The sequence below is a fragment of the Apostichopus japonicus genome, chromosome 14 (assembly GCF_037975245.1).
Source record: "Apostichopus japonicus isolate 1M-3 chromosome 14, ASM3797524v1, whole genome shotgun sequence".
In the NCBI taxonomy this organism is placed as follows: Eukaryota; Metazoa; Echinodermata; class Holothuroidea; order Aspidochirotida; family Stichopodidae; genus Apostichopus; species Apostichopus japonicus.
The window spans coordinates 15,212,721-15,320,082 of NC_092574.1; the positions used below are offsets into that span (position 1 = coordinate 15,212,721).

A 107,362-nucleotide genomic window follows, 5' to 3' on the forward strand; every position below is an offset into this window, starting at 1 on the left:
CTTCGAAACGGGAAGGGACCAGAAGTAAATCCGTTAACAGTGACCATGCTCGTGTGGTCCTTATATAGTAACGAGACCCGACGAATAAACACTGAGTTCAATCCGAAGGACTCTAAGGATCTGAACAGAAAGTCGTGATCTACCATGTCAAAGGCCTTCTCCTGCTGGTCCAAGGAGACCAGTGCACATGGCAAATCACGAACTTTAACAAACTCGATCAAGTTTCTCATCAACCAGAGGTTATGTTGAATACACTTGCCTCGCACAGCACAAGTCTGGAGAGGACCTACAATATCAGGCATCACATCCGCTAAGCGATTTCCTAATGCTTTGGCCAGGATTTTGAAGTCCACATTTAACAGTGTTATTGGACGCCTATTAGGGTCCAAAGGGTCTTCCGACTTTGGGAGGAGAACAATATTTGTGATTGGTTCATGAAATTCAACTGGAAATCGGTAGCGAACACGTCTCTCAAGTCCCCACCGAGAACCTCCCAGACGGTCCTATAGAACTCAGCAGGGAAGCCATCGGGACCGGGAGACATTCCCTTCTTCATCGCTGCTACCGCTGTCCAGAGCTCACCAACGGAGAGATTTGAACCCAAGCTATCGTTTTTACTCTGAGGGGGGGGGGGGCTTGTCTATACCAGACAACAAGTCTTCCTGGAGATCCTCGCTAACAGCTGCCCTGGAGTACAGGTTCGAAACGAACGACATAAATACCTCAGATGACTAGTGACCTGACTTAGCGTGTGTTGTTCGCACAATTGACGTTGTGTTTATGAAGGGTGAACAATCGTACGAAATTTCCCAATGAGTCGGTATTTACATCTGGTCAGATTTCCCTCAAGTTACCCTATTATATAGTTGACTCAATGTTATCAGTCTTACATGACACTCGTAACTCCCATGTTATAACGGGCTTTGCGACAGTGTGTATCCACGGTCGATCACACCTCAAAGTTCCACAATAAGTCCTAAGTGGCTTTCTGAGCCAAAGTGACACAATAAGAATACCAGTCATAACATATAGTCAGGGTGCTAGCCCGGTTTCATTTACACGTTTGAGGACGGAAGGTTTGATGGTCCCGATCAGTAAAGGGCACAGGGGTTCTGGGGAATAAATATATATGAAATTTCCGTTTTTTTCCAGGCGGCCATCTTGGATTCTGGCCGCCATCTTGGAAGTGGGTGGCTCAAGCAACATACCATGACCATCATCTGTTTCAGTGAGCCCGGAAACACCTGAATTGACCCCTCATTTGTTCATCTCCGATTTTTACAGCCAGATATATGACATTTCCTTTTTTTCTGGCGGCCATCTTGGATTTTGGCCGCCATCTTGGAAGTGGGTTACTCAAGCAATATGCCATGATCATCATCTGTTTCAGTGACCCCGGAAACACCTGAATTGACCCCTCATTTGTTCATTTCTGATTTTTACAGCCAGATATATGACAATTCCTTTTTTTCTGGCGGCCATCTTGGATTTTGGTCGCCATCTTGGAAAATCGGAGCCGAGTAAGTGGGTTCCACGGATAAAATCAATAGATGGGTCGAAAAGAAACTCCATGCCAAATTTGGTACTTTTGTCCGACCGGTAACGTTAAGGCTGAAAATTGTTGCTAAGCCACCTGACTAATTACATCGTATGGCATCGTGTACCGCACGGTCCGTCAAAGTTGCACAGTATACCGCCGGATGCTAATGTAAACAACCAAATGTCTTATGTAGATGGAGAAAAACCATACAGATCCATTTATGTCAAAACTCTCTTTTACAGGAGTAATGTCGGCCAAGCTTACAACTTTATTTTAATTACCAAGGAGATCATTTATAAGCTATTCATTGCTACTTAGTTTTCTTTCAGCAGGTGCCCGAAAAAAATTTGGTTACGGGGGGGGGGGGGGGGGCTGCAGCCCCCGCCTCCTACGGGACCTACGCCTATGTGTGTAGTGTTCGGTTTCGATATACCTGATATCGGAAATATCTGCTATTTTTCATTTCCTTCAACCAAGTTTTATAATAGTCATTATAAGAGGTTGCAATATTTCTACACCAATAAATTAACTGTGTCGGAATTTTCGAAAATTTCCTCACCAACATTCTTCATCATACTTTCTTCTACTCGTTCAATTTTGACCTGTCTATTAGGGGTTCAAGGAGGTTTTTCTATATTGGTTGTCCATAGATTGAATTTTGTGCAACATTATGGGTATGTTTTGAAGTGATTTTTATTCACGAGAAATGTGAATTTTCAAATTCTTAACAAATAATGGGCTTAAAACCTTGAAAAGTGGGGCTTCCGGATATTGTGGGCCGTGACGTAGGATCACCTACAAAAGCAATGATCCATAGGACATGCAATGAGGTCGAACATGATGTGTGACTGGTTACAATCTTCAAAAAGGTTATGGATGAAAAAAAAACTTTTGGGAAATACTTGGTTCTCAGGCAAAAGTGTACATTTGCTTGGTCATTTTCAAGCCCGAGAAGTGACATTTCCGGTGATCTGGGGGGTATCAAAACCAGAAATTTTCTTGTACGCTGCGCGCCAACCGATGGTGGCGCTCCGCTTAGATGGTAATTCGCGCCCCCCGGGTTAGAAAATCCTGGATACGCGCCTGGTATATGCTGGAAGCAGGTCATGTGCTCCAAACCTAGGTATAGACTACCAAAATGACGCTGTATTGCTTCTTGTCCATTCATTACATATAGTTAGAAATCATTGCAGATTGTTACGAAACTTTATCAACAATTTTCGCCAAAAAATGAGTTTCTTCCATTTTGTCCGGAAGAAACTGGAAGAAACCTATTTCTTCCAAGTGGAAAAACCGCGGTTTTTCCACGGTTTTTTGTCCACCCCGGAAGAAACCTGCGAACCCTGCTATAAACCTATAGGCTAATTCACAGGGGTATCGAGATCCAGGCCTGCCGGACCAATGTGTCACCGGTTCCCCGTTTTTGGATGTCTCTATTTGAAAATTCCTAGAAAGGGAAGGTTGAAACAACACGGTTGGTTGGGTATACAATTTTTATAACAATGGAAAGTACTATATAATATACCCTTTGTAATGCCGCGTGAACGGAAGTGACTGCTTGTTTGTGGAAATTGTTATACAGTTCATATTATTAGGGCTTTTCAAAAAGCGTTTTGTTATAGTATCTGCCATGCATTTCCAGGCTCGAACTTCCCTGTGTGTATCTCCCGCCCCACCCTCCAAGTACGATTTGGGTTATTGTTATTTTATTTTTAAGAGACTAAGAATTTAAGCGGAATCAATTTTGTTTCCCAAACACCCTTGAACCACTGAAATAATCGGCAGTAAAAAAGTTTTAGTTATCGCAGTAGAAAAATGTGCCTAGTGGCAAATACTGCAATTAATCCATGTGTAAATTACATAACTATAAATTACAGCTGTGGCAAACAATAAACTTGCTATGTAGGTCCACCATATGATGAGTACTGACAAAACCCATTGTTCTTGTAGAGGTCAAATGTCATTTGAAGTCAGCAGAAGGCAATGTCGTTTAGAACGTGACGTACGATATGTATATAGTGGATGACTGAGTTTGTAAAACCTTGAGGTTTTCTGTAAAGATCATAGGTCGATCATTTGAGGTCAACAGTCTCAAATCGACCGTGTTAACACGATCGATATATTCAAATCCGAAACTTGAACGAAGTTCCAATTGTGGTATGTTAATCCACTTTCGTTCATTCATTCACTCATTCATTCATTCATTCATTCATGCATTCATTCATTCATTAATTCGTTTCTTTTTTCCCTTTCTTTTCTTTCTTGCTCTCCCGCGCCTTGAGCACCCTTCCGGGTGAATATGCGGGCGTTATTAATCACCATTGTTATGATTATTATTGTTTCTTACAATATTTACTGATAAAGGGCCGAAGAAGAAATGGAAAATCAGCCATTCCAATTAATTTCAATTAAAATGTACGTTAACAATTATGTAGAAAGTAATATTATATACTCGGCAAACAGAACAGGTGCTATACTAGGCTTCATTTTAAGTTTTCTCAAGTAACAATTGCCAAGGCGCTTTAGCAAATGTTTTGTATCGCGCAAATGGCGCAATAGATTCCAGACTCGTATCCTTATCCAACACAAGAATGTGACGCCATGATTCCTCGCGCACCGGTCCGTTTTTTCACAAGATTCCTTTACAGCGGTTCCTCCACAATTATACCGATGAAACTTTCTGCCGTATTTCTAAGATAGCGACCAAACCTGTGCTCGTGTTCGACGTACAGATATAAAGAAGCATGACAGAGACATAAAACAATGAGATATTCAAATTTTGTGGTGGTGGGGAGGGGGGGGGTGTCCCTGTCTACGTAATGTATGCCTTGAAGACCTTCAGAATAAACTTGGTCAGAGGTCAAAGGCGGTGAATGACACGAAAAGTCGCTTTTGGTTACGAATATAAACACAAGTGTTGAATAAATTTGTAACCTTCACAAGTTATATATTACCAACATACATAGTTACAATGAGGACTGAAGTGAAACCAGGGGCGGATCCAGGATTTTGAGAAAGGGGGGGCCGACATCCCGATGGTAGCACTTTAGTGATCTGCGTCCTGGGGGAGGGGTCTAGGGGGAGGGGCCCCCTCCCCCTTGGAAATTTTTGGTTAATTGTGAGTGCTTAGATGCAAAATGGTGAAACATTTCGCCAAAAACTAGAAAAACCAGAAACGTTGCAGACACGCTTTTTTGTGCACATATTTTTGCTCGATAGACACATATTTAAGAACGCTCAACAGTGCATGTACAATGGATACACTATTATTGCGTCGATTCGTTTTTTCTTTTGCGCGAAAATTATGACGCCAGATTCACCCCAAGAAAAAACATAAAACAAGATATGTTCAATGAGATAATTATGATATACTTATTAATGAAATGGGGGTGTAGGCGGTTCTACACTATCTAACGCAACGCAGTCGCCAAGAACCTGAAGTATTTTTAAGGGAGGGCCTGATAATAAGCGGAAACGGATCACCGACCGAAAATATATCGGAATTTGTGGATTATTTCTTGCTTCCTATTCAGGGGCGTAGCGAAGGTTTTTTTGTTGGGGGGGGGGGTGGAGAATTTGATATGCCGACGGATCTGGAAGTGGTGACTGAAATGGGGGAGGGGGTGTCTCCTCCCCTTTGGAAAATTTTTAGTTTTGAAACGTCCTTAGATGCAATCTGGTGTATATTTTAAGTCAAATTTGATTTGCCGACGGATCTGGAAGTGGTGACTGAAACGGGGAGGGGTCTAAGGGGAGGGGGTTTACCCCTCCCCTTTGGAAAATTTTTAGTTTTGAAACGTCCTTAGATGCAATCTGGTGCATATTGTGAGTCAAATTTGATTTGCCGACGGATCTGGAAGTGGTGACTGAAATGGGGGAGGGGTCTAAGGGGAGGGGGTGTCCCCTCCCCTTTGGAAGATTTTTAGTTTTGAAACGTCCTTAGATGCAATCTGGTGTATATTTTAAGTCAAATTTGATTTACCGACGGATCTGGAAGTGGTGACTGAAACGGGGAGGGGTCTAAGGGGAGGGGGTTTAACCCTCCCCTTTGGAAAATTTTTAGTTTTGAAACGTCCTTTGATGCAATCTGGTGCATATTTTAAGTCAAATTTGATTTGCCGACGGATCTGGAAGTGGTGACTGAAATGGGGGAGGGGTCTAAGGGGAGGGGGTGTCCCCCTCCCCTTTGGAAAATTTTTAGTTTTGAAACGTCCTTAGATGCAATCTGGTACATATTTTAAGTCAAATTTGGCACCGTAGACTTTCCATTTCGATATTATTTTTATGGCAGTCGGCAGAAGAAGAATTAATTGGGACCAATTATCGAACTGTGTTTTCTCTTTCACCGATCGTTGAAATAGTGAAACTTCGTGATGAAAATGTTCAGAAAACTTTCCGGTAATGAGAATATATATATATATATATATTCATTGAGCGAGAAACGTTAAAAATTGTGTACAATTCGTGAGCCGTGTCCTTAAGTTTTCCACGGAGAACGAATGACATCTGCGATGACGTCATTCTGAACAGAGGATAATAACAACACGTTGTCACACGATAGCACGACTCATGGGCTACGGCCTATACGGAAGCCTTTAATTCCATTTCTTTCACTGAGTTGCCGGCGATTCTGGCACTCGTCTAGCTGAGCCTGGCTACAGTAGCTATACTGACGGCCGTGATATTATCAGTTATTTGCCGAGAGGTTTTTAACTTGCAGGCGTCGGGTGATTGGATTGGTGAATGAGTTTATCAGATGAAGAACTGGAAAATCGAAATAACCGATAAAGACGCTCCCGTTTTCCTTTTCTCTATTCAGCTTTCCTTCTTTCTTCCCCTTCCGCTCTCTTCACCTATTCTCCTTTTGCCGACAGACCCAAAATTTGCCGACAGCGACCAAATTATTATATATAATATAATAAATCAAAAAATAAAACCAAAATCTCAAAGGTTTACTTGTTAACTCAATGTTTCATACTAACGAAGAATCAGCTGACTCTCAAGGTTCACACGAAGCTCTTTTAGATGCTCTTATAGCTGCATTATGAGCCCATAAAAACTCGTGCACAGAAAATAGATGCATTTTGAGAACGAGACGCCCAGGCCGAATATAAAATATTCAAAGGCTACTACTGATGAAGCTCCTATAAAGTTTGAGAGCAGAAACTGGTCTAGTTGGTCATAAGAACCTACACTAGTCTCTCCTACTATTAACAGTACACTCAATTCACCTAATAGGTGCAATTATGCTTCACCACGAGGAGCATGCTATAAGTTCATGTTCCTTGGGCCCTCCCTTAAAAATACTTCAGGTTCTTGGCGACTACGTTGCGTTAGATAGTGTAAAACCGCCTACACCCCGTTTCATTCAGATAATTATGATATACTTGCTAACTGTGCATTGATTTTCCATGACAGTAATAGTCAGCACTATAGTACTGAGCCGTATCTAATTAATACGTGATGTCGCGTAGGCCTGGTAATTGCCTTAGTTTCAAATTTGGAATAAAAACGATCGCGTTTCAGGGAAGAACAGCTGGATATATATTAGGCTTTTCTTTCACCAAGTTATGCCTATTAGGAATTTAAAGTACTCCCACATAAAAAAACGCAACTGATTTCCAAAAAGGGGGGGCCGGGGCCGGGTCGGCCCCCCCCTGGATCCGCCCCTGGAAACTCAAGCGATATAAGGACGAATACTGGTTTCTTTAATGAGGAAGTCTTGATAAGGTGTGAAGTATAAAAATTGTTAGCCCATAAGCCGGTATTCATTAAGGGTGTTTGTGATTCTGTATTTGCTCTCTTGTAATTTTTGTAGTCAAAAGTTTTGGGGCGAGGGGAGGAAGGGCGGGTTGGTGGTAATAGATTCTCACTCGTTGTCAATTCGTCAAATAATCTGAGGGGGAAAAAACTGACGTTGCAAAGCAACATTCACAACAATTTTTGTACCTTATCATGTCAGTATTTCATTAATAATAATAATTATGATAACAATCAACAGTTATTTTAACAATGCTTAAGCGTTCACAAATGTGGGAGAAATCCGCAAGGGCTTATGGATTAAAACTTACACGTCGGATGGCTTCCAATTCAACATTTTAAACTCAAATTTGGGATCTTCTCAATTTCCAAAGTCATTTCAGATGGGAAAACCGTAGATTGCTCTTGGATGAAAACCCACCTTACTATGACCTGGTCGGGAATCAAATCCAGATCCTCCGGATTGCTAAGCCTCATTGCTTCAAATGCCACCACCTTTATCCAGTTCCGCCACATTACCGGACATAGTACAACACAGCATTAACATGTATGCAAAACCTCAAAATTACTTTGCAAAATATAAACAACAAATTTTTCATTCAGACAAACTATCATTTTCGAGAAATACCAACACAGTAGGCACATTATTTAATAGCTTTTCAACAAATCTTTATTTTATATCTCAGGAATGTAAAACACATTATTATGAACCTGCCTCCTGAGCGGTATTGCAAAGTGTACAGTAGTAACCCACAATAATATACATAGAAATAGCATAAAATTATTTTATGAAAACGTATCGAACCATCTTTAACCTTCACCAATCTCAAAAAAGAAGGGGAAAAAAAGTCATTTTTTCAGTATTATTGTGCGTGTCTGGTTATTTCAAGGTTTACTGTACTACAAAGAAACAGTACAGTATGCTGAAATCAATTCAAAACAGTGCAGTGACAATTGCACTAAAAGCATCTACCATTAAAACCCAATCACAAAAGAGACATGAAGCTCCATGATCTCAGCTACATTCTAGTCCAGAGAGTCCAGATAATCCACAGTTTACTGTAATCAGTTTATAATTAAAATCAACTTTAAGTAAAAAAAAACAGTGCAGTGTCAATTGGAACTAAAGACCTCCACAAATAAACCCATCGGAACAAAGACACTGGGGTTTGGATGCTTCCCAATGACATGGTTACAGCCAAAATTACAAATAATAAATACACAATCCTTAGGAGGAAAGCAATTATCCAGGGCATTACTACGAGAGGGTGAAAATAAGTTTGCATCAACAAACGGTAGGTTCATGAACAAACACAAACAGACAATTTTCAAAGAAGGTGACCATGGAAAGATTCACATGTCAAATCATGCACAGACAGATGGGAGGAGGAGGAGGGGGGGGGGGGTATGGAGGGGGCGGAGGTTAACTGTTTCAGTTCCAAATTGTCAAACAATTTCACAAAAAAAGCTTCAAATTAGGATATGAAAGATGATTCTATAGCAAGGCAAAATAAGCCCATGACATATTTGTGCTTTACCATCATATAACACACAAGATGTAGGAATTTTAAAACAATAAACAAGTTATGCTCGCAAAGGAACTCATTACCTCAGGATACTATTAAGCTGAATAAAAATTCACAGTCATCAACTTCAACTTAATTCCAACTCTGCAAGGTAGTTTGAATCATTCTGTGAGTATTGTAACTTGACATAAAAAACATACAACATATATATTTATATATTGTTTAGCATGCATAACCTTTAAAATTGTCCGATAGAGGAACTTTTATGACACAGAACTTGCTTTTGCTGTCTTTTTTCAATTTAGCCAACAATGGTATAATTATTTTACATTATTCAGAGCAAATCAAACAAAAGATGAATAAAATGTAGCCAAGAGTCAAGACCATACCACTGCAATTGCTTGTCCTTGCACACAATAAATATGGCATATTAAAAAAAAAGTTGCAAAAATTGCTGAATCATTGTAATAAACGCAGTATTTAGATTGACAATACAGATAGTCATGATCAATGGAATTTCAAAAAGACATTACAATTATGATGAGGATCTGAAAGTTATGTACTACACTTGCTAAACATTATGCACATGAATAACATTAATATGTGGCTTACATATATATATATATATATATATATATATATATATATACAAATATTGGATTGTTAAATACACAGTGGCATGTATACAACCATGCATGAAACATTACTTGTATATATGTTCACAACATCCACATACCCTGTCCTTGTCTTGTGAGGCTCTGGTGTGTATGCTACCATGCCTCAAAATGCCCTCCATACGGTACATGAACATAGCATTCAGAACAATGTACACATTATCGCATTAAATGTGCCTTCCGATTTCACAGCAACAGGAACGGAGCTAAGCGACAGACACGGCTTATCAATACGACTGTAACTATAGAAACAGTAAATACCAAGACCGATCTAGATATAAGAATTAACGTAATCTCTTGCTGATCCTAAGGGGGCAACTGACTTAAATTAACTACTTCATGAGGAACATCTGAATAACAGTCCTGTAGACATCAAAACTATTTCCAGCACTAACTTCCATTTAGAGCATAAAAGTTACTATGACTTCCTTTTACCAAGTGATATGAGCACACCACTCACCACCCCCCCCCCCCAGCCCCAAATCAATCAAGAAAAATATGCTGACCGTGCATTTTTTTGTGCAGCCTGCAAAATGATGCAAACTGCCATCAACTTTCTTGACACAGTTTTTGTTTTTCAGATTTTTTAAAGGTTTGCAATTTATTTTGGAGGCGGGCAAAATGTAATGTAGATGAGTTCACTAAAATTCATATAGCACACACTAGGTATGGGGGCTTTATGATGAGCAGGAATTGTTCTACTGAATAAACAATTTTGTGCTGAAAACCTGTCTCTGTCCTGTGATAACATTCAAATAAAACACTACAGTGTACAAGTTAAAAAGTTTTTAATATTGAATACAAGATCAAGGAATATTTGTATCAGACCAAATAATAAAATATGGTATCCCTCGACTAGTGCCATTTTATAGTCAAGAAAGTTTCTTGCTTTGGAAAGAAAGTTGCGATCTAACAAAATGATCCATTGTTGACACTCGAGTGAATTGAGAATTTTTATTCTTGGCAATGAATGCTCATCAAGTTAATTTAAACCTTATAAGCAGCCATAAAACAGACTTTAAGAGTTGACGATGTTGGTATACAGTTCCGTTATGCATTCAACACACAGCAATACACATCATAAGCTGGCTGACCAAGGTTCATTCCAAATGATAAAGGGAACAACTAGGACACTTTTCACCGAAACCGAAATATTACAATTGAGTATGGGTATAGGTAACATGCAAGAGAGAACATCTCTCTATAATTGCTTTATTAAATGGGCACAGAAGCAATTTGCAGAGACGAATATTTCACATAGTGTAAACCATTGACGTTTTTTTGTGTCATTTGGGGACAGAGTGGTTTGGGATAGGGACAAAAAGAATTGACTTGGGATCTTATACCCCTTTGAACCCCAATTTCTTGGACACATGTCCCTGTGGATATTGTCCCTAATCCTTCAAAGACCAATAAAATGTCAACTAGACTTAATAATAATTGGTTACTACATGTTTGGATGGAACACTGAATGACAAGAAATGAAGCACTAAATTGTGTCAGCTGCAAATTTATAGTTTGCAAGAAAAGCAGATTCAACTACTATTGCTCACATTCAGCAAAGCAAATGAAAAAATTTGCATATATTCATAAAACAAGAAAAAATTAACATGCATTAATGAATTCAACCTATGTTACATAAGTGTCCTGAGAAAGTTTCACAGCATTACATTATGTTTATCTCACAAATGTTTATCACTTTTATTGAATCAATTTCTTCAGAGTTGCCTTTAGATCACCATTAAAATGAGAAGCCATATCAATCAGCCAAGACCTGTTTCCTTTGAATAAAAAAGATCTGATGGATCTCAAAATTACTATCCAGACTTGTTGACAATTCCAAGAGTACTAATATATAACCCTAATCACCCCCTCTGCTTCACCACAACATCCTCTGTGCCCGATACGAGCAAACTGATGTCAGTGACCATTGAAATCCAGCTCATAACTTGCTGCATCTTTCGATGCTCAAACTGTAGCTTGGACTTATGGACTTTGTGTTAAGAAAAAAACAAATTATCGATATCTGTCCAAATGCTCCGAAAACTGTTCATCAATTTTCTGAATTTCTGGAAAATTACAGAGACCAGCGAGAAAAATTGGGTCGTGCCCCATAGATTGCAGACTGTGGATGAACCAGTCAAAATGCCATCCTAATGTATCACTTTTTTTGCCATTTTATTAATCTTGACTAATGTTGCTGAAGTGGTATGAAGGGGTGGGAGAGTGTTGTTACAACTTACAAGCAGTAAAAGAACTAGTTTGAAGATACCATGTTATATTGTGAAATTATTAGTATTAAAGAGAGATACTTCTTTTGAATACAAACTAAACGTCACTGTTCTTTCAATGTAAGGCACCTCATTAGCACAACAGATTGAGATATTTTAATTTTACTACAAGCAAGCAAAAAAATAAAGAAAAAAAAATACCCTTTAAAAGACTAAAAAGACAATTGAGCCTGTACAATTCTAAACAGTAATTCTCAGTGAAATTATTCCACCAAGGCGGCACTGAAGACAGCTGCAATGAAGACAGTTTGTTAGAGACAGCTTTCGTTCGCTTGTCTGTTTATATTTTTCGGCTGATTAAGAATTTGCGGGGTACAAACCCAGCAGGGTAACAGACCCAGGAGAGTCTAAAGTTTGTCCTGCCCTCTTTAAAGTTAAGCCTATCCAACCCTTATGTAGTGTACCTCCTATTTCTTAGCTGATTACCTTTCATCCCATTTCGACCATTGACCCTTAAATATGTCTTAAATATCATCCGGAAGATTTCTTCCCCAATTTTATCACAGGTATTAAACCATCGCAGTTTCCAGTTGCTGTGTTACTAAAATCCTCCATCCCGCTTTTCCAAATGACTCCTTTGGCCGTAAGATTTCAAAACTTGTGGATGGTAAAGGCATGTAGTGTCCTATAGTACTATGTTCATACCAGTGATGCAGTGAGGCCTTCATCAACTGATGAATAAAGACAAAAAGACTGTTGCTATGCTCAACACCAGACAGGTCCAGCTCTCGATCCTTGACTGGCCTCCAGTTTCCAGTAGTTCCAAGGCTTTCCTTAGCGCCACCTACAAAAAAACACGTCAAGAAATAAAGGACCCAAAGAACAGTTAACGTCTTCGATCTGCACCCCCTTGTTTCTAGTTTCAAAGCATTCAGACAAGCAAGAGATTGAATACGCTGGTACCAGTGACCCTAAAACTTGCTAGTTTTAGCTAGGTCTTAAGAAACAACGATACTCATCTGTCCCATCTATCTGTATGCACTCTGATCTAGCAATTTAAAAACACTGGTAACAGTTTGGAACTCTCAGGTCAACACCACCCAGTCAACTTCACACAGCATCCTTCTATCTAGATCAACCATCCTGCATATCTTATAACCTATTTCTAGCATGTTTTATTCCTTTTTTCATTTCAATCAACTTGAATCTTGTTACTCAGGGTCTTCATCAAAAAGAAACTCACCACTCTACAAAGTCACTTATGTGGAATATTTATCTTCTGTTCTGCCTAGCCAGTAAGCTAGGTGTCTATAAGGCGATGCTTCTTGAGTGGTTGAAACTACATTTAGCGAAAAGATGATTCTAGATGGATTCAAAGGGTCAATACTTTGGACAGGCTGCTTCCAAAACATAAAAAGGAACCAAAATTGGAGTGACTGCATTGTGTTGCGTCTTAGAGTGAATGATACAATTCATCATATCAGTGGAATATGATTTTATAACCTTGAATATTTTACGTTTTTATATTTTAAATACAGTGCCACCTCATAAAAGAAAATAAAGTTAATTTATAACGAATAACATGAAAAAGTTAAGTTCCACTCGCTCTGTGATGTCACTATTTGACTTGATAATTTTTTCAGTCTGATATATGAAGAAACACCAAAACCATATTTTGCCTACACTGAATAGCATTTTTTTATGCTTGGGGGAGAGGGGGAGAGGGGTGGGGTGTTTATATCAAGAACAACGTGGTATTAATGACGCACAGTAAGTTACCAATGATGGTCGGGTGTGCTTCTCCAATGACAAAATATTGACTAGCAAAACAGGAGAAAACTGCTTATGCCACGAAACACCATGGCAGCCAAACAACTACAGCCAACTATTTTCATCCAACCACGATCTTACCTCGTCGTTGGGGTTGACATCGCCACTAAACCAGAGGAACATACACTGCTCCTCGTCATCCACTACCTCAAACGAACCACCCCAAAGGTTCTGGCAGAAATTCTCTGCTGTCTCAAAAGTATCTTGGAACGTACTGCATTGGCTTCCTTCGGGGCACTTATTGGTTCCTAAAGGAATGAAGAAAAAATAAAAATATTGACCCTCTGGTAATCTCTGCAATATATTTTCCATATCAATTTATCAGAAAACTTTGTTCAAATTTATATGTCAACTGGTGGTCATCAGGGCATCTTTCTTTCAACCCCACCCCCCTATTTTGTTACTTTATTGCTTTAATATTTTCCCGTTCATAGTTTAAATTTATTAGTTTTCTTGACACGTCATCGAATGGCTGTACAGTGGACATCTGGACAGGTTGCTGACCCGAGGCAAATTAACACTTGATATATCGTCAATCGAATACGGTCTAGAAAACCAACCCCACGAAGGGGGGGGGAGGGGTGAGTGAAAATCCACTAAATACGGAAGTAAACCCCAATACAACACAAAACACTTAAGCAATATAAATATGCGAAAACCGTGTTTACGATATAACACACGTAGTGTGAGAAACAAAATGGTGAGAGCCAACGTGTAGTTCGCGGAACTGCTAACCCCGCAACCGCCAGAAGGAGAAACCTTCGTACAAAGGTCGCTTGCTAAAAACAGCCCCCAATCCCTCCCTAATACCAGAAAATGATATGTATTGGGCTGGAAAGGACGTCTAAGATATCCAAAATGGAAGAATATCCGATGGAAGAAAAAAATCCTGAAGCTTCTGCTACCGTAAGTTCTAAATCCAAAGGCAAATTTCTGATCGAAAAGTGTGTGTAGGCACTTAAGATGGTAGAATGAGAAGGAGGGGAAGGAGGGGAAATGACCGGGGAGCCGGGTCATGGAGGGTGCACAGTGTTAAAGGGTTACCATGGACATTATGGGCACAGTAGAACGGGTGCTAAGGTTGTGAGGAGACAGGTAAGCGAGGAGTGAAGTAAATACCTGTTGTCCAGTTCCAGCCTTTGGACCAGTCATCTTTGCATGTGTAATCATTTTTGCAGGCACTAAACCAGAGATCACATTCACTCTTGCACAGTGGAACACCCACAAATCTCTCGTCTCGAATCGATATCCTATGCTGGAAGCCAAAGAAAAGTAAAAAACAGATGAGGATCCTGCAGGGTCTTCAAAGTGGTTATCATAATTTATATTCATATTTACAGACAAAATATAGCACAAAAAGCCAAATAATAATGGGGTTCATGAATACATTTTCCGGGTCTAGAAATTTCACTACTTTAACCGCTTGCTAAAAATTAAAAATGCTTATGTACAGTCAAACTACTTCTGTCCTAAAACCTGCACGACTATTTTGAATTATGAATCAGTTCATTTGATTCATTACATTTTATCCATAACACTTCCATAGATTTATAGATTGCAATAGTACAATAAATCCTGTGGAAAATCACGAATGATACTTGAATCCTTCTGAATGGCAGACATTGACAATGACAGACTCCTTACTACATACAGTAATGACAGTGATTCCAGGGATTGAATTAGCCCGATCACCATCTGCTATAGATTTATACTTGACCTCGACGACACTTATCGAGTCTTTCGCTGCGTGCAGAATTATGGATTCTACTTTAACATAAAACACAACGTTCTACTGAGTTCTAATCTGACTGATTTGATGAAGTTACAGTACTGTATCGCCGGAGACATTCCTTGCGGTTTTAATGACCATTTCTATTTTGAGCCATCTACAACAAATTCAAATACTTTACAGGATACCAATGTTAACATTTCGCTTGCTCACTTTGCTCCCTTGACTAATTACTTGTAAACATTTCTACAAATCTGTTCAAGCATGACCAGTATATAGTAACTGAACAAAAACAAAGACATAACTAAACTCAAAGAGAAAATGGAAGTCCTCCGAGAATTACCTCAACCAACCAGGGTGCAACATTCGGGGAACATTCGTAGAAGCAAAGATCTTGTACCATCCACCTTTGACATGAGGCTGACAGTTCCTTCTCGCAGTGGTTCCAGTCAAAGTTATACCACGTCTCATGGGTGTGAAACTGAAAGGTAGTAACAGGATCACAGCATGCTCTCTCTGCCCATGGGGCACACTGTTGTTGAGAAAATAAGAAAAATACAATAATTAGGACGAAGGTCAAGTCGCAGGCTCTGATCAGACAAATCGAGACACATCTTCGTGAATCGACTGATGAAATTAAAGAAGACGATGCAACAACAAATCGTCATATTTTAATTACGAGAGAAGATTCACTGACATGAAGTTGGTAGATCCTTTCCACAGAGGTTCAGTAATTGTTGTTTGCTATAGTATTAATGATATTAAATTAATAATGTGAGTTTTTGCTGGTTTGATATTCCTGCTGTCTGTCTGTCTGTCTCTCTGTTATACAACAGAAGCCTACCTATACAACAGACAGTGCTTCAGTGCAGAGTTTTACCAGTTTTTCAAAAAATGAAATTAATTACTGTACTACTCACGTCAAAGTTATTAGAGGACTGGTAATTTTAAAACACTGGTGCGATTTGGTCAAAATTAATTGAGCATTAAACCTATCCGTAGTTATGAAGGGGCCATCAGAAATCATAATGATGTCAATATTAACTACATGTCTACAGTTCAGTAGATATTGAAAACAATACGTTACTGCAGACGAGCGGACGGAAGGGACAGGGAGGATGAAACCAGGATGAACGTACAGTATGTGCATGTCGAACAGTTATAGACACAAGATTTGACTGCATGTACAGTACCTTTCCAAGAGAACCACAGAAAATGATATATTATACATATTATACTGTATAATATTTATAATATTATATATATAAAAATTTAATATCATACAGTATATAAAAATCAAGACTATGCAGGTAGAAGGTAGCCCACACCTTTATTTCTTAAAAATATTCTTTTGACTGCTTGATACATTGCCCACCACTTTCATTCAGTACATTACTGTAGAAATTATCCTGTACAGTGAATCAAGAACCAGACTGAACTACTATTGTGGCATTAAATGTTCCCGGGCGGTAGTAAACATAATTTAGATGTTAATTTTCCTACAGTGCAAGAATTTATACTGTATGTACCCATGTCGGGTCTTGGAGATATTCACCGTGTCAATTATCTCCTACTGTATTGTCTGGAAAGCTCCTGTTTAGCATCTCGAGTATACATGTACTACAGTATTTCATGTAATTATTGTAAATGTTATTTAAGGCCACATAATTCTCGCTGTTTTTCTTTCGTCTGAGAGACTGACCTACTGTAATGCTGCGTGCTTGACTACAGTACAGTTCTGTGTGGTATGTAGTCAAGCCACTTCTACCAGATGTGCTGATACTTGTAATTAATGAGAGGGTCATTTCCACCCAGTTGGGACCATTTTTTTCTATACTGTAGTGTCAAGTCCGGCTTCAGAGCACTACTATTGTCAGTATGAGCAGTATGAATATCATGTTTCTATCAAATCATGGTCACAAACTGTTTGAACTGTTAATACCAATGCTTTGAAGCATGATATTGGAGTACAGTTAAGAGAGGTATTAGCATTAGGAAATTGTCCCAACTGGCTGATCATTTCACACACACACACACAAGAGTGGGTACTGTACTTTATAAAGATGCCACCTATACTGCTCTGTAGTTTTTGACCTTGGCTCTACAACATACAGTATAAAGCTATACTGCTGTACACTGTCGACAGTCACTCTGAAAATACCCAAAAATGTAGTTAAGTAGGTAAGAAAAAATGTTTCACCAAAGTAATTCACATGACAGTTTTACAACAAAAAGGCAGCCCCCTACAGTAGTTGACACAACTTCTCAACCCATTTGCAAAACTACTGGGGAGTTGTTAATCAATAAATCAATCAATAACACTGAAGTGTGGCAGATAAGCCTGTACAGCATAGAACAGTAGTTGTAGCACTTGACATGTATACTATATTTTGCAGGGAACGAATACCTGACTGTATAAGGGCCTTGCATAGGCCCTAATACAGTGTAGTATACCTATACAGTTGACAGCCTTTATTTAATAAATGAATGATGCTCTTCTCTTTAATTACACATTACACTGTAGGTCTAGCCATACTGTTTTCAATTCCAACTCCCCCTGTCCTGTTACCCTTTTACTTAATTCATTTTGAAAGGGTAGGGATCAGACTAATGACCTCTGAGAAGCATTTAAAGAGCCTACATAACAATATCACATCAAAAGGATTGACTTAACTGCTGCAATACTGATTCATTGTCCAGAGCACAACTGACTCTAAATACGAATTTGCAACTTGAGCACAATTTCTCCATCATAGGGACTTACAAAGAGTTCACCAGAGCAGAGAGGATAAATGGGGTACCTTACCTCACAGAACGATGCCAAAAGATTATCCTTATAAACAGTCTCTGTGGGTATCAAAACAACTCTATTATGATAACAGAATGAATCTACAAAGGCTACACTCATACACATACCAGAATCTGAGCAACAATGAGATGACCAGCCTCTCTCCATACATATACTGTGTATTAGTGTACAGGACATCACTGTAGTAGAGAACTGTCCCATTGAAACATGAACATGTGAACTTGGTAATTCCCTACATGGATAATACTGTACATAGTACCAGAATATCATGCAGTAAGTTCATGCTCTTAGTTTGTGAAGTCTTATTAAGAATTGACTGAAAGACAAAAGCCATGAAAATAAGACCTGCTATGGGGAATTTTTTGGGGTTATAACACAAACTTGCTATGTACATTAAGTAAGCACTGGATGTCTATACTGTACTGTAGGTACATGCTCTGCGCAGCATTTTGTCCATACATTATTTGAATAGCAATCTGCATTAAATTGCTCCAGATGTACAGTACCAGATGTAAAGTACCAGATGCTCCTCCCTTTATCGGTTAATTAACTACATACTCTTACATACTGTATGTATGGTACTTCATTAGTGCATGCATTCCTTATTGTACTGACTTTGTATAGACCTACAGTACATTAAGAACAGTATATCGATATGCAAAAACATGGGTACATAGCAGGGGTTCTCAGTGAAATACACAAGTTGGAGCAAAGAGCCAGACTATTTCTGACTTCTGCATGTAGACCTACAGTACTATACTGTACTATTGTACAGTAGGTTGAGTAATCTGCAGGTGGGCTCATGCCATACTCAAACCTTAAGGCCTTTAAAGGTGGTTAACATGTAGTACAGTAGTACTGCAGATTAAGTTCTGAAAGTTTGTGGTACCACACTGAAGTATTTCACCGGTCGACGGTCGTATTTACCCCACAGGCCGCCAAAAGGCGCCCCCCCCTCCCCCTGGTCTACGGTCTATTTAAGTGAAACCAAATATAAATCATCTCAAGAGTTGATGCATGGATATCGATATTTAAAAAATTTGACCTATGACTTTCTAAAGTTTCTGGTCAATACATTCTCCACAGTTGAAAAGTCTCTCATGTTCTTTTATCTCTGGAGATATCAGTACAAAACTACCTCAGATTGACCTCACCTGATCGTGTAGATTTGGTTCAGGGCCCGGGAAGTCTTTGTGCGAGATGCCTGCCATACACCGGTTCAGATATTTGTCCAGGGCTGTTTCATTGACATTTGAATCTATGGTGTAGTGTGTACTGTGGGTACCATGGGAGCTGATCGAAGCCAGATGGGACAAAACCAAGAAGACTGTTAGCGAGAGTTTCACCAGCAAAGCCATTGCTACGTTCTGTCAAACAAATAATAACAAATTAACAGATCTGTGAAATTCATAAATTAGGCGTAAATGGATTTGATATCCACACTCTTCACTTTCTGTGACATCTTTGATCATACATGCTGTACAGTACTGTAGGGTACTGTACAGTGCTTGCATTAAACTGAGGATTATTGAAATCCTCTCTTCCCTTTCGTCCCTATGTAGATACTGTGCTATTCTACTGTTGGTACAGTGTTGTAGTTGAGACCAGGGAGTTGTTATGGTTAGGACCAAGCCTGAGAGCTGCAATCTGTCCAGCCACCATGGCCAGTGTATGGGTCCTTGCAGAAAAGACAAAATTTAAGCATTAACTAAATGCATGCTCTACAGTGTACAGTACAGCTAGTGATGCATTCTCCATTAGGGGATGCTCTGGATCCAAAATGATTGGATCTGGCCAGAACCGGATTTGGCCGGATCCATCACTATGTCCAGCCGGATTTTATCCAGATAATTTTTGAGAGGATATGAAGTCAGAGACAACAATAATATTTAACAGAAGAAAACTTCTCTACCTTTAACTTATGAAACAATGATCAGATAAACTAAAGAATGTTAGATAAATAAGTTCATTGTTTTACACTCTTTTGTATAATTAGACAAGTTCATACCTGTTGGAAAAAGATACACCACGACCACAAATTTCAGTCTCTAATTTTGGGGCAGAAATCAGAAACGAATTGTTATATATGAGAATGGAGGACGCATGCCACAAGGTTAAAGACTTTTTTGAGTATTAGATACTGCATTTGCTATTAAAAAATTGAAGGATGTCGTTTTTCCGTCATTAAGGTGTGACCAAGTGATTTGAATTCCATAAAACTTTAGCAGCGATTCAATTGTAGAGGGAGTCCCATTTGTATCAGTGAAAAAAACAAAGAAACACATTGGAAAGACACTGTTTGAGGTACTCTATTGCCCCTTTATGACAATGATGGTTCTTCAAATTAAACTCTTCATTTTATTTTTGCTGGGAATAAAGTTCTTAAATGATCGTAATTGTAAGATAATTGGTTCCCACTATCAAGCAATTTACAGGTTACTGCGCACTCAAAAGACCGCAGTAGAAACTTGCATAACAAACAGATACATGTATATAAATTAATATATATATATACTGTATATATATATATATATATATATATATATAACAGTTAAGCTAAGTCTTTGAATTTGCAAAGTGAGCAGAATCAAGTCCTGCTCCAAGCCTCCAACATTAAACAGAGTAGAATGATAGATTCTGAATGAATTTAAATGCATGCTGCTTTATGAAATTGATATCGTTATTAAATTTCTTAAAGGTGATCTGATTCACATATACAGTATCCTCTATCACACACTGTGATGTCTCCTTTGTTTGTGACCCCAGAAAAGACATCATTGTGAATTAAATTTGATCTTACAGGGATACATCAGAAATTGGTATATATAAGAAGAATATTGTCATTGTCCTCATCATTCAGAATTCTACGAAACATGCTACCTTCTTCCAGTAAGGACAAAGGTTAAACCATGGATACCAAACCTAGTTCTTGGGCTTCATACTTTTATATTACCACTTCGCATTCATTGGCTACATTATGTACAATATAGTAGATAGGGCTTATTTTGTGTGGTGGTTACAAAAAATGCATGTGTAAAGGACTATTGCCAGTACTGTAGGTGAAGTGCCTAATTAAAGAAAGATTGCAAACCCATCTGCCATTTTTAAGGATGACCTCAGGCCAAAAAATATTTTTAATTTCTTGAAGACCATGTAGAAAATATATCAGTCAAGGTTGTACAGTGTTATTATTATAATTATTATTTAAAACAGTTTGTACTGTAGTTTTTGAGAGATTGGTCGTCCCTTTCATTTTAACAGGTTCATCAAGTATTGAAGTGACTGTACCATTATACAGGGCTCCCTTTTTACACTGGTTCCTCAGACACAAAACTCAACTTACGGTTTGGCTTCAATTATGGTATTACATGTTTCATATCGTCAACTCAAGGACGAATGTGACAAGATTATTCGTATCTTAATTGCAGAATGGGTTGGTACGAACTAACCAGTTTGCTGGATTCAGAGCATTTTGTGAAGGGTCCGATTGAACTAACCGTTTTTTTGGACAGAGAGCGTTCTGTCCTCGACGTACTGTATAATATACGGATACAACACCCATACTTGTACTGAAGCTAGGTGAGAGTACTTTGATGAGCACTGAGCAGGTGTCCAGCGCTTGAGCTTGACCTGTTGTTGGGTCAAGTTGTTATTGTGTATATACCTGTTTAATACATTACTGTGGAGAAGTGTACGGTGAAAGGTACTGTATAGCAGGTGTCTACTTTACTGCAACCAGTCCATTTAGTAACTTGTTGTTCTGTACAGCTGTCTACTGTACTTGACCCGGTCCAAGCAGTAAGTTCATGATCTTTATGTACAGTAAAACATAATTGAAATTCTTGTAACTTACCTGGGGGACATTTATTAAAGCTGTTGGTACTTCACACAGAAATATGGTCACCCAAATTTTCAAGCAAACAAGCAAAAAACCACACTACAATATTGGCAGATCTGGTGCACACACGTAGTTGTGTAGAGTGGCAGTGAGCACAGATGCAGATAATTGTTAGACCCAGCAAAGTCAACTCTAAGATTTCCCCTGATGAATAATTTGAGTCTAAGAATGCATTGTTTCACCAATCATTTTAAAACTCTGCAGTACAATTTATATTACTAAGTATGGTATGAATAGATCTGAACTCCAGACATTTACAATTTCAGTAATTACATAATGTTCCATGGACAATCACAGATCTCAATCTTGACTGCCTAGCCCAGGATGCATAAATTAAGGAAACTTTGTGAAGCGGAACTGCAAATTAGGAATCATGCCAAAAGGCTTTTCTTTACAATGATTGAAGTACCGACAGGATTACCCCCACGTTTTGTCCAAAAAGTCGAAGAGCTGAAAATGTACAGCATATTAGCTCCCATGTGACACATACAGTACTGTAGGCTGTAGTGTACTGCAATGCATCCCTTTTGTCCAGCATACATATCTTGTTTTCAGCCTTATATTACAGTCTGCATCATATGTTTGTGAACTAAACATTCATAAAAATATATAAATAAAAGAATGCATGGAAAGTATGTGTACAACCAAGAGGTGATTCATATGCATATGAATAGATATTAGATTTTTTTGATCATGGGAAGTCAAAGTTAAACAACGATCACCAACTTGGAGGAAATAGTATAAACTTTCCAGTGAGCTATGAGTATATATATCCATCACGTCCTGTTGTCCTGTTGGCAGTACAGTACGCAGCAAGCGAGAAAGTGGAACAGCTTCTTAATACAGCTATTGAATGTACACCTAATGTACAGTATATTTCTATTAGTACATGCAAGAAGTTAAGAACAACAAAAATCGTTTTCCTTCTTTATCATAAGGAAGAAAATTAATACAATTCCTTTAATTACTAAACAGTTACAGAAGTTTCTTACATTGCAAACATTGACAAGCTAAAGAAAGAACCCATCTTCTGTGAAGCCTATACACGGGTGCTTTAAATGTGGACACCTATGGACACCTATGAACAACATTGTCCTAATCTCTCTAATAGGCATTAGAAATCATGATAATAGAGTCTGCAACTCCCATCAAAATCCATCAAAGATTGACCATTTTACAAGTCTTTTCTTAATTCTAGTTTTATTATATGACTAAACATGTATAGCTAATTGTACACATTGATGATGTAAAGAGAGTGACTGCCTTATTTTCTGTTCTGTTATTTCCTTGTTTCTACAAGCTTCATTTCAAGGTCACTGAACACAGAGGTTTGTGGTCTGAGGCAATTGTTTGAAATATTTTGTCTTTTTTGAAAAGAGCAACGTTACATAAACAAAGATATATGTGGGCTTAAGGCCTAAAATAAGAAGTTTTGATGAGCACAACACTCCACGTCACAGTTTGCACATATTTAATGAGTTTCCCAGATTCATAAAAACTTGAAATGTGTACATCTTGGAACTGAAAAGAGCTTTTCGAAAAACTTCAAAAGATTTTAAATGAGATGATCACATGTACACAACAAATGTACTGAATATGGGACAGTTTGGCTAGGTGTTCCCAGTACTTTAACAGCATGTGATAAATCTACAAACAAGGTGCATTTTCTGAACATTACCCACAATGGTGACTAATAAAAATAGTATACTGCATCATAAACCCTTGATGGATTGCTTTTGGGACAATCAAAGCACTGGTAAGAACATAGACTTATTCCAAATACTGCATTGTTCAGCAAGTAAATAAACATACTGTAGGAATTACAGTATTTACTCAAGATGTTTACGACAGGCTATTTTTGATAACATTTAATGGGATGTACGGTACCGAATTCAGGCTTTTAATGACCAGTTCACGGGCCATTCCGAGTAAGTTACATGACACACTGTGTTCTATAAATTGCAGATCTGATTCACACACAGTTTAAATATTACAGTACAGTAACAGAGAGCTGATAATATTGTCAATTAATGTAACTCTACGACTGAGTGGTACAAACCGAGTGATATACAGACTTATGTTCCCTAACATGTTAGTGGAGATGGTACCACAGCATAGAATGTATGGATATGTAATTTTATATCCATGACTGAAGAATTCCATCTGTTACTGAAAATAAAAGTTTGGCCTCTTGTGAGATATATACTGCACCCACGGTGTCTTGCAAAGCTTTTTAAAGATGAGATGACAGAGTAAACTTTCATAAGTGTTGTTGGACCTTACCTTGGAGATTTCATATTCAGTAATTCTATAGTTTATATCTGTAACACCTACCATGCCCACAATACCTCCCCTTTTTTTGTTTTGTATCACCACATATTACGGTTAGTTTTGTTCGTACCATGTGCTGTCATGCTCCCAAAGTAAGATGATAGAATTTCTGGACATGATATATAATAATATTTATAATAATATCTACAAGATAGTATTTATATTGACTGTCATATAGGACAGTCATTTTTGCTTTACTGCATCACAGCTGTTGAAATAAATTCAAATGTACACACACTGAGATAAGAAATCAATTTGAACAATGATAAAGCCATGTCATCAATAGGCTAACAGCTTTGACTAACGGCTTTACTTAGAGATAAGGTTTGATAAAGTACTGTACATAACCTTCAGCATTGGCTGTGTCTAGCACACAAAATAGGATTTAACACCAGACATAAATTGAAGCTGGTATCTGACCAAATGTCTACTTAACACATTTTAGCCCTTGATCAACCTAACCAGAACACATCCACTCAGAAAAAATGAATATTAAATCACATAAAATTTAACATAATTATCTGTCCAGGCACATATATTTCCTTTACTTCATTATTTATTGAGCTGAATTTCTGTTTCAATACAGTATCTTGTTACTTTCTTCTGAAGGACCACTTAAAAAAAGGAATTCAGGTTGGAATTTACTCTCAAATTCTCAAAGAGAAAAGAACAGTTCAGCAAATGAATTCTACTAAAAACATTTCCTTTAAGTCTGGACAGGCTATGAATCTGAGAAAATGAAGGGGAATACAGTGCTACATACACTCAATTATTACTCACATACAAACATTTTGTAATTACAAGGTTTTCCTTCCTTATAACTGACATGATACAAAACACACACACATAAAAAAAATATTGCCAACCATTGCAATATTACTGTATGCTGTACATGAAGATGCTGACTGTCTAAGATAGAGGTGACCATACATTTTGCTTTTGGTTTTTTTTTTTTTTGGGGGGGGCGGGGGGCGGGGGGTGGGGGTCTTGTAACATGATATCAATGTTGAACTTATCTTTGATAAACTTGACAACATTAATAACTTCATTTAAATATCTCATAAATTAATTAATCTGACATCCCTTATCAGAGTGCCATATCATTTTCTTATCAGTACAGTGGAAAACAAGGTACAAATTAATAAATGGAAATTTTATCTGCACAGAAAGTAGTTTTTGCTATTTCACAAAATAAATCAATATTCATAAGCCTCCCTGTGTTTCCATCCTTGTTCTGATGCTAACAAGGGCTAATGACATGAATATATTGCATTCATTCTATACCCTACACTGCAGGTATTGTAACATTATTAGTACACATATTGTTTCTATGCTGCAGGTGGAAACTGATAACCACACATGCATATTTTAACCTAGCATAGGCATAGCCTGTGTTAAAATTTGTTACCCATGCTATTTTAACATTCTGTGTGACAATGCATGGGCATGTGTGTGAGCATGTGGGGGGAGGGGGAAAGGCCACAAACTGGAAGATACAGTAGTATACTATTTCAAAACAATATACTATACTGTATTGACATTGTAATTGCCATAGCACTGTGTAGTTTTTAGTCATAGCTTCAATATACAAAACTTTCCACTATTGAAATATTGTTACATAACTATTCACGATTTTGCAAAGCATTTGGCAATAGCCTAAGGTAGGCTAGGATTATGCAATATCAGTTACTACATGTAGTGTATGTAAGCACTACTACTGCCTATTTAGTATTTGCTGAACAGTTTTGTCTAGCCTAACTCTATAGTAGGCCTGGGGGGATGAACGTATAGCTTACCTGGGGACTAATGTAGATGTCAAACTAGGCCTAGGGGCTAATATATATGAAATTAGTATCCATGGCCAATATGAAAGTATCTGGGGTAACCCTTGCCAATACTTATGATTATGAATAGGATGGTATCATGTTGGCAACCTTCCACAATGTAATTATACTGCACCATAGTCTAGTTGTGCGACGTTAACAAGAACTCTTTTTTTGTTTCAAGTTTGATCGATGGTACTGTCTAAGCTGAAGGAAAACGTTCCTATATATTTGTGAAACCTTGCACATATTTATTCGATAACTAACAACAATATCTACTATTTGACTAACTGTTGATGGACTGTCAACAAAACTATGGTACCTTGACCAAGCACAAAGCATCAGCTTTTTCCCGAATGCAGTATGCCAGTACCAGGACTGTTCACGGACCTTACACGTGCGAGAGCCGAATCTGGAGAGAGCGGGCAAGTTGGATGTAAACAATAATATATTAAGTGCAACATTACGTTTCTACTACGGACGGAGGTCTACAGTATACTGGGAGCTGAGATGAGGCAGTGTCATTCAACAAAAAAAACAGTAGTTTGTTAAAACAAATTGTAAATTTTTCATAACAAATTAATATTTCGTAGCAATACAAACAAAAAGGAAGAAGAACAAATCCATATGTGGTAATTAAATTGTAATACCAAATTTATAAATTTTCTTCCAATGGTACATATAAACCTCCGTAATTGATCGTCTGATTGGAAAATCTGGGCCGTAAATAATGTATGTTAGTTACGGAAGCGTATAAGGGATGTCTATGGAAAAAGTTAAGATGCCGTCAAAATGTTAAGAGTTTTCTCTGCAATTTTCTGATGTGGGCGTGATTCATCAGTTTGTTGTAAAGTGTTGAATGGACGAGATGATTAGGTGATTACTTTATGAATTTTTCGAATCTATTATTATTTCGCGAGTATTTACTGATTGTCATATCCACTTGCGGATCCAGGGCCTTTGTTTGGGAGGGGCCAAAGTGGCATTAGAGTGATATGGGGGAGGGGTGTAAGGGGATGGGGGCCCCCCTCGCCTTTGGAAAATTTTCTATTGCTGAATGCCCTCAGATGCAATTTGGTGCGACAAAAGTGTACAATGGTGATGTTAATTTACTTCTAAAAGAAATGTTTCCCAGGTGTAGTTTTCTAAAATATTTATAAAACAAAGTTGGGATCATCTTTCTCAAGAAATTATATTTCTCATAGGTTATAAATTTCTTACAACCAGCCTGTAACTGCAAAAATTGTGTTAAACTGTAAATCCTCATGCTCATACATTTACATAGCTCCCAACTCTTGAGAAGGCAAATGCTGGTCCATGCCACGAATCGCCGTCCTGGGGGACAGGCGCGGCGGAACGGAAAAATTATTGTGGGGGCTAATGTATGGAGACTATCTAAGCGGAGCGCCCTAACGGTTGGCGCGGAGCGTACAAGAAAATTTTGGGTTTTTTCAAACCCCCAGATGGCCGGAAACGGCACTTCCCGAGTGTTTTATGCTGCGAATACCTAGCCCTAAAATATGGGTCTCAAGTCTGCAGATTGCACGTAAAAGTCTGTACAAACATTGTAATTTTGTATATTCGATGGTGCTTTAAGAGAGTAGCTATTACTCGTAGTGTACTCGCAAAGACGTTTTGAATGTGGTAAGGGCAGTGGCGGAGCTTGGGGTATTGGTCAGGGGGGGGGGCAAGAATGGTCTGTAGGGGCGCTTTCAACACTATCTAAGCGGAGCGCCACCACAGGTTGGCGCGGAGCGTACAGAAAAATTATGGATAAAGATACTCCCTAGATTGCAGGAAATGACCCTTTCCGGGCCTTGCTAATTTGCAGATAAACGGAGAATAAATAGGTGTCGTCGCCATTTTGTCGGAAAATTACACCAACAGAATATGACAAATGTCAATAGGTATATGAGAGCGCAATAAAATAGTCAATAATCGCGAATAAGTAAAAAGTAGTGAAAAGCTGCAAAGGGCGCCAGCAGTCCATTTGAGTCCGTCCGGGGGGGGGGGGCATCCGCCCCTGACTGTGTATATATACGCTCCGCCGCTAAGTAAGGGGATGTTGGAGAACTGGCTGAAATGAGGCAAGTCATTGGCCTAAGACGAAGTTGTGTTACGCTTACCGGTACTCACACTCACTGCTTCCACTTTTCACGGGGCGTGAAGACGCGGTTGGGGTGACAATGTGGTCTATAGCCAGGGGACGGGCCGAGGGTCCCCCAGCAATTACTAAAATTATTACACCTATATAGTATACGTGTGCATCGGACAGATCGACAAGTATGCATTGAAAAATGGGCAGATGCATGTTTCGGAGTCTTGGTAAATATTGGAGGGCTTATCATGCATTTGCCCCCTCAACTTTTTCATTGGGGGCTGAGCCCCCCAAGCCCCCCCCCCCGGTTCCGCCGCCACTGCTGGGGGAGGGGTATAAGGGGAGGGGGTGTCCCCCTCCCCTTTTGATTTTTTTTTGGAATCCTGGTGATGCCTACATGTAAAATGGTGGCACTTAGAAAGGCTTTTGTCACCCAAAATTTTCTGACAAATATGCATTTTTTTGTGTGTAACATAAATAAATTGAATAGTAGGTGATAATTCATTCTTTCCCGTGGCATGAAAATGTTCGCTGCTCGCCCCAATGAAAAGAATTATAGGCTAATTTGAGGTTCAAATGATGCTGTAAAGGAGGTTTTATACTCTATTATGCTAAATGCTAAAGAAATGATGGTTGCTAAGTCAAAATTTGATGCCAATTTTTTTATGTATACTTGACAATTACAATGCGGTTTTTTCGGACGCTTGTGCGGGTCAGCGGGTTTGGGTGTTAGAATGCGGGTCTAATTCCCACGAATTGCGGGTCAGTTGGGAGCTCTGCATTTAATTTTAAACCAGAAAACGAAAAGGTTAAGACTAGTCTACCACTGCTATTCCTCTCGATTTTTTTAATTTCCAATCATATGATTTAGCGGATGTTCGGAAACACTTTTTGGCTCACCTTTGGGGGGCCATGGCCCCCCTTGCCCCCCCCCCCTTGGATCCGCCAGTGGTCATATCACATTCACTTTCAGTGTTGCTATTAACACTGACGTGAAAAGGATAATAAAATATGGTGACGCTGGCTGATGGGGTACAAACTACAAATACGAAATTATTCACGACTGTAACAAGCAGAGGCATGAACGTTGATGGACGGGCTGTATTAGGGGTATGGCTGTGCAGCGTCGTCAGAGGGCGGGGTTGTCTGGGGGACCTTCGCCGGGAAAATGAATAGAGGGCAAAGGGAGCTTTCTGAGGCAAATTTAAATGAGATGAGAAATAAGGTCTACAATTAGTTCTAAACGCAAGGGTATACTAATAAATACTTGTTTTGATAAAATCTCCCAATTCTTCTTTCCTCGACTGACAATGGAGGATAATAGGTTCCCCTTACTTCGATTTTCGCACGCTACTGATCATTCGTACGACGGCTCGACAACTTAATGTTCTTATTTTCCTTGGTCGTGAACTAACTTATCATTATGATATGTTGACATTTACTTATCTTGACTTGTATGAAATAATACACACTTACAATTGATAAGTGAGTCTTTTCCACCCTCCATTATCAGTTCCTACTTGGTATTACTGAGTAGTAGCCTATTGCTGTATCAGAAAATAACCTGTGACTTTATGACTTTCACAACAGTGACAAAACGGGAGAGCTGTCATATCTTCTCGCCACGCATCATAACAGGTTATAAGAAGTAACATAACAGGTTCCACACCTTATATCGAACAAAATTACACCCATCTAGAAGGTAAGGTCAAATTTTTCAATGACATTCGGTGTTACCAAATATTGAATGTTTGTATTGAAACCTTAAATATCTATTCGTGTAATTGCTTCATTCATACATATCTTCATCGTAGGGATTGCTTTTTCCATTCAACGGTGTGCATGCAAATATTTTCGATAATAAAATATAGTGAGTATGAAAGAAGGAAATACACGAATAATTTTATGTAATGCATAATGCACCAGTTGATACAGTGACTCCCAGATTATTTCTTTCTGAAGGCAACATGTCCAATAGATATTATCTCCAGACGTTTTCTCTATATGAACAAACATGGCTAGACAGGTGACACATCGACCTGTTATGGCAATTTCGAGTTCCCTACAACATGATAAATTAACATTTTCAGCTACCAGTATATACCTGACGCTTGGCTTTAACCTGTCCGATGGTTTCACTAACCAGGGAAGACGTTCCTTGTTGCCCATGAAAGGGGAAAATTTATACAGAATTGCCACACTTTACCGAAATATTGCTCTCCCCTCCCCTCAGGCCAGGATTGGTGCCTGAAGAAGATCAAAAGGTTTATCGACAATGGAAGGGTAGTAGGGGGTTAAGGGCGCAGTGGCTTTCTAGACAATTTAGCCTGTCGTGTTTCAGGAAACATTTAGATGTTAATTCTGTTCATAATTAGCTAATTCACCCTCAAACCCAGCCCAGGCCGCAAATCTACCCCCTCATTGAGACGTTTAATATGTCAACTTCTGCCCTTCGCAATTGCTAAAAAAAAATTAATTACAGCACAAATCATGAAATACTCTATCGAAGTGATTAAGTAATTTAAATTCATCTGACAACTGACATTTTAGGCGGGTGGTGATACGCTTTTCAAGAAGTATGGACAAAGGTACCTCCCCTCACCCGTCCGACCCTATACTCCACCCAACATTTCCCCTATCATTGTCCAACCCTCACCACATCCATCCCACCCCTCCTAGTCCCCGTCCATCTCCAAAGGAGGACACTTCAAAAGAAAATTCAAAGACAAACAAATAAAGTATTCCATTGACTCAAAAAGATGACTGGAAAACGCAATTTTTGATAGCTTTAACATGATCACAAAATTTTATTACATAAAGATGTGATAAAATTGCATAATATTTTTTTCCCTTGAATAATGCACATTTAACAAGCACAACTACAGATCAATTTTGTTTATAATTAAAGCAAACTTTGTCGGCTGCCACTTTTGCAAAGATCAGCAACCAAATCCAAGTATGTTAGGTCCATTAAAACCTATACATCACTGCAAAACTGAAAGATATTTCCATTTTAGTACGAGAGATATCTTTACTAAGAGAAAATGTGAAAGTTAGGTGACAAACAAATGCGTATGATAAGTAACCTATTTTTGCTCCTTATTAATATGAACAAATTACCCCAAAAATTAGCTAATTTTGAATTGAGAGCTTAAAAAAAAAAATGTTTGAACAAAATACTGTGCAGTAATCACATCAAGAAAGAGCTAGGAGATTTTAATACACAAATAGAAGGAAAGAATGGTCATTGTAGAAAAATGTGATAGGTATTGTTCAATCAATGCATTAAAAATATGACGTGACCATTTTGGTAGATTCTTGCAAATGCGAAAAATAATGCAAGCATTGGTGGCTTGCGTGCACTACACAGAATTTCAACAGACACCATTGCTGTATTTTTAATGTACCGCCTTTAAATCTAACAGTTTATTTACAAAAGTTGATTCTCGGAGAAGAACAATTTGCTCAAGACCTGTGTATCGTGTTCCTTTATAACAGCCATCAAAAGAATTTTATGACTTTATTATTATATTATTTATTATTATTATTTTATTATTAAGGAACAACTGTTCTTGTTGTTTACAGTGGTATATACCAAGCCACATATAAATAACAAATTACTAATTTAATAATAAGCATTATTTGACATACCTGTCAAATTTCTGATCACAACTGTACATATATTGTCTGTAATAAGGAGTAAAATAGTTTGCTACATATTCTTGCATTAGGTGACAAAACAAAAAGCTAGTGAATGTTGATATATATATTTTTCTTTTGCATGAAAAATGAATATTGACTAACTAACTAATGAAGACTCCACACATATTATTTCATTTTTGGGTGTATAATTAACGTCAGTTAGCATTTTCGAATGTCTGATGCTCTTTAATATCACCAAGGCTGATAGGACAGGAATGAAATAACATGTCTTCACAGGATTTTACTCCATCCCGCCCCCCTTTTTTCCCCCTACTGGTCTGAATTTTGGCAAATCTGTGTTAAAATACTTGAGTCATCTCTCTCAACCTATAGGAAGAATTAATTGTTTTTAATTGACTAACTTAATTATCCAGACTTTGCTTAACTTCAATGGAAGATCCTGGATTTCTTGATAGAGGAAGAGCGCTCGGGAGACAATTGTAGGTAGATACTAAACTAGAGGTGCTTATGAAATTTGTAAGAAATATAAATCTGAGAAACTGGTAAATGATTCCATCTTGTACCTTGTTTTGAGCAATATTATGTTTGCAGCTATATTTTAGAGCCAAAAAAGCTTAATATGGGGTCTGCCTCAACCCACCTGCCCCCCCCTTGGGCTTGAGAAGAAGGCTCTGCCCCCTCCTCATCCCCTTCTTGGAATCTGCTCCTGTACTCTAAACTGCTGATGGGTATTTCATTCTACTTCACATATCACACCAGGTGGCATACACATCATTGATGGTACTAGTTAACATGACACAAAAGCATATTTATTGTTCCAATGAGAGATATCTTCAAAAGCAAATCAAATATATGGAATTTTCAACTGTTTCTTTTTACAAAATTTGATTCATGCGGGCGGGGTCAATACGAAAGAACTTAAAGAGAGAGAAATATTTCTTTTTCTCACAAAGACAATTGAATTAAATTGACAATACCAAATCTTATTCATTTAGTTATACTCGTAAACACAACTTAAACTTATTTAACATCCCAAAAGCTAGCTCCTTTAATATTCGCAAAGTACTGGCATTGAGAAAACTTCCTCTGTCTGCATGGCAAATAATTCTGGCAGTTACGATTTAATCTAACAATTAAATCTTGCTTTCCACAAAAAAAAAAAAAGATAATTGTAATGTACAATGTTTGATAGGAATGACCTTTTTGTCTTTTTGTTCAAACGGTTCTAATTTAGAGGCTTGAAAAAGCTTGCCCGTGAAGTAGAGAGCAATTTACGCTTTCTCTTGACGATTCCCTGGTTGGTGAGATTCGTAAACGAAGGTTTGGTGAGCGAGGCATCTTCCTTCTTCGCTACGACGTTTTGAGCAGTTGACACTGATAAGACGCTTTTCGGTTTCGGCAACTGGAAGTCCTTGAGACCGGGCGATACATTATCCGTACTGCTATCAATCACTATGGTCTGGTTCAGGGTGTTACTGCTGCTGTTGTTTGATAATGTGCTGTTAGTTAAAGAAGTATCCTCGGGATTCTGAATGGGAGAGAAGGACAAAAATAGCAGGATTGTTTCCTGAATGATGCAAATAATTGGGAGATGTAAAGCTAACACAATTGGTCTTGGTATCAAGAACAATACACTGATGTTTATGCAGGAAACATCAGTAACCAAGCCTATTCCTGTCCATGACATAAATATTCATGATCAATCTGTACTTTTACACAGACTCAATGAACGACCATAATGAGAGGTAGAAGTATCGCATATGATCCAGTATGACTATGTCGTCTTAGGACATTGCTGGCAGTAACCACGCCTTCTCCTGTCCATCTTATAAATATTCATGATCAGTCAGTACTTTTACACAGACTCAATGAACGACCATAAAGAGAGGTAGAAGTATCGCATATGATCCAGTATGACTATGTCGTCTTAGGATATTGCTGGCAGTAACCACGCCTTCTCCTGTCCATCTTATAAATATTCATGATCAGTCAGTACTTTTACACAGACTCAATGAACGACCATAAAGAGAGGTAGAAGTATCGCATATGATCCAGTATGACTATGTCGTCTTAGGACATTGCTGGCAGTAACCGCCCCTTCTCCTGTCCATCTTATAAATATTCATGAACAGTCAGTACTTTTTCATAGCTTCAACGAAAAAGCTCTGCATGTAATTATGAAATATCAAATTCATCTGTATCTTCACAGTGGCATATATATTAGCATGCACTATTTAGTACTTGTTTCAAACTCTAACAGACCAACAGCCTTAAATACTGTACGAGCCTGTGTCCCTGTTAACCTCTAGATATGCAAATCTTCCATTTGTTCTTACTGTGCAAAAGGGCATCTGGCTGTAGGAAACAAAAAGCACCTCCTCATACCAAACGTGATTGTACTATCACCTGTCTAGACTGAAAGAGATGATAAACGCTACGAGACTTACACTAGAGTCCAACGATTTTACACCACGGTTTTGACAGACCACATCACCGCAAGCACAGCCATGACCACATTCTTTATCGAGCCTCCTGCATACACATCGCTTTGTGTTACAGCTGGTCTTGCAGCCACAAGTCTTCCCCTGAAGAATGGAAAGAGGAATTAACAGTATTGTAATATTTCATGAAATTATGTCACAATGTATATCATCCATTGCATTAACTTCAACCATGGTCACAGAGGTTCTAAAAACTTCATTGTTTCGCGTTGACTATTCTGAGCTGGTTAGTAGTCGACAATGTTTTGAGCTAACGATTTTCCAGGCTCGTAGTAAACTTTTACAGTCTGCATTCAAGCTACAGTACAATTAGAATCTCAGGCAATTTTTTGAAACCTAGCAGCATACCATCGATACTTTCATAGAAAATATGTTCATATTTTAAATTGGGTTTGAGTAACTCTGAATCACTCCATGTAAATATTTTTACACATTATAAGGTACTTTTCCAATCTTACTAAGAGATCTATGTTGTTACAACGATTTTAGCAACTCCTAATTGACAACAATTTACTAGCCACGGAATCCCAATACCGAATATTTTGTGTCCCACAGGCTTTCATTTCAAATAAAGTTGTATTTTCGCTTGCAAACCGCTTTTAATATTATGCATACAATTATCATTTCCTGGTGCAATTTTTTGGGGGAATATAAGATACTTCTCTCAGGAACCGTACCGTTTCTTGAAAAGATGACTAAAGACAGAACTGTAGTCTTGATATGTCATAACCAAAGAAAAGCCAACACTGTGTAGGATCGTAAATGTTTCTATAACTATTCCAGTTTCCAAAATGTTCAACCTTTAGATTATGCTAAAATATCTGAAGTGCTCCTTTAAATGGGGGAAATGTACCGCCAAAGTGATAATCTCTGCTCCTCCGATCTAGGCCGACACGTTAAAGTTCATATGAACCAAGAGAGTACCCTTGGACAGACGACATATTTTGACAAATTTAATATCATGTTTATTTCAGGTGACAAGAACTCCTACACTCTACTATAGAGGTCTGTTTTTCCTAATGAAGAACTCAACTAATGGTTTGTGTGTTAGACTAGGCACTCGAGCCACTTTCATTGATGAGCCTCAGATGCTTAAAGGTTAAGAAGTACCCCAAATTAAATGTGGCTTAAAAACAAAATACATCCTGAACTGTGTTTCTAGTTGTCTGCAAACATCTCAAAATGCAAAAAAAAAAAGAAAAGGCTATTCTTTAATGAGTATGATAGAAAAGAGATTACGATAAATTCTATACACACTGCACCTGCATACCATCCTGGTTCACAATGCCTCTCACCTGTTTTATTTCTCTCTTGGGGTGACTCACTTGGGGTGTCGCCACCCAATCAGAATCATCGTCTGCGTCATCATCCTCGGTGTCTGAATCCCAAATTTCCTCTATTGTGTATCTTTCAGACGCCTTCAAAGAAGCAAAAAAATAAATTAGTAGAATTTATTATATTACAACAAGGGTATCGCAAAGGTGTTTACATTAAAGCGGCTCACATAAAGTCTCGCAGTTGTGACATCATTTCAACTTAGTTGTCCTTTAAGCAGCTTCCTTTTTTAGTTCAGTTTGATAAATTGTGAAAAGAAGCTAAAGTTATTTTGACAGTCAAATTCATCAGATGCAGTTTCAGGTTCAAATCATGAAGAAGTTGACAATTCGGAAAGTTTGCAATATTTGCTGTTCACAATGTTATTTATACCTAAATGAGAAGGGAAAAAAAAAGTGTCTCGGTAGCCAAAATGGTGAAAAAATTTATTCCAACTTATTAAAAGGTAGGAGGGAGGTACCATCTTAGATATACCTTCTATATCTCATAGCCTTTTTATATTTCTTCCAAAAAAAATGGGGGAAAAAAATCAATTTGTTGCCGTGATGCATTTTGTACACATATTGAATACTGGCATGTAAAAAAGTGTGATAAATTTACAAATAGTTTGGGCATTATTGGAAATGAGAGGTGTACTAGTGTCAAGCACATTATTGTAATATAGAATTTTAGTTACAAATAACTCTTAAAAATGGGCTAGCTATACCCAGAAGAAATATTCTAGCTGCTTTTATGATCTCCATTGCAGGGCACCATTTTAATATCATCTGATTTAAATATGGTAAAAGCATGTCATCTAAACAGTGTATCAAGGTTACATGTCCCTTCTTTAATCTTTCAGCTGAAATGTGTAACTTTTGAATCGATTGTTTTTACCCCTTTTCTTGTTTTCTTAGGTGGTTTTGGTCTCACTGGTTCTGGAGTGTTTTCTGGTGAAGTAATTGAAGGTAGCAGCGACATTCTTGATCCTTGAACGAGAGAGACTGTCAGTTTCTTGAACGAGAAGACAGAAAGAAGGTTAAAGTAAGACAGTTTACACAAACCCATAAAAGAGATGGATAAATTCTCTAGGGTACAGGTGAGCAAAGAACGACCCACACGCAGAGTCTCAGCAGCCATTTCGGGAGGTTTTCAAAACTCTCTTAAGGGCAATCCTATAAAATCAAAGCAATGTGTTCATGCAGCTGGAGGAACGTTTGATATTAGAGCAATGCTTGATCCCACCAAAAATCAGTTGAAAGAACAAGTTCATTGCATGATCAAAATATGAAACTTTGGTAATTTATGACCAAAACCTACTTATGGAAGGAAACTTTAAACAAAACAGACACACCATGCAGAAATAGAAGTACCCATTAATGTAATATTCGCTCATGTGTGCTGCACCCCACAGATTGGATGTGCAAGATTAATTTATACTATGAGAATAATAAATTTCCATCTATACTTCATTCCTTAAGTAAGTTTTATATTCCATCAAAATGACCAAATGATTTTAGATCTGGTGAAAATGTATAGTGTTTGTTTGTACAATCATTTGTTATCTTATGTAAGTGCAAGCTTCCACCCCCCCCCCCCCTTAAAGAAAAAAAGGTAGCTTGGAATGTGTTTAGTTTGTTCTTGAATATATTTAGAATATATTTTGTTTAAGAAGGTATTTAGAAAGTCTCACAAAAGTCCCATTATTACACAAAGAGTTCTCTCTCACCTTCTTCAACTCTGAGTTTTCTTCTTGAAGATCCTGTAACTGATCGTGGATACTTTGTAACTGAGTAATCTGTTCCTCCTTTGAAGAGAAAAAGAATGATATTGCTCAATTTGAAATCATAGATTTCATCAAACTTACATGTGTAACAGTGTTCAGTTAAAAAAAAACATGTAATACAGTGCAGCAAGTATTAAGAACAGAGAAACTAGTCCAATCCACATCTTGAACTCTTGATAACCTTGTTTTATTGCCATGGTATCAACGTTTGACAACAAAAATATTCAATTTAATTAATATAATAATGAGAAAGGTAGCTACCAAATATCTAACGCCATCAATATAAAAAAAAAACTGGATTCTGTTGAAAAGTTTTAACATTTCACAAAATTAATGGAAAAAAAAGGGGGACAAGCAGTCATAAAATGTTTTCATTTCAATTGAAAATGAAGACCTACTTGGAAGTGAAGTCTTTGCTTCAACTCGTCATCACCGGCTTTTGTATCTGGCAACTCCTCACTGCTGACCTTTGAACCATCTTTAAAGGCTTGCTTGCTTTGTGAGAGCTGGTGTAACAGATACAGGATCTAAGATAGAGAGGGAAAAAGAATCAGAAATATGATTATTCATGTGATAAGACCAACTTTTCACTAACCAATAACCAAATGGCAGGCAAGAATATTTCATATCAAGAGCACGACTCGGTCCTGATTGGAAACCAGGCAATGGTTATTTATGGTAGGACAAAGTACCATCAAAACTGCCAACGTTTAATTTATTGATTTATTAAACCTCATGAATATTCATGAAGTCAGCTAATATCCTCTCTGACAAATGAGATAATGAATATGCATGTCAACATTGTGATATGTCAGCCAATTGGGACAGCTTCCAAATCATGATACCACTCTCCACTGTCCTCCCAAATATCATGCTTCAAAGCACTCTTACTGAGAGTAGGACTGATCATATCTTGTCAATACGAGTACCTTGAAGCGAGAAATAGGAGTACAAAACAGATCAACATTGTCCCAACTGAGTGAGGAATCTACGTTTAGGACACAACAATAGCTTACTGTATATACACTAGGCATAACAATTTGGTTCAAGGAAAGAAAATTTTGTGCAATAGAAATGCAAATCCATATCTTAAACTCCTCTAGCAGCAAGACAACTTTCTGGAGGTTTTTAGACTTAGGACTTTAGAGTTAGGACTCTTCCTCTTGTAATTTCTGTTTGGTTGAACAAGGGGGTGGGGGGAATGTTTCATAATTAACAATAAAATGCAAGTTTTGTTTTCCAACTTATTTTTTTGTGTTGCATGAGCAACTGACTTTAGCTGACAATGTATGCTGGAAAATGCAGTCATGACGTTAATGTGTCATGAGCCTTGGATTTTACAAGGTTAATACTACCTTCAGTTTATAATTGTTATTTATATATGTTGAAACAGTCATGCCCAGTACCCAAAGGTAATTTTTTTGGTTCCTTGGGGTCTACTATAATGTACAAAACATACATATATTGTGATGCATATTCAGTGATCCCTGAAAGATTGATGAAAGTATCCAAACAAACTTGGGGTGCCCAGTGTTCATGAAGGGGACACAAATTTCAAAGTCTGATGTAGCCCGCAAATCTACCTTCTCTTCATGACCTCTTTGAAGCTCGACCACTCTCTGGTCACCTTCTCGAATTGTATCTTCCAAATTGGTTTGCAGGTCCTCTGTCTCCCGGTGCGCTTCGCTCAGGGATTGTCTGGCCTCCAACAGATCACTAGATCTCTGACCGGCATCGACCCTCGCAAGGACAGCCTGATCGGGTTCATTATAAAAGAGAGAGGGTTAGAACAACAACATGAACCATTGTGGTGGTGGCACATTCAGAAAGAGAAATGAAACCCATGAGGGACATGTTGTTGGGAAGAGAAAGATCACGGCTGACGTGAAGAAAGCTGCCTGCGAAGCAGTCGATGAATCAAAAGGTATTCTGCGTTCGATACAAGTTTCTCTCAAATGTCTTGCTCTGCTGCTACTAGAAATGTTATTCACGAGAGAGATACTGATAGAGAGAGAGAGTAGGGAAGAGGGCACAGGTAGGGGGCAGAGAGGCATTACGTAACAGTGCATAGTGATTGCGTGAAACACAGAGAGCGCAGCATTTACAGCCCAATACACAATTATAGAACGTAGAGGTCAAGACATCTTTTTGTGCATGTGTTTTGAGTTTGATTTTCAAATGAACCATTGTTAAGTATATGCAGAAAACTTAACTTCCATGAACTCTCATTAAAGTCAGAGACAACAGGCTAAAATGGAGGCTGCCGTCTCCTTGTTTTGCTATATTTTTTTCATTCACGTGACCCAGGTACAGTACCATATTTAAGTTTTTAAGAAACAAAATTACCAAGATCAGTGGGCTTGCAATATGTAGAATTTTACTCATAAATTTACAGAGCAAACAAATATGGACACCCACTGTCCATCTATCAACCAGCAGCTCACCTGTTCCATCAGCCATTGTAAGCCACATTTTGCCTCTGCCATGGAAGAAATGTTCTTCCAAATCTTTCTGCTATCTCCATCTGTTTAAAAAAACAGCACCAAATGTGAGCCCAAAATGGTTACAAAAATCAGGATTAAAAAAAACATTTCAAAGTGTCAATTTTAGTTTATATTTTTCCCTAAAGACATTTGGTATCTTTCAATAATGTTTAATTTTTTTTTTATTATTTTACAGAAATTTTTCAAAATAATTTAGTTTATGTCATCATACAGTGATGGACAATCATCTCTCTGGGGTTTGCTATGAGACTGAATCCCGAGGTAAAGCATCTTGTTAATGTAATATCATCTGACCTTGATTTGCATCCATGATCTTCTGTTGTAGATCTTTGATCTGTAAGTTCCTCATGTCTAACTCTTGTTCCAACGCATCCATCCTTTGTTGGATGGATGGATCTATCGAGGTTATTACTTTCTCTGGAGTAGCTCTCCTCTACAGGGAAAGAAAACAATTTAACAAAATTGTTACATTCACAAAAATTGTGGGATACATTTTGCCACTTATCCAACACATGAAAGGCATTCTGCACTAGAATATAGAACTCATTTATTAAACCACTGTCCTTTAGAAAGGAGTCTAAAATTCTGAAATGAACCTCAAAATAAATTAAGAAAATATGCCAAATAAATAACAGTGACTATGCTTAGTCTTGATGTACACCATGTTAAGAAACACTTGAAAACCGTGTCAATATGTATTCATTACATTATAATAGGATGCAGAGGAACTAAACTATTCACCTAATTACATATTTCTGTTGTGCTTTGGAATACTACTTGTCAAACCACTACTTTAAAAAATAACATAAGGAGGTCAAGTCTTTCTCCTCTTCCTTTATTCCAATTTGTAATTTTGGAAACAACAATTTTGAGAATAGAAAGAAATCTCATTGATTTTAATAATGAATGATAACAGGCCAAAACTTTCGAATACAGACAGTTAATGGGTGTTTGGCTGCATGATAGATAGCAGCTCGTCTGCAGTGAAAAATTTTGTACCAGTACTCCAGATTTTCAGCTGTAAAAGGAACTTACTTTGTTGGGCGGTTCCACATGTTTCTTCTCCTTCAGTTCGTTGAGCTCGCCGGTGATGGTTTTTCTGTCTTCCAGAAGTGAAGCGAGATGTCGTTTGGCTTCATTCACACTCACAAGAACATCCAGTTCTCTCTCTAGTAGGGTCTTCACCCGCTTACCCATCCCCTCCAGATGGTGGCCCTGATGTTGGGGTTTCTTACTCGTGTGAGCTTTGTGGCGTTCCATTGCATCACGTAGCCTCTTGTTGGCAGCCGCGGCCTAAACAAACGAGGGACGGAAATGACTTTATGATATGTATTTGTGAAACGTTTTTACTATCTTACCATAAAAAAATATTCCGAAGTTTCGTCCCTCAAGTCACTTGTTCATAATAGTTTAAATCACACGCAAGAAAACAAATTCCGAAATTTTCCAAACTTTTTGAATACCCACGCTAATGAACTGCATCGCTATGAGACTTAATTATCAAAATTATATCAAAATCAACGCAAAAAGCAAAACTAAACACAAGATATGAACTTTTTTAACAGTTGGATGCACTCACAGGATATCCATGGTACTGCTTCTTTCATGCAACTTACTCTCGGTCACAAACAGAATGGTAGGCTGTTTGCATTTTATTTTATAACCTAAAAAGAGTTGATAATTTAGCTTAGGTCGGCAATAGTTTGATAAAACTTTGATAAAAATCATAAAAGCACACTTGTAAGTTTGAACTGTATGGTAGGTACAACATCTCTAATCTACAAACATTTAATATTAGTACCTCTTCCATCTTCCTTCTCAGGACATTCTGCTGTTTCTCATATTTACGTTCCATCTTCGAGACGTCACATTGCCTTTTACGATCCTGCGTAACATTACAAAAATAAGAGGAGACCAATGTGACAAAAAGATTTTCACTTATTAAATATGAAATGCATTTAAAACAGTAAAAGTTGATGACATGTCTTCGTACCAATATTCCTTTACAGAGAGGTGAAGGCGCTTCCCATACCCCTGACTTGGCTCGCTGATACAAGTCAACCATTCAACAGAGGTAACTCAAGGCTTATGCATTTCATTTCTTCTCAAAATAATCCTCAAGTAAAGAAAATCTTTACCGTTGACAGCAGTCCAGTCATAAAAAACTTTTCACAGCCTGCCTTCATATATGACACATGGTTATAACCTAAGATCGATTGGTTTTCAAGAATGATGAATTTTTCAGCAAAATTCTTAATAAGCGTACATATGTACAGTTACCAAAAAGAAATGTGTTTCTTTCATTTTTAAGAATGAATATTCATGATATGATACAATATTTTGAGTATGACAAAAATTGTTTTTTATTTAATGAAATTATATAAAAATATTAAAGGGTATGTAAAACATTAAATCCACACAATTAGCCTACAAATAATGCATTACTACACTTTGGAATTTTCTTTGGTATAATTACTAAAACGAAATGAAAAAAAAATGAAAAAATCAAAAGTATGAATTACCTTAGCTTTCAATTGTAAGACTTCTTTGTCCTTGGCCATTTTCCATTGTCTGGTCTTCTCAGCGTCCTCCTTTATCTGTCTCATGAGACGGACTCTAGCCTGCTTCATCCCTTTGATATCAACGTTGAGTTTGTTCACGGTCTCGTCGCTCTTTGCCTTCAGCTTGATTATTTTGCTCTGTTCTTGGACTTTCTTCTTCAATTTAGACATCTCATCTTCTAATTCCTTCAGTCTTTTTCGTCTCTGTTCGCTGATTCTAAGGTTTTGAAAAGAAAAAGTATTATTTGATTGGGTTTGCCAACTTTGCCTACATTGTTAAAAGTAGCTTATCTTTTCGATCACTTAAATCACTTTGATCTAGCAAAGTTTTTTTGCAATGTTTATTAGAAATAAACACAAACTATCGGGTGCGACCCAAAAATGGCTCGTGCATGAAGTTTTGGTTTTTACGGTATTTAAGCAAATTTGTCTACAGTTTTCGGACGCTTGCCAGGGGAGACCGATTAAGATATTGTTTTTAACATTTAAGTCCATATTATGTAGTCAAAGCCAGCTGTCATGCATTCTCAGCATCAATTTTATGGGGGAGGAGGGGGAGTCTAGTGGGTCATGGCAAAGTCCTCAGTGATGATACTGGCTCATTGGCCAATAAGTTTGCGGTCCGCTGCATTAGCATATGCATCAGAACATCTGCATATACAATGAAGAGTTTGTACTGCCAATATTGAGTCTAATATGTAAAATTTTGGTAACAAGACCATACACAACTTCAGCCCTGGTTATTTACTTGCAAAAGTAGGAAACTTGCCACAAAATAATTTATCCGTTAGTATACCATCACCGAATGCTATGCAAAACAAGTACAAAGAGTTTTTGTACATAGGAATCATTGTACTTTTTAAGAGACAAGTCTGCTTTAGTGCTTTACACATATTTTTACACTAAATCATTCTCTGAGTGTTTATGCCAGCTAGGCTAAAATCTTAACAGTGTTTCAAGAAGTAACATAAGGTCTCAAGGTATTAACATTTGTTTGTGACATTAATGCAACGACAAAAACTACTACTACTATTGTACTACAGTAGCACAATATATATTTTTGTTCAGTATTTTCTGTGGTAGAGAAAGAAGATGCAAAGAAAAGCAAGTATCTTTTTTTGAGGTAAAATCATTTATTCCTTACTTGCTGGTGGCCGTCTGTGATTTATTAGTCTGCAGTGCTATGCTGAGTGTGTCCTTCTCTCTCTGCAAGGCATTTATCTGTGTCTCAAGACCCTTGATACTATCCTGGTAGTAACAAACATGTAGGCTAGATAACAGATACTTACAAAACATAGAACAGAAACATACAGCAGATGCCGGACAGAAACTTATCAAAGTTATCAGTATTGGCTCCTCAAGTTTTCAACAGTACTATATCAAAGGTTCTGACTTATTCTTAAATCTAGAAGAGAATTTGTTTAAGGAACAAAATGTTTTCAGAGAGAGGAAATGGCTTAATGATGATACTTAAATGCTTATTGAGAGTATGGGCAAGACTGCATGTGAGAACATTAAATGACTTTTTAGCCTAATCAGAGCCAAAACAGAAGCAATTTGAAAGAGATTTAACATGCTCTAAAGGAGACAGATAAACCTAATCATTCATCACCTTTAAAATATAGATAAATCCTCTAAACAATAAAACAACAAAAAAATAATGATTTAAATATTTAAAACTTTAAAAGTTATGAGAGAGGGGTATACCATTTTGCCAAATGTATGTCATAATCATGGTGCCACCAAATCGTCTCTTATCTTTGTGCACTTTTGTAAAACAAGATGCAAACCTCAGCCAATGAAAATCAGGGCACATAATAATTACTCATCAGTTTACCTCATACTGTATTTTCATTATCTCCATCTTCTCTTCGCTCTGGACCATCGTGGAAGCCAACTCCTGCTTCTTAGCCAGAGCTTTATTCAGTTCTTGAAGCTCCCTTCCCAGTTGGGCCTGTCGTAGGGCTTGTTTGGTGAGATTGGGGCTGTTCGCATCAGATGGTTGTCCTGTATGGCTAGGACTTTCTTTGCCTTCAGGCCCTTCAGACTGCAGGAAGAAAACCAAAATGAGTCTATGTTTGAATTGTCGAACAGGGTTGTCCCATCATGGGATTTTGTGTATCTGATCGAAAGTATAAATTTGTTGTTTCTCCCCTAAAAATGATACCACGATATATGTTACGACAAGTAACAACTATTTTCTACTCAGATGAATCCCATCACAATAATATAGTGCATAATGCTACATACACAAATTAATTAAATTGGCCAAATATCAGTATGAAAGAGATAGAAACATAGGAAACAACACAGTACAAATGACATTATAACGCCAGCAACAAGATATTTAATCAGGTTTAATTTTGTTGTCGGTCGAATATGTGTAATCCATGGTATGAATGCCTACAACAAAATTTCACTCTCTGTCCTAGTTAAAATTGTTTTGTTTTCTGGATAGTCAGTTACTCAGTCACAATATTGAAATATCATTCAGGATGGTTTTGACAAACAAAGATTGGACCAACAAAAAAAAGTGAAGAAAATATTTCTTTCCAATAAAATCACAAACACAATGATATAAGGTGACATCCTAAACTGACAATGAGAAAAAGTACCCGGTGCAAAAAGCTGTAAAGTGGATAATAGAATAGACGAAGGCCCGACCCTAATTTTACTTGAAATCACTCATCACCTAAGAAACACAAGAATGAATTAGCACTTTGAAGAAATAGTATTAGTTAATGATTAATCAATATAAAAACTAAAGAGGTTATGTAGAACAGATATGTTGCATAAAATTCAGGAAGGGCATGCTAAGAACAGAGAACAGGAAGACCAGATAAAGACCTACGGGTAAAGGAAAACAAAAGAGGTTACCGCTGGGGTGTCACTTGTCTCAGCTTCGTCGAGATGCATATCGTAAAGGGCAGCAGCATCTTCTGTTTCCATAGGCTCTGATTTTAACTCCTCTATCTGCTTCTTGAGATCCTGAAGGACATTTAGTTGTTGAGGTTGGGAGTCCTGGTGCCCGCCCTCCACAACAGAAGTGTTAAATAGACTGATACTTAAGTCCGTCTTGGCCCTCAATTCATCCAATTTTTGTTTCAATTTATCTTTATGCATCTCAGCCTGTAATGTAAGGTGACGAAAACATCATTGACCTGCAATTTACATAGCAGTCTGGTACACGAGAACCATATATGTAGAATTATGTAGCCTTTTATGATATAATTTAGTATCGTATAGCCTATTATATTATAAACCTTCAAACTGCTACACAAAAATTATTATTTGTCAATACACAGGCTCAGTGTGCTATATACATTGGGGGTCTCTTGTGAACTATAAGGTTGTATGTTTCCACTGAACTGTCAGTCTTGTGGAACTTAAGAAGAAGGTAAATATATTACATGATGCAAATCACCCAATGTATACTCCACTCTGTGATTCCTGATTCAATTGCACATTGACTGATATCATTGCAATTGACTGCACATTGACTGATTTGAATACAATTGATTGTACATTGACTGATTTGAATACAATTGATTGTACATCGACTGGTTTGAATGCAATTGATTGTACATCAACTGGTTTGAATGCAATTGATTGCAAATTGACCAATCTGATTGCAATTGACAGATTTGAATGCAATTGATTACACATTGATTGAAAAGTTTCCAACAGAGATGCATGTATGATAGGAAAGAATTGAACTGCTACCCAGCTTGGTGACCCTCTCATGGTTTCAGGAAGTGTGGCAGGAGCCTGGACCTCTATATGGGAGATGTATATATGTGGGGTATGTAGATAGTTTCTCTTTCCTCTCCTATTATAAAGCAAAGGAATAAACTTACGAGGATGGCTTTTTCACACATTTGGGTTGTTTGATCTAAGGAAGCATGAAGTTCCTCTGACAACTTTTGGTTCTCTCTCTAAGACAGAAAAAGGTAGATACATTGGTTACAAAAGGCTGAAAATAAAACTCAAAAATGATATAAAAAAAAAAAACCCGATCAAAGATAAACAGTCCTACAGGCACTGTCTTTGGTTAATTTTTGGCTCTACAAAAAGGACAATAAATTCAATCCAGTTGAAATAGAAGGAAATTTCGCATGCAGTGGGTGAAGGAGTGAAAAGGTATTACAGAGGAAATTAGCTATGAATATGCATATTTTTAATGTATAGATAATTAGCAGCAATAAACCTGTATCAATACAGAAAGATGTTAAGGGGGGGGGGGGGAGGGTGGGGATTCAACAGTTGTTTGCAAAATTGTGAAATTGCTTTTAGGATTAAACATATAAACACTGATATAAAAGAACAACTACATTTAAATGACACATTTTTTTTATGGCATGTAGTTCCTGAGATACGTTGTTTATGATAAGATTAACTACCACCGTACATTATTAAAGCCATGTCACACCAACAGAGTAAATACTGTACATAAACAAACAAAGGCTGTATGTGACGTCATCCAGTTTTGACATCACACTTGTTTGCTTCAAATTTTGCTTGAAAACATGACAACTTCCAAAACTCAAAAAGGGCATGAGAAAATTCGTTTTTATTAATCAAAACATGATTAACCTTCCTAATTGACATGCAAAGGAGGCAACGACATGAATTTAAATAATCAGTGAAGTAGATTCATCAAAAAATACCTCTAACTTCTTGTTCCTGTCCAGTATTTTCTTCATGCCCTCTGAATCCTGAGGTTTTAATCTGTTTATAATAGCAATAATAATGATTAATCAGCCATTTCTTTAGAACATTTCTGTGATGACATCTCACTTGGTATACATATGAGAGCATGAGGAATGAAAGAAGGGGAGGGGGGGGGGGCATGGTTCAAAGACCTTGAGTCTAACAATATATATATATATATATATATAATTATTTATGTTATTTTGTTGTTATCGTGTGAAAACCTATTTCTTCTTTTGTTTACGCACCAAGTGGTCATTTTGATAAACAGGATTTTTCTTTCTAGTGTTCATTATGATCATATGCCATCATTTCTCATGTTTCTTAAGTACTATACTTGTACCTCAATAATGTATGCCCTATGAGATATAAATTGGAATGTAAACAATTGGTGCATGTTGTCCTTTTTTGTAACTTTTCAAAGGCTGATCATTCAGACATTGACATGTCATGCCATTTTCACTTATCAAAGTTCAATCCTCATTAACATTAACACAAATATTCCCACCTGCTGGGGAACCTTTCAATAGACTGACCAGGGACCAATGCTCTTTAGTGCGGTACTTGAAATAAGGATAACACTGTACCAAGTTGGTGCCTCTCCTCTAATAAATGAATGCTGACAGAATTAACAAGTTTATGATATCCGTGAAAGGTAACTATAAAAATAATAAAATATTATATAATATTGAACTAGAAATAATACATAATTATGATGTCACGTTCACTATCAAGCTGCAATTCTTATTAGAGTGAAAATCAATACATGTTGACCACATGGCAGTGAGTCTGCCCAAAGGGCCAATTAAACTAGCATTGGTGGTTGGCGGTCGCTAGTGTAACAAACTAAATAAGAAAACAATTACTGTTTTTACTAGGATGTATTCCAAAAACATAATGTTCAGAATTTTGTTTTCCTTTTATAACTTACCCTCCACTGATTGCAGGTGGAAGTGTACCTCCATTTGACATGAGTTGGTACTGTAGTTGTTGAACCTGTTAAAGACCAAAAGCAGGAAGATTGTAAAACTTGGTATCCTGCATTTTTAATCCTTTCATCTGATTCCAGAAATTTCTAAAAGATTAACGAAACATGGACTCAATACATTACAACTTTCTTTTATCTCTCACCAAGAGGTCCCCCTACCACATATCCGCAGGGAATCATTCTCAACTGTCAATTAAATGTTAAAATATTATTTATCAATATGGTATCATATAAGTGACTGACAGTGGCGTACTAAGCGGGGGGTGATCAGAGAAGGGTGTCATGTCACAGCCCCCCCCCCCCCAAATATGAATATTTTGAAAAATCAATAGGAAAAATTATGAAACATTCACTAAAGTATGAAAATTCCTAAACATGTACAGTGTAACCAGTTCAAAGCTTTGCCAAAGGTAGCACCATTTTGCATCCAAGCCACCTTACATAAACAAAAATATCTCTGACACCTCCCCCAGGATGGCATCCCCTGCCAGGGGAGACCAAGGAAGGATCTGTTCTCCAGAGGTAAGCGTGTCAACTTTATCAAGAGTCAACATCATCAGTTCATTCAAGATATTTTTACTTATTTAAAGAAATTATAAAGCAGACACGCCTTCAGCGATAGAATCTTTAAAAAGTGTTAAAGGCTACCTATATTGCTAAAAAAAAATGGAAACAAAAATTCAATTTACGGGCAAAATTGCTTCATTCTATACTGCCTTTTTCTTCCCACTGGCCATCACTGAGATATTCTATTTTCTAACTGACCCTTCATGTAACCATATAACATGGAGGATCAGAACTTGCAGCCAGGGAAAAAAACTATTAAAATGTTGTAGCTACTGTTATTTGCTGTTAGAATTCCAAGCATACAGTAGAATGAACTTTGGTACCTGTTGTCTTAATCTAGACATTTCAGCCGCCTGTGGATCTCTGTTCACCACCGGTTTGTTCTTGATCTTGCGGGCCCTGTCTGCGTATCTCAATGTATTCAATGTCTCCTCCATGTTGGTATCAGCGGGGCTAACACAGGCTATCATCACCGTCTGGCTGTTCCCGCCCAAGGAGTCTATCAAAATATATGTTAAATTGACCAGAATATTCAGATCCTGCAACGATTTTTTCTTCTTGTCATTTTCACCAAATGTTGTAAAGTTTTACGTCACACTCTTTCGGTGTGAATTAGTTTACTGGGACATCTTGTTTGTATTGGAAGATTTTTCATGGTACCTTCCCATTGCAAAGAGGAAAAGCTAACCAAGCTGTGACCTTTAGCTGATATGATAAAAATCTTTGTGATGAGCAATTCCCCCCCCCCCCCCACCAATGTCATGTGACAAAAATCTTTCACCTTTTTTGGTAAGTAGGGACAGGAGGCTGCCATTTGTACTAACAAGTTTATATCTGTTTTTCATGATGCTAGTGTAACAAAACTTTACCTAGAAATACATGAACTTAGATTATTTTCATCTCACAAAACTTACTTGAATAACATGGTGTACTCAGTGTTCCACACAATGTAAACAATGCCTCCATTTCTATGTAAATGGAACCACAACTTTATGTTCAATTTCAAACCAGAAGTACATTATCTAATATCATCATTCTTTCATCTCTCTTGACGTTTGTAGTCCATTTATAGCTTTATTATTTATCAAATAACATCAGAGAGGTCACTAAACTTTGAAAATTCCTGATTTGCTCTACACATGTATGTCTTTAACAAAATATTATAAAAGAATGTCTGAGAGATGAATGTTTCAGCATGGAAGGGAACACCTTTAATTGCAGCTTCTTAATGAATTTTCTTTCAGGCAAAAACGAAAACAAAACATGGTCTTAGTTTTGATTAATTATGGACCTCAATTTGAGCAGCACCCTGAGGGTTTGGTATAAAACAATTTTTAAGAAATGATCTAATCAACTTCAGAGACTGCTTTGCCATACCTTGCAATAACCTCGTCAGTTTTGAATCTCTGTATGGGATGTGCGACTTGCGCCCATTGTCGTCCCCTAGGGCACTGATGACGTTTCCGAGGGCCAGTAATCCTCGATTGATGTTTACACCTGCAGAGAAATAAAGGTATCTAACTTATCCAATGACTCAATATAAATTTAAATGAAGAGAAAAAATATATGTTACAATGACGAAGCAGAAGAGCAAAGAATCTACAGAATAACTCAGTTTCTGTTATTATGTGTAAGAAACATGGAATTTTTTTTAGAGACATAATTTGATTTAATCAATATGGCCGCCAGTAAACCAAGATATTTCATTGAATTTTTTTTGCACTCATCAGATGAAAATGTTGACTAATAAGTAGAATACAGTACACTAAAGTGAATTTAGCCTTGTATAGGTTCAGGACTGTTACTATATACTGCACAGTGGTCACCAACATTTCAAAAGTGTGTAAAATTCCTAGTTTTGTTCATAAAATGTAAGTAAGAACAAGGTACCAATGTTTCATTAGAAATTACACATTAGGCAGAAAAAACAAATTTTCAATGAAGAATTGAAGAAAAACATTCAAAATCCTGTGTTTATCAAATCTGGTGCTGACTAAGAAACCAGACTTAGCTACCTTAAATAGGTCGTACGGCCGATATTGCTGAATTCTTTTACAACTTTATTCCATCCCCCCACCAAGTATGCTTGCAGTCTTACCTTCTTTGAACCTATCGCCTTTGGCTTGAGTTCGTTTAGCTCTCTCGGATCCAGCCAGATCGACCAGATGAAATTTTGCTTGACAGGATGTCCCACTATCGGGAAAAATAAATAAATAAATAAATGTGAAAGTACTTTCAGGCTTTTACATATCTTCAGAAATTACATGATTGAGTTTGCTCTAATTTGAGCCACAAAGCTTGCTGCTATTTAAATTAGTAAAATTAAAACAGATTTTTGAGGTGATTCTAATCAGTTTCTGTAATGCTATTAAGTGCTCAAAGTCTGCAAGATGTCAGTCTTGACTCTAAAAGTTCAAAGATTTAATTTCAAACAATGAAGTCTCACATTTTGAAACGAAAGAACAAAATGCCTATACTACATTTGTTTTTAAATGAAAAGAACTATGTTCATATTAAGATTTTGAAATGAATGGAATCAAATTCAAATACTCTTATTTTCTTTATAAAAAGGAATGTTTTCAGAAGCTTTTGTCAACCATTAAATTACCTGTCCCCTTTACTGCACTGTTCAATGTGGATTGTGAAGACAGCATGTGATCGACTCGACGTCATGTTCATTGCCGTGGAACCTGTTGTCCTTCCAGCAGAACCCTTCTCCAGCAAAGCGATCATTTCGTCACCCCTGGATACCGTGACTTCAGATAATCCAACAATCTACAAGATGATTAGAGAAATGTTTTGAGTCTATCAAAACTGATACTTTACAGCTTGTTTCTTATCCAACTTCATGCTCTGAAAATTAGAAATTTGAAATAATAAAACAAAGCAACTTTATAGTTGGTTCAAATGGGATTCTAACCAATAACCTCTACCAACTGAGCTATTCAGCTCTAAGTTGAGGGTGATTCCTATACAGTCATTTCTCTGCTATATGGGCTGCCAACTAAATGCAGCAGTACCTTGCATACACAGAGTTTGCTGTATAACATGGAATTACAACCCCATTCCGGTAAATTGGAGAAAAGTGCCAGGGAAGACCATTTGAACGATAACTATTTTCAATAATGTTCACAAATAAGAGTAGAAGATGATCCTGCACTTTTTAAGCTTGATGATTGCTAAGGTGATATTAAAAATAATTGAAATGAGTTTAAAATTTAGCAGGCTTGTCATAGATGTAAAATTTATGGGGAATTTCAATATCATCCCAGATTATTCTCACAGACCTGTGGGGCCAGCTTGCATAGAGCATTTGAAGGCTTGGGGTGGCCTGCGGACCCAGCTTGCATAGAGCATTTGAAGGCTTGGAGTGGCAGCTGCTAACTATTGAGTCAGCCTCGCACTGCTGACCTAATTTTGCATTCATGTTACCAAAACAGAGTTGATGACACATAAGACATTTTTTGCAGTGTGAGGGCATCAGTTTTAAGACTTTTAGTATTGACATTTTTCACATCAGTCAAGATTAATCTGGTCACGTTGGGTTAGGCAGTATGTTGGCAGCTCTCTTCTGGTGTTAAACTAGTAGACTACCTTGATTTCACCGTTGGTGTCCTCCCGAACGTTTAATGGGTCTTTTATCTCCTGCAGTAAATCCAGAATATCATCATTGTGCAACTGTGGAGTAAAACAAATTAAGTGATGTTATGTCAACAATACAGGTTTACATAATGTTAGACAACAAACAATGTTCAGTGAGCAAAATTGACAGATTCAGTAGTATAAACCAGACAACCCCACTGTAACGAAATTGGGAAACATGCAAACATGAAGTTACTTCCACCGATTGGATTGGGTGGAATATATCTTATCAGTGCTAGTCTTAATGCCCCACTAATTAACAGTCAGTTGCTGAATAACCTAGAGCTATAATCTGAGGATGTTCAGTTTGATAAACACTTTTGGCCATCTTTGTCTTCATTAATCTCACTGCATTTTCACAAACAAAAAATTCTGAAAACTGATAACCAAAGGAAAGATGCAAAGTTTCTAAGTATCCAAATTAAATTTGAAGGAAGCAAGGAAAATTTCCACTCTCAAAGTTTTTGACAGAAAAAATGACAGTTCGAAAATGATGATCATAAGTTATAATATCCATAGTAATTGCAAACTTACTTCCAAGAAGGAACACTTCAAGATAAAGTCAGCCGATTCCATCCTCTCTTCGATGCCCTGGAAGAGAGACTTGATAACTCTCGGTATGACTCCCATCTTCTCAGTGTCAGTCAAGTCGTAACCACTTCCCATGGAATAAGTTTTGCCAGAGCCTGTCTGGCCATATGCCAAAACAGTGGCATTGTACCCTGAAATAATTTCAAAGCATTTTGATTAAGTACTGTAGAACCAAAACAAACAGTAATAGTATTGCAATACGGTGGAAGTATCCATTACAGAAAATTGAATATATTGTGTAAATGTGTATATTCAGGAATTTAACTGTGAGGGGACATTACAACTTGAATGTAACTGATTGAAACAATTATAAACTTATTAACTAATGTAAGTACTGTATGTATAAACAACACCAGTGTAAATAATTCTATGACTTTTTCTACTCAGTCAGCCTTATATATATCAAGAATACTTCAGAAAGAAAATGTAATACTAGCTTTAATTATAAGACATAAATTTCAATCCACTGCACACTTTTGGTACAGTATGTAATGTACAGTACATGTAAATCTGGTAAAATAATATGTAGGTAGATCTCACCTTTGAAAATACCGTCAACAAGTCCAAAAACCACATCATCAAAAAGTTTTTGTTGAGGATCTGTCGGGCTGAAGGCAAAATCGTACGTGAAGGCTTTGTCTTTTCCAAGAATTACTTGTGGTTCTCCTGGCACAAATTCTATACACTGCTGACATCCTTCACTGATCTCCTTCATAATCAGCGGACGACATCTGACCGCAACCCGAACAGGAAGGTCAGAATTTTCCCCTGCCATAAGTGGATTTACAGTACCTTGAGAAAGAAAGGATGAGATCAACCTTTATGACACTGGCAATATGGCTAGGCCTAAGTTGTCCTAACGTGAACATTGTCAGGAAGTGAACCAGGCAGTTTAATTACTCCAATCAATTAATTAATTCAGACAGTAATCTCAATGTTTTAACTCCAAAGATATTGTGTTCAATTGCTGGGAAGCAGAAACTACCATACTGATTATTATATACAAATTACCAGTCTTATCATAGTGCATACAGTTAAACTGAACATATCTGGTAGTCTTTATGTGAGTAGCCTAAATGGCTTAGGCCTAGGCTAGTCCTAGACTATGCAATTTATGAAAGGAGGAGCAAAAGAAACAGCAAACTACGATCATAACTTTGGTTATAAAATAATAAATATTACTTTCTTAGTATAACTATGCTTTACGATTGTATAACGTTAATTTAACATGAGTTTTAGCCTGCTACTACTGAGCATAACTTAAGCTTAGGCTAATATAATAATACTATTATTAACCTGTATTGTACTAATAATATTGTGCAGAAACCACGAAGTTTAGCCTAAATCCTTGACTAAGCCAAGGTTAGGACAAAAATTGGGAGAAATTAATATCTACCTTTTAAATGAATTCCAATAAGACGACTAATCCAATGTAATTCGGTAACTTTCCAGTAGCATTTGAATATTTTGCTTGCTGAACACGCATAGTACAGACTGATCCTTGTTCATGTAAATACCAGTTTAAATTGCTTGGTGGGCGGAGCAAATGTTACTTAAATGCACTATGATTGGTCGATTTCGGTTGTTTGCCTGAAGCGATTTAATGATCGCCCGGGTTATTATTATGGAACGCGAAAAGGAAAAAAATAGTTCACAACTAATCATTCCATATGTATGTATGTATGTATATGTGATCTTCCCGCAAGCAGGAACTCGCGAAAGAAGCCATGGAGGCTTGTAGACTCGCAAGCTGACCGAAGCCAATCTCTCGGCACACATCCATTTAACGTCCATGTCAGGAAGTTGTTATTGAACAACACCCTTGCCAGACGACACACATTGCTGTCGGCGGGGGATCGAACCGGGGATCTCATGACTGGGAGACGCCGGCGTTAACCACTAGGCTATACACTCCGCCCATATAGTTAACAACTAATCATCCATAACAACTAATCATCCCAACTAATCATCCCCAGCCATATAGTTAACAACTAATCATCCCAATAGTTAACAACAAATCCCTGATTTGTCACCATTTAAATTCGTTAATAAAGTCCTGATTTGTAGTAACAACCATGTAAACTTCGTTAACAACGTCGTGATTTGTAGCGAAAACCATGTAATAAAATTTAAAGGCATCGAAGACTCTCCCCAAACCGCGTGCCGCGCTCTGAAAAAGTTAACTTTCCATTGCTTGCAAAAGACGTTTTCTTCTTGTCGCTACAAAATTCAGACAGTAATGAACGTGATACATTGTTATAGTTTATCTAGACCTGAGATGTCCACGCTGCTATGTACACTGTGTTGTGGATATTAACCGCGTAGCTGTATGTATTGACTGTACACTAGTGTCTAATTACCGACGGTAGCAAGCTGTGTGTGTATTATCTGGGATTGATGGTGGTGTCTAACACTTCTGTTACACCTCACTCGAAACTAGGTCATTACCGGCATGAGACGTTTCTTTGTGCGCGAGTCTTCACACCCTTTAAGAACATGATTTGTAGCAACGGCGCCCTTCCGATTTTTTTTTTTTTTGGAGGCGTGGCCTACAATGATTATGATATACGCATGTTCATATAAAAAAGTTTGGTGCTTGGCTTGTCGACTTGGGAGTAATGAAAGTAACAGCAGTATTTTAGCAACATAGTTGGAATTTTATAATTAGCGAAAGATCAGGAAATTAAATACAATGACAGTAAAGAAAGAACTATTACGGGACCTGGGATATAGCCAGGGTGTGATTGAAAAGAAGGTGAAGGGGTAACTTAACATCTTTACAATTAACGAAGTAACGTAGGTCTTTCATTGTTGTTATAATAACTTTTATATCTTTTTGTTTTCAATTTCGGAACTCACTTTGTCATCTCCGTAAATATAAACATATACATGTGGAATAGCGTGTTTATAAATGCATCTATATAGCTGGGTGTACCTTAGCACGCTGTGGACCAGGTGGCCCCCTGTATGCTTAAGTACACCCATACTGAAAAAGGTCAAAGTACCTAAGGCAAAGCTTGTTTAAGCATGTTATCAGTTACTGTCATCGTTTGCTCGTTCTGCCTTTGTATGGAAGAGCATAATTTAAAGTACAGATGGTGTGAAAATAGAGAGGATCGAAGGTATGATATAAACCATTTTTGAAAATCATTGGTTAAATGTTGATATAACTCCGTACGAGCAGATGGAAGGGTGGGGGTTCAGTATGCTAAACTTGCTGCTCTTCTAGCTCAAAATCTAACGGTCATGAAGATGGCATACTCCTATTAGAGTCTATATCCATCCGCTCGAATGTTCTCCTTCAGGAAAAGTGGCAAAAAGCAGCAGGAGAACATCTTTTTTGGCCTGTTATCAATCATGATCGAGTTTTTTTGTGGATTGCATGTTGAAGAGCATGAATGGAAGTACATGTGGTGAGGCAATTTTAGACCCCTTTAGGCCTCCCAGGAGCAGCGTAGGAAAATTTTTTACTAAACTGAGTGAAGAGGTTTGTTTACAAGTGACGAAAACTTCCGGCTCGGATAGCAAAAACACTGCACGGTCATGGTACGGAAAATTGATGGTGCAATGAAAGGCCAACTTGTCAGCTATCCGGTGATGGGTAGCGTTTAGCTAGTGAACACTTCTATCTAGACTTAGAGACCATATTACTTTTGTGATTTAGTGTGTTAGTCAATCGGGCTTTAAATGGGCGTATGCTACCTTAGAATAGTAGCGACTCCATTTTGGAGTGGTAGCACCTTCTGTTTAGGGTAGTAACGCCACTAATTTACAGTAGCATCGCCGCATGTAGTAGTAATAGTAGCATCGCCTTTTTAGAGTAGTAGCGCCACCTTTTTACAGCAGTATACGTCACTTAGGAGTAGTAGCACCTCCTGTTTAGAGTAGTAGCACCTTCTGTTTAGAGTAGTAGCACCTCCTGTTTCGATTAGTAGCACTTCCTAATAAGAGTAGTAGCACTCCCTGTTTAGGGTAGTAGCACCTCCTGTTTAGGGTATTAGCGACACCTATGGTCCTTTTGGCGTTCCATAGAAGTTTGGGCCAAGGGCCTCGAAGTTTCGACAATTTGTGTGCGAAATCTGCGAGATAAATAAATGAGCTGATAAGAGTCGACTTTTCATATCGAAAAGAAAGAGTCGAAGAAAGTTCGGTAGGAGAAGAAGACATTTAGAGAAGATACTCGAAAGTTTAAACAAAAACAGTCGAAAGCAGGGTAAAGCAGTAGAAATATCTAGTAAATTTACCGACAATTCGAAGTATGATGAAGCCTGAATGTATGACTGTTTAGCTTTGTACCGCACAGACATGTTATACATTTATTTTCTGTACACTAGGATTTTTTTAGAATCTTCTGTCTGCCAGTGGAGGAGGAGATGGGGCATGATGCCTTGATTTTATTCTAGAGCAGGGTTGTCCAACCTACGGCCCGCGGGCCACAGTCCGGCCCGCCGCAGGGTTGCGTCCGGCCCGCCAGAGATGCTCTACGGTGTGAAATTTTAGTGAACAGATTTATTGATAACAATTTGAAGCTATATAATCAATCATTCGAACCTTCTGGGTCCAAAAAAACTGCATACAGGTCAGTTTGTGTGACACTCTCTCAGCGGAGGGAGGGGGGCGGCTGAACTTTATTCATCTGTTTTATCAGGAAGGAAAATAAATCAGTGCGCTCCGCGCGCAGTGCTCACATTTTGTTGCCTTGGGCTTCGGGCAAAAAATCGGAAAATCGAGCGTAGGGTTCATGCGGCCCCCTCCTTCATCATAATCATTCCATGTGGCCCTCCTCTGCAAAAGGTTGGACAACCCTGTTCTAGAGGGAGGGGGATACATACTCCTCCCCAGAACTGCCATGTATGTTATCGTCTCTGCATACGTACAATGTTTTCTGCCAACTTTCAATTCCAATGCAAATACTAAATATAGACTTCCCTCGTAAATTCTATCTTCACAAAATCTCTTATAGACCTTTTAAGAATGGTTGCTCCTAGTAATACCCATTTCGTTCAATATTCATACTGACTATTTATTAAATTCATATCGATGTGTTAGGAATTTTAAAGCGGAAAATAATGAGCAAGTATAGGTATCAAACTTAATAGTAATAGTTTAACGTAATAATTCCTAAGAAAGCCTACTACAGTACTGATCAATTGAATTATCGATTTGTTATCAATAACTTGTTATAACACAATTTAATGACTTGTTTGCAAATTAATTATTTTAGTTTACATGGCATTATTGGGCTCTCGTAGTTTCCATACTTTCACGTTTTCAAAAAAACTTTTCTTTGCGGTCCCCGTTTATTATTAGCCTACTTCATTGCATAATGGTTGTGCAAAACAAACACTGTCAGATGTAACTGTCATTGATAACCAGCGACAGTTTTCTGTGATGTTTTTAATTCTACTTTTGTTTTGCCTCTCGCAACGCAACGCATGTCGTTTACTACTAATAACAATAAAGCAAGCATGCATGCAGCAGGGAACTCCATTGAGAAAACATTGAGCGTACGACAACACACATTTTGCTTACCCAGTAACACTACGTACACTACAGACTGCCTTGCCTTATTGAAAGAAATACTTAGGATTACTTGGCTCTGAAAACAGTGAAACTAAAAAGAAGAACGAAGATATTGATCCGCAAATTGTGTCTTTGAGGCATTTCCTCAAGTAAAAAAGGTTAGTGTTGAATTATGACATGCAACAAGAAATATTGCTTCCGATTGTAAATAAATGTAGCCTAAACTAAAGTTAGGCCCGTATTGTGCAAACTTCCTGCACCGTTTCATTTATAATTATATTGATTAATTGGCCCGTTAGGCTAAACCCTGTGTAAGTTAAGACTGGGGTAGCAGCATTTGCATTATTCACACGTTGACACGAAGGCCTACACATAGAGTAATAGTAATACTGTTTGTTTATAATTATATACCAAAAAAGACCTATTCAAAAGTTGGACTGATAGTGGATAGTGCAGTCATTAGGTATGCAGATTTCAAGTCTTCCAGGTATTTAGAATTGTATATGTATTTAAGTCAGGGGCCTACATAAAAGAAAACATAGGTGTAGAATTGTTCTGGCCCACCCAGCAAGCATGAAAGTCTAGCCTACAGGTACAGTAGGGCACTGCTACCCAGACATGTCTCTTTGGTAAATTGGTGTGATTTTTCTTAAACCCATAACTCATAAAATTACACAATATGGACCCCACTTAGTGCAATTGACTAAATTACGCATTGAATGATTTGATTGCACATTGTGTGAAAGTAAAAGACAGCACACTCCTATTTATCAAAACTTGGGAAACAAACAAATCACCACATAGCATTGCGAATGTTTACTGCGAGATTTCACTGCAAACTTAGTTCACCAATGTTCCATTATTTTGTTTTCCCATGGTAAGCTTTTGCCACCGGTTTTGGGAATGCGACCCACTGCTAATAAAGCAGGGGCCCTTGGACACTAGTGGTACCAATTTCACGATTCATAGTGAACAGATGAGCAAAAATTACTGTGGGTCAACGTTGTTTCTGAAGTATTTTGGTGATTGCCAAGAGATTCAATCTAATTATATATCTTATAATGAAAATCCACGTTTACTCCAAAAGAAAATATTATTAGAGAAAAACAGAGAAATAAGATATGACTCATAATTGACAAAATAAGGAGTACAGTTATAGAAATTCCAATATATTTTTTTCAAACTTTTCTCCTTATTTGTCAATAATGAGTCATATCTTATTTCTCTAGTTTCTCTAATAATATGTTATGGACTTTATTCAGTTTTTCATCTTACAGTTTGCAAAAGTAGCAGATGTACATTTGAGGCTACTTAGTTACCCATGTGTTACAAATGATATCCAATGTTGAGATAATTGACACAGCAAATTGATTGAGACATGAAGATTGAAGTTTTATTTTGTTGATACTTTCTCTAATCTTGTAATGCAGTCAATAATTAGGTTTAATCTTTGCCAAAATAGCAATTCACCAAAAAAAAAAAACTCTAATTTAACAATAGAATCTATCAGAAGCTGAATTTGAATTGTATTGTATATTCACCTCTTTGATTGATGACAAGAAAAATTCTTTGTTTAAATGTTAGAGACTAACATTTTTTTCAATTGTGATCAGTTTATAGCAGCTTTTACATTTGCATCCTCTGTCCTACAGTATATCTTCTAAAATTGTGACCAACAGTTCAGGAGCTGAATATTGTATCATCTTTTTGTTCCTTCACAAGGAAATTTCTACCTGATTTGTGGAGATGTAAGTGCAAGGGTTATGTGTAATGGGCATGACACAGTATATTAGGGAAGGAAGATTTGCAGTGAAGTGTAGCAAACCTAGAGCAATTATAAAGTTTTACCATTTCTGTATTTTGTAATTAAAGGTGAAATGAGATCTAGAGAAGCTTTAGTTATTGGATCATAATATCACAGAGGATCCCCACCCCCCCAAAAGACCCCCTCCCAAAACAAATTGACTTCCCAAAAAGACTCCCAAAAATAGACCTTCCAAGAAGAGATGCCCACAAAAAAGAAGACTCCTCCCCCCCCCCCAAAAAAAAAAATGAAAGAAAAAGTATATAGTGTAGTAAAATTGTTTTGAAAACCAGTGAGGTCCATGTCAAGTGTCTTTGTTATTGAAATTGCAAAATTGAAGGACTATTTAGTAACAAATTATTTATTCATACAGTACATCATCATTTCCTTGCATCTTTGAGTGGGTACTGGTTACTGTACAGTATGGTATACCAGTACTGTGAGTCACATACAATGTATATGGCAGTTTCAATGCCAAAGAAATTCTAAATGCCATGGATCATATTGAGTCCTGTTCTAATCCTTTCCCTACTGTATATATATAACAAATTGTTTCCTCTGTTAAATGGTTGGTGTTAAAAGTGTCAAACTTGGTTTCCCAGGGTCAATCTACAGTACATTATATTGATTCTAACACTGTGACTAAAACATTCTTTTCTAGCCATTTCTAGCAATTGAGTAAATACTTGTTTTTCATTAAATACACTATGTACTAGGTTTGTGATGTTATGTTAAATATATTGGAATATAGGATTGGTGGAAGATACAGGCTACTGACACTGGGATACACTGTAGCATTTGTATGCAAGAGCCAAGGTACTGTATTGAGGCAAAGAATTGGAAGGGACAGCAGTGAAAAGGTAGCGTACAGCAGAAGAGCAACTTCTTTTGGAAGAGGAGGGCAAGGGGTTGGAGGAGGGGGAAATCAGGGATGGTTGGCAAGAATACTGACATATAGATGTCTGGTTTCGTGGCCGAGTGGATAAAGGCGGTGGCATTTGAAGCAATGAGGTTAGCAATGTGGAGGTTTGTGGTTCGATTCCCGGCCGGGTCATAGTAAGGTGGGTTTCTCATTGAAGAGGAAACTACAGTTTTCCCTTCTGAAATGACTTTCTAAATGAAAAGATTCCAAATTTGAGTTAAAATGTTGAATTGGAAGTCACCCGACGTGTAAGTTGTAATATATAAGGCCTTGCTGGTTTCTCCCACATTTGTGGTTGTTTAAGCGTCTTAAAATAACTGCTGACTAAATATTATTATTATTATTATTATTATTATTATTATTATTATTATTATTATTATTATTATTATTATTATTATTATTATTGATATTATCATTATCATTATCATGATCATTATCATAATCATTATCATTATTTTAATGATTATTATTGTTATTGGTTTTATTATTATTGTTATCATTATTATTTATGATTGTTATTTGTTTTATTATTATTATTACTAAATTATAAGATAAGAGAGTTGCAAAGCACAAGTGTTAAACAGTTACTTTTCTAGTATCATGTACAGTGCATGGTGTAATAAATGTACAGAAAGCCAACTCGGGTTAATCTTTCTCATTAAGTGAGTTTGTAACATGTTCCTTTAATGGTTTCGCCTAAAAGTAAAATACACAGTACTTTGGCCGTAAATATGCTGGAAAGTAACACAATGATGACTCGATTTGTAAAGTATGTATAGTAGTTTGAGTACAATTTTCCGAGTACAAGTACAAAACTACTCATGAGTATGAGTAAAACATTGTTATTTTTGCTCAGCATGAGTACAAACCCATGAGTATGAGTAAAAATCAATGTGTATGAGTACAAACCCATGAGTATGAGTACAAACCCATGAGTATGAGTACAAATCAATGTGTATGAGTAAAAATTGATGTGTATGAGTACAAACCCCATGAGTATGAGTACAAATCTATGAGTATGAGTACAAATATATGAGTATGAGTACAAACCCATATATGAGTACAAACCCCATGAGCGTGAATACAGTATATATGAGTACAGAAAATTGTGCTCAAGTACCAGTACGGACTTGTGTAGTACAAGTCTGACACGTGAGCTGCTGGCGAGTCATTTGAGTCAGTGACTTTAGTCAGTGACTTGAGACAGGGATTTGAGTCAGTGACTTGAGAAAAGAAAGCTTAAGTTGGTAGTGACTCAACTTGACCATAAAGTGAAGTGACCATTTTACAAAGTCTCTGGTATTAAGGGCACATCCTGATGGAGGTATTTTTACTGAGCTATGAAAGAAAGGAAGTGTTTTATTATAATACACTGACCATCTGCCTGATCTAATCATTTCTTGAATAAGTTTAAAAGTGCTACGCACGGTACAGTTAGTAACCCGAAATGGACTCTGGATGTCCCTTACAACTCTGTTCTTCTTCCAATAGTTTCTACAATTGTACTGGTCAAGTGGATATATGCAGTCCCAGGTGGGTAATGGATCATGTATCGCAGCTTACACTTATTAAGGAACGGCTCAACAGAATAGTTGAGACTCAAGAATAATAGAATAGAATGATAGATAGCCAGACAAATTCAAGACGACTCTTGACCGAATCAATGTCTGATTTACGGATTGAGTGAAAATGACATTTGAAACTTCAGACCACTATCCCCACTCCCCCACAAAAATTATTTATGACGTATAAACAGAGAACTTTGTTACCTCACAGATTAACTTTGTCCAGACAGCCCAGTTTATTTTATCCCCTGGTCCTGTTCAAACAGGGGAAAAAACATTCTTTACTGACATAGCAGTATTTTAGACCATTGACTGTACCTACTTAAATGTACAGCTAGTGTCCCTTAATATACAGTACAGTAGTGTGACTTTACATAAAGCAGAGCATTAAAAAAGTCGAGAGAAGCACCGCATAATTAACCAAATGAAGAGAATAAACTGGTGCTAAAAGCCAGTACAGTAAGTGACTAATGTGATTGAGAGGCTTACTCACTTTCACTTTAAGATATTTACTCTTAATCTGTCAATTAAGCAGCTTTTGGCATGCAGAGTGTGGATCGAAACAATGACAGGTTGTAATAAGTGTTGGAAATTTGCTATGGTAACATCTTCTTTAAATTTGGAGTGTTTTTGAGGTCTTTATTTCAGTGCCTACGTTATACATTTGACAAGTACAGTAGGCATGATCTGTACAGTGTCTCTATGCGGTACAGTGTGTGGTCCACCTACATTGGATGTTTAAACAGACACAGAGTGAATGGGTGATGTCACAACTGTACTACAGTACAGTTGTTTGTTTGTTATCTTCAAATGTAAATTTACTCTTAACCTATAATTCATATACAGTATATGACAAATATGCTTGGTATGATAAACACTGTTTGAAAAACCTCTTTGTCTATTCTTTTCAAGGACTTTGAATTGACAAAAGATGTCTCTCTCTATGTAGCTTTTAAGAAAAGTCACCCAAGAAGAACCTAGGCACGTAAAACCAAACAACCGAACTGACTGATCCGCTCTTAACACCAGTCCCCTTGCATAAAGACTGTGACTTTGTGACGCATCATCAGGTGTGTATCACAGTTCCCCTACACTGGGAACATAATGATGCACATGATCTTAGCCAAGAGGCAGAAAAGTGATTTTATCTCTGTATATAGTTTATTGTACTCATCTTTGCAAAGTCTTGCTTCAGCTATGGCAAGAATGTTGATGGTACAGTAGGCTAAACACTTAGATCTCTTCTACAGATTGAACTTAAATAATTTGTTGAGCTCTTTAAGTCACAAACTTCATAATCTTCCCAACTTACAGTACAGTGCAATTTACTTTCCTTCCATTGTGATTGTCTATTCAGTTCCATGGGAAAGTTAAATGCTTGAATGATTTCTGATTCAGCTGCTATCTTACGAGGATGCTGAAGTGAATTTTGTACCCGCATTTCCCACGAGTCATACTCTGTTTGCTTTCTTCCTTCATATTTATTGAACCAGATCAAGTTAGTATTTATACAGTATCTAACAATAAAATGACAGTAGAGTGCCTAGTACGATTATATATACTCAAAATTATTCAGTATTGAAAAATTTTTACAACATGTATCATACTGAAGAATGTCACAACTTGTCTCTTGTATTCATGACAGTTCTTGATAATTTATTTTCAAAAGAAATTGAGAAATTAAAATCAATCAGATCCCTGATCTTTTCATAAAAGCTGGGAAAGGAGAGGAAAAAATTCTCAGTTTGACAAATTCAAAGAAGTTACCTTGCAAGACACATCCACTTTAAATTATAAAGAAATCAGTCTATGATTCGGCTAAGTGACAATGTAGCATTTCGTATGCACTTGCATCATGTTGTCACCAGAATTTGATAATGTACATTCTACGGACTAGTGTTTATTCAGGGCTGTGTACAACTGTACATGCATATAAATGTTCTTTAAATTTCATTGGTACTGGTACAGTATGACCCCTAGAATTTTAAAGCCATTAATTAAACATTTGAAACATGCATTTAGGGTTTCACCCTATTTTGGAATTGTGGCTCTATTGGCCCAGTGTGGGGGAAGGTGGGTGGGGATTAGAAGATGAATGTTTGTCCAATGAAATTCCTTGAAGAATTGTGACTAATCGTTTCAGTCACCCAAAAACACAAAAACAAAACATACAAAAACAGGGAATGCTAGATTCAAATTAGGACAAAACATGACTGGGATGAAAATTATATCAACAAATTGCAAATTGCCTGTGAGGAAGTACAGTATCATGTATCCTATTGAGAAATACTTAATCAGAAAATTTAATCATGGAATGGGATTGTTTAGAGAATTATTAGCCAAAACTCTCTCTCCTCCAGCTCTGAAAATTTCTTTGGCACTCCCAAAAAAGTTTGTTGAATTATGAAATGTTCCTGCTCAGTTGTCAGTTCTATAGTTTTGATAGTTTGGTCAATGTGAATATAAATACATGAAAGGTGGGGGATGATTTTCAGTTGTTTTCCAAAGCTGTACACATGTACAGTATAGTACGTCGTACAGTATGATCCTGACACTGCCAATATATTCCTTCTTGTCATCGTTTTAAAACTATTTATCCTGTACTTTAATTTTAATTTCCTGATTCACCAAGAAAAAGTTAAATTGGTTAATACATGGATATAATTTAATTGCTTTAAATTGAATCCTGTCAATAAAAAATTGAATCTACACATATGAAAGCATTTTTCAACTGGTTATGTGTAGTACAGGTAAGTATATTTTAATATGTCAAATTTCAATTGGGTAAAAAAAAGCCATCCATTTTATGGCTCAAATAATTTTTGAGTTTGGTGTATTTTATAATATGTACCTTTAAATATCATTTGATATAAACAAGCACTGTATGGATTTTTATTCACACGTATCCTATTTAAGGGCCAGGAAGTGTAGCAGGTGTTTGAAATTTACCCTCACACCATATATGTCATAATATATTTAGGTTAATATTGAAGAGCGGTGGTTGGAAGGGAAACATAAAATATGAGATTGACAGCTCAGCTAGGTATAGTACAGTATACTGTATGGCTAAGTATAGACTAAGCTTTTCATGTACTTTCAATTAATGAGCTAAATTAATACACAATAAAATTGCATGATGTAGGTTAAAGCACTGTGCAAAGCATCTTTGTAATCTGTCTCATTTCCACCCTTTCAGTGAAACTCAATGATACATTGGAATTTTTAAGTTAGTAGCAATGTCGGGTTCATGGAATCTAAGGGCCAGGACACAGGGTGGTTGAATGGGGGGGGGGGAAGGGGTCCAGAAAGAGAGAGCATAGTGGTCAAGTGGTTAAGGCAGTGGACTTGTGATTCAAGGATTACAGGTCCCAGTCCTGGCCAGATCATTGCGTTGTGTCCTTGGGCAAGGCACTTTATCTCCATTTCCTGTCTTCACCCAGGTGTATAAAGGGGGACTTGCAAGGTAACTTGTAAATATAGTTGCGTGCATCGGTTTGTGGCTGCACCCTATGGGAAGTCCCCCGGGGACACATGGTAGTTAAGTGATGCACTGTGGTGCCCCAGGAGAGATTGATTGAATTGTGCACACTTTGGTGTGTACAGTAGGTGTGACAAGTTACCAATGACCAAAGTCGTGTGACAGGGCATTGGCCTTGAACAAGACTGTAAACCTAAAATAATAATAATGATGAAAGGTATGGCGATATGAAATAATGTTGTTAAAATTTGTGTCTACGAGTACAATATGTTTATGGGAAGTCCATATACAGTAGATCTATTTCTCAAGGACATATTGGCGCCACAGAATCAAAGAGCTAATTGTAGCCTACAGTATATTGCAAGTGTTAACATTAATTGTTTTGAGAAGGAAAAGTACACATGTACCTACAGTATAGTGCCAAGTGTGTGAATAAACTTGGTGGGGCAAAATGACATTTTATTCTTTATACTCAACATTTCGGTGTAGACATGCATGGCTACACACAGTACTGTGGTGATGTCACATTGGAAGGGCTGTACATGCAGTAAGATGGCAGTGCCTATCATTTTGTATGTTTGAGGTGCCAACAATAAATTTATTAGATAATGGTATACATGCATTGTAATATTTAAGATCGTTTTCAAAAGTCTCTCAGATTATTTAAAATATTTGCAAGAATTGATGCAAAAGGGATCATAATACTGTATGTACAGTGTACATACTAAATTACTATAGACACTCATTGGCCAGAACATTTCCCTCAGTACATACTGTACTATAGAACTGTACTTTATTATACATGTACTGGTGTTGTATTAAGGTAGGCTCCTCACCTGAACATAACATGTACTGCACATAAGCTGCATTGTTTGTTTCTTGAAGGCCATATGTTTATTGGTCGTCAGTGCAGAACCTCCCCATCTCCTCCCCCCCCCCCCCCATCCCAAATGAGCATTCAAACGGTCACACAAGTTTGAAAGTTTGCGATCTTTTTTTGATGCTTTCTAAAGAACTTTTTTCCCTCACAGTCACAACATTATTTCAGTGTCTTTTTTATACTTCCCTTGAATGTCCAAGAATATTGTTGATGGTTAAAGCCTTTAAGGAAATGCTCTCAGAAAAAGCCTGGTAATCGAAGTAGAAAGAGTGCAATCATTAGCAGAGCAATTTGGGGCAATACTGACAACCTTTAAACACTATTAAACTGGAAAAGTAATTTTGTTGGGAAACCTGTCTTATAAACACACAGTACAAATGTATTGTACAAGTCATTTAATGGAGACTTGTCTGTCCAAGAAGTAGAAAGAAGAGTGAAGGCTAGTACTAGCCTTCTGCATATATACTGTAGATTGTAAAAACAGATTGTAACTTCACTTTATTGATCTAGTCTGATTGTTACCATAACTAATTGTAAATTTCTTCCATCATTTGTCTCCATCCATTGTCTTAAGTTTGCCCGCAATATGACCCTAACCAGCCACAGAACACTACTCCTCCGAACTGGTGTCTTTGGTAGCGCACTCAGTTGTAAAAAGTAACCGAGAGCGTCTTCAATATTTCCATTCCGTTGACTTTTCGTCTGTCAATCACAATGACTTTTCATGGTTGAATAACTTCGAGCTTTCAAAGGTGTAGGGATTTCTAAAAGAGCTGAAAGTCTTTATCTATCTTCTTTTTATATATTTTATTCTTGGTGGGGTTTTCACAGCTCTTTGAAAGACTGTTGTTTACTGCTGGCTGGGTCGACTGACATACTTTTTAACTTACTGGTAACAGTAGCAAGCTGCTCTAGTAGTTTTCTTGTATGCTGTGTTATATATATGCTGTATTATTGTTGTATAGTGTGTTCCCAATTCTTCTCCTTGCCGCGGTGGTATGTACACTCTGATAGTGATAGTGGGAATGTCCATATAGTATACTGTACATACAGGACTTGTAGCAATTCGTAAGTACTGGTAGGTTTCTTGAGATTGCTTCATCTTTTAATACTAAACAAGGCAAAATTGGAACTTTACATGATAAATTGATCATGGTAAAAATTTTGTAATCCTTTCAAAATTTCAAGCCTTAATATTAAGATAGAAGTAAGAGTGATGACATCGTTTGCAAAGATATCAGAGCTATTATTGTAATGTATACAAGAAAGTCAATATCTTAGCAGTGTTTTAGGAATGAAAGTCTGTAAGCCTGTAAATTACAGTAATTCAAAGAAAGTGGTAGGCCTGCTCATAAATATAATTACAGTACTTATATACATTAAATTTTCATAATTATGTAAATTGTGTATGCTGTCTCTGGAAAGTGGAGTTTAACAGAACTTTATTGAGAGTGTTTTGCAGTTGTCATGTGTATCACTATATTTTTCAACAAAGTCAAGTCTCTGAAATTATGGGATTTTGTGGAAAAGTGAGTAATTCTGCAGGATTTTTATATTCTTTATTATGAAAAAAGAACCGGACCACTTAAATGTAGTCGTTGAAGTTGACTAGAACTTAGCACTGTTGAATGATCTGTTAAGTTTGAATTTTGTGGAAAATGAGAACAACTGCAGGATTTTAACAGTGTTAGCCATAAAGGAAAGATACTGTAAATATACTGTACTGCTTAGATACAGTAACTACGTACATATATATAGTCCAAAATCTGATGTCATTTAAATAAATTTAATGTACTGCACTCTCAGCTCTGTTTAATAATCTTCAGTTGTTAAGTATCATTTTTTTAGCAGATCTCTTGTTGAACTATAAACTGTATCGTAGTGTATCATACACCATACAGATGACATATTTGATACATGTACAGTATGTACTGTATGATGCACCATAATTCTTGCCGTTGCTACCGGTGAAAAAGTAGCTCAGAATCTTGGTAATTATACGATTGGTAATTATACGATTGGTAATTATACGATTCTTTGAAGTGTTGAATATATTGAAATAACATCTCATATTTTCTACTTGACATTGATTGAAGTTGTCACCTTTTCAGATTAATTATTCATTTTTAAGAAGAATACACCGCCTAGCAGCTGTATACAATGCACATTATGAGACTGTTAAAACTGGCAGCAAATGGGCCAAAGGCAATGAGATGTTAATTAATCCTAGATATACATAGTGCAATGAAATAATATAAACTTCAAGCCTGTCATTTACACTTACTGTTTGCCTTAGAAACTTTTCATACAAAATGATAAACCACCTGCATTGTATGAGTTGAATTAGATTTTTAAATCAACTTGGTAAACAGTGAATAATACTTATTGTAACTCTGTTGTTGGTATGTTTCTCTACTTTTTATATGAAGTTTTGGCTTAACTTTATGTGTATTAAAGTTTAGAACAGTGAAATTCATCAAAAAATATTGGCTTTCTCAATCTTGGCAGAAATTAAGGTCAAACAAGCAGCAGGATCAGCTGCTTTCAGATGATCAAGTCTGTTCAGTACAGTGGAGTACAGTACAGTGGAGTACAGCACAGTACAGTACAGTGGAGTACAGTACTGTACAGTACAGTACAGTACAGTATAGTACAGTACAGTACAGTATAGTACAGTGGAGTACAGTACAGTACTATACTGTACTGTACAGTACAGTGGAGTACAGCAGAGTACAGTGGAGTACAGTAAAGTACTAAACTGTACTATACTGTACTATACTGTACTATACTGTACTATACTGTACTATACTGTACTGTACAGTGGAGTACAGCACAGTACAGTGGAGTACAGTACTACTGTATACTGTACTATACTTTACTGTACAGTACTGTACAGTACTGTACAGTGGAATACAGTTGGTTTCGTTTTCAAGAATTTGTCCTCACTATGTACAGTATGATATACTGTAGTATCACAGTACCTATAATTTGACAAGCTCTAAATTTTCTTCTTTTTAATCTTTGAAAGAAATTTTTCCATCTAACAATTCAAATTGACTACACCTTGAAACTTATACTGTATATAGCATATGTCCAGCCAACCAAAAGTTTTTCTCGAAGATAAATATTGCAATGTTGCGGAAGAAATTTGTGTGTTTTTCTCATTTTTCTCAATTTTTTTTTATCTTCAGTGAGTTACTGTATGTATGTATTATACAGTGTTCTGATAAGTCTACTGAAAGTGATGTTTTAAATCTTCTTGCCCTGAGTTTATAATTGTATCTGTATCCTGGCAACCCATTGGGCATGACTAGTCGTAATCGAGTTAAATTTGCCAATATGTGCTAATTTGTACAGTGTTTTTCTCATTTCACATCTTTGTTTTTGTACTCAAAATACAGTAGAAAGTGGAGAAGTGACCAGGGAACTCAAATCTAGATCGCAGAATTAAATTGACCAATTACAGAAGTACGTTTAGCTCGATCATCTATTGGACGGTACGGTCAGAACGTGAGTCAGCTACTGTAAACTGGGTAGTCTTCCAAAACAGCTGATCTGTTGATTATGGGTCGTGTTTCAGACAATTAAACCAATCGTGATTGACAGTGACCAGTCGGACAGCAAGTCTTATATACTGTACAGTAGCTGCTGGCTGCAGATATCAGCAAGTTCCTGGTGAGTATAATCCACATGAGACTTAATATGTTTAGGAAATATCTCAGTCCAAAAGACCATCACCGATGGAGAAACCAAGGGGATATTCTGGGATGTGTAAATCTCAGGAGGGGGGGGGGATAGGGGAATGTGTAGGTACAGTATTCTTTCTGAATGGTACTTTAGGAGGTTTAGAAGGAATACATTTCAGTTTATTGGGATAGAGGGAGCACAGTGGTGAAATGTTACCTATTGCTTCTAGGGTACATACAGTACAGTAGTATAGATGGAAAAATTTACTTCGCTCCCCGCTTACCTGTCTCCCCACAATTTTTTCTAGCTTCCGAAAAACGTAGCTAGACACTTTGTTGGTAGAAAAATGAAGGAAGGCCATTAGGGTGTACAGTGTTAAAAGATTACCAGGGCATTCTAGACACAGTAGAATGTGGTGCTAAGGTTGTGGGGAGACAGGTAAGCGGGTCACTCGTAAATATATAAACCAGTAAGTTTTATTATGTGCTCTTGAATGTAGATCAGAGACAGGTAAGTATCACCACTCATAAATACCCAAACCACAAAGTAATTAGTTTTGGAGAATCTCATTGATACATTGTGTACAGTCTTCTCTTAATTGACACTGTACATATAATATTGTAACCATTTTGATAAATATTGTTAAGTTATGGCCCTTAACCTTTATTGTTTTCTTTTATATTAAAACGAAGACATATGTACAAGTGAAATTTGCTTGTAGCAATCTGGATGGACGTAATGTATTTTAAAGTAAGTTTTTGATTGCAGTGTGATCGTCCAATATGATATTTACTGTTTTAGTTAATCTGTGTAAAAGCTGTTAGTATGTGTGTACAGTACAGTAAGTCTAGTGTTTCATGAGAAATAATATATATAAAAAATATATAAATAATACATACCATTTATAAAAGTGCTGTTATCATGAAATAAAACATGCTCAAGAGCACTGTACAAAAGAACTGATACCTGGAATATAAAATTACCAAACTTAAGAAAACCTAAAACCTAAAAGTAATAACAACAGCAATAAAAGTAAAATATGATATATAAGACAGTGTTCAAAAGCACAATAAAGAATATGCTCTAGTGTAGTTGGTTCATCCAGTCAACATGTCAACACACACACCCTCTCCCACCAATGAATGATCATTGATCATTGTATCGTTACTGGCCTGGAATTTCACAAGTTTAGTCCACTTTCTACAGTATTTAACAAAATGCAGGGCACTTAAAAATTCTGGTTAAAATTCAAGTCCTCAATTGGCATCTTCCTGAAATATGTCAGTAAGTCTGTGTTTCATTGGTATTGCTGCACTGTAGTTTGGCTGACAAAAGAGGAAAATTCACTGGCATTTAGCCAGTAAGTGTTGTGAATTTTAAAGCCTGTGTAATGAAATATGTGTAGAGAGCCATTTTGGTTGGTTGATTTGGTATAAAGATTATAAAGATTCTATTATTGAGCATGATAATCCATCAATTTCAAATTTAATATCTTAAAACTTGCAAACTGTGATATTGATGAAATGAAGTTGGAAAGGGGTTCCCCCCATTGTATCCCCCCTGTCCCATTTGTTTCTATTCTCACACTGTGTAGAGGGCCATTTTAGTTGGTTGGTTTGGTATAAAGGGAGATAGTGTACAGTATAACCAGGGAGCTGTTAGAGTAGCAGCTCCCTGGTATAACTAAGCATGATAATCCATTAATTTCAGATTTACTAAAGTTTAAAACTTTCAAACTGTGATATTTGACATAATAAAGTTGAAGGGGTTCCCCCATTGTATTCCCCCATTTGTTTCTATTCTTTGAATTGCAATTGTTGTCTTGCAAGCAATTTCTTTTGTAAATATTGTTATGTACATGACTGTACTGTACCACATATCCAAACAGTGACAGATTCTCTCACAACCTTGAAAGTTAGTGAATCATAGTAGAAAGTGTGCTGTGAAGGTTTTGAAAAGGACGTCAAAGTGCTAGAAGCTCACTTTTGAAGAAAAAAAATTCCAAAACCCAACCGATCATCGCATATAAGCTGGGTGGGCATAAAGGATGGAGGGTGCACAAGAAGAAATGAAGAATGGGGAAGATGCCGACTTTGAGGGGAACTCTGCTCTGGTAACTAGCGAGTCACATGGTACCTCGTCTATGGCACTGGACGGTGCGACCGAAAAAGGTATTTTGGGTGACATTAAAGAAGAGATAAATGAAGACTTGGAGCTGATGGTTAAGACTGATCACTACCAGCCCTCACTGAGTGATTTCTCTGACGACTCACAGGAGGGTGGGACCGATGTTAAAGAATCCCTAGAGGAGGGTCTAGTGGTATCAGATACAGAGGGCGTAAGTAAACCTCAGGGTTCCGATCTTCTGAGCCGACATGATCTCTATCAGAGGAGTAACAGTCCATCAGAAGCGGTTGCAGATGGGGATGAGATTTCCCATGGAAATTCCGACTCGGTATTAGGAGATGATGAGGGAAAATTTGAGAATTCGGAGAAGGATCAGGGAGCTGGATGGAGCGGGGCTATAGTTGAAAATGATGTTGTCCTTGAAAGGGATGGGATAGTTGACACTGTCTTAGATTATGGTTTGGACAGTGATGACAGCATCTCACCTGAGGAAAGGGGGAAGACTAAAGAGGAAGTGAGATTGGTGTCAGCAGTGGGATTAGATCATGCTGCAGGTGCTGAAGTACAGAGTTGGGATGTAAATGTCCTCCTGGATCACGGTTTAGATAGCGAGGACGAAGTGGACGAGAAACGTGCGAAAGGACGTTATGAATTTCCGAAGGGTACGTGAGAATGTACAATTACTGTACGTATCGATGTAGCCATGGTTACTGAGGTATTTGGTTGACTAGAATAACTGATAGTACTTACACTCACTTTTTAATATACCCATTACTTTAGAAATCTCTACAGAGACGGGCCAGGGGCAATAGTTCATACAGACACAGTCACGTGAACATCATTAAAGGATTCATTAAAAGAAAGTTCCCACCAGTGGGAGTTCAAAGGGGTTTAACGCTAATGATATGCAATTGTGAATCAAGGATTGTTTTTTCCTTTTTCATGTGCTTGGGTTCGATGGGGAATGGGATGTCAAAGTCCAGGGAATAATTTATTTGGATTCACAGAGCAAAGTGCTCAACAAAGTTATGCTTGTTTGTGCAGAAAAGCATGGTATTTCCAGTATTTTACATCACAATTAATTCTCAAAAAAGGGGTGTTTCTTGGAGGAATCTCTTTTCAGTCACTAAATATTTTAGTCTCATTCCACAGTCCATCCCACCTCAAGGTAGCAGTTGGGGAAGGGTTGAATGGAATGAAAAAGTGCTGCACTGGGGTGGGAGGCTGGGGGAATGGATGGATGGATGGGTAGGGAAGGAGGAACTTGGCCCCTGCCTCTTCTGACTCTGCTGAGTTCACACTACATTGCTACAGTACTGTGCATGTATGAAAATGCACAGAATCTCATAATGTAGAGCTTACAGCAACAGTTGGTCATGTACTGTATTGTCTGCTGCCCCTAATTGATGTCCTACGTCCCTGACACAATATACATTATACAGATATACGGTACTATATTACTAATTCAATAACAATCTGTGTAATCAAGTGTATAACCACTAATTATCATTTTCCAAGAATGATAAAGGACTGACAATAATAATCAAGTTCTTTGTACTTATTTTAACAAACATGTTTTTTATTTCTCAACTATTTCTGTAACGAACCACCTGTGCGGTAGTCGGTGACATAAAAATTAATAACCCAAAGTACTGTTTGTGATGCATGAATATTGGCCCTATATTATAACTGTTAAAATTTAACCTTTAATATTAAAATACTTGTTGTAAAGTATATGAACACTTCAATGCTGCTAAGTATATACTTTAGATTCCGAAAAATTCTGCTTGAAAATATTTTGATTTCACTCAAAAAAATAGAATAATTACTGGTAGATATCCCCCACAAGTGATTGACTAATGTACTGTACTCTCTATCCTACAATTTAATCTTACTGTATATGTACAGTAAAATATGGAACCTAATTAAAGTAGGGTTGCATGTACTGTGCTGTATGTACAGTACAAGGACACACGTGTATGCAGTACTGTATATATAAATGCACTATGAAGGAGTTGCACCAACTTTAGTATATATTTTGTTCTTTGGTGGGGGTGGGAGGGTGTGAGGAGCTTGGATGAGTGTTATAATCAATGTTATTTTGAAAATCAAGGCTTTTTTTGAGGTTTTACAGTATATGTGCTCTGGACGTCTCAAAAGTTGCAGCAAATCATACTTTATCAAGAGTACAGTATCTTGTGGTTTATGTACCTGTTCTTTTTTCCGGGGGGGGGGGGGGGGGTAGGGTATTGCATTGTGATGCAATCAATTTCAGAATTTGAAAATCTACAGTATAAAGTATTGTCAAGTATACAATTGATACATGCGAATATGCCTTGAAAATTGCACAACTTCATGTCATGAGAGCCAGTAGCCTTGAACAAGAATCACAGTCGCCTTGAACAAGAATCTCTGCAACATTCATCAAAAATGTAGATTTCTGTTTCATCCTCCATTTTGTTTTTGCAGAGATCAACATTAATTGGATTCTGCGATGATCGTTTGTGAATGCAGACTTAATGTGATGAATAATAACGTACTGTACATGTACAGGTATCATATAACTGTAAAGTTAAAGTACTGTGCTCGTAATGTAAGCACCGTACAGTAGCTTGTAATCATCATGCTACGTACTTCTCAACGCCATTTGAAAATGGATACCCCTTAACATACTGTAAATGGGTTAAAGTAATTCTCTGGAATGCGCCTTAAAGGCATTGAAGACTCACCCCAAGCAGCGTGCTGCCATCTTTAAAAAGTTAACTTTCCATTGCTTGCAAGTGAAGTTTATCTCTTGTCCCTACAAAAAGCAGACAGCAATGAAACCTGATACCTTGTTATCTTTAGCTGGACCTGAGATGTCCATCACTGTATCGTTTGTACACTGTGCTGTGGGTATTGACCGCAGCTGTATGTACTGACTGTACACTAGTGTCAAATTACCGACGGTAGCAAGCTGTGTGTGTATTTTCTGGGATCGATGGTGGTGTCTAACACCTCTGTTACACCTCATTCGAAACTACTGTAGGTCAGATTACCGGCATTAGACGTTTCTTTTTGCGCGAGTCTTCACACCCTTTAAATGCTAAATTGACGATGACTTCTGCTCCCCAATGCAGGGCAATAATTTAGTCCATTATGTAGGCTTTAAACCAAAACAGTTGTTCTTTTACATTTGAACACATGGATCTACAACATAGCACATTGAGATGACATTCAACACCATAATTTACAAAAAATTGGGACTATATTTTTAACATGTCATTTCAGGCCATGAATGTTTCCAATTGAGTGTTTGTCTAGCATCTGAGGAACTGACCTATTAAATGGTTTCTGTGTTAGAATAAGTAGTCCAGCCACTTTAATAGATGAGCCTCAGATATTTAAAAGGCCATTTCTCAAAAACTTAACATCGTTAAAATAGAACATACAGCCCAGACTGATAGAAGTACATGTGTTTTTCAACGGGTCTACAAACATATCAAAATTAATTTTGTGCCAAAGTCATCCTTAACTGTACACGCCATGTATGGCCATACCACAGGATTGTGGCAACATCTATCTTGGCAAAACTTATCTAACTGTAGCCATGCACTATAATTCTACAGGAAACGATTTCTTAGAGTTATCAAGATTTGGTATGTCCTTTAGAGTAAATTCAGTTTGGTGTAATTTAGGTTTTCAACCCTCCCCCTCCCGCTCCCCCCCACCCTTCCCCGCCGAGTTTGAGATAATGCTTTTGATACATTTTGTCTCATAATTAAAGGATCTTCTCAGGTATTATTTACAACTTAACATTATCAGTCGTACACTCCCTGTGCTGTACCATTAAAGCTCAGCAGGAACTATGAAACGAAAACCCAAGGTCACAGTATTCCCAACCATGTCTAAACATAAAAATGACTTAATTGCTACAGATTGAAGATACGTAGACCAGGAAACAAGTCCTTACTTTCCCATTCTGCAGGTTTCTTTGAAAACTTAAAGTTTACAAAATCCCCGATAAGTGAATCATTGTAAGAAGGAACTGCACTGTATTGTCTACAGTACACTACTGTATCTTACATTAGGTGAATATCTATTATCTATGAAAGTATCTGCTAATTGGCACTGCACACAGGTCTTAAACCACAACGCAGGCCGCACTGAATTTATTTGGTGAATCAGAGACTGCTACGAGTCTTTGGTTGGATTGTCAGTAAGTAATGTGCTGTAATTCTGTGACAATATTTAAAGAAAATCAGTGTTTATTGAATGGAGAAAGATCTTCCAGTTTTGCAAAGGTAGGCTAAGTACTTTATTTTCTTATCACTTACTGTATTTAAAATGTTATATAATTTTAATTTTTTTTTTTTTAAATAATAATTTTTGGTATCATCGTACTGTACTATACATGCTTTTTCATAGTACACTGCAATATAAAAGTATCCTTGGAATCTTCTCTTTACCACTCGTTGCAAAAATTTCAGTTTGCTGATTATTGAATTTTGCTGTCAGTCAATGTGCCTGTACATAGCTTTGAGATACATTTCTGCTTCTTCCATGAACCTCCTCTAACCCCCCCCTCGAGCCCCTTCTCCCTCTCCAATATTTATCTCATATGTGGTCTTGATGGGTTATAAGATCAGTACAGTAAAGTATATCAAAAGCTTTCCAGAATCTTCTGCACAATTCTTTATGTGCCCCTATTCAGTCACTGTATCACCCCCTTGCCCATTTCCTTGCCCTTTCACTTGCCCATGTCCTTGCCTTTTCACCTTCCCCTTTCTCTGCTTGCTCAAAGGGTTACAGAGCTGATAGGAAAATATTTCTGATAAAACAGCACCAAACTTGGTGTCAGTTGAATTGCTAATGACATGGTTGTTGTAGTCATCGTATCGACAAGTAATATAGTTCTGTACAGTAGGTATGATCATTCAAACCGATCAGAAATTGTTCAACAGGAAACTGCACTACAATTGTCGGCACAAACCATCAATCTCCAAAAATTAATATATGACTGAAGATTTGAAGATGATTTTTCCCCAAATACCAGTTTTTTGCTTTCCTATGATTAAATTATGTGATTTTTGTTTGCACAGATGAGAGATAATGGTACAGTGTACAGTATAAGTGCTTCCCAAATCAAATGTGTCAAGTGCATGTACAGCTTTATGGAAATGTGCTCTAGGGCATGAGAGAAGAGCCAGTTAAAATCCATCTAACTTGATATTTAGTAATAATTTTTTGATAAAGTTAAATTTTGAAACAGGTGATAGATCCCGGCCAAATGTTACACAAGAGTAAACGGAAGTAATCGTGATGTATACAATTGGACAAAGTAGGTTGCATTCACAGGTGTATTGCATAAGCGGTGCGGATAAACGCGAAATGTCCTGTAATTTTTGTATGCAAGAAAGGGTCTCTAAGTTTTGTTTAAAATTTGTGGAATATTGAATATTTACTTCACATCTCAATAACCAGTCTCCTTACAACCTCGGCATGATCGCCATAGCTTGCCTCGAGTGAACCGGTAGTTATTTTAATAGATACTGCACTCTCTACGACCAGCTACTTTTGGTCAAGGCCCCATCTTCTCATTCTACCACCCAAAGTGCCTGGATGTGCTTTAAGGGTTGTGAGGAGACAGGTAAGCTTGGTAAATGTCCAAACTTCTAATGAGCTTTGGATTTAACTAAAATAAGACTGTTAATCCTAAGTGCAATACTTTGAAAAAGATTGCAAGCCTTAAACGTGGCAAAACGAAAGTTTGTATGAAATCCCTACTCTAATACCACATCTACAAATTTTATAAAGCAAAAGTTGGTGAGTGCATACAGTACCATGCAAAGAAGGACTGCATAGGGCAGTACATAAGTCATTACAACAGAAAAGAGTATTGAGTAATTATCTACAAATTATTCCCCCCCCCCCCCCTCAAAAACAAAACAAAAAGGAGATAGCTGAATTCTTAGGAGAAAGGTTCTGGATGGGTAAACCTACTGTAAATGACATACATACGCCAGTCAGTGCAGCTCGAAAATATTTCAAAAAGTCATCACACTTCATCGACAGTGAATAAACTTTTGTGACCGTCTATGATGATGTGTAGTCCATGCAGTAGTATTTACTGTACTTGTCATGAAAACATCACTCTATGCCAGTGCACAGATATACTGTAGGGGCTCATAAGTCTGAGCATGTTTCCAAAACAACTCTCGCTTAAGCTTCTTTTTGTCGAAACCACTGTAAATTGTTCATTGTTTCTAGAAACAATGTAGGACAGTGAAATTAGAGAGATGACTTGTGTTTGTGAGAGAGAAAAAACATGTGGATTAATTCTAGAAGTGTTTTATTGTTAACTACTGTGTTAATGACCACGACAGGATTATGAAGATTTACCAATAGTTGAAATGAAGTAACCAACCATATATGTTTATGGTAACAGTGTCAGTCATTTTCTCTTGCGATAACCCCTTCTTTGTGTTATACTAAAAAAAAAGAGGAAAAAGAAAGAAAAAAGAAACAAATTCATACAAACACAAAAAAGAAGAGAAAACAGTATTACAATTAACAGCACTGTATTTGTTTACTTTCATGCATACAGTGTCTGTGAAATGTGTTTCAATTTTACCAATTGTAATAATTCAATAACCTTTAATTTATTTATAATCTAACTGTGCACTTTCTCTCGATCTCGTCATTAACCACCAAATATTATCTTCTCTTTTTAACAGCATACGGTACATACTGTGCATGACTGAATACCTTATAATTTACATGGAAAATACTTACCGTAACTTCAATGTTTAATCATACTGTATGTAATTTAAGAAAATAAAACCTCCGCTCAGCGGAAACCCAGGAAGTGTGTCGAAAGGATCAGTGAATACTAAACGAACAACAAATTTTAACCAACAGGTTAACATGCTGTGTCAAATCTAGTGAAACCGGTTAAAAAATAGTGCAGTGAAATTGCCGGAAGGAATTAAGTTCTGTTCAATAAATGTGCTCTCCCGTGGCTTAAATACCATCTATCTTACATTATTTGAATATTGTTATCTATATTTAGACATGTTTGTCTAGTTTTCAAGAAAGGTCAAAAAGTGCAGTCTTGCGATGAATATTTCTTTTCATTCAACTTGACATTTAAAATAAAGCATCTCCTGTGCGCTGTTTAAAGTAGCATTAATGCAAATACATGAACTTTGCTTGCTCCATAGCCCAGAATCCCAAGAAAATAAATTTCTTTTTTAAGGCTATTCACATTTTCTTATGTAAATAATAACTCAGTATCCTGCACTGTACATTATAACCGAAAAAAAAAGAAAAAAAGAAAGATTGAATTTGTAGTTTGAATCATTTTTGCATGTTGGGCTTGAATGTGATAAATGTTTGTAACCAACAGCTTAATAGCTTTCAGTAAAGTGTTCAAGTTTTGCGTCATGAAATGTCATGTCATCAAAATCAAATGTTTCTATCTGATGCTACAGTTTTCTTTCTACAGTACATTACTGTATGTGCGACTACCATCGACATTATACCGTAATGTACATTTCATGTTTGTTAGAATCAAATGGAATGTATAGTTTAATAATAATACTTGTTAAAATTGGCCTCTTTTTAGTCAAAAAGAAAGAAGAAGAAAAAAAAAGAGTACATTAATGCTACTTTGATCTGCCCGGTGACACTTTGTAATAACTGAACCAATTTGTAGACATATATTATGTAGTTGTAGTATTGTTTGTAGTATTTTGTATTAATTTATTTACATGCAATAATAGTGGCAGCATTTAGTAAATTTATGACATGTATCTAGTAATATATTGTCATTGACAGTCATTGTCCACTTCCGTCACCTTTTTGTCTGGCTTAGAGTGCATTACCGTAAAGGGGAATCTATATGTTCTTCCCTTACTGTATGTGTTTGCATCAGCGCTACCTGTCAACAGGAAGGCACAGTTCTCACTCTAATTTGTTATGCATCAATTGTTGATGCTAAGACAGAAGACCTTTGCTACAAATGGAGTCAGTTATTACAAAATAGCACTTTAACCTTATTACAAAATGCATCAATTGGTTATTACAAAAAGTATTGATCAGTTAAGACAAGATGCATCCGTGCAGGGAACTGAGATTTCAGCAGAACTTTGTAATCACACTTATTTGCAATCATACTTATTTGCAATTTGATCAATATATTTATACTAATATGTCCTATGCATTCCTCCCTGCTGTGTTCTCAGTGTAACTACTGAACCATGAAAGTGATGCCAGACTGTATGGAACAATGTTCTTGAATGTTTTAAGTACTACATTGCTGCTAGTCAAGATTTCATTTGCTTCTAATAAGAACATGAGATAACTGTTATTACTTTCCCCCTCTTTATTTCAAATTCAGTTAGTGATAGCCGAGGAAAATTTGCTGGCTCAACATCCATGGCTGACTCTGACCCAGAGGTGGGGGTAGGGGATGCTGAGGGTACCTTCGATTTTGATGTCACCAAAGATCACGGTCTGAGCAGCGATAGTGAAGAGGAAGAGGAGGATGAAGACACAGGTGAGACGGTGTTGTGACTTGTAATGTCAGAACATGAGCACATCTTGTGGTGCACAATGAATACAGTGATTTCTGTGACTTTTAAAATGACTTAGTTTTGTTGTCATAACAACATGACAATGATATTGCAGTCTACAAAATTAAATATAAAAGGAATATGGAATACAGCAAATGTACGAAAACAACACTTCTATCACATTGTTTCCGATTCACTTGAACATATTTATACTAATCTGTCAATAGATCAAGTTTAGAATTTCAGGTAGGTGAGGAATACCAGCTGAGTCCAGATGGGGGGGGGGGGGAGGCGGGCGTTATAACTACAAATGGAGGGTATTATATGACAAATGTATCTTTCAAAAACTCTGTTTCCGTCAAGTGTGGCTAGAAATAGAACTCAGTAGAACTGGCAAATTTTGGCCAAAAGAATTCTAAAAATGATTTACATGGAAGCCTCAGATGCAACAATTACTCACTGCAGAGAATACAAACACCTATTTTGCATAGGGTACTGTACATCCAATCTTAAAAATGCACACTGAGTACTGAAAGCTGTCAAATTTATGCTGTAGTCTGCTCCACGAATGATATCATATTATAATCTACATTTGAAAGAAAAACTGCAGTATGCCATCACATTTTGAATGCCTGTCAGCAAGCAGAAGTGAAAAGACCCACTGGATTTATAAGTGTACGATACGATATGAGGGAGAGCCTGATTGATCCGGGGCTTGGAGGGGATCCCTGTTCGATCCCTAGGAGGAGATCCCCGTTTGATCCCTAGGAGGGGATCCATTGGGGGAAAAAACCCAGATATGGAATAGTAGATGCAGTGAACAACTGTTTAGTTTGGATATTTAATCTTTCTTCTTTAAGGTGGGTCATATACGATATGAGGGAGAGCCTGATTGATCCAGGGCTTGGAGGGGATCCCCGTTTGATCCCTAGGAGGGGATCCCCGTTTGATCCCTAGGAGGGGATCCCCGTTTGATCCCTAGGAGGGGATCCATTGGGGGAAAAAACCCAGATATGGAATAGTAGATGCAGTGAACAACTGTTTAGTTTGGATGTTTAATCTTTCTTCTTTAAGGTGGGTTTAAAGATGTTGTCTGGGGGACTTCCCTTGAGTAGACTGGTTATTTACTGGTATTTATAGAGTGTTTCCATTGGTATTTACTGGTATTTCTAGAGTGTCATGGAAACACACTGGGTTTTTATTTTGAAATGAAAGGGAAATGAAACAATGTCATTCCTGCAAGATGTATGAAGCAAAATAAAATGAATGATATTGTAAACATGCATTACTGCAAAAACACTTTCATGTTCCAAATATTAAATTAAATACAGATAAATTTTTAGTGTCGGCTTCAGTTCCTTGGGTTTAAATCTATCGATTTCAGAGCCTACAGTACACCTCTCCACACTCACATGGCAGTCAATTATTTATCAGAAAGATTGTTTCTTTTGAGGTGTAACATATTGCAACAGTTAATGTACTTTCATATAAATCTCAAATATGTATCTTCATAGGGATAGCAAATGTGACTATACACTCTACTTCTGCGGAATGATTTCGTCTTTACAGTTCACAGTCTGCACAAGTAGCTGAGTGTTGGCAGTATTGTATAGAATCTTGAACCCAGTGATGCATTTTCCAAGTTACAAGACTACAGGAACAGATTTTTGCAAACAGGGTACATGTACTACAGGTTGACTTGAGTCAATGACAGAATACCTCAAGTGAAGGGGATTTGCTTGGTAATGACTTGATAAAGTTAAAGAAAGACTCGGCTGTGACAAAAGAACAAACTCAATTGAATTTCCTAAAAAGGGATCCAGCATTGACCTGAGTCATTGACACAACTCAAATACTTAAAAGAACATGACTTGAACATTTCACATGAAGTCATCTGTCCACAACACTGTCGATCGACATGTTCTGTAACGTGACCGTTATTTTGCTTCCATTTAACGTAGATGCACCACCGCCAAAGAAAAAGAAGAGATTTAGGCCCTGGAAGAACTTGAAAAGAATTTTCAAAAAGAAGAAGATAATGGAACCAAAGACAGAGTTGAAGGATGATCAACAGCAGAAAGATGAACAGGAGAATAATCAAGAGCAGGTTGTGTAAGTCAGTTTTAAATTCTCTATTTTATTTTCCTCCACCTGTGTACAGTATTCAAAATATATTAAGCCCTCCAATCGAACCTAACGTTTCAGCATTGTATCTCCACCGACCTCCGGTCACCTTCCAGTGTCACTGCTCACTTCTGACATTGATTTAAATTCTGGTTTCTTAATCTCATAAACACAACTTTGACTTTATATCAAATTTCTTCAAACTATAAATATCTATTTCCACTCCCAGAAGATCCGATAATTTCTTAGAAATTTATGTTTACACTAGAGCAGTGTTCCTGATCAATAGGAAGGAGACACTTAATTGTCCTCGTAATGGTAGACATTTGCTGGTAATTAGCCTTGTCGGTTGATGAAAGAATATATTTAAAAACAACCGCCTCTAAATGCAAATTTTCTTTTTCCTGGCAAGTAAGTGTATCGGCACAAAAAGTGCAAACAAAAAGCTAAAGCTATAGTTTTGATGTTCAACTTTGATGTTATAGAACTCACTAGGAAGCCCAAACCCCCCCCCCCACCCCTTCCATGATCTTCATCTGCTAAGAGCATATGTTGTGCTGTTGTATTTGCATGGCAGAGTCAATGTGACAAACATAAAACATGTACAGTATGTGTTAAGTGTGTACCTCTGTTATTTTTTGAGGTAACAGAACTTTACATAGTAACTGCTGAAGGAATATTTTTGCAACCTTTTCTCTTCCATCATTCATTATAGATCTACTGAGCAGTATCTCTTATCAAACAATCCAGAGGCTCCAACCAAGGACAACACATCGGCAGGACACTCTTTAAGTCAGGAAGACGTAAGTCCAATGTATTGAAGCGATCTGTGTTTAATAGAATAATGAATGGCTTGTTGGTTTAATACAAGCCATTCAGATTTTCCTACATACTGTGGCTGATTAGTGTCTTTGAAAAATATCTGCCTTCCAGGCTGATTATGTTTGCATTATGTATGTCAAAGGTTGTTGAGATCGTTTTTCATGGAAGCACATGTCCTTGCTGCAAATTGTTGTAGTTAGATACAGGGTTGCCAAGGTACAGTAGTAATGATAGAAGCACATGTACTTGTTGCAAATTGTTGTGGTTGGACAGGGTTGCCAAGGTAGTAATTCTTGAAGCACAGCTGGTCCTTGCTGCAAATTGTTGTAGTCAGATACAGGGTTGGCAAGCTAGTAGTTATGGAAGCACATGTCCTTGTTGTAATTGTTGTAGTCGAATGTAGGGTTGACAAGGTAGTAATGATATAAGCACATGTCCTTGTTGCAAATTGTTGTAGTTGGACAGGGTTGCCAAGGTAGTAATTCTTGAAGCACATGTCCTTGCTGCAAATTGTTCTAGTGCACGCAGGGTCTCAAATAACATGTTTACAATGGATTTGCAATTTTATGAAGGACAGATGGTGATGAGTGTCATCCGAGGGTGCTGATATGGAGTTAAAAGAATATGGTTTGGTTGAGTGATTAGGAATAAAATCAAATATTTAGGCCTGAAATGAGGAATCATTATCATAGTCAAGGTAGCTGTAAAGAGCCTCCCAAGAGATTCACCATATTTTTACAGTTGAAGTATTTTTAAAAACAATAATAGGTATATCTTGCACTCAAAAGTTTGTTTTTCTTTTTTCTTCTTTTCCCCCTTTGACTATTAATTTCTGCCTGCATTCCACCTTTTAATGCATTTTCTTACTAATCCTGAAAACAAACAAGACTTTTTTGTGTGTGTTTGCATCTTGAGAAGTTCTCCTTTCCGTCCTTGAATTAAAAAATTGATAGCTACTTAATAGCTCCGTGGATTACCACACAATGAGAGCGTGTGCTTGTTTACTTATTAAGTATCTTTGGTTGACCCAAAGCAACTAACAATGAGGTCATTTTTTGGTCAAGTCTTTTGCATCAAATAGGATTGATTTCGTTCCTGTTGATTCCCTCAATTTGACTTGTTCCTCAGTCAGTGAGGCTAGATGTCTTCTTCAATAAGTAAAACTAGATATCTATTGTGTCACTCTATTGTGACGAAACCAAAGTAAAGTAATGAAGTTATTGGTCAGGCTTTTTTGTGATGGGAAGCCTTCACAGCTGGTCAGCGGTTCGAATACCCCTAGTCACCCTCCAATTCACTTCTATCTGAAGTCGGTCAACTTTTCACAGATTTGGTGGTAATTCTCTAGGATTACTGTAATTATTGTGTATTTTGTTTACTCATCTCAATTCTTTGGATAATTTTTAATCTCTAAGCATGTGGTGACAGAGTATAAAAAATGCTTTGTTCAGTTGAAACTGGTATTTTAATACCTATAATCCCTCAAAATGAAAGTTGACTTGTGCCTTTTTGTTTTATGTTCAATTATTTCATGAAGGCAGCTCTTTTTATTTGGTAAACAATATTTTTCTTTATCAAACCTACTAATTTCTTTTGAAGGTCAGAGAGCAGGTAATTAACAAATTGTGTTTTAAATTTCCCCAACATTTTGTTGCCAAAGAAACATTTAGTAGTAGTATCTTGTTTTCAAGTACTGTAAGTACTTTAAATAGCTAATAATGAAAAATTTCACAAGATTGTCACATTTAGTTTTTTTTAAATCAAATTTGCCTAATCAATCAAGCTATTTGTGTGGGCTTCATGCACAGGCCACTGACCAGTATTTTACAGTAAATTTTTGTGGTTAATGATATTCAGTTCATAATGGAGACATTACCAAAATGCACATCTGCTGAAAACTTATTCAGTTTCTTGTTTCAAGGTTTGATCTGTTAAACTGATCAACAAAACCAACCTGGTCAGTGTCAGTGTGAAGAAACAAGAGTGGGATGTTTATAAATTTAATTTAAATGTTTATAGTACTGGAGAAGACTAATAGCGTGATGCTTTTATCCACGGACTGTTAGGGGGTGGGTGGTGGGGGGGGGGGGGGTGGATAGGGGAATGAAGGTTGGTGGCAGAAACTACAATTTGTACAGACCCATCACTCATCCTGATAGCAATGGATAATCAAGTCTCAAACTTAAACCTGTAGATATTCATTTCAGAATAAAAGGCTGGTTACAATTCTCTCAACATGCAGGAAATGATGTAATTGTTAACATTTTCTTAACTGATGTACCACTACCGGTAGATCATGTGAGTTTTCTAGTTCAGGAGATGTTTGATGAAGTTTGCTAAGGAAGAACTAAATGAGCATTTTGCTTGGCAATCCGTTGTTGATATTTTTTTATTAATTGTATTACTATGCTTAACTTCTTGCCACACTTTCTATAGTATCTCTCTTTATATGTAGATATCAAGGCGCAGAACGGATTCTGATGAGGGTCTCCCCTTGTCTCCAGACAGTCCTGCTCTGACCTTTGACCTCACTACATCCAGTGAACAAGAGATATCTGTGCATGGTAGTGGTGCTATATCACCAGACGTTGAGGTGAGCGATAGTAACATTCTTATTTTGTAAGGACTGGTCCATGAGGATATATGTATTCCTTCAACTTGTCCATTTTACTTGCTATGGTGCTTCCTCTTAACCAGAGCCAGATGAAGGCATTGGTTGGATCAAAGGGATAGACTAAATCTTGAGTAATGTGTAGGTTATGCTGCTGGTAGGGTACTCAAGCCCATGGCCCTGATTGTACCCATGCAAAAATTAATTTATGCACGATTGTTTGCCAGGTTTGGTCCGTTGGTCCACCAATTGAGTACCCTTGCTCTAAACACAGGTGTTAGAATTACACCTTATCGTCAGAAATAAATTGTAGACTGTCACTTGGTGTCCCACTGTGACAGTTTTTGTAGGTTCATGGTAGCTCATAAAGAGATGAAGAAAATCTCAGAAATAAAAATGGTCCAACTTCCAAGTTTCTTGGTGTGTTCCATTGTCGAGGATTAAATGTTGTGGTTTATGTCGGTGGGGCTGTTTGAAAACTCAAACAGAGGCAAGTTTGAGCTACTTGTATGCTTCTATTAAGTACGTAAGAGCTATTTAGACAGTTGTTTTAAATTTCATCCGAAAGTCAGTAACCCTTTCTCCTTTTCCATTAAGTTACCTCCTCCAACACCAAAATTACATTTCCCTAAATTAGACCTGTAATTAAAACAATCAGAGCTGAATCAGTCTCTTCCTGTTTATTCTTGGCCTTTTGTTAATTCTTTAAACATTTGGTCACTTCCTTCTCCCTTGGTGGCAAAGTGAGCCCCCCCACCCTAACACTTTTGATAACTGGTGTATCTACTGTACCCATTAAAATTGATTCTTATATGTGTGTCTAGTATTTAGCTGCCTGTAACAGAACTCTGTTGTTTCTAATTGTGTGATTTGAAATTACATTACCCTAAATTAGGTATTAAAACAATTTATCAGAACTGATTCTCACTCTCTAGACTTCCTGTTTATACTTGGCCTTTTGTTAATACTTTAAACATATGGTCACTTCCTTCTCCCTTGGTGGCAGTGAACCCCCCCCACCCCTAGCACTTTTGACAATTTGTGCATCTAACATAAACAATTCATTTATATATTATCAGTGATGGTAATTGCTGTTTTTTATGTGTGCCTAGTGTTAATCTTCCTGTAGCAGAATTCTGTTATTCCTAATTGTGTGTAGATGATGTATATTTAGGATTAATGTCAGTTTGAGTTTTGTTGTGCTAGTACTATTCAAGAATTTAGCATGGTGATATAAACCAAAGTTGTGGAGATGAAGGTGGTGCAGGGATGGGGAGTCCATGGGTGAGCCTCAAGTTGTTTTCATGATAAATAATAGCATACTGTAAGTTTGTCTACCCAAGAGTACGAACACTGATTGTTTGTTTAGTGTTATTGTTTCCAATATTAAATACAATCGTTTGTATCTTGCTATTAAACATACTGCGCAAATGTACAAATGGTTCGATTTCTGTTTAACTAATTATCTTTGGCTTTTTTATGTATTTGTATGAGATCACTTCCACTAAAATGTGTCCCTTTTACCCTCCCGACCCCCCACCCCCACCCCTTGCTAAAAGCACAACAAGGAGAAAAAGCATCACATACACACTTAGGTACTGTTACTGCCTGAGCCCGAATTCTCAATTAACTGAGAAACGTCCTCGTGACTTCACAAATATCTGGTCCTCACGTTTACCACCTGTTGTTTGTAAACAAATGAAACTTTGAAACCCTTTCTCAACTCTTCTGCATAGTTGTGGATATTGTGTATATAAATTGTAGGAAGAGAAATACAACAGGTTTTAACAAATGTGTTCATTATGAAAAAGTGAAAGGCCAAATTTACATTTGAAAACAAAATAAATTGTAGATGATATCTGTCTTCCTGTTTTCTGTAACAAAGCTTTACATGCTCCTCTAGGAGAAAGATGTTCCCCCGTTAACGAACTTGTATGATATACTTCCATCTTAGCCCCTTTGTTTCATTTCCTGAAGGAGTGATAAGATGGCCTTCTGATTAAGTTAGGAAGTTCATCAGCGTGTGGTAAGATCATGTGCCACAGTTATTTACCCCCTGGTGCGTTGATAAGCTATTTCAAGCTAGCGGGTCGGTGACGTCGAATCGTTTTGGAAACGCATTCAGATTGGATATTTTAGAGACTCAAGGACGGAGGTTGTTTTCTTCCTGTTTCTCCAGGGTCTTCGAAGGGGATTACATTTTATCGTTTATAAAATAAGGAAAGAATAAATCACATTGACATTCTTCCAAAAGGCAGTCAAACAAACCAGTTGAAGAATGTTGTTCTAGATTTCTTTGGCTTCTATTTTTCGGATTGTTTATTCGTGAGAGTGGTTTGCTGTTGATATTGATGCTTTGAGTACCTTTATCTTCTGATAATTCATTCATATTAAATTCAAAATTTACTGATTGGAGATGAGCTTTGTCTAACAATCTAGTTTCTGGAACTTTTAAATGTTACCCAATTGTGGCTATTGTTATGAGTATCGAGTGGCCAAACTTGAGATGTAAAGAAATAGTGAGATGAAGAAACCAGTACATTACACTTGGTGATGTTTCCATGTGATGTTTGGATACAGCAGTTAGTTGTACCGGAGGAGAATCAATGACAAATAATCACTTTAAGACTGTGTAAATCGTTGTAGCCCCTGTGATCATATCATCATCTTCCTGCATCTGATTGTCATGACGATGGATTTTAACCGGGATCGTTTTCATTTTCCGCAGTCGAGGCAGCACTCTCAGGTTCACAAGGGACTTTATCATCCCACGCCAAGTCCACGGCTCTCACTCAGGAACAACTCTAATGGTAAGCTAAGCAACACTTCTGTTAATGCATGTCTTTCTTTTTTCTTTGCAAAAGTTGTTTTTCTTCTTGGTCTGTGTAATCTCTTTCAAAGCAGTTGCTTCGATGTCATTTCTGTATTTGTTCTTAAGCTTACAAATAATCCTTTGCTACAGTAATTTCTGCCAGGTTTCCTCAAGTAAAAATGATCTTATTAGTACAATCACTACTAGGATGTTCCCAACCAAAAAGGTGCAATTAACTAAATAAGTTTACTGTTAGCCATTTGAGACAGCGAAATCTCTTCGTGGATGCAATATGCTTGTTAGGCTTATTCCTAGGTATGTACTGATAGACAAATGATGTACCAAGCTTAAAAAATGGCCAATGGATTAGTGAGCTATTGTAGAGTGTTATATTGTGCTTGTCTTCATCAGTTATGTGATGCTATAATTTATATGCAACATGGTGAAATCTGGTACAGAAGTATATGCTATATGTGCAACATGGTGAAGTCTGGTACAGACATATTGTTCATAATATGTACAACATGGTGCAATCTGGTAATGGTGTGTATTTTATGATATGCAACATGGTGAAATTTGGTACTGTTTTTTATAATATATGCAACATGGTGAAATCTGGCGCAGAAGTGTATTTTATAATATATGCAACATGGTGAAATTTGGTACGAGGTGTATTTTCCTGACCATTCTCAACTAACAGTGTTGACTAGTTTTTTTCTTTTTCCATAAAAGTGTCACATAATCTACCTCTTGAATATCCCTTGAAAGGCATCAAATTATTATTTTCAATGTCACCGTACAGCAGTTTGTGTTAGGCACCATAATGTAATTTTACAGAGTGCAAGTTTGGCTCTTGGCCTCCAAATGTCAGGCCCAATTAAGTGTAAACTATGGCAATTTATGCATGCTGCTTGTTTCTTATCAATTAGTTTAATTTTGTTGATTTAATGCAGAAACAATCTCGCTAGCAAGAAATCTATTGTATTATTTTTCTTTCTACCATATTTGGGGTCAACAGAGGTCAAAGCTACAAACTTGTTAATTCCAAACTTTTGCCTGGATGAACATTTTGACTTCTGACATGGAGTTATTACGTTCCTGTAAAAAACATTGCTGATCGCTTGACAGTCCAACTCTTCACGTTTAATGTTCTCATATAAACATGTCAAGGAATCGATAAATCTCTCGTGTTTGGGTCATGCAACTATCTATAGGGAATTGTATTGGCAGAATTCCCATATGTTAACACATTTTAGTTTGCAGTCTGGATGCTCACGATAGCAGCAAAGGAAATGAGAAGTGGCAGAACGCAGCCGGAATGACTATTTCTGCCATATTTATGTCAGTCATCCCAGATCTCCATGACAGTTCATTAACAAGTTTAGGAAATCCGGGCAGCATGGACTGCACCCTTCGTTTGCTCTTTCCAACACTGGTCACTATTTTTGGGTAGCATTGCGTGCAGAATTGCCCCGGTTACAAGACTTGAACCTACTGTAGTGCCTTGAAATTGGCATACTTTGCCAAAAGTGGCAGTTATTTACAGCTTTATTATGAACACCTAGATCCTACACTCCCGGGAAGAATTGTCTCTCTTGGACAGTATTGTGAAGTCATCAAGCCGCTTCCCATACAGTTTATATGTAACTTCATTATTTGTTCCTTTATCTTAAACAGTACAGTGTATGCTAGTGATGGCAATTCCCTCTTGCACCTTAATATTTTTAGAATTTGTTATTAATGTTAATGTAAAATGGTGGCTGAGAGAGCACCTAGTATAAAGAAAGAATTTAAAAAGGGAAAAAAAGAAAGAAGGATTTTTGTGTTTTTAAGATTCATTGACTGAAGTCATTTGCATCTTTAATCAAGGTTTCCACTAAGCATAATTTTCTGAGCAGGCTCTTCCAGGCTCAGGTACGGTATGTAATAAGACAGAGCCTAATTCATTAGAAGTTTGTTAAGAATGGTATGAGAAATGAATGTAAGTAAAGGCTGAGTTGTTGGAACAGTGTGTTATTAGTAACAGTGCATTGCCTAGACAGAGAACACTAGATTCTATAAGGAGAGCATATGTATTAATGTAATGCCAAGAAGTTTCAGTTGGCAACATAGTAATTTGCTCAAATGGTAAAATTCAGGAGCATTCAGCCTTTTTTCAGCCAAGAGGCTAAATTGGAATTTACTCGTTTATTACATGTTTATCAGCTGTGGCCAAGAGTAAATTCAAAGAACAGCAACATATGAGACATTTATGAATATGTGTCATAAAGAGAATCATACAATATTTGAATAGTTTTTGTATGAATTAAAAATACCCTCTTATATTCTGCAGTTTCCTTCTCTTCACATTTACCATAGATCAGAGCGGCAGCGATTTTGACTCGGTCACAACCTCTCCAACATTAAACAGCGATGCTGCTAAACATAGGATTGCCATCAAACCGTCAGCTCGTAGACCCTCCAGCAGAATCAGGTCACCTCAGGTAAGCCATTTCCACGATAGTTTGTGAAGTTTTTTTTACCTTTGTGAACCTAGTTTTTATTTCAACCTAAAGTATTTTCTATTGTGAACCTGAGGTCACTGGTTCAAATCCTATGCCAGCCTCCCCCTCCACCCTCCCCCCTCCCCCCTCCCCCCAAAATTACCTTTTGCTATTCTAAAATTTAATTTGTACAACAAGTGATTCCCCCACCCCCCCCCCCCCAGATTTTTAAGTTTAACATGGATTCGAACATTAGAGTATCATAATGTATCATTGTGTCAAATATAAAATAAAAAGATTTGGTTTTGAAGAGAGTGCAATTTACATAACTTTATTCCACACACTATTAAATTCGACATGGTCTTGTCATTCTTGTTTATTTTGAAAAAGTGGAAGCGGCTCTTGCCTTTCAGGTTTTAAACATTTTGTCCTTCTTGCGACTTTAAGGCAGCACGCCAACAGTAGTACCCGTTTGCACTCAAGAATGTAGGCATGCCAGGGGTCTTTGCATTTTTGATGAAGCCAATAGAATTTAGAGTACATTGACAGCTAAGGAACTATTCAATTGTGTCACATTTCAAGGATAATTATATAACAAGGCTGCAAAGGAAGTGGAGCTTTTAAAACCTATGTACCATAATGACATGGCAGACAAACTGCTGTATTCCATATTCCTGGACTAAGCAAGGGGTTTATATCTGACAACAATAGTTTGCCTTCAATTTGACAACCATCTCCAGAGTAAGGACAAGATAGTCAGATGGAGTTTGCTCTTATATATATCTAGAATATTCTTTGTCTTCTCTGTTTAAACTGTCACATTTGTCTGTCACTGGAATAATAATTTGCAGCGTTACTACTTAGCAACCTTCCATCATTGTTGTTAAAGTACTATGGACACTTAGCCAATTTGCCCCATATTCAGTTATAGATATATACATATTTTTTTATTACTTTCTTATTACTTTTTTTTTCTGTTCTCCTTTCTTCTTATATTTCATTTATTTTTGTGTTTTATTCCTTTGCACTATGAATTCATGACCTCAATTTTCCATTAAAAACCTGATTCTGATGGTTCACAATGTTTTCCAACCCTGGTTCTGTGTACAAATAGTACTCTCCAATATGCATACAGTATATGTGGCCAGTTGGCCAGGAACAGTATTTCGCACAACTTGTTGCCAAGCAATTTGACATCCTTTTTTCCCCCTATGGACATGATGTGATATTTCCCTTGAAGTAAGAAAGTAAAGAATCATGTCTGATATTGAATTGAAGTTGACAAGATTTTAACCTTGTCTCTGAAAGTAATGAACGACTTCCCTGTTTGACTCTTCAAGTAAGTTGATCAAATTTCACATTGGCCAGATACGCACTTGGATGCTAATCATTGTGAGAGTCAATGCAATTACATGGTGGACAGGGAAGATTGAAGGAACTCGTACATGAAGAAGAACATTACGATGCTGCCAAGTTAACAACATGGAAATACTCACACCCACGCTTCTGTGACAGACTAGCACTTTGCACGCTTTTGAAGATATAACCTTGGCCTCAATTTCAGGTAATTTATTCCCCACCTGAAGCTATCTCTACCCTGACCTGGATTGAAACACCAACATGGTTGTAGAGGAGGACATCATTCTACAATGTCTTGTTTGTCTTACCGTCCATGTTTCTTGTTCTCTCTGCAGCAGACAACTCCGACAGCCTTTGATTTTGATGCCAACTCGCTCTCCTTCGCCTCTGAAAGTAAGTCCAATAGGAACAGATTTATCAATCGCGATTACTCGTATCTCATCAATCGTCCGGTCCCCAGGCCCCCAGGCCGGCCAGCCACAGCGTTCTCCACGCTGAATGGGAGGCCGAGGCGCCTGGGTAACTACACTTACAAGGTGGTTCCCTCGTGGTGTCGAGGCCTGAACCCACCTTTGGAGGAGTGCGAGCTGGAGAGTAGTATGTCGTCCTCCACCGACAGTGACAGCAGCGAAGACAGAAGCAGTCTGGAGGACTCTGTCCAGATAAACGATTGGCCGGAAAATCAAGAAGTTGAAATAACCGATATAAATACCATGATTAGAAGATGGTCGTCACATGCAAGTGAAGGTATTGCACAGCATGCTGGGTAAAATGGCATGCTGGGTAATAAGGCATGCTGGTTGATAATGCATGCTGCGCAACTATGGTACTGCACGATTGATTAGTGCTTGCGGGACATTTGCATGTGACATGGGTCGGTGGTATTCCAAAATGGGTTGCTGGGTAGTGGCTACGAAAAGTAGGGGAAACTCGAATTTGACACAGGTGCTTTGATTGGTCAAACATTTGCATGCATGGCTTGCAGTACGTGAAAGCCACCCAAGTTCTGAATGTCAGAAGCTTGTTTGAAGTATGTTGCTTTGTTACATTAATGATATTGTAGAGCCTGGATAGTGGTAGTTTAGTTTTTAAGGGTGAAAGAACAAATTTTGATTATCATGCACTTTCATACAAAAATGTCAACAAGGTGTTTGTTGATGGTGTACTGAACACTTTGAACTGGTAAATGCTACTCACTGTCTATTTAATTCCTCTAGTTGTGTACATTTCTAGCATTGCAGTGTGTTAATAAAATGCACGTCTATATTTAATGTGATTTGACAAACAATTGAATGAAACTCTTAATAACTCCTTGAAAGAATCAATTTTGGCATATTTCTTCAGTCAATACATTGGACAAAAGACAAATATTGAGTTGATATAAGTAAGCTCCCAAAAGACAAGAATTTCTTGATAGTGATGATTTGGACCCAGCTTACCAAATTTAGTTCATTGTTGACTTCACTATTTCAAGTTTGTACTCCCTTCCTATTGCTATGGCTCCTATGCTCCTATTTATTTGCAGACTACTTTTTACTGTCAGAGTTTGTGCTGTTGGGCTTTTACACTTTATTAATCACATTGTACAGTTAAGATGTTGTATTTACATCCATTGTAATTCAAATCTTTGGGGTATCTTTCAGTTTAATAATAATAGTTTAACCATCTCAAATGAATTTTAATTTTTATTTTGTCTCCTGTCTCTACCAAAGCTATTGATGAAGAAACCGAGATGGAAGAAAAATCCACCATGAGCATTGTATATGAGAAGAAGGATGCTGAAGGATTCAAAGAAGGGAAACGACCACTAAATGGGATCTTAGACCAGTTAATCGAGGAGTCCAAAGAAGCTTATACCTATGACATTGACCCTGTAGAGGTACCTCTATCACCTACCGAAGTCTCCAGTCTGAGCGATAAAGAAGAAAATGCCTCCATAAAGGAATCTGACAGAAACTTCATGTTTAACTCTCAAAGTGTTAAGTTGGAGGATGCAAATGGGGATGGTCTGGGAGATGTAGCACAGAATGAGGTTCAAGACCTAACGAGGGAAGAAGACATCAGTGAAAGTAAGGTGGATGAACTTGTCGCAGATGACAACCCTGCCGAGGAGGGCATGGAGAGAAGTAGTGAAATTATGGGCCAGTCGGAAGGGAAGGGAAGTGACCATGGTCAAATTGAAATGGAGGTAGAAACGTCTGCAGAAGTGACAGACGACGAAATTAGACTAGAAACAAAAACTGAAGAGACAGAAGGAGTAAACCTAAAGGATGATGAAGTTTTCAAAATTGTCCAAGTTGAAAATGTCAAATCTGAGAGTAAAGAGGATGAGGATGAAAAGACAAATGAAGTAGGAGTAGAAGATGATGTCAAGGAGGAGGAGGAGGAGGAGAAGGAGGAGGATGAGGCAAAGGTAGAGGATATTAAGCAAGTAGAGGTAGAGGTAGAGGATGAGGAAAAGAAAGTTGTGATCATCCAGAAACCTAGTCCATCTCCACGACAGAGGTCACCACCTCAAACAAGGCCAAGGGTGAGCTTTGTACAGGATGAATCTAACAAGGAAGAAACAAAGGATTTGAATGGCAATGAAGACAGACCAGTGTCTGTGAAGGATAGGATCTTAAGGTGAGCCTTTTAATGTTAGGGGTTGGAATGGTGTGGTTCATTGTTTAAGTTCATTTTGAATTATTAGGGGTTGTGCATGTGTGGGAAGGATGGAGGGAGGAAAGTGGGGATTGGTTGGTTTTAATGTTAGCGTGGTTTGGAAAACGGTTCTTTTCTTTGGGAAGGGGGGTGGGTGCTTGAGGAATTGGGTTTGGTATTAGGGTTGGTTTGAATTAGTGTAGCTTTGCTATTGTGTTCTGTTGGATTAGCTTAATTTGGCCTGGATAAATTGGTGCATATACCTACCTTAGTATCAGCAATTGTGAGATCAAACCTGAAATCCTGGCTTGAGGAGCTCCAGTGTAGCTGTAAGCCTATAACTCAATACCTGGTATCAGCAATTGTGAGATCAAATCCAAGATCCTCAGCTTTAGAAGCTCTAGTGTAGCTGTTAAACCTGTAATTAAGTACTTTAATTGGTCGATCCTTGTATGATGGTGAAGGTGCCAGTAAGCTGATCAAATTTCACTCTCAGTCATTCCCTGGGGATGATTGATTAATTGTCTATATATTATACATGAGTAACACCATCTTGTTCTGCTCAGATAATTGCTACCTGTAGACTGTGGATGTAATCAAATTGCCAGCAGTAGGGGTCCGATGGTTAATCGTTGATTAATTGATTAATCGTCTATATATTATCCATGATTAACACCATCTTGTTCTGCTCAGATAATTGCTACCTGTAGACTGTGGATGTAATCAACTTGCCAGCAGTAAGGGTGCGATGGTTAATCGTTGATTAATTGATTAATCGTCTATATGATCTATGATTAACACCATTACATTCTGCTAAGGTACTGTAGCTACTATCTGTAGACTGTGGATGTACTCAAATTGCCAGCAGATGGGGTCTGGTGGTTGATCGTTGTTTAAAGAACAGATAATTCTAGTTTTCACTCGCATGGACAAGTTGGCGCATCACTACATGAAGAGTTGTCTGCCTCTCGATTAGAAAAACTAAGGAGATAAAAGAGTCTGAAGAGAACAGACTAACGCTTTTATACAAGTCTAGCCGACCTGTAGTGTAATTATTTCACCAGGAAGTAAACATGCAGGATATCTCAATTGTTACAATTCACTCAGCTCCTCTGTTTACTCGTCTCAGGTCTTCTTGCAAACTTTCCCCACCTACCCTACCTTCGGACAGTTTGTCATGTAAGGGACGAGGTTATGATGAAGGATCATCATGTGAAACCGGTTAATGTTTTAATGATGTTGAGTATAGAGCATAGAGCAGAGTGCCTTTGATGTACTTAGTTTTATCATACTCAGATTCTGTCAACATCCATTGTTTATGAAATGTTTGTTGGCAAGTATTAAAATGAGACGAAAGAGGCTCTTATCTTATATGTTGTGTAAACTTGACAGTATAAAATTGAATGTGTAAAAGTAAGTGGGCCTGACGTTTTGTTCCTAGCAGGAACTGCTCAATGAAGAAGATCCTGCTTGGGTCGGAACGTCAGGCCAGCTTACTTTTACACATTCTCTTACACAGGCTCTCGAATGGATAAGCAGTTTGCTAACAGTTTTTGCATTAGTTTTATTTAGTATAAAATTGAATTAGAATCTGTGTTCTCATATGTACAAAAGTATCACTAATGTAACGTAATGTATAGTATGAATGTATAGCTGGATTAATCAGTCTGAAGGTGGGATCTAAGGAATTCCATATTTTCTTTATCTTAATCTAGGTTGCAAAGTAAGTCATTCACTTCCTCGCAGCCAGCTGCTCTCATCAAGAGGTCACCTCGATGGACCTTACCAAAGTCTAAACCAAGCTCTCCGAGTCCCACCGCAGTTGAGAGGAAGGTCACAACACCCACTCCTGCGAGTTCATTCCAAGCAGAGGTGAAGGTCACAAGTAGCTCTTCGAGTCCCACTGCAGTTGAGAGGAAGGTCACAACACCCACTCCTGCGAGTTCATTCCAAGCGGAGAAGAAGGATACAAGCAGATCTTCGAGTCCCACTGCAGTTGAGAGGAAGGTCACAACACCCACTCCTGCGAGTTCATTCCAAGCGGAGAAGAAGGATACAAGCAGATCTTCGACTCCCACCGCAGTTGAGAGGAAGGTCACAACACTCACTCCTGCAAGTTCATTCCAAGCGGAGAAGAAGGATACAAGCAGATCTTCGAGTCCCACCGCAGTTGAGAGGAAGGTCACAACACCCACTCCTGCAAGTTCATTCCAAGCGGAGAAGAAGATCACAAGCCCCAACGAGAGCAAAGTAGAAAAGGTGAAAGAAGACACCCCTGAGATAAAGCCAACACCAAGAAGACAGACTCCTCCAGTGAAGGTTAAAACAGTGAATGTATCAATTAGAAGCCCACCTCCAAAGGAGACCACCCCACCGCCAACTCTCAGGAGGGAGAGCAAGGATGAAAACTCCAACAATAAGAGCATAGGTAGATTGCCTTAGTTTATAGCTCAAAATGGAAGTAAAAAACTCAACTCAGTGATATTGCATGTTATGAGTAGTGGGAGAGAAGGTATCAGCAAGAACTTTATAGTTGAATATATAGATAGATATATATATAGATATATATATTTATATATAGATATATATAGATATATATATATATATATATATATATATATTCCTATATATATATATATATATATATATATATATATATATATATATAAATATATATATATATACACACACTTAAGGCAAATATGTCACCAAACAGAACTAGTATTGTTCGATACAGGTGACCAAAGCCTACAGTGGAATTACAACCTTACTGGTTTCGAACCTCTGGACATACAATCAGGGTACATCTAGAGCCTAGTGGTTAGGGTCTCCGCATATAAAGCGGGAGGCCGGTTTTGAATCCCGGTGGAGGCTGGAAGTTTTTTCACTGTTCTGGATTTTCCAACTCACTACAATTTCAATTATATATATATAAACTTTTATACTCACAAGGTTATCATGGTGATTGAATCTAATTGTGGAAATATATATATATATATTTTCATATTTGCATAATTAGATTCAATCACCATGATAACATTGAAAGTATAAAAGGAATGCCTCCTGTATTCTCATCCATATACTACTGAGCAGATATTTGAAGTTGGTTGTAAAATTTTCTGTTATTCATGCCAGGGTTTGTATCCATCATGTTTTTAAAAATCTGTTTTTTTTTCAGTGAAAACTGTGATTAATGTCCAAACAGTGATTTTGTCCCAGCTTTTGCTGCCGACCTTCAAATATAAATTACTTAGCAGGTAGTTTAGACTTTACGCTAGCAGAAAATGTCTGTAATTTATGCAACATCAAACTTTATTTGAATACATTCGCATAAGTGTCGATTTCACCAACTGAAAATTGGTATGCAATTGTGTAGTGCATTAGAATGGTACTATCGCTGCAATATGTTATCATATACTATATATATATAAGTAACATATACTTATATATATGTTATCATATACTCATATACTATTTTTGTATAATAATAATAAATATCATATATCATATATAACACTCTGTGTATAGCATTTAAGTACAGTGATCTTTCTTCTAATATTTGTTTTTTATTTATACCAACAGGAGGAGTAAAAGCACTCATTATGAGATTTCAAGAGACCCAACAGCAAGTTAGCTCAACCAGTTGATGATGATTATACAGATTAGAAAATGCCCGCTGCGACAAAGTCATCGGAATAAATCTCGAACACATTTATGATGCATGGAAGTCACAACTTTCAATTGTGGACAGGTTAAATGGTTACTTGACAGAGATGCCATCAAAGGGTCCTGCAGAAACAGAAGGATTTATGCTGCTTTTTAACCATTTTCATTGGCATCGTAAATAGCCTATCACACAAATTTGTATGGGAAATTGTGCCTTGGTGTATTGAGGCTTGTAGCACTGTTAGGGGTTGTCAGGAAGATGTAATATCATTTGCTGCATATTGATGATCATCACTAGCTTTAATGTAACTGACTGAGTATAGTTGGAAACAAAATGAACTTTGAAGTTTAAAGATGTAACTGGTAATTAAGACTTTTTTTTCTTCAAAACATCAACTCTTAGCCTTGGCCTACAACACATTTGTAGGAGCTGTTCCTAAAGCCAAGTTGTAATAATTTTCATAAACTGTTTATGAGATTTAAGCCCATATGAAAGATTAGGTAATGCTTGTGAGAGTTATTGCAGTAGTTACTGACATGAATCTGATGAAAAGGGGAACATGAGTAAGTTTCCTTAGAAACAAAACCTAAAACCAACTGCTTTGAAAAGGCTAGTTTGCTGAAACCATATTTCTAGGAACCCTTATTCCTTAAATATTTTTACCCAAATTCAACCAATTTAATGTCTTTCATACTTTGGACATATTATTGCCTATTTTTCAGTGATATTCTTAGATAAAAGGTAGCAATAAAATGGGAAAACTATCAGTTTGAAACAACTAAAGGAAATTCACAGTGAGTTGCAAATAATGACCTCATATTGGCAAAAATGTGGAAAAGTTGGCTGAAAAGGATTTTTCTCACATTTTGTGGTGTAAAAACTAGGAATCTCTACCTCACACACACACACAGCGTGTTTTTAGGTTAAGGACTTGTTGATATTGTACAACAACTTACATTACAAACGGTGCTAAATTAATGCTTGCAAATGAAAAGACTTATTGTATTTGCCACTGGCATTTGAAGCACTGGCTGGATACAAATGACGATACATGCAAACAGTTATACAAATTATGAATTTTTTAATTTCGGACATGAGTAATTTCGATTAATGTAAGATATTTGTGTACGAATAATCAGCATTGTCCTGCTTAAACTTCTTCCATAAAGAGTGACAGAATTCAATTATAATAACATGATTTTTTAATTTTTTTCCATAATTTTAGGCCTGTATATCAGTTTCATATGCAAGATATTAACATCAAAGCGTGTTATCAATTTAGAAGCAACTTTTCAGAATGCATTTCAAGTTTAAAGCTCTGTTGTTATGGTAATATCGTTTAAATTTGATAAATTGTGGCCTTAAGCTCCACTGCCATATTTAATGCCTCATTCCATCTGCTGCCTGGCAACCTGCAGCAACAGATATACTATCTGTATTCCTTCTTGGAATAAATCATTTCTATTTGCATAATTGAACATACTGTTTGCAGGTTTCAATTTCATATCAATTATAAAATGACTTAAGTGTTCCATCTTATAGTGACTGTATTTCTTTTGTTTCATGATTGACAAGGACAAATTGACAAGATTAAACTTAAATGACATTTTTGTCTTTAATATGAAAATTTTGTTTTCACATGTCAGACATTTTGTGAAAAAACGATGTCTTATTGATGCAACCCTTAATACTGCCAAGGAAGTATGATTGGTTGGTGGTTTTTTTCACTAATATAGAATCAATGTAAGAGATGTTCTGTTCAAGATTGGTTTTCACAGGTGATATTTCATAAATGATTATAACTATGAAAATCATTAATTCATAAATGCTCAAAACTATTGAAAACAGCAACTAATTTTCTCATTAGTATTGGGCATTCATGTATTCATCTGTGATGTACATCAGAATCTGGGGTATTGCAGGGGTTGGGGGGGGGGGCTGGATTGTTTGTTGGGGAGGGTATGGAAACTTCCAAACACCTTTACAATGCTGCTTATTTGTTTGCCAAAATGCCAAAATTGAGTTGAGTCAAAAAAAAGTTGAGTCAAATCTAGATACCTGCTTTCAGTATGTTAGAGTTTAACTTTTGACATGGCCTATTTACTTTACATTCATTCCTTTAGTTATGTAAACTAGTAATAGCCATTTCAAATGCCACACAATGACAGGATGTGTTCCCAATGGTTATCATTACATCAGTATCAATATTCATTTAGTTGGATCTGAATATTCAGTTTAAGCTGTAATCTATTCTTTCAAGCTGTTAGAGAGATTCCATGGTAATATTCTCATATAAAATGAAATATGCTGTTTTCTTTCAAAAGATTCTAAATATTCATTGAACCAAATGGTTTCCAATATTCAGTGAGGCTGTATTCTTTCAGAGAGCTCTGAATATTCAGTTCAGATGTAGTTCTATCCTTTCAAAGTGTTACAAAGGTTCAGTGGTTGTATTTCTTGTAATTAGTATTTAATATGCTAAATTTCTTTCATAGAGGAGTCTACAGATTCATTGAGCAAAATGCGTATCAGTATCGCTTCTCAGTGTTTTGGCTTAGATCATTATGTTCCCCTTCTTGGGGAATCGTGACACACACCTGACGATGATCACACAGTCACAGTCTCTATGCAAAGAGACTGGGGTTGAGATCAGATCAGTCGTTTGGTAGTTTGGTTTTACGTGCCCAGGTTCTTTCTTGGGTGACTTTTCTTAAAATTATGCTTATCAGCATACAGTGAGGCTGTATTCTTTTACATTATTACTACAACTAGGATTAATTATAAGGACATAGAAAGTCCATCTCCATAAACAAAAGAAGATACTTCCTATGCATATATCCTTCACAAATATGAACATTACCTATGGATATTACCTATCGAGGGTGATTCTTTCGGACGGCTCTGAATATTCAGTTCAGTTGTACTACTACCCTTTTAAGCTGTTACAAAGATTCGATAGTTATATTCTTTCAATGAATGTTTAATTTGCTAATTTCTTTCAAAGGGTCTGAATATTCATTGTGCCAAATGCTTATCAACACATGTTGAGGCTGTATTCTTTCAGACGGCTCTGAATATTCAGTTCAGTTGTAATTCTCTCCTTTCAAACTGTTACAAAGATTTATTGGTTGTATTCTTTCAATGCATGTTTAATTTGCTAATTTCTTTCATAAGGTCTGAATATTCAGTGTCCCAAATGCTTATCAACACATGTTGAGGCTGTATTCTTTCAGAGGGCTCTGAATATTCAGTTCTGTTGTTATTCTAGCCTTTCAAGCTGTTACAAAGATTCAATGGTTGTATTCTTTCAATGAATGTTTAATTTGCTAATTTCTTTCATTGTTTCTTAATATTCATTGTGCCAAGTGCTTATCAACACACGTTGAGGCTGTATTCTTTCAGTGGCTCTGAATATTCAGTTCTGTTGTAACTCTAGCCTTTCAAAATGTTACAAATATTCAATGGTTGTATTCTTTCAATGAATGTTAAGTTGCTAATTTCTTTCATAGTATCTGAATAGTCATCGTGCCAAATGCTTTTCAACACACGTTGAGGCTGTATGCTTTCAGAGGGCTCTGAATATTCAGTTCAGTTGTAAATCTATCCTTTCAAACTGTTACACTGATTCAATGGTTGTATTCTTTGAAAGGCCTCTGAATATTCAAAAAGCTGTTTTCTCTCAAAGTGTTTGACTATTAGTTCAGGTTGTATTCTAATTAAAATGTCGCTAACATTCAGTGAGGCTGTATCCTTTTGGAATGGTTGTGCCTTGTCGTTTTGTAAATACTAAACTTAACATGCAAACAGGGTTTTATCCAAATTTGTATATTTTCTTACTGCACATGTTTATGGTTTGAAAACAAGTTATGCACATTGGAATGGCCTTTTCCAGTTTAATACCTGTCACATTTACTCCTTTTATTTCAAATTACTGTACATTACATAACATAAATGAAATATACTTATCTTCTTCTCTTCTCTTCACATTCTTTCATCTTTTTATTTTTATTTTAACCTGTCTATTTCTCTTTAAAACAAACTTTCATTGATGTAAATAATTTTAATACACATCAGTTTTAAAAAGGGGAAACATTTTACCACAGGGAATTCAAAAATGTATTTAAGAATAGAGTATGCAAAATGTACGGAAAATAAAGATATTTAATCTCGCATCGAATATTAGCACTCTGTCTGCTGGGTATCTTTGTCTTTGTACATTTATTTTTTAATACTGCCATGAATATTTTCATTTGGTTTTTCAATTTGTTCAAAGTAATTTGAACCAATTGTGAACAATGATCCTGGCATTGTTTTATTTTTACCTATTTCATATGATGATATGTTCTTTAAACCTGTACGACAAAAAGTGTTCACTATGGGTGGTCGAGAACTCACATTTAAACTGTTGATTTTTTAATTATCACGTAGCACAATTGATCTTTGAATGGTGATTGTAACAAGGAGTGACAGTTATGGATTTTGTGGATAATTACTTTGTATTCTTTAAGGTGGGTGTCCAACTCCATTTACTCCCTTAATTATGATTCCCTTACAACTTAGACTTGTTTGAAAAGAGTTATAAAAAATTCTACCACCAAATGAAAGATACTGCGTCCGAAAGATATTTACCTTGAAATGTTATTTTATCAACCCTAACACCAGCAATGATGCAGACAATAAACCTTCAATTTTCCAAATGAAAAAAAAAGAAGAAGCATAAACACAAATTATTTGGCACTAGATTAAACGATACCTGGTTCTAATCGATCAATAGAGCTGTAGAATATACATGATCACTGTACCAGCTTTAATATGTTGACTTTTTAATCTCAATATCTCAACCCATCATTTTTTTCCATCCAAAGGGGGGTGGGGGGAGGTGTATCTGACAACCGCATGGAATTTCCCCTGATATTGTATTTTTGGTATCACTTGGATGAAGTTCCCTTCTATATATATAAACTCCTCACACCATGTCCCACTTGTGAATTCATAAAAGAAAAGCCCTGCTTCCTATGTTGTGTAATAAGTAGCTAGAAAAAGCACGCAAACCTGCCCTGAATATCATTCAACTGCGCATTTTATTTCAGGATGACATAATGAGCAACGAATGCAACAATATATTAGCTAGGATCTGTGTAATTTTCTTATGGCACTTCAACTCTCCCATCAAAAAATGAATACGCTTTTTAAGAGAACATAAGATAACATAGACTCTGACTTGAAATTAGTTTTCTTATGTATGTCTGTATAGTGCAGTTATTAACACAGTTCAATGTTTAAACAGGCATTGCAAGCCATCGCCTGCCCACTTCAACTGAACAACTTGGATATTAATAATAGCGATGGTGTGCAAGGACTGGGGGTAGTGATTGCGGTAGTTCTTACGTCACTGCCATGAACTTGGACTATTGTCACAGACTCAGCATGTGACTGCAGCCGTGTCACACTCACATTACGAATCATAGCGTGGAATCCACCTTCCTACTTCACCCGACCAACCCCCCACCCACCCCCACCCCCCCCCCCCGCCCCATGCACAGTTGGGTAAATTTGACAACACCATTGGAGGTAACCGTGATGATCATCTATTTAGAAAACATAAACAGAAAATTTAAAGAACTTGCAAACTACAGGAGTGATTTTTGTGAGGCAAGCTGTGCATTAACAATGCTTGATGCGAAGCTCAGCTTATGGTATTTTTTTGTTTACATCCACACAACTGCAATAATGGCTATTCTATTTCATTAAAGAAAGAATTGATAATATAAAATTTGCAATTGGATACTTATAATTGTTGACACTTTATAGAATACAAAGTTTTGACCAACATCGACGGCCTGGTAATGTTGTCTGGCTTTCACCATTATAGAGGGAGTATCACGAAAGCGGACTGGGTGTGGGGGTGAAGAGGGGGCTATACTGTCTTCCATTCGAAAAGTGTAGGGGCATCAGGAATATTTTGCTGTCTCCTCACTTTTCAAGTAGGAGGTGCATCTCCTAGAGTAGCCTGTAGGCTATACACTATGGTATTGCATAGAATTTTCAGCTGGGTCATTTGTGTGAGCAGAAAAGATTTTCATAGACATAATCGTAAATGAGAAGTTTTTTTTTCGATCCATGCATTTCATGGTCCGTCGAAACTTCGACACAAAATCAACATTTTGACATTAAAAGTATAGATTCGGATAAAACGCCGATCGCAGTTGGAACAGTTTCTGTGGACATTTTTTCATGAAATTTAAAAATTCCAAAATAAAGTCAGAATAAAAAATAAAATTCTAAATAAAACATTACAAAATTTCAAAATACAATATCAAACTTTCGAAAAACAAAATTAAAAAAATTATTTTATTTTGAGATTCAATTGTGGAATGTTTGTGATGTGATATTTTAAAATAAAAACAAAATCGAAATTACTTAGGGACATTCGAGAGTGCTAGAAAATAGACAATATTATGGGATAAGAGTGGAAGTTTCTATTAAATATTCGATGTTTCCACTTGTATCTCAAAAGTTCCCCTTTTTATGACGTAAAAGTCGAAAAAAAAAACTTCTGTGTCGATAGTTTATTTGAAGAGAAAAGATCGAAATATTTCTAGAAAATAATTAAAGTTGAATCCTTAAGGTAGAAAATATAAATTTTAAATTTCGAAAATTCGAGGTGCAAGTCGATATATCGACAAAAGTAGTCGAAAGACAGTAAAAAAGTAAACAATGGGAGCTAAAATTGTCAACATTTTGAAATTTTCTAATGTCACATCTGGATCTTCATAGCACCAACAAAGCCAAAAATCTTCCCGGGAAGACTTTTCCCCTCGTTTTCTTGATAGTTCTCACGTCACTGAAGTCAATGAAAAAATGTGAACGGAATGAAATAGTATCGAAAGTTACGAAAAGTACTTTACTTGAATTGAACAAAGGCCGCGAAAGAGTGTCCAGTTTCGGGAACCGCAAACTTCGAGTGCAGTGGGGCATGTGACTAATTTGATTTAAGGGCCGGGGTGGGGGGGGGGGGGCATTCATCAAAATCACATCTAGTTCCGACAAAATGAATCCTTTTTCCATTCTCAAGGGGAAGTTTCGACTATAAAGTAAAGCTGCAATTACCGTAACTTATTATTTAAGCAGTATCACTTTGAATGCAGCCGGCAATCTGAAAACCCTCATTAGAACCCTCCTTAGAATTTGCCAACGTGTCTTTAATTACAGAACTATCTTTTT

The 107,362-nt window shown here is 37.1% G+C and overlaps 3 protein-coding genes across 11 annotated transcripts; 1 reads left to right on the plus strand and 2 right to left on the minus strand.

Moving 5' to 3' along the window:
• Positions 1 to 7,947: 7,947 nt before the first annotated feature.
• Positions 7,948 to 26,602, minus strand: LOC139979594 (folate receptor gamma-like). 2 transcript variants are annotated; one of them, XM_071990549.1, is made up of 6 exons: positions 26,443 to 26,602; positions 19,254 to 19,466; positions 15,634 to 15,822; positions 14,681 to 14,816; positions 13,643 to 13,809; positions 7,948 to 12,575 (listed from the first exon to the last, which is right to left on the minus strand). In XM_071990549.1, exons 1-6 carry the CDS (start codon positions 26,491 to 26,493, stop codon positions 12,459 to 12,461), a joined length of 873 nt encoding a protein of 290 aa, XP_071846650.1. In that variant the 5' UTR covers positions 26,494 to 26,602; the 3' UTR covers positions 7,948 to 12,458. The 2 variants fall into 2 exon arrangements, with proteins under 2 accessions (XP_071846650.1, XP_071846651.1); XM_071990550.1 differs by having other exon boundaries at positions 26,474 to 26,587.
• A 4,423-nt stretch (positions 26,603 to 31,025) lies between these two features.
• Positions 31,026 to 54,625, minus strand: LOC139980327 (chromosome-associated kinesin KIF4-like). Its single transcript, XM_071991926.1, has 26 exons — positions 54,473 to 54,625; positions 53,617 to 53,868; positions 53,020 to 53,207; positions 52,438 to 52,521; positions 51,452 to 51,618; positions 50,942 to 51,036; positions 50,221 to 50,340; positions 49,167 to 49,342; positions 48,220 to 48,284; positions 47,246 to 47,306; positions 46,436 to 46,513; positions 45,456 to 45,707; positions 44,416 to 44,625; positions 43,723 to 43,826; positions 42,540 to 42,795; positions 41,819 to 41,902; positions 41,053 to 41,310; positions 40,312 to 40,450; positions 39,958 to 40,037; positions 39,097 to 39,267; positions 37,912 to 38,040; positions 37,457 to 37,534; positions 36,625 to 36,741; positions 35,709 to 35,831; positions 34,360 to 34,497; positions 31,026 to 33,440 (listed from the first exon to the last, which is right to left on the minus strand). The coding sequence occupies exons 2-26, from the start codon at positions 53,849 to 53,851 to the stop codon at positions 33,138 to 33,140; spliced, it is 3,711 nt and encodes a 1,236-aa protein (XP_071848027.1). The 5' UTR covers positions 53,852 to 53,868; positions 54,473 to 54,625; the 3' UTR covers positions 31,026 to 33,137.
• Positions 54,626 to 58,391: 3,766 nt separating this feature from the next.
• Positions 58,392 to 104,615, plus strand: LOC139980329 (uncharacterized). Of its 8 annotated transcripts, XM_071991931.1 has the most exons (13): positions 58,392 to 58,757; positions 63,803 to 63,960; positions 70,650 to 70,923; positions 81,443 to 81,601; positions 83,579 to 83,729; positions 84,457 to 84,544; positions 87,019 to 87,156; positions 89,903 to 89,984; positions 92,345 to 92,469; positions 94,164 to 94,221; positions 95,541 to 96,453; positions 98,187 to 98,899; positions 100,054 to 104,615. In XM_071991931.1, the coding sequence occupies exons 4-13, from the start codon at positions 81,481 to 81,483 to the stop codon at positions 100,116 to 100,118; spliced, it is 2,454 nt and encodes an 817-aa protein (XP_071848032.1). In that variant the 5' UTR covers positions 58,392 to 58,757; positions 63,803 to 63,960; positions 70,650 to 70,923; positions 81,443 to 81,480; the 3' UTR covers positions 100,119 to 104,615. The 8 variants fall into 8 exon arrangements, with proteins under 8 accessions (XP_071848032.1, XP_071848030.1, XP_071848034.1 ...); XM_071991929.1 differs by lacking the exon at positions 63,803 to 63,960; XM_071991933.1 differs by lacking the exon at positions 63,803 to 63,960 and having other exon boundaries at positions 70,653 to 70,923.
• The last annotated feature ends 2,747 nt before the right edge of the window (positions 104,616 to 107,362 follow it).

Excerpts from the sequence above, each read along its gene's own strand:
- LOC139979594 (XM_071990549.1), bottom strand. The coding sequence starts at position 26,493 with ATGCTTTGTGCTTGGTCAAGGTACCATAGTTTTGTTGACAGTCCATCA. Across the intron at positions 15,823-19,253 it reads AACCAAATCTACACGATCAG|TGTGCCCCATGGGCAGAGAG; the intron begins GTGAGGTCAATC and ends TCTCAACAACAG. Across the intron at positions 12,576-13,642 it reads ATGTCAACCCCAACGACGAG|GTGGCGCTAAGGAAAGCCTT; the intron begins GTAAGATCGTGG and ends GTTTTTTTGTAG.
- LOC139980329 (XM_071991927.1), top strand. The coding sequence starts at position 78,664 with ATGTGCTTTAAGGGTTGTGAGGAGACAG. Across the intron at positions 78,692-81,442 it reads TAAGGGTTGTGAGGAGACAG|TTAGTGATAGCCGAGGAAAA; the intron begins GTAAGCTTGGTA and ends TTTCAAATTCAG. Across the intron at positions 98,900-100,053 it reads CTCCAACAATAAGAGCATAG|GAGGAGTAAAAGCACTCATT; the intron begins GTAGATTGCCTT and ends TTATACCAACAG.
- LOC139980327 (XM_071991926.1), bottom strand. The coding sequence starts at position 53,851 with ATGGCAGGGGAAAATTCTGACCTTCCTGTTCGGGTTGCGGTCAGATGT. Across the intron at positions 51,037-51,451 it reads CAGTGCAGTAAAGGGGACAG|TGGGACATCCTGTCAAGCAA; the intron begins GTAATTTAATGG and ends TTTTCCCGATAG. Across the intron at positions 49,343-50,220 it reads ACTGACGAGGTTATTGCAAG|ACTCCTTGGGCGGGAACAGC; the intron begins GTATGGCAAAGC and ends ATATTTTGATAG.